We start from the raw sequence: 136,019 nt of genomic DNA on the forward strand, positions 1-136,019 counted from the left end.
GCAAGATGCAATTTTCAAGCCCTGCCTTCACCAATTTCTATCCCTAATCCACCTACCGCCCCTCCCTCCATGGAAATTCTGGAGCCCCATATCTGACTAACAATAGGCTGAACTTTCTCTAGTCCAGACAGAGGCAAAGGGCCAGCCCTGGTCCTACTTAACCTGAACACAGTTCAAAAGTGTTTCCTTGCCCTGCAAGAGACATCAACTTCCCAATATTGGGTGTATATTAGTACAATCATTGTAATAGGAATAAATATACTGCTCCCTCTTAGTTGTGTTTTTTCAGAGAACTTTGAAGCCTGACCCTCACAAGGCACATGTAACTGCTGCTCCACTTTTTATATGGCAGCGTGATTATAGGTTTTCACATATATGACTGTCAGGTACTGTTAGGAAAAGCTTCCTGGAAGAAGTGAAAAAATCTGAGACCTAAAAGACAAACATGATCTCTAAAAGGAGAGAGAGCCTGGTGATTTCAAGGAACATAAAGTAGTTCAGAGATATGATGAAATGGAGTTGTGGGGGTAGGCTGGTTAAGGTTGTCTTGGTAGAGGCTGAGCAAACTTTTAAAGACCTAGAAAATGTAGGCTTTCTCCTTGGGGCAACTGAAAAACATTTAGCAAGGAAGTGAAATGACATTTGTATCCAGCTTCCCTTCCCCACACCTTTTTAATTAGTGAAATTAATCTCTTTCCAAGAACCATATTTACATTCTCAATTTCATTCACCCATCAGAAAACTCTCCAAGAAAAAACTTGCTTGAGGTAGGAAGGAACTGGGGAGCCACTCAACAGTCTCCTCCCACCCCAGCTCTGCCTCTAGGCAGAACCTCGCCTAGAATAGCTGAGGTTTCTATTTTGTGTGTGTGCTCCTCGAGAAGATTATTCCAAATTTTGTCGTGGGTGTGTGCCCCTCCTCTTCCCATACCAACCCAGCTACTACCTCACGGTTTTACCTGCCCATCGGGGTTTTGGAAGGCAAAGAAATGGAAGGAAGGAGGTAAAGCAAGCTTAGAAGTGGGAGGAAGTGTGACTTAGACTGCTACGTGTAAGAATTCGCAAGTGTTTAGGGAAGACTCCTCAAAATTAAGAGGCTTATCTGTCAGCTTCCAAATCAATAACGGATGAATTTGGTTGGAAGATTCTTGGGCTGGGGGAGAAGAGCATGGTCTGATTAGAGGTGTACGTAAATTTAAGGTCCCGCTTCACCGCTGACCGGCGATGCCTGGCTCCGCCGATGAAGCAGTGCCCGTAGCCTTCTCTTCATGAAATCTCAGAATATCTCTGGAGGGTAGCGGTACCGGAGAAAAGAGGTCTGGTATGGAAGGAATCCACATGTCGGTGATAACACAGCCATCTCGCAGCGGCAAAGCAAGAACCCCGGGCGTGTCGCCGACCCGCAAGTCAGTCCTTCCTTTGACCCGGAACAGCAGCGAGAGCCGCCTCTGCGCCCAATGCCCACGTGCCGGCAACAGCGGCCACGTGGGGCTCTGCGGAAACGCCTTCGCAAAGATTTGTCCCCTGCGCTGCCCAGTAGAAAGGAAGGCCCGGGAAGAGCACTGGAGGAAACGGTACCGGCTAAAGGCCCGGCTCGCGCGAGTCTGGGACTGCCGAGGGGCGGGGCAGGAGGCGGGGCTCTGCGCCGGCCGCGGGCAGGGGGCGGAGCCGGGGGCTCAGAGAGGTGGGCTTTGGACCACAGTGGGGAACAGCTTCCTTGTCTCCGAGACTCCTCGGCTTCCGCCTTAGAGCATAAACCCGCCCGGCCGGCCCCTGGGTCGTCATGGAGTCCACGCTGGGCGCGGGCATCGCGATGGCCGAGGCACTGCAAAACCAACTGCCTTGGTTGGAGAACGTGTGGCTCTGGGTCACCTTTCTGGGCGATCCCAAGAGCCTCTTTCTGTTCTACTTCCCCGCGGCCTACTACGCTTCCCGCCGCGTGGGCATCGCAGTGCTCTGGATCAGCCTCATCACCGAGTGGCTCAACCTCGTCTTCAAGTGGTGAGACAGCGAAGCCCTCGGCGCCCTGGCCCCCCACCCCCAAGGGCCCTGAGTCCTGGGCAAGCCCTGATCTCTTTAAGCAGGTGCCTTAAAGGCTCGGACCTCCCCCGCCAACCCGCCCCACTGAACCCATAGCCTTAAGACCTCCTCTCCCCTACCCCGTGTCCCCTGACTTTTTTCCTTTGAGCATCATTGTGCATCTTGGTCTCAGACCTCAGAGTCCCCATGTTACTCATTAAACTCGTATTTCTCAAACAGGCCTGATCAGAGAAATCACCTAAGGGGCGCCTTTAGAATGCAGTACCTCATCCCACCTCAGACATACAGACTTAGAAATTTCAGGGAAAGGGTTGGGAATCTGTATTTTAAGAAGAGGCTAGGGCGGCTTAAGTAGCAAAAAGTCCTGCTTCTCAGGTCACGCTTTCATTCATCTAGTAATTCATTTATTTGACATAGTTGCTAAGAAGCATGCTTTGTGCCAGGCTTCACAATAGCTGCTAAGGTGCTGGAAAAATAAGGTGCATTTCCTGGACCCGGACCAGCAGCTTAGGAAGCCCTTGCAAACTTGCTAGAGATGCAAGATCTCAAGCCCCAGGCCAGAGCTACTGAATCAGAATCTGCATTTTATCAAAGACCTCAGATGATTGGAGTGCCTAGTAAGACTTGAAAAGCACTGCTTCCCAGGGAACACTTGCTCCTTCCTTTTCTCCTCCGTTTACTAGTGGGCTCCTCACACAGACTTAGAAGCCAGGAATCCCAGGCAAGTGTGTGGGGCCCCCAAGGGCTTATCTCTTGGTGCCACCTGTTCTCACCGTGGTGAAGAGGGGAGCTATGCCTCCTGCTGGGCATGAGCTGCTCCTCCCCATTCACCTCATCCCCTGTTGCCTGATGCCTTGCCTGGGGGAGGGAAGGGAGTTCAGAGCAGACATTTGAACAGGCTGGAATGACTTGCTGAAAAACAAAATAGGAGTTACCCTCCCCTCCACTCTTCTCTGCAAGAGTTTCATCCCTCCTGAAAAGGGAAAAGCAACAGTCTCACCATTTCCTTTTTGCCTAATTGCCCTTTGCTTTGTGCTCTCTCTCTGCTCAGAGTCTGTGTGAGCTGTGTTGGGTAGACACGCTCAGTGCCCCTCCCCCACGTGACAAAGCCCTTGTTCATTTCCTAAGTGTGTTTGGAGCACCTGGTGTGTGAACCTGGTGGCAAGGAGAGGCGGCTCCCTTTCGTGTCCCTCCCCAGCAGCATCTTTTCTGCTCTCCCACCTTTTCTCTTTCTGGCCCCAGCAGCGTAGCCTCTTCTGTGTGCCGTTTCCCAGGGTCCAGCAAAGCACCTGCCAGGCCAGGGGACCTTGAACTTTTGGTCCTCCTTGTTCTTTCTCAGTTTCCTCTGTCCATTTCCCTTTCCCGGTTTCAAACACCGCAGACCCACCTAAGGAGTTCACATGTAGGTAATTGATGCTGGAATTTGGGGAATAGGAAGAGGGAGAAGCAGGAGCATGAGTAGGGGTCTGGGAGCAAAAGAGGCAGGTCCCGGGCTCACTAGGAGTGAGAAGAGTAGGGCTGGCCCTGCAGTGGGATAAGAGTGGGACTAATGAACATTTCCAAGTGTGCACTTGCACACATGTGCACACACATGGTCTCTTGTCTCCTTATCACTTCTTTAAAAATAGCGTGCATTCTCTTCCAAAGTAAAAAAAAAAAAATCATTGCAAGGTAATGCACAGAATTGGACTCCCCTGCAGACTCCACCATGCAGGCCCTCCAGAAACATCCTTCTGCTCCCCGCCTGTTCCCCTGACTGCATGTGCGTGTAATGTCATCTTGCATCTGTTCTCTTCTAGGTTTCTGTTTGGAGACAGGCCCTTTTGGTGGGTCCATGAGTCTGGGTACTACAGCCAGGCCCCAGCCCAGGTTCACCAGTTCCCCTCTTCTTGTGAAACTGGTCCAGGTGGGAAGCCCCAAACGTCCCTGTCCTGGTGTGGGTAGGGTTTGGTGAGTGTTTCAGAGTGCTTTTCAGCCGGGGTGGCCTAACCAGACACCCAGCCCATCCATTACTGACCCAGAGAACAAAGAGAGCCTGGGAAGACTGAGTTGAATTCAGGGAGGAGAGCGCCCAGGCCAGAGTGCAGCTAACCACCTTGTTTTGAGTAGAGCCAAGAGACACAGGGCAAAGCAGAAGCCTGAGAGCAGTGGGCTCAGGCAGGGGTGAAGTAGGCTGCAGGGCAGAGGAAGCCTGGACCAGGGTGGGGCAGGGGTGGGGGCAGCGGTGGGGATGAGGGGGAGGTGTGCAATGGCAACTGCATTCAGCTATCACCAGGGGCTCCTGAGTTCCACGCTCATGCTCTCACCTCAAGCTTCTGGATCCCCTGGCAGGCAGCCCTTCTGGACACTGCATGATCACAGGAGCCGCCCTCTGGCCCATCATGACGGCCATCTCTTCCCAGCTGGCCACTCGGACCCACAGGTACGCCTCGGCATTGCCTACCATCCCCCCAACCCCTGGATCCAAGAGACCCAGCAACAGGGCAGCCTGGGAGCTGGAGTTCTGGCGGCCCTGGGGCATTTGGTCAAACCATGAAGTGCTTGAGTGCTGGGGGAAGGCGAGCTGTGTATGGACACCCCCTGAACTGTTTGCTTTTCTTTGTAGCCACTGGGTAAGGATGATACCCAGCCTGGCTTACTGCACCTTCCTACTGGCGGTCGGCCTGTCCCGGATCTTCCTCTTAGCACATTTCCCTCACCAGGTGTTGGGTGGCCTAATAACTGGTGAGCAGCTGGGGCCCCAGGGTGGGCCTGGGGGTGCCTCTGGCAGTGGGAGGACCGGTATAGGATCTTCCCTTCGTACAGTGGACCCCAAGGTGCCCTTACGGCTCAGACTATTTTGCCAAGCTGCCCTACAGCTTGGGGGGCTCATATCCCCAAACCCCTTGAAGCTGCTGTTACCCCACTTCTCTAGGTGCTGTCCTGGGCTGGCTCATGACCCCCCGCGTGCCCACGGAGCGGGAGCTAAGCTTCTACGGATTGACCTCACTGGCCCTCTTGCTGGGTGCCAGCCTCATCTATTGGACCCTCTTTACACTGGGCCTGGACCTTTCTTGGTAAGTCCTGCTTTGAAGCTTGGGCAGGCTGGGGCCTGTCCTGCTTCACCTGTACCTAGCCTTGGTAGGTCCCTGGTTTACTGTAGCTAAAAAAGGACACGTTACTTTTCACAAACACAGACTCTCCCGGGGTCACAGCAGAACATGGGGGTAGACCCCAAAGGAGCTAAAAGCCATTGGCCCTCTTGCTTCGAGGGGAATGTCTTTCCTGGCAAAGACCCCTCCTCCCCATAGGTCCATCAGCCTGGCCTCCAAGTGGTGTGAGCGGCCTGAGTGGGTGCACGTGGATAGCCGGCCCTTTGCCTCCCTGAGCCGCGACTCGGGGGCCGCCCTGGGTCTGGGCATCGCCCTGCACTCTCCCTGCTATGCCCAGGTACGGCGGGCATACTTGGGACACGGCCAGAAGATAGCCTGCCTTGTGCTGGCCATGGGGCTGCTGGGCCCCCTGGACTGGCTGGGCCACCCCCCTCAGATCAGCCTTTTCTACATCTTCAATTTCCTCAAGTACACCCTGTGGCCATGCCTAGTCCTGGCCCTCGTGCCCTGGGTGGTGTACACATTCAGTGCCCATGAAACACCACCCGTCCGGTCTTCCTGACTTCAAGTGCCTCCTGTTCCCATTTGCATCCCCCACCCCAAAAAGCCAACACTCTGTGATCTCCACACTCCGGAAGGCAGCCCCATTCCCTTTCCAGCTCCCAGCAGGCCCTGCTCATCCTCTGTCTCCCACTGCTCCGTCATCTGGTCTTAGCCCCAGAGAAGGGCCTTCTCTCTTCCCAGAAAGGCTGGTCATCCCGCCTTCCCCCCCAAGCTCCCAGGGAGCTAAGGCAACATCAAGACCACTGGGCTCCTGTAACACTGTGAGGGGCTCAGAACAGCCCCAATAAAGCCCTTGAACACTTCCGGATTCTTTTCTTGCCTATGCGCACATTTCCACTGAACTTGCCTATGTTTGTCCAAGTGAGACCCTTGCCAGGCCACCTGTTCTGCATCCCCCACACCCATTTCCACGGAGACCTTCTGCCTGGGCCCTCTCCCCAGTATCACCACCTAGGCCACAAGAGAGGTCCCATGAGATGCTATGGCTAGATTTGGTGAAACCTTGTCTCTAACTTCTGAGGACAGAGACACCGCTCCCTCCCACCCCAGCCTCTTGTTTCCTAAATTGGCTACTCCAGGGACTGGAGAAAAGCAGAGCAGTTTTTTGGGCCAGGATGGGGAATGAGAACCTCTATTCCATTTGGAAGCCCAGAGAAGAGAGACAACAGCCCCAGAAGGCACTGCCAGAAACAAGTTTATTTACATAAGGACACACAGTGTAACAGATTACAAAATACTTAACTGAAATCCATATCCAGGGAGACAAAGCAAGGAGTGGGTTTACATGAGAACCAGACCAGCCATGGGGAGAGGGAGGGTTAAGGGCCCGGAGCTGGGGCTCAGCAAGGGGAGGCTTGCTACACTGGGCCTAGCCCCATCCGCATCCCCCAGGAGGATCTAGAACACACTAACAGTACACAAGACACAGCACACAATGAGCCAATGGTGGTGGGACTCCTGGCCCTCTCCTAGCTCCCTCAATCCTACTCAGGCCCCCATTAGGATAATAAATATGTAAACAGACAGGTGAGGCCCTCAGGATGGGGTGGAAAGAAAGTATGTGTGGTGTTGGGAGGAAGAGGGAGGAAGACTCAGCCCCCTGGGAACCGCTTCCCATCTTTGGTTTCCTACAGGCTAGACCGCATTCCCTAGAAGCCTTATGAGCTCCCCAACCCCAGAAACAGAGGGCTAGGCTGGGCTCCTGGGAAAGAGAAAGGGTGCTGTTCAGTCCCTCCTGGTCTTAGCTCCCTTGGGCTAGTGACCAGCAGAGGAAGCCCAGGAGGAAGGGAAGCTATAGCTGAGGGAAGACTCCTGGGTTCCGGCCCTGCCCCTTCTAGAACCCCTACCCTCACCATCCCTGGGCTTCAGGGTCTAAGGCCCCAGGAGGGAGGTGGGCCACTGACCCTTCTCATGGCCTGCTGGATGGCTGCATTAATGTCCTGAACAGCAGTGGGGCTCTCCCCAGCCTGGAGTCCCCCTGCAGGGATCACCTCTCCCTCCCCAGGCTGTGCCACCAGAGGGCCAGGGAAGCCAAAAGAGTAAGGCAGCGAGCAGGCCTGGTTCTGCAGCTCCCCCGGTCCCTCAGAACCTAGGAGTCCAGCCCCATCCCTCCCCACACACTCGGACCCTCTCCAGCCCCTGGGAACGGAAAACAGGCCAGGAGAAGTGTGAAGCAAGATTGCCTGGCCCACAGACCACAGGCCCACCTCCTGGGGCAGAAGCCCTCCCCTCAGTGCTGAGGCCAGGAGAAAGGAGGGAAAGGGGGGTCTATGCAGAGATGGTGAGGACGACGAAGAGGGAAAAAGTGGGGAACTGCAGGATGGGAGACCACCTCCCCTCCACTCTGTGTCTTACACTGTAAAGCAACCTTCCCGATCTCCCCGAGGTTGGAGAGGGAAGGAGGGTGAAATTAAGGCATTTCCCCCCAAGTCAGCTGAAGCCAAGGCACCAAACTTACTGTTTCCTGTTCAGTCAGGGAGACCCCAAAACCAGACAATACTATCTGGGCCCCCGTGCCCACCTTAAACTGGCCCAGGCTCCAAGGGGGAAAAGGACAGACTGCGGGAAAAGTGGGCATGGGACACAACGTGGATGAGGGGCTGGAAAGGGCACCTTCCCCACACACCTTACAGGGGAAGCAAACTTCTAGAATGGAGACGTGGGCCACGCTGTGGGAAGTTGGGGGCGAGGCCCAAGACAGCTTGGAGGAGCAGGGGGGCAAGGCTGAGAGACCCACACGGCACACGTTGTTGAATGTGTGACTTTTTGTTTTTAATAGAAAAAATAAACAAAATCACAATGATGAAGCCCAGAGGAATGGGGGCCAGGGTGTCACAGGGCAGGCTCCTGCTCCATGGGCTCCTCTGGCGGCCTGGAGGAACAAGCACAGGGTGATTGGGGGGGGGGGGTGGGCACTGAGGTAGGGGCACCAGCTTGGGCAAGGGCAGAGGTCAAAAAGGAAGCTTACCTGGGGCTGTGCTCCCGGGCTGCAGCAGCCTGGGCCTGCTCGGCCCCCACCGACAGCAAGGCCATGGCGCTCACAGTCTCCGCCTCCTCCGTCTCACCTGCCTGGGCCTCCCGCAGGGAACGGCCTAGACCAGCGGCGAACCTCTGGACGCAGCTCCAGTGTTTGCCTGTGCACAAGGGGCAAGCAGGGGTCAGGGAGGACAGAAGCCTCATACTACATCCCCAGCCCTGGCAGGCCTGTAAGCTTCTGCCCCCTTGTCCGGCTGAGGCCTGAGCCTCTCCTCACGCACTCTGGATCTCGATGACTTTCTCTAGCGTGGCCACTGCGTTGATGTTGGGCTTTTGTTGCAAGACGGCCTCGTCCAAGGGCTGCAGCTGGACGGGGAAAGAAGAGAAGGCTCATAGTGGGGAGTGAGCCAGGATGGGGCCTGGTCCCCTTAACACTCCACATTTGGCCCCAGACGTCTCCCATGACAGGTGTGAACCTAGCTTTCTGGAGGAACCCTGGGTCAGAAAGCCCTCCCTGGCCAGCAGCTGTCTTTAGGAATCAGGAAAACCTTCCCACCTTCTTGATCAGTGTTGCTTGATCAAGAAAGGGGCCCTCACCCCCTCTGCCTCCCTGTACCCCTTACCTCTACACTGAGCAGAGCTGAGACACAGGCCTCAGAGGCATCACAGATGGCGGTCAAGTCGTGGCCTCCCTCCAGGGCCAGCACCACCCGGCCCCCTGCCAGAGTCATCAGCTGCCTGGTCAAGTGGCCAAAGCCTTTAGGGATGGGTGAAGGGAGGAAGAAGAAAGGAAAAAAAACAAACAAAAACAGGAGAAGGTAAGGAAGAAGAGAAAAATAAACACAAGAGGTGGAACAAATAGCATAAAATAAGATGATAGATTTAAGCCCCAATACATCTCCATAATATAATAAAATTCAATGTCAATGGACTAAATGCTCCATTAAAGATAAAACAACAGATGAGATTTTTTAAAATTCCAATTATATGTCCCAAGGAGCACCACTGAAACACAAGGGATCAACAAGCTCTATCCCTATGACTCTGGGAGGAGACGTACCCTCTGCTTGCCCCCAAGTCCAAGGTAGGCAGAGGGAGAGCGGGAGGCTCCTGCCAAGATGATTCCAAGTCTTGGACCTGCCCCACCACGCCACTTCCATCCTCCCAGCCTCTGCAATACCAGTCCCTTCCTGCTCTGTGTCCCCACTCAACCCCGTCCTCACTGCTCCGCAGCCTCCCTCCATCCCCCAGCACTCACATCTGGCGGTGACAGAGTAGCCACCCAGTGGAGACAGGTGTCCCTCAACAGCATCGAACCCGGCAGAGACCAGGACCACATCAGGTGAGAACTCGTGGGCAATGGGCATCACCACTGTCCTGCAAAAGGAGAGGGCCCAAGCTGACCCAGGCGGGTGGCTAGGCCAGGCCTCACCTCGCTCTGTTCCCCACCCAGAGACAACCCCCTCCACCCGCACCAAACTGAGTGCCTTCTGCCCCTCCCATGGCAGGGCCAGGGGGCTCCCACCCTGCCCTTGGCCCTTCTCAGTCCCCACCTGAAGGCCGTTAGGTACTCCACGTCTCCGATGGGGGGGTCCACACCTCCCGTCCACGCCACGTTCACATTGTACCCCACGCCCGGCCCTCCGCCAACCTGGCAGCGCGGTGGGGGAGGGGTTATTCTCACTGCCTGGGGATCCCAGACATTGCCCCCACCCTCAGCCCTGATTCCAGCCCTTGCTCCACTCACCACTGCTCTGCATGGAGGGGCAATTGGCCTGTGTGGTCCTCCCACTAGGAGCCCAAACTCCCCGGGGACCCAGCACCACCACAGGCCTCCGGGGCTCCCTGCCGGGTCCTGTTCTGCCACCTCCCCAAGGGGCCCCACGTTTGAGCCCAGGAACCATACCTCTTCAGGAGCCCCCGAGCCTGGAAAGAAGTTCCCGTTGTCATAGCGATGCAGGGAGATGTAGAGCACAGAGGGGTCATTGTAAAACGCTTGCTGGGTGCCATTGCCGTGGTGAATGTCCTAGTGGGGAGGGATGGAAGCATCAGAAAAAAAATCCCAGGCTCTGGCCCCAAAGGTCAAAATTCCACTTGCCCCCCACCTCCACTCTATGGTGAACTCGGGGGGTGCAGCCCATCACTGGCTACAGGGCATCGTGTTCCGTTCACCACGGTATCATCCCATGCTTCTCTACCCGGGGTCCGTGGGTCACTGTGCAGCGACACAAAGCCATGGGATACATATGGTGGACCTCCCTGCAAGCCTACTCCATTCAACAATTGGGAGGAAACATTAGAGCTGGTAAGCAACTGAAAGCAGATACGTTCTGATGAACCCAACGTTTCCATGAATATCTAAGCCAGAGCTGGGCTTCAAAGAGATGTCTTTGCTGACGACTGCTCCTGGGTACTTCCCAGTCACCGGGAGTGGTGGGTGCCTTTCCTGCTGCCTTGAGAGGTGGCATTTGAGAAGCAGTGCCCAGCAGCAGGAACACAAGTGTCAGGCCCAACACCCCAAACTATGTGACTTTGTGGCTATGTCACCCAACAGCTCAGGGTCTCCATTTATAGAAATGCACATCCAAACTTGTTTGTACTACTCGATGTGGCCAGGAGCAGTACTGTGTGTCCCGGCAGAGTCCACCACACCCCCCCAACCCCCTGCATCAAGAGTGGCTCCAGGGACGCCTGGGTGGTGCAGCCCGTTAAGTGTCCAAACTCTTGGTTTCAGCTCAGGTCATGATCTCAGGGTGGTGAGATAAAGCCCCGCATGGAGCTTCGTGCTCAGCACAGAGTCGACTTGGGTTTCTCTCTCCCTCTCCCTCCACCCGCCCTTCCCACCAGGCATGCACACTCACACTCTAAAACAAATAAATCAATCTTGAAAAAAAAAAGAAAGAAAGAAAGAGTGGTTCTAGCAATGCTGGTAATGGTCTACACTATTCCAGGTAGAAAATCTCGGTTGCTTGAGGCTACAAGGTGGGGGCCAAGATGGACCAGGGCTAAAACCACTTTCGAATCTCTTCGTGAGGAGGGAGCCGCACGGGAATGGGAGGGCTGGGCGAATGCTCCAGCAGGAAGAGCTGTGGTAAGGCCTCAGGCCCAGCAGTGGTGCGGGCTCCTGAGAAAGAGGGGGCAGTGTCGGGGTGAGGCCCTCCTGAAGGCGGACCCCGACCTCAGCAGCCCACTGCCTACCCAGTCCACGATGAGAACCTTGCCCACGTTCAGCTTCTGCTGCAGGAGTTTGGTTGTGATGGCTACAGAGTTGAAGAAGCAGAAACCCCTGGTGGCCGGGTGGGGGAGAAAATGGTTGGGGAGGTCAGCTGTAGCAGATGTTTGCTCCCGGAGCAAAACAGACACATCAGCTCAGCTGGGAGGGAAAAGGGAAGCGGGGAGGGCAGTGGGTCTGGGGTGGGGGCACTCACATGGCTGTCGACTCCTCTGCGTGGTGTCCCGGGGGCCGGATGATGGCAAATCCGTTCTGAAGAGGTGCAGGCCGAGGGTCAGAGACAACAGACAGACAGGCAGACAGGGTGGTCATAGGGAGGGTGGATATAGGAGGAGAAATAAACCAGGCAGGGAAGAGAACCCTCATGCTAGGAACATGGCCGCACGCCACGCGCATCGGCAGGCACCATCTCTGACCTCAAGATACCCGAGAGCATCAGATGCCCATGCCTCCTTCCCAGTCCCCTCTTGACCCCTCGCCTCCCTAGCTGGTCCAGGAACTAGCACCTCCCCCCGACTCCGGCACCTGATAGTTAAGGCGCCTAGGGACAGTGACTTGCTCTAGGGAAAGGCAAGGTTGTCCCCGTCCTCCACCCCTGAGGACACAGGACCAAGCCAAGGGGGGCTGCAGCCTTGGACACACGCTCACCTTGAGCTCTCCTGAGGCCACCTTGAAAGCCAGCTCCACCAGGCAGCCCACTGCCATGCGCACAGCACTGGAGGAGTGCATTTCATTCCACACAGTGTCACTGTCCACCTGCGGGGGCAGGAGAGCAGGCTTCAGCGTGCCCCCTGCAGGGGGAGGGCAAGAATGGGGGTGGGCACCTGGACAGTGGGCCCAGCAGCCATGGTGGGCAGGAAAGGCGGGGCAAGAGCTGGGAGAGCCACCCACCCACCCTATTAGCAGGTACCCTACTCACCCCAATGCCCCCACAAGGCAGCACGGCGTACATCTTCTGGCTGATGGGGCCTGCATAGAAGAGGGACAGAGCTACTTGGGAAGCTGGGGCCCGCAGAGGGTGGCGAGCTCCATGCCTGAAAAAAGCGGCCAGACCCGAGCAAAGGACAGGCCTCTGTGGCCCGCACCCATTCGAAGAGGTCTGTGCCCTATTCTGGGGAGGGGACACCTTACTTCTGGAGCAGATGGCAAGAAGAAAAAGGGGACAATCAGGGAGAAGAGCAGAGCCCTCCCCTATCACTGACCTGCCCCCTTCTACAAGCCGCAGTGCACCCCACCGGTGTGACAGTCTATGTGGCTGGAGACGTGTACCCTGGAGATGGGCAGTGCAGCAAGGGGATGGCCTGTGCCCTAGGGGACCCACCTCCCTACCCTGACAGTTCCCTATCCCCGCAGGGCGGTGGACATAGCCCAGACCCCGCCTGCTGGCTCACCGAGCAGCTTCTTGCTGTCCAGCTTCTGTCGGTTGAGGGGGCTGGTCCCATAGAGCAGGGTGTGGTACTCAGAGTGCACCGTCTGGATCTCGTCCAGTGTGGCTTTGCGACCCCGGATCCGCTGCATGGGGAGAGCAGAGGAGGCCGGTGAGGCCCAGCTCTCCCTGAGGCCCACACCCTCTCTCTGACCCACAGCCTGGGATGCATGGAGCTGCTTTCTAGCCTTCAGAGAATCTAATAGTTTTTGTGAATGTGCGCCCTGGCCCCCAGGTGCCCCAGTACAGGACCGCCCCCAGTCAGCAAAACGGGCTGCAAGGGAAGGAACGGAGAGGTGGCTGAGGGGACGGACCCTGAGGTCAGGAGTTGAACGAAGGATGAAGATGACACAGAGAGCAGCTTTGTGGACGGGGGGACACAAGGGCTTTGGCTGGGTCTGGGCTGGGGGATGGAAGAAGGAAGGGCTCCCTTACCTCACACTTGCTAAGCAGGCCCGTCTCCTGCAGCCGCGACCAGATGCTCTGGATCCGGCCGGCGTGCTCAGGGTGCACGTGTGTGTTCCCACACATGCACTGGTGCTTCAGCATGAACGTGTCGTAGACCACACCTGGGCCACACACGCACCTGTCAGCCCAGCCAGCCTTGGCCACCCTTGGCAGGGCTCCCTGGGCTCCCCCCAGCCCACCCTGTCCCGGGGACCTCCTCACACCCTGACCCCAGCCACCCTGCCCCTCTTATCTCCACCTGTGGCCCCCTTCGCCTGTTACTGCCCATCAAAAGCCTCCCCGCTCCTCAAGCCGCAGCCAAAACCCCCACTGGTTTTGATTTCTGCCCACCATGCTCTCAGCACTGCACACCCTCTGGGGCACGGCCTCCTTTTCCCCCTTCTGTCACAGCCCCTGTGTGCCATGACCCCAACTCCCGACACCCCACTGGTGGGGTCAGACCATCCCCGGGCATCTGTGCCCCCTCAGAGCCCAGTCCATTCGGGGATGGACTGAGGCCTCACTTTTGACCTCACAGAGAGGACAGGGCCCAGAGAAGGCCGGGGCCCAACTGAGACAGTGGGTTCTCTGCACCCAGGGACCCAGGGCTTATGTGACGATGGCACAAAAATCCCGTGGTCCCTCAGCCGGTTGTATGAGGCTGGGTAGCACGCACAGGCTCCTGGCACATGCGGGGAGGACCACTGGCGTGTCAGGGCTCACCTGTGGTGAAGAGGTGCTTGGCGGGCTGGTCTGGGGGGCTTTTCAGGCCGCTGGGGGCAGCAGGTGAGGACTGGGTGCGGCCCAGGGCCTGGTGGGGCACAGTGGCCAGGCTGAGGGGCGCCTGGAACACCTGAAGTGGTTGCAGCTGCTGGGCGTCGGAGAATACCTGCACAGGAGGAGAGCGGGCAGGAGACGAAAGTGAGGACAAGTGTCCTGGGGCCTCCCGGGGGGCCCCCTGTTCCAGCCCTTCTCTTCCAAACCCGCTCCCCATCTCCTCCCACCAGAGACAGGAGGCACTGCAGCCTTCACCACTGCCACCTCCCAGGAGATGGGTGGGGGGGCGGGGGGACGTGATGAGTCAGCCAGAGTAGCACTGAGGTAAGAGGCGGGAGGGACAGGGGCGTGGGAGGGGGCAGGATGACTCAGGCCGGGAGGGCTCAGCGCTGTCCGCAATGAATGGAGTGCTGCTAGGCGCGGGGCAGACGGGAGTAACAGCAGGGGCGTGTGTGTACACACACACACGTGTGCACATACAGACCGACGCACAACTGGCCCAAAGCAGGCGGAAACGCATGGGCGCTCACAAGTACACAGACACACACACACACACACACACACACACACACACACACAGCTCAGCAGCGGGGCAGTCACAGTGGCAGCCAGGACTGGCTGGTGGACTGGGCCGAGGAGGCTCTCCTGAGACCAGCACAAGCAGCGCCCCCTTCTACCACCCCCTGCCCCCTCCTCCTCTACACAAAGCTACCCACCCCACCCCGAGCATCATGGGCCACACAGAGCGGGGAGAGGGAAAGGCAAAGATGGACTGGGATTCGGGGGACAGAGGGGTGGTGATCAAGGGCCGGGGTGGAGGGGTCACCTTTTTGTAACCAGCACTGGACTCATCCAAGTCGGGCCCCTCCTCAGGGCCACTCTCGCCCTCCTCATCCTTGACCTGGATGCAGTCCTCCTCCCCCTCTTCCTCCTCCTCTTCCTCCTCTTCCTCCTCCTCCTCCTCCAGGTCTTCCTGCGTGCTCTCGCTCTCCGTGGAGCCTTCCCGGGGGATGGTCAGGGCTCCCTCCCCAAGCAAGGCCTCCTGCTGCTCGGTCAGCTCCTCCTCCGTCTCCTCGGGGTGGGTGGTGGGCTGCCGTGACAGCTCCCCAGTCTTGGTGAGGATCTAAAGGAGCAGAGCGAGGGGGGACATCCGCTGAGAGGGGGCGCAGCCATGCAGCCATGGCCCAGGATAGTCTGTCCTTCCGGGGCCTCCCCTGGCAGCTGGCCAGCGGTAGGAGGCCTCTCCAGGAGGCCAGGTGATATGTCGGAGCAGATGGAGCGTGGGGGATGGCCCAGGGCATTAGCCCCCCGCTCCCCTGCTCCTTCACTGCCAGACCAGTGCCCTGCCCTGCCCAGCCCCCAGCACCGCCCTGGCCCTTGGCCACCCCCAGCTCACCTTGCCCAGCTGCAGCTGCTGTTGTTTCTGCTTCTCCAGGAACTGCTGGTGCTGCTGCTGCATGACGAGCTGCTGCAGGGCCTGGGGGCTCTGGGGCAGCGGGGACGACTGAGTGCGGCTCAAGGGCCGGTGCCGCGGAAGCTTGCCCACTGTCCGCATGCTGGTGGCCACACGTTCACCTGTCACCAGCGGGGACTGCCCGTGGAGTGGCACTGTGCAGTGGGAGGAGGGGAGGAACCATCACTGCCAGGGTGCCAGGCACCCCCATTCTACCCCAGCTCTCTCCCCGTCCTAGAACACCACCACCTATGTAATCAGGAAAAACCCTGGAGGGGCCTCGGGGCACCTGGCTCCCCAACCTGAGCCCCATTCTTCCTCCTCCCCACAATGGAACGGTCCTGTAAGCTCAGAGTCACTGCCTCCAGCAAGCCTTCCTGGATTCACCACTCTCTCCCTTTGATTCCCTTATGATTACACATGTAGTCTTACACCCTCAGTGTAGGTAAATAATAACTAGTTTCCTCCAATTGCAACAAGACTGCCCTGATCGTAGACATGGATGCCATTGGGTGGGGAAGCCCGGGGCCAGGATTGTATGTCTTTTAAGCAGATGCCACTCTTCTGATGCCACTAGCTGCTTAAGGTCTGACTGTCCAAAGCTATGCTGTCCAGTTCTGGAATGCCAGCCACTTGTAACTACTGAGCACTTGAAATGCAGCCCCTCTAAATTGAGATGGGGACGTCTGGGAAGCTCAGTCGGTTGAACGTCTGATTTTGGTTCAGGTCAGGATCTCGGGGTCATGAGATCAAGCCCCATGCTGGGCTCCCTGCTCAGCACAGAGTGTTTGTCCCTCGCCCTCTCCTGCATACATTCTCTCTCTCTCTCTAAAATAAATAAATAAGGAACCTTGGGGGGCTCAGTCAGTTAAGCATATGCCTTGGGCTCAGGTCACAATCCCAGGGTCCTGGGATCAAGTTCCCCATCAGGCTCCTTGCTCAGCAGGAGCTGAGCCATTCCCCCTGCTTGTGCACGTGCTCTCTCTGACAAATAAATAAAATCTTTAAAAATAAATAAACAAAATACAATCTAAAAATAAATACATAAATAAGGGGCACTTGGTGGCTCAGTTGGTTAAGCATCTGCCTTTGGCTCAGGTCAGGATCCTTGGGTCCCTGGATCCAGTCCCGCATCGGGTTCTGCCGATGGGGGAGTCTGCTTCTCCCTGTGACCCTCCAACCATCTCATGCTTGTCCTCTCACAAATAAATAAAATCTTTTAAAAAATGACAATATTCCAGATTTACTGAGTTAAGTATGTTATTAAAGTTAATTTTACCAGTTTCTTTTCACTTTTTTTTTCCGAAGATTTTATTTTTAAGTAACTGCTACACCCAACGTGGGGCTCGAACTCACAACCGTGACTGACATCAAGAGTCATGTGCTCTCCCAGACGAGCCAGCCAGATGCCCCATTTTATATATTACCACGTGGCTCTAGAAAACCTGAAGTTGGGGTGTCTGGGTGGCTCAGTGGGTTAAAGCCTCTGCCTTCGGCTCAGGTCATGATCCCGGGGTCCTGGGATTGAGCCCCATATCGGGCTCTCTGCTCAGCGGGGAACCTGCTTCCTTCCTCTCTCTCTGCCAGCCTCTCTCCCTACTTGTGATCTCTGTCTGTCAAGTAAATAAATAAAACCTTAAAAAAAAAAAAAAAGAAAACTTAAGTTACAAGCGTGGCTCGTCCTGTAGGTCTATTAGTGCGGCTCAGGGACGTGAGCCCATGGCAGCTGTGGATGACCTCGAGAACAGCGCCTGATGGGCTGTATGTACTCAGTTGTGTCTGGAGGACACGGGAGAAGTCACCGATGCCCTGGAGGGGAGCTGGGACAGAGCTGGAGAATGACCCTGGCTACTCACTTAGGGCGGCCCTGTGGGGCCTCTGCAGCGGCCTGACACCCGGGTGCCCCCCCACCCCCCGCACAGCCACCCACACCCCGCCCGCTCACCAGCGATGAGGGTGCTCTGCTGCCGAGCCTGCTCCAGCAGCAGCACGTGCTGCAGTAGGGAGGCGTGACCATGGGGGCTGCTGTCGCCCTCCAGCGCCACGCCCAGCAGGCAGCCAGGGATGGAGGATGTGCTCATGAACTTGCCCGTCAGTGCACCACCCTGCCGCAGGGACTGGAGGGCCTGCCTCTCGGCCTCCTGCTGCGTTGACAGCTTCGGGGAGGCCTGCGGTGGGGAAGGGAGGTGGAGATGAGGGAGGGGCTTATATGGCCCCCAGTCCTGCCAACCGGGATCAGCATCCCTCACCCACCCTCTGCCCACCCCCCAGCTCAGAGGAAGGCCATCTGCTCTCACTAGGGGCCTTGTGTGGACCAAAGCCCCAGCTGGAGGCATCCAGGACAGCAGACCTCAACACCAGAGGGAGGAGGAGGCACGCGCCCGATACTTACGGTGAGGTGTGAGTTGGTGACAGTGACTGTGGCCTGCAGCCCTAGGGAGATGTTGGGCAGAGAGGGAGACGTGTAGAGGCTGAACTGGTTGGGGGAGCTGTCCAGAGGGAGGGCCCGGTGCTGGGGGAGCATCTAGGGAGCAGTTGGGAGAGACAGGCATGAGAGCCAGCAAAGAAGGGCTTTCCGGGGCCGAGGGCTCTGAATGGTGCCTCGCTCTCCCTGCTCCCCACACCGAGCCCCACCTGGGGGTACTGAGAGATCACAGTCCTCCAGAGGCCCATGGGACAAGCCCACTTAAAAGCAACAGGTCCCTCTAGCCTGTCCACGTGGGCAGGGAGGTCCCTGCTGGATACTCTCAGTGAGACAGACAGGAAGGAGCTGCCTTCCTTCTTCCAAGGGAAATGGAGCAGGTTGGCCCACCCGCCCAGCCCTCAGCAGGCCTGTACCTCGGTGGGGATGTTGGGGACTGAGCCAGTAAAGCCATTCTCAGCAATGGTGCTGTGGGAGCTGTTGGGAGAGCTGGGGCCGGAGCCTGGCGCGCTGTTACACACAGACGACACTACGGGAAAACTGGCTGTCACCGGGACATGCTCAGAGTCACCTTCCCCGCCCCCCACTCCCAGGACCTCAGAACAGGAAGGAGACAGAAGCCCTTACCCCCAGGCCCAGCGCCGGTGATCTCAACAGCTCTCTTCTTGAAGGTGCTAATGACTGTTCCGTCCTTGCGTCGCAAGAGGGGACTACTTCTCCGCTCAGCCACCTTCTGCTTTAGCCTCGAACGCACTTTCAAGTTGGGTTCAGAGGCTGGGGAGAAGGGAGCCAGGGCTCAGATGCACCCACACGAATAGGCACACACCCACCTGTAGCCCGGCCCCACCACGTTCCCCACCCACCTCCAAGGAGCCACATTCTAGAAAGCCAGGTTGGCCACTACACACCTGTTTTGCGGAGGGGGAAGTCATCGCGGCTGTCATAGGGCCCAAGCAAAGGCAGTTTGTAGGAGGGAGGCGTCCCAGGGGGGCCACTCTGGGGAGGGGAACTCTGGTCCAAAGAAGCATGATGGGCTCCCCTGGGGGATGTGGAGTGGGGATGGAAACAGACCCAGGTTACTACCCAGCCAACGGGGCCTCCCACCTAGCAAGCACAGTTAGGAAATGCCCAGTGCATCAAGGGATAAGAAATGGATCCTGGGGAGGGACGAAAGGAAAAAAGCCAGGGGTGGGAGTTTCATCCCCTAAGAGAGACTGCAGGGCCTGACTGTGGGTTCCGGCCAGGAGACCCCCTGCCATCCTGCAGCCAGGCAAGCCCCTGAGCAGGGCAGCTCCGTGTCCCATGCCTGCTAAGGGCCATTACCAGCATTTGGGATGCTGTGGGAGGGAATGGTTGAGGCCGCCTGGCGTGGGCTCCTTTGACTTCGACAGGAGGAATTCCTGGAGCCTCAGCTTCACCTCAGTGCTGGCGATGGCACCTGCAGGACAGGGCACGGCTGACCCAGGTGCTCGGCGCCCAGAGCCCTGGGCTGTGGGACGATGCGGGAGGCCCCAGGCCTTACTCTCTTTGCTCTTCTCCTTGTTTCGCAGGATGAGCAGCTGCTGCTCCAGCCGCTGCTTCTCCAGCTCTTCCTGCCGCTGCTGCTCCCGCTGCCGCTGCTGCTCCAGCTCCTGCTGCCTCTTGGCCGCCAGCATCTCCTGCTGCTGCTGCAGGGGTGCGGTGGGGAGAGGGGGGAGGGAAGGACCCAGGGTGAGCCAGGTCCGGGCGGGGGTCGGAGGTCTGGGCAGTCCCCCCGCGCCCCCCTCGCTCACCTTGAGGTGCTTCTGCAGCTGGACCTCATGCTGCCGTGTCAGGTGGTCATGCTGTTTCTGGAACTCGGCGAACAGGAGCTGCTTCTGCAGCTGCTGCTGCTGCTTGAGCGCCAGGAGCTCCTGCTGCAGCTGCTGCTCCCTCAGTGCGGGGTCCACAGGGCCTGCCAGAGCCCCCCGCAGCTCCGCGGGGCTGGGGCTGCCTCCTCCCCCACCCCCCATGGAGCTGGGCATGGCTCCGGGCAGCACCGGCTTCACCTCCACTGTGGGGACAAGAGACGGGTGTCAGGGAGCCCAATGGCAACACCGCGACACCCAGGCAGCCAGAAAAGCCACCAGCCGGGACTGCCAGACCCAGGAGGGTAAGCTCTGGGAGGGGGACAGTAAAATCCCTCTGCTCCGCAGAACCACATTCTGTCTTAACAGAAGTCAAAGGCATGAACTTCAGTAAGAAAACATGCATAAGGGGCGCCTGGGTGGCTCAGTGGGTTAAGCCTCTGCCGTCGGCTCAGATCATGATCTCAGGGTCCTGGGATCGAGCCCTGCATCAGGCTCTCTGCTCAGCAGGGAGCCTGCTTCCCTCTCTCTCTGCCTGCCTCTCTGCCTACTTGTGATCTCTCTCTGTCAAATAAATAAATAAAATCTTAAAAAAAAAAAAGAAAAGAAAAGAAAACATGCACAAGCCGGGACACCAGGGTGGCTCAGTTGGTTAAGCGTCCACCTCTTGGTTTGGGCTCAAGTCAGGATCTCAGGATCCTGAAATTGAGCCCCACAACGGGCTCTGCACTCAGAGGGGAGTCTGCTTCTCCCTCTCTCCCTCTCCCACTTCAAGCTCACTCTCTCTCTAAAATAAACCATTCAATCTTTGAAACAAAAAGAAAAGAAAAAAAAAAAACAGAAAATATGCTTAAGCATGAAGCACAGTCTCTGGAAGACTGAGTCCTCAACCGGTGATACTGTCATTGACGGTTAATGCCATGGGGCATTTTACAGGAATTCCTTTACGGAGGAGGAAACTGAGCTTTAGGAAGGTTGAAGTACGTGACCAAAGACATACCGCCAGGTGATCGATGAACTGAATGTGAATCCAAACCCTATGCTTGCACCCACTGTCCTTCCCAGGCCTCCTCCCCACCTTTCAACATCACACATTCCCTGCCGAGAAGCCTATACTGGAAGAGAAACTGAAGCAGAGGATGGTTCTAGAACTTAGGGGGCTGGTAGCCAGGGCCCTTAGTAAACCCAGGAGAGACCTGTGGGGACCGTCTGGACACCCCTACCCTTGCCTCTCCCCTTCTCTCTGTCCCACACCCAGCTGGGGCAGAAGGGGCCCAAAGGAGAGGCTGTGAGACTGGGGGTGGGGGGTGGGAGCAGAAGGCCTCAGGGAAAGGGGGTGCAGGGCTGCACCAAACCGGGGACAGGAGGGGGCTGGGAGTCAGACTCTGCTTCCTTTGCTGGATTATCTCCTTTCAACAGTTTTATTGTAATTACCCTGAAAATGCCGCTATATATAGAGTGAGCCAAACAGCAGCTGTGCCTGGGGGGAGGGGGAATGAGAGAATGGGCGGGTGGTGCAGGGAGGAGGTGGGAGGAGGAGACAGGAAAGGAAAGGGAATCAGACAGGAAGAAGGGTAACAGCATGGGGTGGGGTGGGTGGGGACGGAGGCTGGAGCTCAGGCAGAGATCTCAGAACTCCAGTCTCAGGGAGAACCAGCTGGGAAGGGAAAGGGGTAGAGGTGCCAGCTGGGTCCCAAAACCTTAGGTCCAGGCCCCCATGTGGACCATGGGCTCAGGGGCCCCAGGGAGAGGCAAATGTTCCAAGGAGCTTATGGGAAGCATGGGTCTCGACTTCTTCATCCTCGTACACTGTCCTCTGGTCCCTGAATGTCACTCCCCACCACTGCCCTGAGGTTGCCAGGGCAACTGGGCAAACACCACACCAGCAGGGAGCCCTAAGCCTAGCCCAAACTCCACAGAGCCTCCGGCAGGAAGGGGAAGACAGGCTACCCACTGCCTGAGAAGGAGGAAGTTGAGAGAGGCAGGGCCAACCCACCTTGTTTCTCTTCCATTTCTTTCTCCAAAGAAAACCCTCACTTTTCTCACTCCAGCCCAGGGAGCCCACAGGGAGCTGGGAAGACCTTCCTGTGGCAAGGCAACCCACTCCAGCCTGGGCCTGGAGAAGGAAGGACCCCAACATGCTGGTGGCTACCAGTGTGTCTCCTGCCCTCGTGAGCAGACCTCTCTGCCCAGGCTCCCACCCCTGACCCTCACTGGGAGTGGAGAGGGAGGTGGGAGGGGACAAAGGGCTGAGCTAAGAGAGGCTTCCACACCCTGCACAGTCTGTGGGTCTGGATCTCTCCAGTGACACTGAATGAGTGTCACCCAGGCAGGGGCCAGGCCTGCTGAAGGTTCGGGCCCTGCTACAAACCCTCATGCCTGAACACGGCCTCTGGGACCCATTGGGGGAAGGTAAAGCCTGAGCAGAATAGCTCGGACCCCGCCCGCCTGTTCTCCGCCCAGCACTGCTAGGCACGTTCCTCTGTGGTTTGCCCGCCAGCCACACTGACGACTCTGTGGCCACGAGGCCAGAGCCACATCTGCAGGAGTGGCCAGATGTGGCCACGAGGGCAGGGCTACATACAAAGACACACACTCACTCACTCACTTTCCCTCCCAGCCCACGTCCTCTCCCAGCACCAGGAGGAAGGGCCCTTGGAAAGGCCCTGCAACGGGGCTTTTCTGGAGCTGGCCGACCCCATCCAGGGTGCAAAGCAGGGTGACAGCAAGGACCCAGCGGCCAGCCTCTGGTCTCCCCAGCCCTGGAAACGCTCAGCAAAGCCCCAAGCTGGCTGGAGAGTTATCTATTCCTCGGCATGGCTTGGCCCGTGGCACTCGGACCACTCAGCCAAGAGAAGGACAGGCTTCAACCTGCTGCTCCCAGCAGGGCTGGGGTGGCAGGAGCTGGATGCCTGCCAGCCTGCCTGCCTGGGGAAGGGCAGGGGTCCAAGCGCTCCTGGCTCCCAGCAGATAACCCGGCTCGGGATGCAACTGCCGCCAGCAGGGCTGGCTTCCCTTGCAGGAACCCCGCAGAGAGGGCACGGGCTCGGGCTCGGAGACCCTCCTCCCGGGGTGGCAGGGAGGCTAGGCCCCAGCTGTAGTGGGAGCCACAGCCCCATGGCTCTGCAGATGGCAGGACAGGCCGTGGGCTCTACCACACCAGCCTCGTTCCCATGCAAGTAGGAAGCACAGCCGACGAGGGAATACGACTCCACAGGCGCTGTGGTGACCCGGACAGAACACAGCAGCCCAAGGCCTACCCACTCACAGCCCAACTCTAAGACGGAAGGGATGACGGCTGAGCGGCTAGAGTCCAGGAAAGGGTGTGGGGGAGGCACAGAGCCTCCTGAATGAAGGCTGCTGAACACAAAACCTGCAGCCTGGCTGGCCTCACACCCCCTGGAGGATCTGTGCCCTCTGCCAGCTGGGCGTGAGCCGAGCAGGTGGCCGTGGTTACCATTAGAACCAAGCACCTGGAAGGTGAAATGGGTGTGAAGACAGGAGGAGGCTCTCGACCGCCTCCTGGTGGACCAAAACAGTGGGAGGACTTCTGACAACGGAAGAAAGCAGGCTGAGGGGCACTGCTCCCTAAGAGGAAAGGCCAGGAACTCCGGCTAGCAAAGAGATCCATGAAAGGCCAGGAGAGGGGTCGGTTAGAGGGCAAGGCCCCGAGGCCCCCATGCCTCCCTCCAACAGAGAGCTGTAGAGAATACAGAGGAAGTCAGATGGCCAACACAGTCATCTCCTAGAGAGGGAAGACGCAACAAGGGTCCAGGTCTACCCTCCTCCAGACTCTGCTCCTGCGGGACTCTGACCCTTCCTCCTGGGAGCAGCGGCCTTAGGAGAACGCGCCAATATCATCCCATCCTCCGGCCTTCTGCAAGACTGACTCACGCTGCCTCCATGGAGAAGCCCCAGCCAAGGTAGGTGAGTGGGCAGGGCGGTGTATTTCTGGAGTGGCCTCACACATACCAGACTCTGCCCGCAAGGGGCCACCCTGCCCAGCCTCATGGGCCCACCTGGGCGGTGCCAAAACCTTAGTGAGGATGCTTGCCCTCCCCCACCTCTCCATGAGCCCCACCAGCCCAGGTGGGGCTCCCGTCGCAGAGTCTTTGGGCAGCACGCTCAGGGATAGGTAGGATGGCTCCTAGGTGGAGACAAGGCAGGTGCTGGCAGGACAACCTCCGGGATGCCCACCAGCACAGCCTTAGACTAAAAAGAGTGTCCAGACAAAGGGATACAGCCCCCAAGCAGGAAGGAGCTCTGGGATGTGAATAGCAGGTTTTAGCAACAGCTTTAGGAATAAGAGTTCAAAATGAAAAACATATCTGGCTGCGGGAGGGCAAGGCCAAGCCTTCCCCCTGCTCGGAACATACCCGTAAGTCATGCCCCAGCTCGGAGCCCTCAAGTGGAGAAATCACCAGTTCCAGAATCCCTGTGACCCAAACCCTGGCAACAGGGAAACCGGTGCCTTCTGACCCACCCCTGGAGAACCCCGAAAAGAAAGAGCCAGCCCAGTGTGTAGACCTGCCCCACAGGCCAAAACAGCTTAACGCTTGGCTCTTAAAAGACCCTGCTCCCTGGAGCCACCAGCCACAGAGGGCTAGGGCAGAAGGAAGGGACCCAGGGTATGCAGAGTAAGAGGCAGGGGTGCACTGAGCTATTTGGAAAGTCTACAAAGGACAAAAAAAAAAAAAAATGGGGTCTCTGCAGATAAGACCTGGGTCAAAGGAACTACTCTGCTGAAAAGGGGAGAGGGTATAAAAGGCCTTTGCGATCACCTGCCTCGGGCCCCTCTCTGCACAGACGAAGAAACCAAACCTCTTGGGCCACTGTGCAGAAGATCCCGCCAGCTACGCAGCGGGGACTCACACCCTCTGAACACTTAGGTAAGCATCCTGACTCCACCGCAGGGCAACCCAGGCCCTCTGCACCAGCCAGCCCATGGAACCGGGCCCTCTGGAGAGCAGCACGCTGCCAGCCCACCCGGAAGGCAGCGCCTTCCCCTGGCACCTGAGCCCCGAGGAGCTCCCTCCGCAGGCTGGGCGGTCCCCAGCTTCCTTCAATGTCCAATGCCCTCATTCTGTCCCTCTGGAGAATGGGAAAAGGAACTTGTCCCTTCCTTGGCCTTGAGGGATCTTGGAAGGAGGCAGGGAACAGCATCTCACACTCCTCCCCGTGACGCTGATGACCCCTCCCCACCAAGGACGGTTTCCCATGATCTATTTCTGGGCTCTTACGTGACTAGGGAGCCCAATTTAGGCTCAACAGGTTCTACCACAATTCAAACAGTATTTCCCCATGCACACGCTGGGGAGGACTCTCACCTAGCAATTTTCGCAGTTCCTCACGTAACGCAAGCTCACACACACCACGTGATGGTTAAGAGCCACGGCCCTGGAGTAAGAGAACGCCCGGGTACAGGTCAGGCTGCGCCACTTCCTACCGCAAGGCCCTGAGACCCTCTCTGCGCTACGGGCGGGCATCTGTGAAACGGGAGTTAAGACCAGCACCTTCCTCCCAGAGCTCTTAGGCTCAGGAAAGGACTCCCAGGGGAGCTTGGCCCCAGGCCCAGGAAGATCTCAGGGGTAGCTGGTCAGGGCGATTACTAATAGTTCCTGCTATCGGTGTGTGTCCCAGACCCCTATGGCAGTCTGGACCACTTCTCAGAATGTTTCTCAAGTTCGGGAAAGAAAATACATAGAACTCAGGGCACCTGGGGGGCTCAGTCGGTTGGGCATCTGCCTTCAGCTCGGGTCATGACCTCCGGCTCCTGGGATTGAGCCCCCACATTGGGCTCCCTGCTCAGCAGCAAGTTTGCTTGACCCTTTCCCACTCCCTCTGCCCCTCCTCCCACTTGTATGCCCCCCCAAAATAAATAAAATCTTAAAAAAATAATAAATACTTAGAACTACTCCAAGCCAGAGGGAGGCCTTAGCTCTCTGGTTTCAGATCGCTCCAAGGTGGCTCTGTGGTCCTGATCAAAGCCTGGCCCACACACGCCCCACACAACACACCCTGGGGTGGCCGGCAGCTAGATCCCCGCGCTCGAGCAGGGATCTCTGGGAACAGCCTCCCCCTGACCACAGCACATCCAGGCTGTCTGTCCTGTCTCGCTACCTCCCAGAAGGGCTGCCCCATCCTCTGCGGCACAGCCCACAGGCCTCGGCCTCCCTCCGGTTCCTCAGAAGCATTATCTAGCACAGATGGGCACAAGTGTGGCTCCCTGCTCTCAGGGCCCCAACCCCAAGCCGTCAGAAAGTCTTCTCTGGTCTCCAGCCTCCCTGTGCCAGCTCTCTCTCCAGGACCATCCCACATCTTCCTGGGTCCCTCTTCCTGAAAGGCAGAAGCAAAGCGCAATTGACTTCAGAGGCTCTTAGAACGTCTGTGTGGGAAGGGCCTGCTGATCAGCAACTCAGCTTCCCAAACCAATAGAGGCCAGGGGGGCCACAATGAAAGAGGTTTGTCCCTGGGGCGCCTGGGTGGCTCCGTGGGTTAAAGCCTCTGCCTTCGGCTCAGGTCATGATCTCTGGGTCCTGGGATCGAGCCCCACATCGGGCTCCATGCTCAGCAGGGAGCCTGCTTCCCCTTCTCTCTCTGCCTGCCTCTCTGCCTACTTGTGATCTCTCTCTCTGTCAAATAAATAAATAAAATCTTAAAAAACAAAAAAAGAAAGAAAGAGGTTTGTCCCACATCATCTGGAAAGGAGGCAGAGGACCTAGGGCTTCCACCACTCTCTAACAGCCTCCCAATAAAAACAAAAACAAAAACAAAAACAAAAAAACAGAAAAACCACCAGGAGAAACCATGATGGCTGTTCCCGCATTTAATGAGAGCTGAAGAGAGGAGCCTAACTCTGCATTAAGGATGCAGACATCTAGAGAGGGCATCCATTAGGCCCCCAGCACCCTGCGGCCCAGGAGCGCAGGGGAGAAGGGGGCTGGGTGGTTCGAACCCCCAGAAACCTTGAGGCAGACGATGTGTCTGAAGGACCTCAAGCCAGCGGGTTCGGAGACCTGTTGGAAGGCACGAAGTGTCTCGCTGAGGAAGAGAGAGTTACTCACTGACCTCGGCTGCTATCTGGAGGAGAAATGGACTCACTTCTCCCAGCCCAGACGTTTCCAGGGAACGCTGGGGCGCCCGGCTAGAGGCAGCTAAAAGGCACACTACCCATTCAAAGGCTGCAGCTGTTGGTGGGACTGTTCACTCCACACCTGGGGTGGACAGTGGGGGCCCCAGGCCAGGGGCTCTGCTTCCACTCCCCAAGTGCAACTCAGCCCTGAGCCTCCAGCAGGGCACCCTGCCCACCTGGTCACCTGGCCACTTGCCATAATCCGCCCCCCAGCTGGGGTTTAGACATCTGCTGCCCAGCGTCTCAAGACATCTTCCCTCTGCAGGCCGCCAGGGGCTGGGTGTGCCTCTGACTGGGGCGACAGCCCTCCTCCCTCCGCAGTCCACCCTGCTCCAAGGAGCCCCAGAGCCTGCCCAGGCCTTCCAGGGCTGCTGTGACATACACTGGCAGGCTGCGAGGCCCCATGACCGTGTCCGCCCGACTTCTGTCCGCACAGCCCTTACCCCCAGCACGGTCTGAGTCCACTCACATCAGAGTCACTGGACATATGTCCAAAATGCTGGTTCCTGGGCTGCCCTACAGAATCCGAACCCTTCAGGGGATGGGGGGGCCAGGCTTGGAGCTCTGCACTTTAATATATAAATTCAGTATATGTAAAATCAGTAATTCTGATGCAACTAAGAGTTTAAGAACTTTCTTTCTCATGGTGTCCCCGGGGCGGGCGGGCTGCACTCACTTCTGCTGCCAACCTGACAGCTGTTACAGCTGTGTGTGTGGACACAGTTAATCTGATTTCCTGTCTGGCAGCTGTACAGCAGGGAAGGGACAGCTGAGGGTCTCAAACACAAGAAGAGGGGATGGGGGCAGGGGAGCTGGTCTGATCAGGATGGAGTGTTCAACTTCGCGTCCGAGGCCCCTTCTCCCCTGAAACCCCTGCAGGGAGGGACAGCGCTGACCAAGGGGTCCCCATTGTTCACAGAAAACAAAGTCTCCTCTCTGAAAGCTCAGGAGCGCCCCCCGCCCCCCCCCACGCACACAGAGCCACACTGATCTCTATTCCGGAGATGCTCACACTCAGGAGGCACAAAGAAAGGTCGTGCAGACTGTATACTACACAAGGGCACCTAACCCAAGGGGCCAGTCAGGACTGAAATCAAGCCCACGCCCCAAGGGCAAAGCCACGTGCTCCGGCATGAAGATGTACCCCCTCCCCCAGAAGAAGGGCCACCTCTCAAAAACGTACACAAAGGAACAATTGTGTGGACCTGAATCCGAATCCCAGCTGTCACTTACCCTGTGACCTTGGGCAAGTTCCTTAACCTCTCTGATCCTTCTCAGTTGTACAACATGGCTAATAAAACCTTCCTAAAAGAGACAAGGAAGGTAAGGAAAGCCCCTGATACGCTCGTGGCTTAGGACATTATTAGTTCCCTTCCCACCTGAGCCTCGCCCTTCCTACCTTCCCCACACCCCTCCACCTACACGCCCACACACCCAGCCAAACTTGGAATGGCCCCAAGAACATGAGCAAGAGTATCCAAGGGAAAACCCAATACCGAACCCAAACGCCATGGCACTTCCCAGCATTCACAGCCTCCTTTCCTGGCACAAGCAGGACTCACACCCTCCCTCACTGGGGAAAGGAGATTCCTCTTCCATGTCTGCTCCTAAAATCTTGCACGATGCCCGTATCAGTGCTGCCCAGTCCGGGCCACAGGGGAGTCCAGGGCCCACAGGAAACACAGGCTCCCCCAGCACCGTGTCCTGGGGAATCCCACACAGGAGCTCGAGCCCCGAGGCTCCCCAAGCCGCAACGAGGCCTGAATGATGGGGGTGCCTGCTGCGTGGGGGGCTGTTGCAGAAAAGTCCGGGAGAGATCCCATCCATCAAGGAAGATCCCTATGGGGCTAGAAGAAAGCGGTGCCTGGTTCCCCTCTTCAAGCAGGGACGGCACAGGGTGCCCTGCAGCCCCCGTGGGCTCCCCCCTGCCAAGGCTCTGGCTCACCCACTGGGGCAACTCGGCATATCTGTCTGCTCACCCCGATGGCCAAGCCCCAGAGTAGAACCCAGGAATCCTGACCTCAGCCCTGAACACCAGCCCCTTCAAAGCAACCTTCATTTATCCATGAGCCAGGCACTGTGCTACACAACGGCCGTGCACAGACAGCAACGGACAGCTCAGGGAGCAAAGGATGGCCCAAAAACAGAGTTCCAAAGACCTGCTGGTGGAGCAGCCAGCCACCCTGGAAAGCCCTGTTCCCCAGCCTCTCCGGCCAGGGAGACCAGGCGACACATACTGCCCAAGAAGCGTTCCTGGACACCTGCTTTTTTAGCCATAGGCTTCGGCCTCCTGTTTGGAGACTGATCAAGAGATGGGGAGAGGAGGCGGGTGGGGGCGGGGGGGAACACCGGGCTGCCTGGGCCCTCATGGCCGTGTTTATCCGGGGTGGATTTTTTTTTAACCCAAAGGTTAAAGCGTTTCTATTTGAAACATCTATTTACATTCCAGAGTCCAAAAAAAAAAAAAAAACACAAGACAGCCGAGCTCCAGGCCTATATCTGTCCCCAGCCGCGTCACAAACACAGCATCAGAGCTGCGCAGGGGGAACATTCTTAGCCCTCTCCTGGAGCCGCTGAGGTGACTCACACCTCCCTCCTGCCGGCATGGACCACACCGCTGATCAGAAAGCTAGGCAGTGCGTGCGTGCGCGTGTGTGTGTGTGGTGGGGGGACACAGGGATCTGGAGAGAGGGCTGGCCCAGAGGAGGTCTATGCAGGGATAGGCAGCCTTAGGGAAGGGACAAGAGCAGCAGGGCTCCAGCCTGTGAGGGTTTTGGGGTCTAAGTTGAAAGAAGATAAGAGAACATGCTGAGGAGGCAACTTCAGACCAACTGCCAGTCGCTGCTGGGAGGCAAGGGACAGCAGGGGAAAAGGGCAGGATGCATGGACCGAAATGTGCATGATGGGGGAAGAGTTGCCCGTCAAGTCCTCTGCCCTCCGGGGGACCAGCTCTCAGAGGCTTCCAGGCAGGGGTCCACAGGCACTTAGAGCTTAGAACTGAGAGCTGCCGACTCCACCAGACCAGAGCTAGAGCTCTGGGTTTACATTTCCTCCCAGGGGATGGTGTCAGTCCCCCGCATGGCCGGCCCCCAAGGTTAGGCCCCCATCCCAGGGGCCTGTGTGGGCACCCTGCAGGGCTGGCTCCTAAGGTTAGGCCCCTACCCTAGGAGAATCTGTGGTCATCACTGCCCAGGCAGAGGGCAGGCCTTATTCCAAGGATTTTCCAAAACTTCCCAAAACATCTATCCTCTGACGTATCTTAGTCCAGCTGCAACATTATCCCTGGACGGCTTAGAGCCAATCACAGGCACCTGCGGAGACACACGGTTCCCACCTCCCAATTCATAGCTTAGGACCCACACCCACGTATCCAGAGGCCAAGACTCCCAGTACACAGGCACACAGATACCCACACCCAATGCCAAGCCACTGCCAGGAGGGGCCAAGAGGGCAAGGGTCCAGCAGGCCCCTCCCTAAAAGAAGCATCTCGCGGTGCCGGCCCGGTGGGAAGGCTGTGCCAGAATGGCCTGATGCTGCCAACAGGTTCCTGGGAGGGAGGGAGGGAGTGGCCCAGCTCTTGGGGACCCCACCCCCAGCCAAGAGCCAAAAATGTCCCTGCTGAGAAGGTGGCAGGACCAGGGGGTCCTCAAGCCCAAATGAACCAGGGTAACACTCCTTTGCCGTCACGAGATGGGATGAAACCAAGACCCGAGGGACAGAGAGATGAGGAAGCTAAGGGAGCCAGGACCCCCGACATGCCAGCTGCCAGCCTCTACTGAACCCTACCACACAGCCTCTACCTAACCCTACCTAACCCTGCATCACATCTGATTCCCTGGGAACTCCTGACTGGGGGACTTGCAGAAGCCACATGCTCCCCAAGAACCCAGCCAAAGGAGCTGGGGTCACCTTTAGTCTTGTGGACCCTCAGCTATGGCTTATTCCCTTGCCCGGGCCTGGGGAGCGGGTCCCTGGGAGGCAGGTCACTGACCCACTTCCTCCCCTCCGACCACAGTGCCAACTAGGCCAGGATCCTCCAGCGATCCATGGCCCCCAGCAGCTTATGCCGACTCTGCCGGGGACCAGAGAGACTTGCGAATGCAGCACAGTGTGGCTGGAGGGCACGGCGGGGAAGGCAGGGTCGGGCCAGGGAGAGCCCCGGAGCCCACCTCAGGAAGCCCAGCTCCCCCGACCACCCATCTTCTCAGCAAAGCCCTCCACAAAGATCCAGGCATGACCCCAGCTGGGCGATGCTTAGAGCCAGACGCTTGGCCCCCGGGACAAGGATGCGTGACGGCAGAGGGCAGGCGGGGACACCGAGGCACTCACCTGCCACAGGGATGCCGTGTAGAGGGGTCCGAGGCAGGATTTCCAAGGCTGGTTCCCGGCCTGACATCCCATCTGCTGAGAAACAGGATTCCGTCTCGTAGATGGTCTGCAGCATCTCCACGAGCCCCTGAGCCTTGGGCACCAGCAGCATGCCAGGGAAGGGGCCGCCGGAGGCGGGAGGGGGCCGCTGGAGGCGCGAGTCGGCCAAAGGGAAAGGTGGTCGGGCGGGGCCCTCGCTGCTCAGGGGCTCCCCCAGGCCACTGCCGCTGGGACCCGGGCAATGGGGAGGCGCCTCATCCGGCCTGGGCGCTCCGGGCAGCAGGAGGAGCCAGGAGGCCCCAGAGCTACAGGCCCGGCTCTCCGCTAGAGGGGCATCAGACCGCGGGCCTTGCCCAGCTCCCAGGAGCCGGGCTATATGGCTGAGCACTCAGGGGACAGGAAGGGGAGCTCAGCAGGCAGGCGGGCTCTCTGTGTTCCCTCCCAGCCCTGGGTGACAGCTCTGGGCCTGGCTCCCTGCTCCTCCTTCCCGAATGAGCCGCCGGCAGCTGGCAGGAGACTGAAATAGCAGTTGGGGGAGGGCCCTGTCTATAAATAGGTGGAGCATGCTCAGGGAGCCGCCGGCCGGCTGCCAGGAGCCCAGGAGCCCGGGCTGGCGGAGGCCCCGGGGGGGGGGGGGGGGGGGGAGGCGCGTTCCACCCCAGGAGGAAGCGCCAGGCAGGGGGATGGGGGCCAGGGGAGGGCCCGCACTCAGGGCCAAGGCCACAGAGCCGGGTGGCCGGAGGCTGGGCCGGGGAAGGGCACAGGCCAGAGTACCCATGTGTCTGGGACCAGCTCGGGCGCTCTTGGCGGGCGAGGGGCCGGAGACCCAAACGCCAGATTCGATCTCCACATTCCCTCTCGCCATCAGAGCAGGTAAAGAAACCAGAAGGGTCTGGGAGAGGGTGGCAGACAGGGCCACTTGCCCTACCTTCACATCTTCCCTGGAGCCCTCCTATCAGCCAGATGGGAATTGATTTGACTTCCGTCCTCCCTCAAGAGCTGGAGGGTGCCTCCCCACCCCCTCAGCCAGAAGGGAGACCCCTGGGCAGCAGCTGAATGGCAGCTCCCTCCTACCCCTACCCCCTGGAAGGGTGTCACTTCCAGGGGCTGCTCAGCTGCCATCCAGGGAGCAGAGGCAGTCTTCCCGGATAGGCCTTGACCCTCACCACGGAAGGGGACCGGGGAGCACCTGCCCACTGTGGGAGCAAGCACACACAGCTCCTCCCTGGCAACGTACCAGGGGCGACGCTAGCAACAGCACATACGTCACCTCGTTTACTCTGCACGATGACCTCAGGAGATAGGTGCAGGTGGGGAAACTGAGGCAGAGAGATGCAGTCACTCACTCTAGGTCATACAGCTGCTTAAATGGTAAGGCCGGGATGTCTGAGGCTCCAGTCTGAGTGCTAACCACCACAGCCCACTGCCTCCTACACAAAGGAACACATGAAGCTGCCCCAGGGTTTCCACGAACAGGTACAATAACCCCCAGCACCCCAGGAGACACAGGCATGAGGCTGGAGCCCCTCTAAGAACTCAGGAAGCTGATTAGAGCCAGCCCTTCCCTCCCAGCTCCAGGCCTGGCACAGCAGCCCATGCTCCTGGGGCCCTGATGGGACCTCGGGCTAGGGCCCCATGAGGACCGGTGATGCCCGCCTACCCTGCCCACTGCTGGCTCGTCCCTCCTCCTCAGGTTGTGCCTCCCACTGGTACAGAGATCCCACTTGGCCCCCTGACCTCACTGGAGCCTTTTAATAGCCTGGTTATTCCTGGGTCTGGGTCCCCATCCCCCCTTCCTGATGTCACGGTTGCTATTTTAGAGCCCCCTCCTGGCCCCTCCTTGCCCCCGACTCCAGGCATGGAGCCAGGGACACCTGTCCTCTCCCTGGACTGGATGACCTCACCCTCCTGTCGGGAGCCCTGGAGGAGCTGGCCAACCAAGGACACAGTAGCCATGGCTCCCGAGGCCCATCTTCCCAGCCGGCTCCGGCCAGGCAGAGAGGACTGCAAAGGGGCAGGTGAGGGGAGCACGGGGACAGGGGAGGTGGCGGAAGTGGACTTTCCCAGGCCCTGGACTAGCCGATATTCTATGATAAGATGTACATTGAGGTGGGGGATGGGAAACAGGACCTGAACAAAGATCCAGAGCCTCAGCTTCTCTGCCACGGTAGACTCTAGAAAAATGGTGATGGAGCAGTGCTCCCCGTGGGGGTTTGGAGTTGAGAGACACCCCAGGGGTAGGCCTGGGGACCTCATTCACGACCTCCCACTCCAACCTCATCCTGGCCGACCAGACTCTCTGAAGAGGAAGAGAAGGGAAGACCAAGGTCCCCCCAGCAGGCTGATGGGCAGCAGACTCAAGACAGCCCCAGAAAGCCGGAGGCAGCAGCCCCTCCCAGCTCAGGACTCCACCCACCCACGCTGGGAGCAACCAGAAGGGCTGGCTAGCCCTGTCCCGGCTCTCTCTGCCTGCCCCAGGCACATGAGAGTATGGTAGGGGAGCCCTGTTCTGGAGGAGGAGAAGTCATTAGTTACAGTGACTCAAAAGCAGGGACCCCCGAACCCGGAGCAGCCAAAAACCCAAGGAAAAAGAATTCCCTGCTAAGGGAAGACAGGAGCACCCAGGGGATTGGGCATCCAAAGGTGGTCAGAGCCTGGGGCTCAGGGCAGGTCCCAGCACTGTCAGGACTTCCAGTAATAGCACGAGGTGGGAAGCAAAGTGCCAGACAGCCAGATAATCCTCCATGCACTTCCAGAATCCTCCAGGGGAATTAGAGACAAGACCTGGGATGGGGACAAGTGTCTTCTTTTCCTCTGAGAGTCAAGTGATACAAGGTCCACTTAATGTCTAACCTCAATCCTTCCTGCTTTATAGCCTCTCTCTCTGCAGTTCATTCGTCTTCTCCGTCCCAAACCATCCAGCTCTCCCAAGGGTCATCCCACAAATCTTCCAGAGCACCCACCAAGCACAGGGTGCGTGGGCTCCACTGGGAGCGAGCACCACCCCCTCCAGGCCACAAAGACCTCATCCCCTTCCTAGAGGCTGGCCTCGAGCCTCCTAACCCTCTAAAGGTAGAGGAGGGGAAGAGCCCAAAGCTGGCTTCTTGAGCTCTTCTAGGCTCCCATTTCCTGGGTACAAAAGGTTGGGGGAAGGCCCTGACCTAACAGAAGAAAGCAAGTCTTCTTCGTGCCCAATACAAATCCAATGGCTGGCTCAGGAGCGCCCTGGATAGAGCAGGGGGTGCCGGCTGTCCCAGGGCCCCAGAGCCATCAGGCCTGCCTGCCCTCCAGTTTTCTCCTGCCCTTGGAGGCCCATCATGCTGGAGCCCATTGGCACCACCCAGGAGCCGCCAGGTGCCAGGTTCTGTGCCAGGTGCTGGCTGAACCCTGTCGTCTGAAACCCAGTCCCAGAAAAACGTGAACACCTACTTTGGCCTCTTTCACATCCCCTCAGGGCTGACCCTGCCTCTGACTATCCCATCTGAGTCTTCAATGGGACTTTCGACTGATGAAGCAGAAGAGGAGGGCGGAGCAGATCCCAATCTGCAGGGAGCACAGGTGCATCAGGGGGCACCTAAGCAGAGACGGGATGCCAGGAGTCCACTTCCCAGACCCCCTGGCCCACGCCCGCACTGACCTACTTTCTCCTCCTCGGGTCTGGCTGCCTGCCGTCCCCGGGGGCTCAGAGGCAAAGCCTGAGCCCGAGGCTGGGAGGCAGGACGCCGAGGTTCCTGGCTCCACCCCACACCCATGCCCCAGTTTCTCTGGTCACCCAGAGGGGGCAGCCGCTTTCTCTCCCTCCTTCCTGGGAAAGGGAAGGAGAGAAAGTGTGGAACATGCTGGGAGGTGCTGGGCAGGCCGGTGTTGTCATGAAGCCTGTCTCCCCTCCCACGCTGGGGCTAAGGAACCTGGCCGCCGCCTCCTGGGGCCCTGTCGCCATCCGAACTGGCTCCCACAGAGGCCCTCACTCTTGCCCTCCCTCCTGGGCAGTGGCACAGAGGACAGGGCAGAGATCAGAGCAGGCCTAGCTCCCAGGGCCCAGGGCCCACGCCAGCTCCTCCAGCCTGGCCAGTCCGAGCCCTGACAGGGGGCAGGTTCTGTCTGTCCTTCAATCCCATGGAGGGGAGCAGAAATTACCAGTTCCAGAAAAAGAAAGAAAGCCTCCCTCCTTGAGCCCCCTTTGGCCTGAGGAGAAGCCAGACACCGGGGAGCAGCCTCCTCAGGGAAGCAGAGGCAGCCCCATCAATGGCCGCCGCCTGTACTCCCAAGACTGCAAAAGAGGCAAATCAGGTCAAATGCTGGCGTGCAGCCCAGCCCAGAGGTAAGTCAGTCAGCTCCCACTCCCTGGGGAGGAGGGGGGAGCCCCAGAAGTACACTTCTTTCTCCACCTGCCGCCCCTCACCCGGGACCTACTCTCTCACTGACTCGTTTGCTAGGGGGGCAGGGATGGACCACCTTCTATTTTTCTTCTGTTTCCCTGCAGGCTGAGCTCCGGGTTGGGCGGCGTGTTGGGGATACTCAGGCACTTGCCAGCCGGAAAGCTCCCACACTGAGAGAACTGGAGGGAGCCAGGGAAGGGCGCTGTTCTGTGGCCTGAGGACAGGGGAGGAGAGGGTGCGACCTGCTCCGGGCCAGGGCAGCCAGGCCCTGGGGATGACCCATTCTCATCGCTCCTACCTCTCCCCCTGGCCCCAGGGCCCCGTGCTCTTCCCGGGGCTCCCAGGAAGAGGTATCCATAGCGAAGTCAAAACCCATCTGCCCGGCTACAGTTTCATCTTCCTTCTGTGGTGTCCAAAGGCACGTGGACCGCAGGCTGGTGCCAGGCGCCGGGCACCGGCAGCCCCAGCCCAGATGCCACTCTGAACTCTGGGAATAGCAGGTGCTGGGCCCCTCAAAAAGGAGAGCTGTGTAGAAGCTGGCCGCCTCCCTGGCCCAGAGGAGCTCTCCCTCCACAAGGAGAGGCAGCCCCAGAGCCCCAGGGAAACTGGATGGGAAGAGCCTCCGGGATCTGGCAAGGATCCCAGCCCCCAGGTCTCTCTGCAGGCCTAAAATGCAGTTCCCAGTATCTGGCCCCCTCCTCCTCACCCTCCTTCCCAAACACGAGAAGACAGCATCTCCCCCTGCTGGGGGGAGCTGGAAAGCCAGCCAGGAGGTGAGACCAGCTCCATCTACAAGCCCCACTCCTGGGGCAGGTGGGGGGAGGGGTGCTCTCCTGGCCTGGCTCCTGAGCCGTGGTGGAACACCCCCCCCCACCCCCACTGCCGCTTCCATCTACCACCATACTCCCACCACCCCTGGCCGAAGTGGCTGCAAGAGGAACTTGGAGCACCAGCATCTGGAAAGGCAACCCACTGGCCTCATCTAGCCAAGGTGGATTGTTGTAGCCTTACACTATTCAGGTAATAAAATCCTTAAGCTGGGAAATGTCCTTCCCAAGCCATCATCAGATGCCTCTGGGCAGTTTCTGCTCCCTTGGCCCACGGTCTGACCCAGGCTCAGTGTGACTGTAGGTGGCCTTAGATAGGTCAGCACAGGAGCTCAGAGGAAACAACCGTTGGCATGGCAGCCAGTGTCCAGGAGGGGGGCAAGGGACTGGGGAGAACCCACCAGGCCTCTCCCTTCCCTTGCCCAGCCCAGCCTCAGAGGAGGAAGGAGGTCAGAGCTTGACCGCCCGTCTCCCCCAGCCCTGGAGTCCCCCAGCACCTCTCCGTGTCTAACTCCTAGCCACAGCCCCTCCAGATTGAATGAAGGCAAGGACAGAGGCAGAGGAGGGTGGGGACTGCACACACTGCAGGAGGGAGTTCCCTGGGCAAAGCTGACTGGGGAGTCTTGAGGGCCCAGCCCTCACCAGCTGACACCCTAGGCTGCCAGCCGTGCCCTGAGGATGTCATGCCGGAGAGACAAAGGGGAGGGGGCACAACCTTGACCAAAACAAACGGCAAGAAGCCAAACAATCCCACCAACTCCCAGCTTCCCTGAGTCTACTGGAACTTCCAGGAGCCTTGTCAGGACCTCTGCCACATCGGGTCCCCCCAAGAGAAAGCATCAGGTCCAGCAAACTGCTGAGAAGCAATGAGATGGGAGGCACCCTGGATTCGCACCCCCCACCCCCGCCGATGCCACTTCCATCCTGCAAATGGGTTTTCATCTCCAGGTCCTAGTTCTCTTATCCCTAAAAGAAGGGGAAATATCCCTCTACCCCTCCGGAAAGAGACGTAGGGGTTTAGGCTGGGCCGTGGGGGGTTGAAGATAGACTCTGGCCCTCTAAGACTGTACAGAAGGAGACAGCCAGGGAGAGAAGGCAGTTATTACTCTGACCACACTGACCCATGACCCTCCTGGGAAACTCCTGAGGGTCCAGCTCAGGCCACTTGGACACATCCTCACGGGCATACACCCAGACCCACCCATACATAAAGCCGCCTGGAGTCCCACCCATGGACTATTTCTGGCGGCACGAGGCAGCCTCCTAGGAACAGAGGGGAACAGGACATCACAGTCAAAGTCCCCACATCCAAGTCTGGGGACCCCAGTCCAGTGCCCAAGAACAGAAGGAGTAGTCCACCCAGATTCAAAGGAGAGAGCCAAGACTCCTCCATCAACGTGACATCGCACCCCCCATCCCAGTACCACATACCCCAGCAAAGGCCGAGGCCAAAGGTCCTGCAAACCCTCCCTTAAAAAAAAGCATGGAACGGAGAGAAACTCCACCGGGATGAGAAGCACCACAAAAAGGAAGCTGCATTCAGCTATTGTAGGAAACCTTCCAACATCATCCCCGGCTGGCCCAGAGACATTCGGGGACACATATCCCCTCTCAGGCCTGCCTGCAGTGGCAAACGGGGCCGGGCAGAACCGGAACAGCAGGCCTCCAAGATGAGGCAGCAAGCATGGGGACAGAGTTGGACCCGTGTCCTCCCGGGGTCAGGCTGGACTGTCAGCCCATGTTTCCAGCTCTATCCCTCAGGTCAGTCCCTTCAGGTTTGCCTCATTCCTTTTCTGGAAATGATTCTCCAGTCCTGACCCCCTCATTCCCTTATAGCTCAGACCCCGATGGTCAGCTGGCCTGGGCTAGAAACTCACCCAGCCCCCTGAAGCCAAAACCACCCCAGGGTGCCCTTCTCTGGCCTCCCAGCTCTTACCCGACTCGGTGGGAGAGTTCATGCCGGCTCTGGGCCCACAGGAAGCTGGCGTTGGGGGCTGGGATGGGAAGGGGTGGAGCTGCGGTGATGTCAAGAGAGACAGACGATAACAGACAGACGGACGGGACAGGAGCCCGGGGCTGCTGGCCTCTACTGCCCATCAGAGGCCATCCTTCAGGGTGAGGCAGTCAGGCACTCAGAACGGCATCCCTAGGGAGAGATGGAGCAGGGTTAGAGGCCCCCAGCTCGGGAATCTGAGAGAGGTGAAGGAGACCTCGGGGCTTGTTGGGTTACACTTGGGGAAGAGAAGAGGGACACTTGTCCCAGGCTGCGGGGGGGGGGGGGGGGCGGAAAGCAGCAGCACTGGCCAGACCCTGGCTTCTTCTCTAACTGTGAGACTGCCAGCACTCAAGGAAAGGGAAATAGCTACAGGAGCCACACCCAAACTCCTTTTCAGGTGACAGTGTCCACTGCCAGGTGGGAAGACCTTACAGACCCGCTTGGGTGCCTGACATGGGACTGGGTGTCCACGAAAGGAGAAAAGCGCAGGGAGATTTGAACTCTTGTCTGCGGCAGTGGGAAGATGAGGGGCTGGAGTCCCGGGCAGAAGGTAAGGGAGACACTGCTCTCCCAGCCCCAGCTGCCTGGGTGGGGACCCTCAGGCGGAGTGCCACTTTCTCCCTCCTCTCTAAGCCCTGTGCCACCCAGCTCGGGAACTGTGATAGGCTTCTGTCTTGGTTTCCCCCATTCAACACCGAGCCCAGGGAAGAAGGTAACCGCCTCTCTTCTACCCATAATCCATGCTGTTTCCAGGAATCTGGAAAGGCAGAGACACGCACTCCACATCCAGCACTCCCCAGACTGGGGTCCAGGGCCCAAGCCCAGGGCTTTGCGGGTGTCGGACAGATAGTGCCCTGTGCAAGGAGGTCTGAACACCAGCCTTGGCTTTGCCTGCCAAGCCATGGGTCATCCAGGCTGAGACCACCCAGAATAAAGGACACCTTTTCCCAGTTTGTACAAAGGTGTCAACGGTGCGTCTGCCCAGACCAGTACAGTAGTGGGGGATATCCCAGTATTACAGGACCATGAGTTTGCCAACCTGTCCCACTCCTCCAGCTCCTCGCCTTCCTCTGGCCCCATGGTTAGCCTTCCAGCCTCAGACACTACGCCTGAACCCACCTGGGCCCATCCCTGAACGGCCCGTGAACCACCCCAGACATGACCTCATTCATTCTCTTCCAGATGAAGCCAGGCCCTCCAAAACCCAGTGATAAAGTGAGGTAGCAGGAGTAATCCAGTGAGGCTGAAAGGAATGAGATGTGTAAGCCCAGACTCTGCTCCCCCAGCTGGGGAGGGGCAATCAGCTCTTCCCCCAACCCCCAAAAGCCCCACCTCCTGGCAGGATTCACTGTTTTTAAGCCTTGCATTCTCATCAAGGATTCCCAGGAGTGTGGTCCATTTGGAGCCAGTAGCTAGGGAGTCAGGCATGGCTGGGACACAGGAACACGAATACACACACACACACACACACACACACACACACACGTGCGCATGCGTGGAAGACCTGAAGCCTTCCTAGGCCTGCTGCCCCCTGCTTTCACCCACAAGGTTGGGCCTCTGTAGCACAGAAAGGTGCACTCAGATGGGGAGTTAGGAGGAGGCAGAGAGAAGGGGCTGAATTGCTCCTGGCAGGCACAGGTATGGGGCAAGGACAAAAGAGGCTGCGCAGGGCTCAGGCCAAGCCCCGGAATGTGGCAGGTGGGGCTGTCGGTGCCCTGGCAGGGCCCGCGTGGGCAGGCAGCTCAGCCCATGCCCACCCCAGGGCTGGCGCCCAGTCCTGCTCACACCCTTTCCCGTGGGCTGGGGAACACAGGTTCAGAAATTCCCACGATTCCCAGCAGCCTGAGTGGCCCAGCCCATCTCCTTAGTGAAAGGCGCCTCCACAGCAGGGCGCTGAGAAGGGGCAGAGCCTCAATGGTACAAAAATGGAAGTTAAGATCAACTCTGCCGCCCCCTCCATCATCTTCACCACCCCGCACAGAGAAGAGGAAGGGAGGGGCTCCTAGAACTCCATTTGGCTCGGGATTCAAACAGGCCACGCTCCTCCTCGCTCTGTAGGACACAGCAGGACCCCCTGGGCACCCCCGTTCGCCCCACAGCACAGGGTGTCTGCCAACACCTCTATCAGGCCTCCTGAATGAACAGGGGCCTCTCTGAGAGACAAAGCAGAGTTCACTGCCTGATCAGGACAGGCACAGATTCTTGTCTGGGGTGGGGCATGAAGGGGGGAAAAGGACAGGGGGATGGTTAAACCAGGTTGTCTGATGCCTACTCTGCTGCAAAAATTCCACTGTTGCCTACAGTTATAGGAGGGTCTCGGTGGGCACTCCGGGGCCAAGGGCCGTGTCACTGCTGGATGAGAGCACACGTAGATGTCAAACCAGTGAGCAGCCTGGCTTCCATGACTCCTAAGCAGGCAGACCCCCAGAGCCCAGTCTCCATCCCATCGGCTCTTGTGGTCAGACCTCCAGCCACGATGGCATGGAATGAAGGAAACCGGGTACATCTCCCCCTACAAGCTCACGGCTAGACACGGGGTGGGGGCAGGGCAACCCCCCCCCCACCCCATTCATGAGTAATAAAAACTCTGGCAGAAAGTGGGAGGAGAAGGGTAGACAAGTAAGGTAGACATGCAGCAGCGTTAAGGACCCAAAGGCCACAAGTTCACAGCGCTGCCCCGCAGGTATCTGTCCCTGAAAAACTCCCTCAGCATTCCTGGGGAGTCAGGTGTCCCTCCCAGGGCCTCTCTGTAACCTGGACTCCAGCACCACCAGGCAGCTTTCTCCCCAGCCCTGAGCACTGCAGCCTGGGGTCCCCTCCCCAGGTCACAGATGGCCTGGGGAGCCATCTGAACCAAACCCTGGAAACTGAGATTGCCCAGAATCGGAGATCTGTTACAAAGACCTCATCAGAGAGCTGCAAACCCACACATCCCATCCCAAGGCACAAAAGACCTCTCATCTCAACCCCTCCTGCCTGGGACCAGAGCAGATCACTTTCCCAGCCAAGAGCTTCCACCACCTGGTACCTCCCCCAGGCGGGGCCACCAGTAGCCCAGGATTATCAGAGCTAAGAGGGGGTGCTGACTTGGATGTCCAGGCCCCAAACTAAGGGAATGGGGAGAGAACAGGAAAGGAAAAAAGGCACCAGGCTGACAAATTCATTTTTGCAATCGGCCCATTTCTGTTTGTCTGCTCAGACGCAGCTCCAGGCATCTGCACAAGCCAGATGGAGGAGGCTGCTATTTCTAGAAAAAAAGGGGGGGGGGAATGAGAGGGGAGGGAGGGAGGAGGTGGAGGCAGAGGGCAAAGACCGGGTCTGTTTGCCCTAAAACCTCAGGCAGACCCATACCCCCTCCCCAGCACCACCAGACAGGGTCCCCATTCAAAAAAGGGCTGGGGCGGGGGCTGGGGTGAGGTGGGGTAGGGGAGAAGAAAGGCAGAGAAAGTTTAATTAGCCAAAGTCGACTACAATAGGCCCCCTCATGGGCTGCATCAGGTTTTCATTCATGAGCAAGCGACAGTGCTCCAAAAATGCCAAGAACCGCCCCCCCAGCAGTCTCTTCCACACCCCCCCCCAGGAGTGCGTCCTCTAGCAGGCTGGCTGAGCCTGATGCTGTGTTCCAGACATCCCTCCTCAAAGGGATGTGAGTAGGAAGAATTAATTATTAAAGAGCAGCTGGTACTTCGGCACCGACTGCACTCCCCCCAAGCTCCGAAAGCTGATCCCCCTCCCCCTTATGGAGAAACACAAACTACACCCCCCACCCCCATCCCCAGGCCCCATTTCCAAACACTGGGCTAGGATGCCACCCCTAGGGAAGGAAAAGCAAACCTTTGTTTCTGCAGCTACTTGGAGTGGGTGGGGCATGTGATTACCCCCCCACCCCCATTACTCGGCCCAGCTACTCCCGAGGATATACTGGGGAAGAAGCAAAGGCTGGCACAGGGAAAACATGTCCTCCAGCCTTGCCCCCAAGTAACTTGCACCTGGTACGTGTCTCTCTGATCCCGGGCACGCATACCGGACAGAGTGGGGATACTGGGGGCCCACCCCTCTAACTCAGAAAGACCCCTACCTGCCCTGTCAAAACAGGTCAGATTTAACTCCAAGGGGAGACACAGCAAAGAGAGGATTCAAAAGGGGCAGGGGCAAACTACGATTGTCCAAGCTTTGTGTTTAGGAGGGAGAGGAAGGAAAGAAGACTGGAAGAAGGGAGCAGCCCCCAACATGGCTCACCCACCAGCCCAGCCCAGCCCAGCCTCTCAACTTACCCCCCTCATCTCACGGACCCTGGTGCCTGGAACTCGCATCAAGGACCCTCTCTACCTCTGTCCTCTGAACCCAAACCGGCCCAGGGCAGGACCCAGCCCCCAGCTCCAGTCCTGCAGGGCAGTCCAGTCAGGAGCACCTCTGGCCAAGACTCCTGGATCTCCCAACCTCTGCCTCCTTTTGTTCCTCCCATCTGGCACCTTCCTCCCCTCCAGGTGACCCCAATCATCACCATCATCACCCCCAATCACCAAAACGAATTCCAGGTCCCAGAAGCACAGTGGTCACCGTCAGGAGTGGTGGGTCTCTTGAGTACCCCCTCAAAAAGTCACTGCAGCTGCTACCCTTTCTCTTGGGGACACAGGTCGTTTCAGAAGGCCAACAGTGGGGGCATCAGGTGGTCACCTCTTCCCCCCAAATGGGGCACCCCCACCTTCCCCACTTCTCCCTCCCCCCGCAACAACCAGACTCCCAAATTAATTACTTATCGCCCAGCCAGCGTTCATCACCCCCCTCTCCCCCCCACCCCCCCACCCCACCACCCCCCCACCACCCCCCCACCACCCCCCCACTCCCCGCCACAGAGAAGGGCGGGGTAGGGAAGCACCCTCTCTCAAGTTGAAAGGCACAAGCAGTGTCCCTGCCTTTATGAGACACGGACCCAGGATTAAAAATGGGGGGCATCCACCCCAGACAGGAAGGAGGGGAGCTTTCACCTCTCCCTGGCTCCAGGGTGTCAGACGGAGAAGAGGGCGGGAGCAAACGCAATAACGCCTCACCGGGGAAGGGGTGAGAATAATGGGAAAGAGAAGTAAGGTGGGTCCGCAGGCCCCCTCCTCACGCACAGAAGTCAAGGACACAAAATCAAGGATGCGTTCTTAGGTCTGGGTGGAAGCGCTGTGGGGTGGGCAGCGCCCCTCACCTCAGAGTACCAAGAAAGGAGTGTCCAGCGAAGAGGGGTCTGCACAGAATCCGGGTGCAGGGCTCAGATCGCTCTGCAACGCAACACGCGCGGCCCGGGAAGGGGCAAATCAGGCAGCCCCCGCCGGGCTCCGGGCCGTTTGAGGGTGCGGGTCGCGGGAAGGCGGGCCCCTCCCTCACCTGCAGGGAACGCGCCCCTGCACGGGAGGGGCGTGAAGGGGCGCGCGCAATACCCCGAGGCCCGGCTCCCGAGCTGGCGATGCTCTCGGGGGGCGCCGGCTGGCACCGGGCGCCGGGAGGAAGCAAGGGGGGCGCGGGCGCGCGCGCGCGGGGAGCCCGCGGGCAGCGACGGCAGGACGAAGGGGCGCCGCCTCGCGTCGCGGGGACCCGGGGAAGATGGGATCTGGGCTGGTGCGGCGCGCTCACCCCCTGCGGCTCGAGCTCCGGCTTCGCGGGCGGCGGCGGCAGCAGCGGCGGCGGCAGCAGCGGCAGCGCCTCCTCGACGGCTCCTCCATCTTTGCGGCGGCTCCTCCGGCTCCGCTCGCCGCCGCCACCAACAACAACATTCGGAGACGTCACTCCCGTCACGTGACCCGACCCGGAGCTAAAAATAGACCCAGACCCCCCCCCCCTCCCCTTTCCCCGCCCGCCCCAGCTTCAGCCACCACCAACTCCTCCCCTCCCTCTCGGCCCTCCCCGCCGGGCGGGGCCAGCGGCGCCACCGTGACAGCTTCTTAAAGGGCCGGCACTCATCGAAGGGCAGGGCTGGGGAGGGGGTGGAAGGCCAGAGGTCCGAGCCCCGCGAGGAGTGGTGGAAGGAGCGCTGCTGGGGACCTGGTCCGGCTGCTGGGCCCTGGCCTTTGGGACGCTCGACTTTCCTCCCTGCGCTTCCTCGACTTTCTTTCAAACCGTGGATGGTGCAATCGTTGCCTGCATAAGCTTCTCCCTAACACGTCCTCCCGCGATGGGGGAGGGCAACTAGGGATGGATTCCTAGGGACTGGGAGGGCCGCGGAAGGCCCCACCTAGGGGGCCGGGCTGGGGTCGGCTGGCTGGGGCAGGTCCTGAAGCCACCAGATGCCACCGCACACACTGCATCCATGCCAGGGAAAGAAAAGACTGGAAAGGCCGGAGTATGGCTGCAACAGCTCAGGGCCTACAAAAGGAAGACTTCCGGTTCCTGACTGATGCCATCCTCCTCTACAACTCCCCTTAGGACCCAGTATGAACATATGTGATTAAACCTAGACAGTTTATCAATGACCCAGTCATTTCACTAACAAAAATTGATCCTAAGGAAATAAGCATTGTGTTCAAAAATAAGTGTAGATGGAAAGAGGTTGTTTATAACGATGTTGGAAAAGTTGGAAACAACCTTAATAGTCATCAGCAGGGGACTGGCAAATAAACTAGTGTACGCCCACTCAGCAGAATACCATCCAGACCGTATATATGTCTGTATGGACCTGAAAGATGTTCATGATACATTGTTTTCTTGAAGATCGGGTATTACAGAATTGTTCCATTATTGTAAACAATAACAAATTAGATCCAAATGTCTGAATACATATGTATATTTAAAAGCCTAAAAGAGGGGAGCCTGGGTGGCTCAGTGGGTTAAAGCCTCTGCTTTCGGCTCAGGTCATGATCTCAGGGTCCTGGGATCGAGCCCCGCATCAGGCTCTCTGCTCAGCGGGGTGCCTGCTTCCTCCTCTCTCTCTGCCTGCCTCTCTGCCTGCTTGTGGTCTCTGTCTGTCAAATAAATAAATAAAATATTTAAAAAAAAAATAAAAAATAAAAGCCTAAAAGAATATATACCAAAATATTTACCTCTTGCTTTCTTCATCTTTGTGTGTATCTGAAATTTTGCAACGATCATGTATTACTTAATCAGAAAAAATAAATGAAATAAATATTTCTGTAATGAATTTTAAAGGTTGTTCCTACAAAATATCTCATGAATCAGTCCACTCCACCCCCCCACCCCTTCCCCCGACTTGGTCTAAACCAAATCATCTCTGGCCTGAGACACTAGCTGCCTCTGTGACAGGTCCATTCCTGCCTCCATCCCAGGGCCCTTCCAAAGCCAGAGTGACCCTTTTGGAACACAAATCTAATAGGAGGAGGGCTTAAAACCTTTCCAGTTTGTCACTGAAATCTGTATCTGACCCGGAAAAGTGGCTTCCCAACTTTAGGATACTTACAAATACCTTTTTCAATGGGGATGGGGCCTACAAATATTCATTTTTAATAAGTACCCCAGGGGATTTGCTGCAGCCTGTCCTTCCTTCATACTTGGGAAAAAAGCAAATAAACAACCTAGAAGCTTCTATGTACATGATCTGGTCCCTGACCACCTCACCTCTCTTCCTCTAGCTGCCTTTCCCTTATGGCCTTGAACTGTGTGCCCTTTGCTCCTCAGGGCCTTTGCACAGGCTGGGCTTTGTTTTGGTTTGGTTTGTTTTTTGTTTTTTGTTTTTTTCTGGAATGCTCCCCTCTCTCCTTCTCTTTGTCTAGCTAGCTCTTACTCATCCATAGAACTCAATTAAATATCACTTCCTGAAAGTGCCCTTCCTTGGTTCTTTAGCTAAATTGATTCCCCTTGTTATATACGTTTTAACTGACCCTGATAACGACTTGGAAATATGCACCTATTTGTGGCATTATAGGGTCAGTGTCCGTTTTTTCCTCTAAACTGCAAGCTTTTTGAGTGCAGAAACCGCACATCTCCTCCCAGCAGAGTGCCTGGAACAACAACGAAAAGACTTAATGAGTATTTGTTGGGTGAAATGAATGAGTATTAAGAGATTAGGTCAGGGGCGCCTGGGTGGCTCAGTGGGTTAAAGCCTCTGCCTTCGGCTCAGGTCATGATCCCGGGGTCCTGGGATTGAGCCCCACATCGTCGTCCTCGTTGGGCTCACTGCTCAGTGGGGAGCCTGCTTCCTCCTCTCTCTCTGCCTGCCTCTCTGCCTGCTTGTGATCTCTGCCTGTCAAATAAATAAATAAAATCTTTAAAAAAAAAAAAAAGATTAGGTCAGAGCAAGCACTTTGTGATTAGACAATGGACTCTGAGCAGAAAGACCACCTCCACAGTCACCCCAAGACAGAGATCCTCTTGCCTCCATCCCCATTGCTGTCACTGTTGTCTCTAGGGCAGCTGGGTTGGGCTGGGATTTGGCTTTCTCAAGGCTTTCGTTTCGCCTCCCCAGAGTACAGGCCACTTGAGAAAAGAGGTAAGATCATGTTTCTTTTTGCCTTTCCAGCACCTAGCACATCACCTTCTGTGTAGCAGGTACTAAGTCAAGGCCTCGGGATCCTGAAGAGCTGGAATTTCTCCTCTCAAGATCTCAGAACATGGGGAACATCCCCCGTGGGATGATGGAGGTCGGTAACTGTCATGGAGCACCCTGGCTAAGCACTTCCTGTTCTATAGAGGAGGGTACTGAGGCTCAGAGAAGCTAAATAACTTGCCCAAAGTCACAGAGTTCATGCAAGCAAGAACTGGGATTCAGACTCAGGTCTTGGGGCGCCTGGGTGGCTCAGTCAGTTAGGCCTCTGCCTTCCACTCTGGTCATGATTCCTGGGTCCTAGGAGCCTACTTCTCCCTCTGCCTGATGCTCCCCTTGCTTGTGCTCTCTCTCTCTCTCTCTCTCTCTCTGTGTCAAATAAATACAGTCTTTTTTTTTTAAAGATTTTATTTATTTAAGATTTATTTATTTAAGATTTTATTTATTTTTTTTAAGATTTTATTTTATTTTATTATTTTATTATTTGACAGACAGAGATCACAAGTAGGCAGAGAGGCTGGCAGAGACAGAGGGGAGAAGCAGGCTCCCTGCTGAGCAGAGCCAGATGTGGCACTCGATCCCAGGACCCTGGGATCATGATCTGAGCCGAAGGCAGGGGCTTAACCCACTGAGCCACCCAGGCGCCCCAACAAATAAAGTCTTAAAAAAAAAAAGGAAATAAAAACAACAACCTTCAGGTGTCTCTGTCTCCCAAACACAAAGGATAGGACTTGAAGGAGCTGGGCTTCCAGTGCTCTAGCCCTCTCTTCTGGAGGTCCCTGAGACGATCACCTCAGTTCTCCAAGAGCCAAATGCCCCAGAAGTTATAAGAATTCACCATACGGGACACTGATGAGCCTTCAGATTTCCCCTTCTCAGGTAAGTGGGGGTTCAATAATCCTGTACTCCCTGTGTTTTTGAGTACCTGTGGTAGGTGTTGGAGATCTAGAAATGAATCTGCCTTTAAGGAACTTAGAGGTCCTCACAAAGAATAAAACTGCCTTTTGCTATGACTTATGAGTCTTTGCTAGGACCATTCACCATGGAAACGAGGGTCATGAGGCTGTCTCATTAAACGCTACCTCAGTTTCCCAATGTAGAGTGAGACTGCAGATAGAATCCAGTAGCCAGTTAGGGAACTTCCGTCCCAGGGATCCAATAGTGAATCTGGCCTCTCGATAGAAAGAAAGGAAATCAGTTTTGGAGGAAAGCTGAGCCTTTAACCTATAGCCGGACAGGTTGTTAACACTAATGGACTTTAAGAAGAATGCATCAGGGGAGAAGACTGGGGATGCTGAACAACACTGCTAGGGGCTTTGGGAGTAGCAAGCCCTATCTGAAATCATGAGAAATGTCCCAGCCAGTACCTGGAACAAGAGAATGAGCTTCCTCCGTGCTCAGCGGATGCTGTTGAACTGATAACACCCATCGCCAGCGCACCCCCTCTTGCTCACCCAGGCCTAGGCCCTCTAAAGTTAGCCTTGCCTGGGGGAGCCTGGCTGGCTCAGTGGGTAAAGCATGTGACTCGTGATCTCGGGGTTGTGAGTTTGAGCCCCACGTTGGGTGTAGGGATTACTTAAAAATAAAGGCTTTTGGGGCACCTGGGTGGCTCAGTGGGTTAAGCCTCTGCCTTCGGCTCAGGTCATGATCTCAGGGTCCTGGGATCGAGCCCCACATCGGGCTCTCTGCTCAGTGGGGAGCCTGCTTCCCGCCCCCCTCTCTGCCTGCCTCTCTGCCCACTTGTGATCTCTGTCCGTCAAATAAATAAATAAATAAATAAATCTTAAAAAAAAAATAAAGTCTTTTAAAAAATTAAAAATGAGAAAAATAAAGTTAGCATTGCCTGCGGCACAGACAGGGCACCCAGTTCAAATGTGTCCCCACTTCCACACTCTGACCTAGAATTTTGTATGCAGTGGAGATCCTCAGATCCATGCCCAGGATTCCAAAGGCTCTGGCCAGAGTGGTCTAGCCCACCGTTCCAGCCTTGGGTGGGGCAACACTTATGTGGTCCTGCTGGCCTCCAAAGAGTGCCTGGGATGGAAATAGTCCAGTTGTGCCTAAATATAGCCTTAGGCAGAAAATAATATGGAACAAGGGAAAACTGAGCTAATAAGCCCAAGCAATAGGCATTTATTAAAGGAAATACACATTCTTTAAATCTATCAGTTACTAAGGCTGATTTGTACATAGGCATCTTATTTCTAGTTCATCCAGCAAGAAATTACCGAGCATGTTGAAAAGTTATGAGACCAGCACAGTGCAAGGTACTGTGGGGACTGCAAAAAATAAATAAGTAAATAAGTAAATAAATAAATATATAAATATAAATATAAATAAATAAATAAATAAGAAAACAGGACAGGAAGTGAGACAATCTGGGTCCACTGATCAGCTCTATCCCGGTGTGTTTTTGGATGAGTCATTTTCCCTCTGGACCTTGGTGTCCTTATCTGGGAAACAGGACTTGGACTTCTGTTCTCTGAGGTCTCTTTCAGTTCTGACATTCTGTGAATTCCAAATTAGATGTGATGGCAGATGTGACCACATCCAGCATAGCTCCGGAGTTCAAAGTTTGGGCTGGACCTTCATTCCTTGCGATGCTTTAAGGTCCTGTCCTGCCCTTGGGCTGTTTACAATATGTTCAAGGAGCCAGAAGAGAATTTATTTCAGGACAGACAATTCATATGCCCCGAGGCACAAAGCAAAGGCAGTCACTGAGGACTGAATCATGCAGAGTATAATGCAATGTCCTCCCCTCTCCCCTCCCTCCAGGATGCCTGAGTTAGGCTCAGGTCTCCCTGTGTGACCTGAACAAAGGCCCTTCTCTCTGGGCCTCTGTTTCTTTACCTGTAGGATGAGAGGGTTGGACTGGATTTCCTCCCTTCCAGCTAGAGACTTTTCTGGATGGTCCAACAGGGTAAAGTTGAGAAGGAAGGATGGAAAAGGAGTTCCTCCTTCCCTTCCTTCCTCCCTTCCCTCCAGGGTCTTCTTCTCTGAACTTAGGGCTGAAAGGACCTGCTGACCTCAGGCCAGCATCCTGAGATGGTTGGGGGAGAGGGACAGATAGGTACCTGGCAAGCTGCCATTCCTCTGCTGGTTTCCTCAGCTGTAAAATCACATGTTTGGATGGATAACTTCTTCTTCTTCTTTTTTTCTTTAAGCTTTATTATTATTATTATTATTTTTAAATTTTTATTTATTTATTTATTTATTTTAGAGAGAGAGACCACATGAGCCGGAGGAGCAGAGAGAGAGGGAGAAAGAATCCCAAACGGACTCCTAGCTGAGTGCAGAGCCCACCACCAGGCTCAGTCCCACGATCCCCAGATCATGACCTGAGCTGAAACCAAGAATCAGACACCCAACTCAATGAGCCATCCAGGTGCCCCTGGATGGATAGCTTCTGAGGTTTTCTCCCTAGCCCTGCAAACCAACAATTCTAGAGTTACAGCTCGAAAAACCAAAACCAAAACCAAGAAGGCCTAGCTGGGGGCAAGGGCTTCAGTCATTCACTTGAAAGTGTTACCTGGCCCTCAACACCTCTGTCCCTTCCTAAACTTCCCAGCTCCTGCCTTCCTTGACTAGAGATCGGAAGCAGGTCCCTGTCTCTACACTCAGCAATAACCAAGCCTGGAGAAAGCCAGAATCATGGCTCATAGACTAAGCTATGAATTTGTTTAAAAATGGACTGTTTTGGGGCACCTGGGTGGCTCAGACGGTTAGGCGTCTGCCTTTGGCTCAGGTCCTGATCTCCAGGTCCTGGGATCAAGCCCCAGGCCATGCATCTGGCTCCCTGCTCTGCGGGAGCCTGCTTCTCCCTCTCCCTCTGCCTCTCCCCCTGCCTGTGTTCTCTCTGTCTCAAATGAATAAATAAAATATTAAAAAATAAAATAAAATAAAAATAGACTGTCCTGGGTGCAGCTACCATCATTTGTCACAGTGCATTAAAAACACACACACAGGGGCGCCTGGGTATCTCAGTGGGTTAAAGCCTCTGCCTTCAGCTCAGGTCATGATCCCAGGGTCCTGGGATCAAGCCCCACATCGGGCTGTCTGCTCCGCGGAGAACCTGCTTCCTCTTCTCTCTCTCTCTGCCTCTCTGCCTACTTGTGATCTCTGTCTGTCAAATAAATAAATAAAATCTTAAAAAAAAAATAGGCCTGTTAACTATAAACACATACACACACACACACACACACACACACACACACACACACACACACACACATTTACAGAGAAAGAGCCGAGAAAAGCTGCCAGTCCTGTGGTCTGTAGGTCCCACGTTCCTCATCCAGCCTCCCAAAGCAGCAAGGTACTTGCTAAAGGACAGTAAGTGACCAGAAGGTCTAGGATGGACTTCAATACTTCTTAGCCCAGAACCCCGCAGGAGCCTGGAGTGGTTCACACAGGACCCTCTTACCCCTTCAGCAACAAGGAGAGCAGGAGGTCCAGGCAAATGACTGATAAGGAAGCTTATCCGCTCCCCCCATCCTGGAAGGATGCTAGGACCTGGAAGTGAGGCCCACAATTTCCAGGATGGCACAGGGTTCCTCGCTGCCTGCTCAAGAGTCAAGGCCATGTGGACACAATAGCACAAGGAACATCCATGGCCAGTCCCATCGCACGTGTCTGCAGGTTCCTCCAGAGTATCTTCTCTGGGCAGAGCCAGCATGTTGGGGAGGGAACAGAAGATGCAAGTATGCCTGGCCTCTCAGAATTTATGATCCTTTGGAAACCACAGAACCCCCAAAAGCAAGATGGGACAGTGGGGTCAGAGGGAGCCTGGGACACACAGGCCTAGAGAAGCTCAGGCAAATCATCTGCCCTCTCTGAGCCTCAGTTTCCCCTCTGTGACTGGAGGGTTGGGTCCTCGAATTCTGGAAGGCCCTCTTGGCCCTGAAGTCATGAAACAATAGAGAATAAGACACAGCAGACCTACACGCTACATGGAGGGGCATGGACCACTGAAAAACCGGCCTAATTGCCCTCCCTCCAGCAAGCAGTCTGCAGGTGACATATGCTTTGTCCCCTTTCTTGTTTTGTGGGTTTTTTTTAAAGATTTTATTTATTTATTTGATAGAGAGAGATCACAAGCAGGCAGGCAGAGAGAAAGAGAAGTAGACTCCCTGCCAACCAGAGAGCCCAATGCAGGGCTTGATCCCAGGACCCTGAGATCATGACCCAAGCCGAAGACAGATGCTTAACCCACTGAGCCACCCAGGTGCCCATGTCCCCTTTCTTGTACACATTTATTGAGCAACTTCCTTTCAATAGGCCTTGTCTCCTATATTATCATTCTCACAACTCTATAAGGTAGATACGATGCCTTCGCCCTTCTGGATAAGGAGAGTGAGTCGAGCGAAGTTAAGTAAGTGGCTGGGCCAGGCCATGACCCAAGCTCTCTGGGTACAGCACCAGGGGAGGTCTCACTGGCTTTGAGGGGTTCTTCCCCCAATAGGCAGAAACAGCTATGTCCTCTTTCTCCAGGGAATTCCTTGAGGACCCAGGACTTCCATGGGAAGTCCTTTTTTTTTTTTTTTTTAAAGATTTTATTTATTTATTTGACAGAGAGAGATCACAAGTTGGCAGAGAGGCAGGCAGAGAGAATGGCGGGGGGAAGGAGGCTCTCTGCCGAGCAGAGAGCCCGATGCGGAGCTTGATCCCAGGACCCTGAGATCATGACCTGAGCCAAAGGCAGAGGCTCAACCCACTGAGCCACCCAGGCGCCCCTCCATGGGAAGGCCTTGATTCATGTGTCTAGAAGGCACATTCCATCATTCTTGAGCAGCAGGGTCTTTGGCATATCTGTCCTGGCCAGTAGACCACTCAGATGACAGACTTGACCTGTACCGTTTCATTTCATCCTCCAGCCCACAAGGTGGGCATTATTATTATCTCACTTTTTTTTTTAAAGATTTTATTTATTTATTTGACAGACAGAGATCACAAGCAGGCACAGAGGCAGACAGAGAGAGAAAGGAAGGGAAGCAGGCTCCCCGCTGAGCAGAGAGCCCAATTCGGGGCTTGAACCCAGGACCCTGGGATCATGACCTGAGCCGAAAGCAGAGGTTTTAACCCACTGAGCCACCCAGGCGCCCCCCCCCCTTTTTTTTTAAGATTTTATTTATTTTATTATCTCACTTTTAAGACGAGGTTCAGGAGGCTTAACAAACCTGCCCAAAGCCACAAACCCGGTAATCGAGGATGCCTTTCTGACCCAGACATCAGGAGCAGGCCCCTGCCTCTATATTCAGCAAGGGCCGGGCCTAGGGGAAGCCAACATCATGGCTCCTACAATAAGCCATGAATTTGTTTAAAAACAAAGACTAGGGGTGCCTGGGTGGCTCAGTTGGCAAAGCATCTGCCTTTGGCTCAGGTCATGATCCCAGGGTCCTGGGATCGAGCCCCACTTTGGGCTCTTCTCTCAGCAGGAGCCTGCTTCTCCCTTTCTCAGCAGCTCCCCCTGCTTGTACTCTCTCTCTCTCTCTCTCTCTGCATATCAAATAAATAAAATCTTCTTAAATAAATAAATAAATAATAAATTAAAACAAAGACTCTTCTGGGCGCAGCTATAGCCCAGGTGAGCAGGGCACAGAGCTTGCTTGGTTTAACCACTGGATTCCACCCTCCATGAGACAGTAAAAACCCAATCAGGACTGAAGCTCTGCCATTTCCTAGCCGTGAACTTGACATTTTTCTTAAGGGGCACTCGGGTGTCTGAGTTGGTTAAGTGACTGCCTTTGGCTCAGGTCATGATCCTGGAATTCCTGGATGGAACCAGCCTTCGGCTCCCTGCTCAGCAGGGAGTCTGCTTCTCCCTCTGACCCTCCCAGCTCTCACATGTGCTCTCTCTCTCAAATAAGTAAATAAAATCTAAAAAAAAAAAAAAAGAAGAAGAAGAAGAAGAAATTTTTTTTTTTTTTAAGAAGAAGAAATTTTTTACTTAAACTCTTCAAATCGATTTCCTCACCTTTAAAACATCCTCTTCCGTGGGTAGCTAGCTAGGGCATGACAGGAGCACTTGTGTGAAAACCCAAGGGGCGGGGGCGGTCAGCCACAAGGTAAACCCCACCCTCTCCCCTCCCCAGCCTCCGTGTTACCCCTCCAGGGTTCTGCGGTGGTTGACAGGCTACTTACTGGACACACCCACTCCTTGTGCAAGGTACTCACCTTCCACACCTGAAATGACTCCCGCCCCCACCTGCTCTCACCTTGCTGTTTCCACCTGAGCTCACCATCCCACTCTCCCTGGCTTTGTAGAATTGCCCTAGGGATGGGTGGGGATACAAGCTCATACAACCATCCCCTAGTCCGTTGCCCTGCTCCAGGAATCCTGCAGGAGCAAGGACTCCAGGCTGGGGGCAGCGAGAATTAGCAAATAAAAATACATACAGGAGGGGCACCTGGGTGGCTCAGTTGGTTAAGCGACTGCCTTCGGCTCAGGTCAGGATCCTAGAGTCCCGGAATCGAGTCCCGCATCCGGCTCCCTACTCGGCAGAGAGTCTGCTTTTCCCGCTGACCTCTCTCCTCTCATGCTTTCTCTCTCTCTCTCTAATAAATAAATAAAATCTTTAAAAAAAAATACGTAAAGGATGCACAGTTTAATCTGAATTTCAGATACACGAGAGTTAATTTTGTACACTTATATTAAGAGTTCATGACTTTTGGGACCCCTGGGTGGCTCAGTTGGTTAAGCGGCTCCCTTCGGCTCAGGTCATGATCCCAGAGTCCTGGGATCGAGTCCCACATCGGGCTGCTTGCTCAGCGAGGAGCCTGCTTCTCCCTCTGCCTCTGCCTGTGCTCACTCTCTCTGACAAATAAATAAATAAAATATTTTTTAAAAAAAAAGAGTTCATGACTTTTTAAAACTTGTTTATTTTTATACTTATATTAAAAGATTATTCCTTATCTGAAATTCAAATTTAAGCGGGTGTCCTGTATTTTATCTGGCATCCATACCCCGACCCCTTGGAAGACTAACCATGGCAGACAACCCTGCAAATGGCTTTTATTAAGAGTTTTTAAACAATTTTAAGTATCTTTTTACATAATATAAAATGTACCCATTTTAAGCACACAAGTCAATGTTTTTTTAGATTTACCAAATTGTACAACCATCACAAAATCCAGGGGGTTTTTGTGGGGGTTTTTTCTGTTTTTTTTTAAAGATTTTATTTATTTGACAGAGATCACAAGTAGGCAGAGAGGCAGGCAGAGAGAGAGGAGGAAGCAGGCTCCCCACTGAGCAGTGACAGCGATGCAGGGCTCGATTCCAGGACCCCGGGATCATGACCTGAGCCGAAGGCAGAGGCTTTAACCCACTGAGCCACCCAGGCGCCCCACAAAATCCAGTTTTAAAACATTTTCATCACCCCAATAGATATCCACTTACAGTTAATTCCCATTACTGCCCCCCACAAATTGTTTTTTTAAACATTTAATAAATTGTTACTTCTGCTATAAAAAGTCACAAACTCTTATGGAAGAAATTCTGGGGGAAATAAATCAGAGAAAGACAGAGAAGAAAGTAAAATTACTTCTAAGTCTCTGGTCTCATGAGGACAATTGTTAATAATTGTTTCTAATCTTTTTTTCCATGTTCATATTTTCTTAAGAAAAATGATATCAGGAACACTTGGGTGGCTCAGTTGGTTAACCCACTGCCTTCAGCTCAGGGCATGATCCCAGGGTCCTGGGATCAAGTCCCACATTGGGTTCCTTGCTCAGCAGGGAGCCTGCTTCTTTCTCCGCCTCTGCCTGCCACTCTGTGTGCTTGTGCACTCTCTCTCTCTCTCTCTCTATCTGACAAATAAATAAATAAATAAAATCTTTAAAAAAAAAAGAAAAAAGAAAAATGATATCACACTGTATACAATATCTTACAATCTAATTTCTTAGGTAATACATCATGAAAATACTCTCATGCAATCAAATCTTCTTCCATAATATCATTTTCAGTGGTTACATAGTATTCTGTTGTGATTTTACCACTCTCTTTATTCCATCCCCTTTTGTGTTTTTTGTTTGTTTGTTTTTTAAGATTTTATTTATTTATTTATTTGACAGACAGAGATCACAAGTAGGTGGAGAGGCAGGCAGAGAGAGAGAGAGAGAGGAGGAAGCAGGCTTCCCCATTGAGCAGAGAGCCCGATGTGGGCCTCAATGCCAGGACCCTGAGATCACGACCAGAGCCGAAGGCAGAGGCTTTAGCCCACTGAGCCACCCACGTGACCCCGATCCCCTTTTGATGGACATCTAGTTTGTGTCCCATCTTTTCACCATTTTAAATAATGCTGTGGTGCATGTTCTTATAGCTAAATCTTTGTACACATCAATTATTACTTAAGATAAATTCTTAGAAGTGGAGTTGTTTTGTCAAAGTGTCCACACATTTTTAAGGCTTTCGATGATATTTTCTGACTCAGGAAGGGGTACCACCATGGGACCAGCTGTCCAAGTCAGAAGCCTCAGAAAAGGTTCAGTCCAAGAGAAGAAGGCTGACTGCCGGTGGGGGGAGTGGTACTGGGGAGACCACTATGGGGGACTTCTCTGGAAATCAGAGGGATACTCTTATCCCCTCCAGGTCCCCTCTTCCCCAACAGCCACAACTGCTCCAGGCAGCACCCTTCAGGAACTCCTTCCCTGCCGCCCCCTGTTCTTCTTGGTGCTCCTCCAAGAAGGCTGGATGTCACCTCCCCGAGGTCCGGCCAGCTACAGCCAGCCCTGAGCCGGCCCCACCCCCCAGCCTTGAGTGGGCCAGCCTCCCTGCCGATCCCCTCCCCCATCACCACCCCAGCCTTGGAGGAAGACCAATTGGGAGAGGTCAGGGCAGGTGGGGGTTGGATTGGGGGCCTAGATCTTGAGATGACTCAAACGCCAGCCACCCGAGGGGAGAAAGGGGCTGGGGGATGAATGGATTGCAAACCAGAAGGAGAGGCTGAGGAGATGAGCTTTGGTGCCTTGATTCGTCCGCGTCAGTTTCTTCAACATCTGCAGTGCGTGGGGTTGAGCGATCCCACTGGGGGGTTGTAGGGGGTAGGGCCGGGAGGCTGCTGACGTTTGCTTCCCGCCTGCTGGGTAGGGCCGAGCAGTTCATGAATGACTCACCTCATTGTCAGGCTGATTCACTGCTCTCCTGGGGACTGGGGGGAAGGGGGGTAGGCTGCAGCAGCCCCCTCAGTACGACTCATACTGTCGCACACACGCGCGCACACGCGCGCAACGCGCACACACGCGCGCGGGCGGGGCTCTGGCGGGTCCACTCACCTGCTGGGGTCAGGACCCCATAAAAGGGTTTCCGGGCTGAGAAGGAGGGGGATGCACACCACTTGATCTGTGGAGAACAAGTTTGAGGTTTCTATCTAGTCTACCCATGGCTATTTACATTTAAATTAACTAAAATTAAATACAATTAAAACTTCATTTCCTTAGTCTGATTAGCAACATTTCAAGGGCTCAGTAGGCACATGTGGCTAGTGACTACTCTGGGGGGCAGAGTGGGTAGAAAATACCTCCATCGGGGTGGGTGGGTGGCTCAGTCCATTAAGCTTCTGTTTTCTAAGCATCTGTTTTTTAAGTGTCTGTCTTGGGCTCAGGTCATGATCCCAGAGTCCTGGAATTGAACCCCACTTTGCCCCCCCACCCCGCCCCCCCAAACCGGGAATCTGCTTCTCCCTCTCCCTCTGCCACTCCCCCTGCTTCTGCTCCCTCTCTCTCTCTCTATCTCTCATATAAATAAATTAAATCTTATTTAAAAAAAAAAAAGAGAACACCTCCATCAACACAGAATGGTCTATGGGTAGTGCTGGTCTACACAACCTTCGCATACACAAAGTTGAACAAGCAGATCAGCCCTCCCCCAGTCCCAGACACTCAGCACCCCCACCTTCTATGCAGCACACAACCGACATTTAACTGCACTCACTCACCCAACACCCACCCACCAACACAGCCAGGCAAGATTCTCAATGTGTATACACATCTGCGGTGTATGCCACTGTCCATACCAAGGCAAATGTAAATACAAACACATAAACACACATCATCATCACTGATTCACATACAAGGGCTCATACAATAAAAACACAAATTAGGGCAAGATGCACTTGCAAATATGCTGAAATAGATACAGACTCAAACCATGTGGCTCTCATAACGAATCTCAGCTCGTGTTCGCAAACTCAAGTTGGGGGGGAGGGAACCCACATTGCTGAGCCCGTGCCAACGTGCCACGCATGGAGTTAGCCATGTCGATGCATTAATTCATTTAATCTCACAGCAGCCTTGCAAAGGGCGATGTATTATTCCATTTTTATAGATGAGACAGCTAAGTTTCAGAGAGGCAAAGGAACGTCGTCAAGTGACAGAGTCAAATATAAACCAAGATTTGTCTGACTTCATAGCCCATGCAGCACGTTATCTCCAAACACATGTGCATAGGCGTGCATGTGCATGCATACACGCACACTCAAGGTGTGCCCTCCTTTGTACCTAAGAAGGTGAGTCTTTTTTTTTTTTCTAAAGATTTTATTTACTTATTTGACAGAGAAAGAGATCACAAGTAGGCAGAGAGGCAGGCAGAGAGAAGGGGGGAAGCAGACTCCCCGCTGAGCAGAGAGCTGGAAGCGGGGCTTCATCCCAGGACCCCGAAATCATGACCTGAGCCGAAGGCAGAGGCTTTAACCCACTGAGCCACCCAGGCACCCCAAGAAGGTAAGTCTTGTCGTCCAGCAACTGCAGGGATTTTGGGAAATAAGCATGGAGTTGCCCAGATTCATTAACGTTCCCTCCTGTGAAATGGCATTAAGTCATTCAACAAACCCTTGGCTGAGGTCTTCCCCGTGTCAAGTCCTATGCTAAATACTGGTCACAAAGGAAACGCCACAGCTGTTGCCCTGAAGGAGTTCAAAGTCCAGTGGGAGGTGTGAGGGAAACCTATAGACAATACAGGGCACACAAGAGACCCAAGCTATAGTGAAAGTAGGCCCCAAATGTAGGGAACCAAAGAGAAGGTAAAGCTGGGCCTCCTGGGGTAGTAAGGAAGGCTTCTTTGAGGAGGCATCCTTAAGGGGGAGGGGGTGAAGAAGGAGTGTGACGGAGATGGATTGGTATTGATTGAGAGATTGAGAGATTAGCTAAGGCAGGGAGGAAAATGCCAGGGCAATGCAGGCCCTGGGGATTTTATATGTCATCCCCCAGTAACTGGGGGAATTAAAAAATTTTTGCGGTGGGAAATAGTATCCCATTTGCGTGTTAGAAAGAATGGACAGAAGGAAGGACAGCTTGGACTAGTGAGAACATTCAGGAAGCTACCACCGTAGCTCAGGCAGGAGTTGGTAAGGCCTGGTGTATAATGGAAGGCCTCTGGACAAGGTGAGGGACAGACAGGGATGGGGGAGTTGGGGTCTATCCTGGTCCTGAGAAAGAGCAAAGCAATGAAAATGTAATGAAAGCCTGGATTCTCTCTCAGAACAAGGCATTTATGCATAGGCAAACTATCTTTTGCACATAATTATAGGGGACTTACAGTCCCTGAAGCCCCAGGTTAAGAACCCAGTTCCTTGGAATTCTAACAGGCCAAACAACATGGTGGTTAAGCCTGTGGAGGCTAGAATCAGGCAGCCGGCTTCATCATCTCAGCGCCACTACCTATGACCTATATGAACTGTGAAAGGACCTTGACTCTTTCCTCTTCTGTGAAGCAGAAGTGATCCTAACATCTATATCAAGGCTTGTTACAATGATTAAGTGAGCCAATACGTGGAAAGTTCCAGAACCTTGTCTGGAACAGAAAGTGCTCAGGAAGTACTAGCTGCTATTATTACAAGTTAAATCAGAGTGCTTTTGAGACATCCCGCTCCCCGCCACCTCATGGGGCACCTGGGTGGCAGAGTGGCATTAAGCATCTGACTTTGGCTCAGGTCGTGATCTTGGGGTCCTGGGACTGAGGCCCGTGTTGGGCTCCCTGCTCAGTGGGGAGTCTGCTTCTCCCTCTCCCTCTGCCCCTCCGTCCTACTTGTGCATGCTCTCTCTCTGTCTCAAAAAAAATAAATAAAATCTTTTTTTAAAAAAGGCCCCCTCGGGGCGCCTGGGTGGCTCAGTGGGTTAAGCCACTGCCTTCGGCTCGGGTCATGATCTCGGGGTCCTGGGATCGAGCCCCGCATCGGGCTCTCTGCTCAGCAGGGAGACTGCTTCCCCTCTCTCTCTCTGCTTGCCTCTCTGCCTACTTGTGATTTCTCTCTCTGTCAAAAAAATAAATAAAATCTTTAAAAAAAATAAAAATAAAAAAAAATAAAAAAGGCCCCCTCACTACACTTATTCTCCTTTGTACCCCACTTCATAGCTGGGGATCTGGTGTCGTCTAGTGTGGCCCTCCAGCCTGAGTCCTGGCACCCATTTTGCCCTTTTCCAGAACCCACCCCTTCCTTTTTGGCTTGAGTCTCCATTATCCTCAAGCCTGGTTCTTAGAGTTTAACAGTAACCTCTCTTCTAAGAGGAGGAAGGGGAGCCTGGGTGGTTCAGTTAGTTAAGTGTGGGCTCAGGTCATGATCAGGCTCAGGTCGTGTTCTCAGGGTCCTGGGATCAAACCCTTGGCAGTCTCTCTGCTCAGCAGGGAGTCTACTTCTCCCTCTCCCTCTGCCCCTCTCCTCTGCTTGTGTGTGCTCTCTCTCTTTTTCTCTCTCTCTCCCAAATAAATGAATAAAATCTTTAAAAAAAAAAAAAGAGGAGGGAGAAGAGGACATAGACACCATCACCATGGAGACCCAGTTCTTGCCTTCACCATAAGATGACAGTGCTGGGGAGAAGACATTTGATTTGGGGGAAGGGGGACCCTTCAGCATGGGGGTCCTTCCCAGCTCTAAAATCACAGACCACCTCCTCACTGTGTCCTGCCAGCTCCTCTCTAAAATGTCTCAGGTCCACATTTTCCATTAGCTCTGACCACCTCCCCCACCCCCCATCCAAGTTCTAACAGGAGGTGGGGGCCATAGATGTCAAATTCACTGAACTCAGAAAAGTGATGGAGGAGGAAACAGGATTTCCCATCAGAAGATCCACCAGTGAGGGACTGTCTGACCCTGATGGGCTCTCTTACCTCCTGGGCCTCAGTTTCCTAATCTGTAAAATAATACCAACCCCCCCATTCTTCATGGGATCTTTGTTTTTTTTTTTTTAATTTATTTATTTGTTATAGAGAGCGAGCGAGTGAGCACAGGCAGACAGAGTGATAGGCAGAGGCAGAGGGAGAAGCAGGCTCCCCGCCGAGCAAGGAGCCCGATGTGGGACTCGATCCCAGGACGCTGGGATCATGACCTGAGCCGAAGGCAGCTGCTTAACCAACTGAGCCACCCAGGCGTCCCTTCATGGGATCTTTGTGAAGACAAAATCAGCTAATGGTTAAAATTGGAAGCTGCAAACTTCAGGGTGAGTAGGAGTTGCTCTTAGCCCTCTTGGTCTTTTGGGCTCTGTGATCTCCCTTCAGCTGGAGCTGGCGGAGCCCAGATGCCCCAGGACCCCAGTTGGGTCTCCAGGACTATCCATAGCTGAGCAGAATGAGCTGCACTTAGGAAGAGGAGGTCTGTAAGTGAGAGACTTGGGATTTTGTACCCCAGCTCAGAAGAAGTACAGAGGCTGTGAGGGAATTCCTAACTTGGGTGAGAGTTAGCAGGGGTCCAGCTTCCATCTCCCATCACCATTCCCGCTTCCATTCTGACGTGGGACAGGTCAACTGGTCCACAAGAAGCTATGATGCTTGCCCAGAGGAGAGGCCAGGCCAGGCCACCCTGGGGAAGATCCAAGGCTGGCTCAGATCAGATCATTAAGAACTCGAGTCAGCTACCTTCCTCCTGTCTTTTGAGTCCTCGAAACTATGCAGCCCTAGGCTCCCTCCAACTCGCCTTATAGTGACAAGAAGAAGAAAAACAGAGGGAGGACTGAGGGCTGGCTCAGGAAAGCTAGCTTTGCCAGCTCACAGCATCCCTGTCCATCTCTCTGCACAACTAGCCTAGACTACCTTTTGACCTGTCTCCCTAAGTTGTGAACCTGAGGGCACAAGGAGTCTTAAGTTTCTCTATCCTCAGTGTTATGTACTATGTCAGATACACGGCAGTCTTTGTACAGTTCCTCCAATAATTCTATTGAGCATTGTGCTAAGTGATGGGGACACAAAGTTGAACAAGCCAGACAAAGTCCCTGCCCTCATGGAGCTCATTTTTGTTTGTTTGTTTTTTGTGCGAAACCCCAGGAGCTCATATTTTAGGGAGGAGGACACACAATAAAGATGTAAACCATGACGATTATAAATTATGGAAAGCGCTGAGAAGGGGACAGAGTGTTGGATGGGGGGAGGGGTGTTACTTGAGAGGTGACAGGGAAGATCTGAGATCTAAGTTGAAATATTAAGGGTTGAAAAGAACAAGACCAAGAACATCTTTGCTTAATATACGTGTTGCAAGTATGGATGGCTAGATGAACAAACAGCCAGTGGGGCGGATTCTAATGTGAATGAGAAGTATGCTCCAGGACCCAGTCCCCGGTGTGCTTAACTCTGTAGAGGAGGATGGGCGGAACTGGGGACCGAAGATTCCCAACCTGCGGTCCCAGAACTCCTGTTGAACCAACTTGGCCCAAGGGGCCGCTGGGGGGCGACCGAGAGCCCACTCATTTCCCTTTAAGGCCGAGGCGGAAGACAGAGGAGGAAGAGTCTTTGCGTCGGCGGGATAGAAATAGGCCCGCCCCTTTAAGAGGGCGGAGACGCCGGAGTGGCGGCCACTTCGAAAGCAGCCACGGGCTTCGGCCCCCGGCTTTCCGGCGACCCCCTCTCTGCCCCCGCCCGAGTCGCAGAGTCGCGCCTTTCCCACCTCGCACCAGAGACCCCGCAAATCCGGACTCCGACTGTCCCGCCCGGGACAAGTCCGTGGCCCCGGCGACCCCTCGAGTGGGGTGCCTGCCTGGCTAAACACCCTCCCAGCCCGGGGCCAGAGGCCGCCCGCCGTCGCCATGGTAATGCCGCGCCCCAGGCTGTGGAACTGCCGCACAACCGGGTTAGGGTTTGGGTCAGAGCTTGGTGGCCTCGGGACACCTGGGCTCTAGTCAGGGCTTGCCTGGAGACCCTGGGAAGGTTCTCTCCACGCGTCTCCCTCTGGGCCTTCTTCCCTCCTGCTGCCTTACCTCTCTTCTTGGAGAACTGCTGGTGGTTCTCGGTGTGCCGGAGCGTCACGCCTCCAGAGCCGACCCCCTCCCCCCCACCCCGTACCCCCTGATCCTTGGGCACTGGGTTGCGGGGGTGTGTCTCACTATAGCTCTTTCTGCTCTGGCAACGGGGGCGGGGGTAGGCACAAGCCCACCGCGCTGGGCTTGACACATGTCTAAGAACTGCCCACAGCAGCCCTGCTGCCTAGAAAGAAGGAACTCTGGGCGGGGGCATCCAAACCTCCTGGGTCGCTGGCTTTGGCGCATGGGATTAGATAGAAGTAAACCACTTGCTTCAGAAAAGAGGCCACTGTGCTGGGCATGCTTGGATTTATGGTAGCCTCTCTGACGTTTCACATAGGTTCCCCAGGCCAACTCTTTGGGATGTTGCAAAATCCTTCAGCCCATGTGCCCAGTGCTGAGGCTAAAGAATGACCCATGCCCCCTTTTAACCTTTCCCCTTGCCTCTTCCTCCCTCTTCCAAGGTGAATACAGATGGACCCGAGTGGATTATTTTGCAAGAAAGGATTCTGAGTCCTCTAAATCTTTAAGTAAATCCCATTTCTTCCCTTCTCATCCCTTATTCTTCCCTCAACACCAGGGGAAAAACAAAAACAAAAACAAAAAACAGTACACCCGATGGTCTTGTTAGAATTGGAAAGAAGCGTAGTGAGGACAGAATGTACTTGAAAGCAGTATCTCTCCTCCAACCTCAATTGCTTTGTTTTCCTTTCAGGCATGCAGTTTGCAGAAGCTGTTTACTGTGGAAGAGGAGTTTGAAGATGAGGTAAGGAAGTGTTGGTGATCAGAGATAGCAGAGGACGTCTTGAGTTGTCAACACCCAGACCCAGAACATTTTGAAGCAGTCTGCCCCAGCCTCCTCTTACTTGACATGTATAGCTTTTTTGTCTGTGAGAGGATGAGAGAAGATGAGACATGTAAACAACCTACTTAACTGTTTTAGAGACAGAAAAACAGAGATGTGAGCTGCCTAATTGACATACCTTTAAATTACTAGGGCCCTTGCCTGGAAGCTGTGTCATGTGGATGATTCAGTTCACCTTTATGATGACATACTTGAGGTGGGAAGAAAGTTTATGGAGAGCCACAGACAACACAGTTAGTGGATGGCAGGAGGCTTGGGGTCACCAAGTCATTTCGTGAGCCAGGGCAAATTACTTCATTCTCTGGCCTTCTGTTTTCTCTTCTATAATAGGAGGGATGTTCTTCTGCCTCAAATACTCTTCCCTCTTGCTCAGAAGATGAGGGATTAGACTATATCAGAAGCTGGTACGTCAGAATCACCCCTGCTGAGGCCCTTCCACGCACCAATTAAATAGGAGTTTCTGGGGATGGGCCCAGGCAGGGCTGTTTCTAATCTCAGGGCATAGTCAGAGATCACTGAACTAGCTAGCACTCCCCGAAGCTCTCTTCCTGCTCAGATCCAAAGGATATAGTTTGGTCTGGGAGGCCCAAAATTGCTACCTGAAACCCTTTTCAGAAAGAGGCAGGATTTAAGCAGGTAAAATGCAAAAGAGGTAAATTAACCTGTTTAAGAACACAACACCAACAACCAGGGTGAGGTCTTGGCCTCCTGATTCCAGGCTACCATACAGCGATACTAAACTATATTTATAGAGTAGAATTGCTTTCTTTTATCAATGACAAACCTTTCAAACTTACTTTTTGTCTCCCAGCACTGTGCTTTAAAAATTCGAATTTAGAATTTGTCAAAATGCCCCATTTGTACCTAGTCTGGTGATGAATGCTGCGCCAGGGACCCTTCTGGCAGCCCAAGCCCCGCACTCCCCTTCCTTTGAGGCTTTTGGAACCCAAGGTTTGAAAGCGAAGACAGACCTTCCTCAGACCTCTTAAAAACCGGTCTCTGGCTTGCTTCATTCATTGAGGCCCTAAGACATAGTGACAGGGGCACATATGGATTCTAGTCTTGGTTCTGTGAAGTTATTTAACTTCTGAGTCTCCATTTCTGCATCCATAAAACGGGAATAATAATAACACCTATTAGGACCATCGTGAAAATTCATTTAGAGAATTGCGGTAAAATGTGTATGTGGTCCCTGGCACCCAGTGCCATTTCAAATTGTAAGATGTTTTTGTCATCACTTGGGGACTTGAATTTTGTTTTTACAAAAAATTCAAAATTGCCAGCTTTGTTGAGGAGATGTGTCCCTGTCTTTGTCTTTCAGCTTTGGAGATGTGTAATTATAGGCTGAAAAAGTGACTGCTAAGCGTCCCTTTCGGGTCTTACCAGGTGATGGGAGGACTGCGGGCCAGCAATGGGATTAAGAGTGAAGGTCTCTGGGGTACCTGGCTGGCTCAGTGGAACATGTGGCTCTTGATCCCGGGGTCTTGAGTTCAAGCCCCATGTTAGGCATAGAGATTACTTAAAAAAAAAAAAAAAAAGAAAGAAAGAAAGAAAAAGAGTGAAGGACTCGGACAGTTCAAGTTTCTGTTCTAAGACCAACCCCTTTCCTCCTTCCCCAGGCAGATGACATCATGTCTAAGAGTGAGCTCTTTAGGAGAAAAGGATTGTCAGAATTTCATTGCTGCTGTAATTCTAATATTGTTATTCCTAAACCCCATGGTAGTCCCACTGGGGTATGCCATTCTCCTGACAATACACAAAGCAGGGAAAAACCCTTCTCTGGCCCAGACAATCCAATGCAGCACCAAAGGATGGGGGTGGAGGGGACCTTCCTGTCAGTTAAATCAGCAGTTCTGACTCAAAAACACCCTCAGAACAGGTCTGTTGCTCTCGAAGGTGTCAATCTCACCTTGCTTCCCAACTGGAATCCATACTTAATTTAACCTGCCTGAAAAGCTATATTTAACTTCTGCCTATTTTGCTGGATCCAAGGCCTCTCCGGCTTACTGAAGGTTGTGTGTGTGTGTCTTGGGGCAGGGGGAGAGAAGTGGGCTGAGGACAGGCAGCATGACCAGCTGGGGAGACCCCTGTTGCACAGGCTGAACACCAGAAAACTTATTTCCTTGAGATGGGTGTGTAATCTTGGGTGATTCAATTCCTTGGTGCCCTGGTATGTTTGCTTCTGCCTATTCCCCTGAATGCCACTGCTCCCCCACCCCCCGAGAGAAGCTACCTATAGACTTAGCCTTAGAATGTTTCTTTTTTTTTAAGACTTTTTGCTTCAAAATTTTAATTAATTAATTAGTTTATTTATTTTTAGAGAGGGGAGGGGCAGAGGGAGAAAGAAGGAATCTCAAGCAGACTCCGTGCTGAGTGTGGAGCCCGATGCAGGGCTTGATCTCACAACCCTGAGATCATGACCTGAGTTGAAATCAAGAGTCAGACGCTTAACTGACTGAGCCACCCAGGCACTCCTCTTCATATTTTTATTTAAGTTCTAGTTAGTGGGGCGCCTGGGTGGCTCAGTTGGTTAGGCGTCTGCCCTCAGCTTGGGTTGTGATCCTGGAGTCCTTGGCTTGAGCCTCACATGGGTCTCCTGGCTCAGCGGGGAGTCTGCATCTCCCTCTACCCACCCTCTCCCCAGTTCGTGCTCTCTATCTTTCAAATAAATGAATGGAATCTTTAAAAAATAAATAAAATAAATTCCAGTTCGTTAACATACAGAGCTAAAGATTTTATTTTTAAGTAATCTCTACATGCAGTGTGGGACTTGAACTCACGACCCGGAGATCAGGAGTCACATGCTCCACCCACTGAGCCAGCCAGGTGCCCCTGGATGGTTCTCGTAGAAGTCTGGGGGTGGTGGGGTGCCTGGCTGGCTCATTCCATGGAGCATGCGACTCTCGATCTTGGGATCATAAGTCTGAGTCCCACAATGCATGTAGACAATACTTTAAAAAATAATAGTAGAATCTTTTTAAAAAGTTTGGAAGTGGGCTCATGGGCAAGGTCAAAGGTGGTAAAAGACCCCACCACGGCCATTCATGCCTTGGTTTCCTGCTTCCATGTACCTACTGCATACCTGGAACAGTAAAAGCAGAGTGTTTCTTTCTTTCTTTTTTTTTTTTTTTTAAGATTTTATTTATTTATTTGACAGAGATCACAAGTACACAGAGAGGCAGGCAGAGAGAGAGGAAGGGAAGCAGGCTCCCTGCTGAGCAGAGAGCCCGACGCGGGGGCTTGATCCCAGGACCCTGGGACCACGACCTGAGCCGAAGGCAGAGGCTTTAACCCACCGAGCCACCCAGGCACCCCACAGAGTGTTTCTTGATGTCTGGATGCCAAGACCCACTATCTTTGCTTCTTTGTAGGACTTCTTGTCTGCTGTGGAGGATGCAGAGAATCGGCTTGCTGGCTCGCGGCCTGTGAAGGCTGGGGGCCTGCGACCCGCCTCTTGCAGCCCACGGGACTCCGGGCAGGCACAGTCTTCCGGGCAGCTGCCATCCGGCCCTGCGGCTCCTTCAGAGGCTTTGGGCCCATCGGCCCTGGGACTCCGCCTTTCTACCTCCAGCATGCCCGCGGCCATCAGGAGTCCACCTTCTGTAGGAATAGCCTCCCTAAGGCCTATCCCGACTTCTAGCAGCTGGACTGGCCATCAAAGACGAGTGGCACTGGCGGAAGTGCTCAAAGTGCCACCCAGACACCAGATCTCTGCCTCCCACCCCCTGCTCGGGTTTGAGAGCCAGCAGCCGGTGACTGGGGGCTTCGAAGGGCCTGAACAAGATGAATTTGATAAGGTCCTCGCAAGCATGGACCTGGACCTTGGAGGCAGCAGTGAGGCCCCAGGAATCTTGGCCACCTGGCATCAGGAGGACTCAGCGGTGGCTAAAAAGGCCCGGGTCACTGAGCTGAGCGGGTCTTGCCTGAAGGGGCCCGTGCCTGCCCCCAACATGACTAGTGTCCTGTCAGCCCATGGTGAACCTCCAGAGCCTGTTGTCCATTGCAGGACTCCAGAGCCCCATGCGAGATCGGCTGCCACCAGTGACCTTCCCATTCCTGTTCAGCAGCCCCGCTGGGAAGCCTGTCGGAAGGGCCCCCTTCTTCAGGCACCACAGCCTCCCCAAGCGGCTGGCAGGCCTGTTCAGAGCTGCCCTCAAAACCGTTTCCCTGGCCACTCATCCCAGTGTCCAGGCGCTTCCGTACCTGGCAAATCTCATTTTCCCGGACCACGGACTCCCAACTCCATGTGCTCTACTCCCTCAAGGACTATCTCCGGATCGTTTCCTCAGAGCCCCTTACGACCCAGAGCACCAGTGTCTTCTGTCAGGTGTCCTCTCAGCACCCCAAAGAACTCTCATTCCTCCCCGGTTCCCCAGGCAGCTCTGCAGACGCCCATCGTCACCAACCACCTGGTGCGGCTGGTCAGTGCCGCCCACCGGACACCCCAGCAGCCGGCCAGCCCCAAAACACGGCGCTTCCCTGGCCCGGCCGGGGTCCTGCCTCACCAGGTGAGGGACAGTTGTCCCAGACATGGGGGGTGGGGGGTGGGGGAGGAGGGAATGAAGTGCGGAGAGAGGGTTTCCAGAGCTTCGGAAGAAGTTAAAAGAAGTGGGAAGGAAGAACTGAATACCGCAGGTGAGAGAGGCGCTCCGGGCTCTAAGAACCTCACGCCTTTCCTTTGTTGAGCACCTACTGTTTGCTAGCACTGGGGCAGGAAGAGCCACTCACTTTTATATTTGCTAATTTGGAGCTGAGAACACAGAGGTTAAGATGGGCATGGCTCCCATCCCAAGTTGTCCACAGCACAGCAGAAGCAGCAGATGCAAACGAGCAGTGATACGTAAAATGCAGAGTGTCCCTGGGTGCTGCGGAGACTCTGGGCTCCTTGGGGTGACTTAGTGGGCTTTGGAGGGTCAGGTAGGAGGTGGATGGACAGGTGCATGTAGGAAAGCTGTGCTCTGGGAGACATCTCAGCATTGGGAAGACAGGGAAGAGCATGTGCAAAGGCCCAGAGGCAGAAGGGCAGGATGCTGTCAGAGGTACACGGAACAGGACACTGTGGTGGGCGCATGGGGTCAGCAGGGGGAAGCTGTACATGCCGACCGTTTGGAGTCAGCGGTGGTGGAGGGACAGTTTCCGTCAAACTATCTTGGATCAGATCCCAGATAACGGGACCCTGAGCGTCTGGTCTGGTTGTGATTGGTGCACTCCTTTCCTCTCATTTTAAGGCTGGTTCAAATCATTTCTGCCTGTTCCTTGCCCTTCGCTGGCACTCTAAGGGGAATCCAAGGAGGCCATCCACATTCCTCCTGGGCTGGATCCCTGCGGGGAAGGGTTAGGTCCCTGAGAAGGGACTTGGGGAAAGCTGCCTCTGTGCCTATCCCAGGCCTCCCTATCCGGGTCATTGGCTCCTTCAGGAAGCCCTGGGTTTTGCTCCTGGGCCAGCTCCAGCTTCCTCACATTCCCCAAACAATCCCCAAAGCATCTTTTTTGAGCTGCCAGCAAGGCTCCTGAGACTTCGTTAGGAGAACTGTGATATGTGTTAATTGTCCCCGATAGTTTCCTGAACTCATTATGTAACCCAGACAAGAAGCTGTACTTGTAAGTAGCAGCTGCCGCGCGCGCTCTCTCGCCTTTCCCTCCTCTCTCCCCTTGTAGCTCAGCGGGAGGCATCTGGAGGAGATCATGGTTTCCACACCCCAGACTCCGACTCATGGTGCTCTGGCTAAATTGCGGACAGAGGTAACTAGTTCCACGCATATGCTGACTTTCTGGGCATCGTTTAAGGGTGAGGGACACCCCTGCGGGTTTCAGGAGTTGAGAAGCGGAGTCTGGGGTACTAGGCCTTTACTGGGGCTCCCACACCAGAGGCACAAGGGGAAGGCCATTTGGGGACGTGGTGGTTTTACTGGCAGAAGATGAAGCCTATCCTGATGCCGACCGATGTCACACGTCCAGTCTTCTTTCTCACCTAAGAAAGAAAGGCCCAGCTAACTCCATCTTCCCTCATGGGAGGGCAGTGTCACAAGTATTAGGAAATTGTGTCTCGGGAACCCCTCCTCGCAGGTTTCTGGGAATTGAGCTGGGAAGGATCTGCCTTCGTCTGGCCTCCAGTGGGTTCCTTTTGGGTGGGTGAGACCCATCTTCTGTCCTCACCGGGGTTCTGGTTGACCTGCTCTACCCTCAGACCCACTTTTGCTCTTAATTCTCTTTGCTGCCCATCCACAGATCCATCAGCCCACTTCAGGTCCAGAGCAGCAAATACTATCTGGTTACAAAGCATTTTCTTTTTTAGAGATTTTTTATTTATTTATTTGGGGGAGGGCAGAGGGAGAGGGACAAGCAGACCCTTCACTGAGTGCAGAGCCCAGCGCTGGGCTCAGTCCCACGACCCGAGCAGAAACCAAGAGTCAGACGCTCAACCGACTGAGCCACCCAGGTGCCCCAAAGCATTTTTTAATGTAAGAAGGTGGTTAATAGTTAAGCCAGAGGCATTCCGAGTAAAATGTGACTGGTTTCAAAATGGCTAAGGCACTCTGGAAACCTGTCAATGTGGGGGCGGGGGCTCCCCAGCCCCAATACTTCTCGAGTCTATTACACAAGTGACATAGTCTTTTGCTTCAATGCAACCAAAGTTAGGACCTGATATAAAATAAAATAAAATAAACCTTTGGTATTGCTGCTTAGTGAAAGATATGCTATGCAGCAAAATCTCTCATACCATTTTGTGACATGGGAGAGGAAGAGACTGGTTACCATGCTACAGGGAATTCGCCCTTCCCTCCCAGCCCCCCATCCTGTCTCAGTCAAGGTCTGAAGCGAGTGGATCCACTCACATAGGCCCCCTCTGCTCTGTGGTACCAGATTGTTACCAGTTCCCAGGCATCGGCAGAGGAGGACTTTGGGCGAGGGCCGTGGCTGGCCATGAAGTCTGCTCTGGGCCTAGACGAGAGAGACCCCACCTGCTTCCTCTGTGCCTATAGCATTGTCATGGTGCTGCGGAAGGTAAGGACACTGGGTGCCGAGCTGTGCAAGAAAGACCATTTCTTTTCTTTTCCTTTCTTTTTTAAAGATTTTATTTATTTATATGACAACGAGAGAGAGACAGCAAGAGCAGGGGGAGCAGGAGAGGGAGAAGCAGGCTTCCCGCCAAGTAGGGAGCCCAATGCGGGGCCCAATCCCAGGACCCTGGGATCATGAACTGAGCCCAAGGCAGATGCTTAACGAATGAGCCACCCAGGCACCCCAAGAAAGACTATTTCTACCCTTTCTACCAACCTGCTGTCCTCCTCCACCTTAGGAAGGGGGCTGTCCTTTTGCTCCCTCTCACCCCAGGCCTATCTCCAAGCAGCTGCATGGAGTCCCTTTGGTTGTATCTTCTCCTCACCCAGCATTTCACTACTACTGGGCACAGGCGGAAGGCAAAAGTGGGGTCTGGGTATGTCTCTGCGTGTCCAGGCCCTGGATGAGATGGGGTGAGCACACGGCTACCCTTCAAGCTCCCAAGAGGTCCCGGCTCATGAGAGGACACATGGCCACGGCCCGCGGAGATGGAGCTCTGTATAAATACACATACGCTGGAGAAAGGAAACGGGGTGGTGATAAATGAAGGCCCTGCCAGCCTCGGCTCTGCTAGAGAGAGACAGGATGAGGCCTTCAGACCGCCCTTTTGCCCTCCACAGAAGGAAGATCATCACCATGTCTGTCCTTGGCCCCCCACCCCGCCCCCCCATTGCCCTGGCCCACTTGGGAACCTCACGGGTGGGATGCCGCTTGCTCAGCCAATGCCTCTCCTCATAACCAGGCAGCCCTGAAGCAGCTTCCCAGGAACAAGGTCCCCCACATGGCCGTGATGATCAAGTCCCTGAGGCGGAGTGTGATGGACGCCAGCGTGGTTTTCAAGGACCCCACGGGTGAGCAGTCAGGCGCTGAGCGGGTCTGAGGAGTGGCCTTCGCTGAGTTCGGGAGATGAGGAAGAGTCATCCTCTCCATCTGCAGATGGGGAAATTGAGGCAGTGAGCGGCCCACTTCCCAGCCAGGGCCCAAAGCAGTCCCTGTGCTGCCCTTGACCCAGCCTGATGGGCCACGTGGTATTTGCAGGAGAGATGCGGGGCACAGTGCACAGGCTGCTGCTCGAGACCCGCCAGAGTGAGCTGAAACCTGGCTCGGTGCTGCTGCTAAAGCAGGTGAGGGGCGCCCCAAACGGGGACCTGCTCTCCAACCCTCCCGCCCTGGAGAAGGTCCATGAGGGGTTGGCCTGGCTCCCATCCTTCGGAGGTGGGTGGGGATGAGGGGTGGTGCTGTGAGGGGCGGAGGGTGTGGTACGTGGTTCTGCTCTGGTCCCAGGGCTGGGGCGAAGCCATCTGTGTGACCCTGGTGCCCACGCCAGCAAGAGAGAGATGCAGGCGGGGACCAGGTGGCATCTGACAGTGTCTAGGGCTCCACAAGGACACTGACCTTCCCCCGTCCCCGGCTCCAGGTTGGAGTGTTCTCTCCTTCGCTCCGGAATCACTACCTCAACGTGACGCCCAACAACCTGGTTCGTGTTTACAGCCCAGATTCCGGGGATGGGAGCTTCCTCAAGCCGTCTCAGCCCTTCCCCAAGGTAAGAGGAGCGGGATGGAATGGGGATTGACAGGGCCTCTCTCTGACTGGATCTTCTGGTACCTTCTGCTCCTTCACCCTGGGGAACAGAGGCGTGAATGGGGCAGTTGCCCTGAGGTGAAGAGATGCCTCTGGAGAAGGGGCCACATCCTCCCGTTCCCAGTGCCCCCGCCTGCCAGACGGCACAGTAACAGGACCTAGAGCAGCTGGCTACTTGCTGATCTGATGGCAGGCTTGAGCACCTGGGAGGATGGGAGTCACCTGAGAACTAAGGAGGCTGTGGGTTTCCCGGGGTGGGGGGGGGGAGGTGGTGTGGCCCTCAGTAAGTGACTCAGGGTCAGATCTGCAACAGGCGGTGGGGCGGAGAACTGGGAGCTGCGGACGGCCTGTCACGTGAGCCAGCCCTTGCTCTGCATCTGCCCTCCTGGCCTTCACCTCCTCTGGGTGAGGGGGGCACTCGCACAGAACTCAGGAGGGAACACCCCCCTTTGGGAACTAAGGGAGACTGGGGTTCCAGGCAGCTCCACTCCAGGTTAAGAGTGCAGAGCTGGCCCTTAACTCGGCGCGTGGTGTCCCCTCTGCGGCCACCTCCCCCTTTCCTGGGGTCCTGGGTTGTTGGGCCTGGCCTGGGGGTGGGGAAACCTCCCGTCTCCACTCTGCCGGTAATTTGTAACTTGACCTTGCCGCAGGTCCCGTCCCCACCCCTGCTGTTGCTTCATCTAAAAAGCGAATGCTTTAGACTTGATGACTTCTACTCGAGTTACACCTTTTGCTCCGTGGGGCTACTTCCCATTTCCCTCATCTTTCCCCTTAACCTTCCACATTTTCTCAAAATCAGCCCACTCCCAAAACCTCATCCTTCCTTTTCTTTTAAATGTCAAGTTATCCATACACATTGACAAAAATTGAAATGGTACAGAATAAAGCAAAACATGAAACTTACTCTTCTCCTTTCCCATTCCCTATGGCGAATGATGGTCAATAGCTTAATTACTGGGGTGCCTGGGTGGCTCAGTGGGTTAAGCCTCTGCCTTCAGCTCAGGTCATGATCTCAGGGTCCTGGGATCGAGCCCCGCATCCCTGCATCAGGCTCTCTGCTCAGCGGGGAGCCTGCTTTCCCCTCTCTCTCTGCCTGCTTCTCTGCCTACTTGTGATCTCTTTCTGTCAAATAAAAATAAATTAACTAATTAATTAATTTAATTAAAAAATAATAAAAAGCTTATATTCCTTAAAAAAACAGCTTAATTACTAATTTTCGTTACCTACCTGTATATTAGTTAGTGTGCAGATTCTTAAAAGGTTTTTTTGGTGTTTGTTGTTGTTGTTGTTTTAGTGAGGGAAAGAGAGAGAGAATCTTAAGCAGGTTCCGCACACAGTGCATGAGCGTGACATGGGGCTCAATCTCCCAACCCCTAAAAGCTCATCTTTCTTTTTTTTTTTAAGATTTTATTTATTTATTTGACAGAGAGACAGTGAGGGCAGGAACACAAGCAGGGCGAGTGGGAAAGGGAAAGCAGGCTTCCTGCTGAGCAAGAAGCCCGGTGTGGGGTTCGATCCCAGGACCCTGGGATCATGACCCAAGCCAAAGGCAGAAGCTTAATGACTGAGCCACCCAGGCACCCCCTAAAAGCTCGTTTTTAACCCCAGGCCAAATCCTCAACATATTTCTGAATGGCCTCTTCACTCTGTTCCCGGTATATACAGATTTCCTAAAACACCAGATACCAACAGAATTAGGAAAGAAAATGGCCCAAAAAAGTTTTTTGTGTTTTTAATTACCTGCTCTTTGGGGTATTTGGTATTTCAGCTCCCTCCCCTGGGTGGCTGGCCCCTTCCACACTCCTCTGTCGTGTCTTTCCTGAGCCCCTACCTATTCTTTTGAGGTTGTCTGTGTGGCATGGAACTATCCAGAGGGATGTTGGGGGCACGGACATTAGTAACCAGGCCCTCTGTCCCCAGAACCCGGGAAGCTTCCCTGGCAGCCCCCATCATGAGACTGCAAAGTCTGGAAAAGTTTTCAGAACAGCACCGAACGCAGAGGCAGGAGCATCCCCTGAGGAAGAGCTCCCAGAAGCAGGTAAGGCAGTCAGCCTACCCAGGAGCAAAAGCGGTTCTCCTTCTATTTCCTCTTGGATAGCATAGCCAGGAGAATCTGGCTACATCTTTTCCCTCCTTCTGTGAATCTTTGGGTCTTACAGAATCTTCCAGAAATCAGATGTGGTATCTTTTTTGGCAAGGCTGTAGGCCACAAACTAACTATAGCAGTGTGATTGGGGCTACATAAAGCAAATACAGTGGGATCCACGGGTCTCCCCTTTTCTAGGCCATGTGGTTACCCACAAGGAGGGGATGGACGGGCACCACCCCTGTGTCACACCTTGAGTCTTCTGGGGGCTGATTTCCCCATTCTGACTAAGCTCAGAGATCCTGCAGGCAGGGCTGAGGAGTCAGACATCCATGGGGTTAGGGTGGCACCAAGACACAGACCTGAGAAGCCCAAACACAGACCTGTCAGGGTATGACCAGCTTGTTCCTCGGGAGGGAGCATCACCCAAGTCTGAGCCTTAGCTTTTTTTTTTTTTTTTAAGATTTTATTTATTTATTTGACAGACAGAGATCCCAAGTAGGCAGAGAGGAAGGCAGAGAGAGAAGAGGAAGCAGGCTCCCCACGGAGCAGAGAACCCAATGCGGGGCTCGATCCCAGGACCCCGGGATCATGACCTGAGCCGAAGGCAGAGGCTTTAACCCACTGAGCCACTTAGGCGCCCCATGAGCCTTAGCTTTTTGATTCCACAAATTCAACCCTGTCCAGCCCCAAAATTCATGGGATTATGGGTAAGCATCTCACGTTAATCAAATTCACATTGGACCAGTGGATAAACCACATAAGCCAATTTACTTATAGCCTACGAAAAGGTATCTACCCCTTATGCTAGAATCTTCCCTGAGATGTCACACTCGTTCCTTATAAGTAAGCTGGTTGACAAGCCAAACCATCATCAGTAGGTTACTGGAGCTCATGAAATAAGTGAGGAGAGTCGTCTGTAAGAATATTGTGGCTGTTGTCATATCTCCATTGTAGGGACAGACTTGCCAAGCAGGCAGCTACTAGCCATGGCTGGACAGGGCTGGGAGACACCAACACTAATTCTTATTCTGATTCCCAGTTTCCTAGGCCCACACAGTCTGCTCATTGCCCTTCATTTAACATTGAGTTTCCCCGAACAGTCATAGTGTAACGAGTGAGGGACACCTTTTTTTATTCTTATTTTTTAAGATGTATTTATTCATTTGAGGCAGGGGAGGAGCAAAGGGAATGGAAGAGAGAGAATCACAAGCAGAGTCCCTGCTGCGCGTGGGGCCAAATGTGTAGCTCGACCCCAGGACCCCAAGATCATGACCGGAGCGAGAATCAAGAGTCGGCCGCCCAACCGACCAAGCCCCCCAGGCGCCCCATCACCTTTTGTTGTTACAGTCAAGTTCCCGTCTCACTTCCCCAAATACAGTGCCAGGCACCTTAATTAAATTTTGAATGCTAGGGGCGCCTGGGTGGCTCAGTGGGTTAAAGCCTCTGCCTTCTGCTCAGGTCGTGATCCCGGGGTCCTGGGATCCAGCCCTGTGTTGGGCTCTCTGCTCGGCGGGGAACCTGCTCCACCGCGCCCCCCCCCCACCCCCGCCTGCCTCTCTGCCTACTTGGGATCTCTGTCTGTCAAATAAATAAATAAAATCTTAAAAAAAAAAAAAAAAGTTCTACCAAAAAAAATTTTTTTGAATGCCAGCAAGTGGACTTCTTTGAGCAGCGTGGTTGTCAGGAGCTCTGTGCCAGGCCCGAAGCTAGTCTCTGCGGGTGTGGTGTCCAGTTCTGACCCCGTGGGCAGCCTGAGCCCGTCCATCACACCGGAGCTCCCTGGTTGGGAGCCGAGTGCCCCTGGCCTCAGGTGGAGCTTGAGGACACTCACCACCAGTTGTCTGACCTCTTTCTACTCCATTCTCTCAGACAAAGGGGATGGTAAGGAGGAACCACGCCCTCCGGAGGGCATTGTGAGTTCTCGGAATGGGATGAGTACAGCAGGTATGGCCAGGAGCATTGTCTCAGGGAGCGGTAACTGCTGTTGTTAACTGGGATAGTCCCAGCAGGGATGACTGAGATGGGGGGGGGGGGGGCTTCCGAGTTCTCAGACACAAGCTCACAGCTGCGAACTGCAGTCAGGGACAGTTGCTTTCATTCCGCACGCCCAGGAAGGCCCACAGGGGAAGGGGCCCGTGTCTCACACTCTTTAGGTAAGAAACGGGATTCCCGAATGCCATGATTCTGAACGCGGCTGATGGCTTTCTCTGGCCTTTTGTCTTCCTCCGTCCGATGAGCGGGTTGCGCTGGCAGACCTCTGAAGCCTCTCTGGTCAAGCACTGTGCCTCTGGATGGAAAGAGGGCCACCCCCAAGGCCAAGGGGAGCGTCTTTCTTGACAGAAAGGCCCAGGCGTTTTGTCCTTGTCTCTTGTGATGTGTGTGTGTGTGTGGGAAGCAGAGGGAAGCCGGGAGTCGGGCCAGCCTCAGGCCCAGTCACCACTGTCCAGGGGGAGGGACCTTCCCAACTGTGCAGCCAGGTCCAGGCCCCCCTGAGAGGCAGGAGCTTGGGACCCGAGTCCCGTGGAACCCTAATGTCGTCACTAAGTCCATCTACCCTCTCCATGTCCCCCTGCAGATGACCTGGATGGACTCCTCAGTGAGCTCCCTGAGGACTTCTTCTGTGGGACCAGCAGTTGGGACTGCCCCAAGGCAGCGCCCCCGCCATGAGCAGGCAGCCTCTCGGCACCCAGGCGAGCCTCTGCTTGTGTCTGATTGGGTCCCAGGGAGAGAGCAAGCCCAGCATGATGGGACAGCCAACAAAGCTCAGGACTGTGGTTGCCCCCATCCTGGACGCCTTCCCAGGAACACCCTCGTCCCTCAGATTCTGCACTGCTGTCACTTTGGGTCTTCCTTTGGCATTCTAGAACCTAGCCCCAAGGATAGCCCTTCTGCTCTACTGTCCTCCAAGCCCTTGGATGCCACCATCCCTTCTCCTCCTGCCAACAGGGAAGGTGTGTCCCCCTTCTGCTTCACCTTGACTTTCGAGGACCCTGATCCCTTTACTCCCTATCCCCTGGACAGCTGAGGAGTCACACCACAGTCGTGACGACCCATCCCTCTGGTTAGAGGAGGAACACACTCAGACCTCCCTCCGCTTTGTCTCTCCAAAGCCTGCAGCTGCCCGGCTCACCTGTGCTCAGTGTTCCCAGGTGCGGGGGTGGGACAGGGCTGTGGCGTCTTGTCGGAAATAAAGCAGCTGTCTGCTTCACTCGCCTCCCCCTCTCCTTTCCACCCCTGCTGCTCCTTGTCGCGCCCAGCCTACAGCGGTGCCTGGCCGGGACAGAGCCAAGCTGCTCGTTTTCCTTCCCTCTCTCACTCTCTTTTCATAAACTTTCCTTTGAGACAGTTTTAGATTGACAGAATTATTGCAAAGATAATCCAGGGAGTCCTTATATACCCCACACGCAGTGTCCTCTGTCATTAGCCTCTTAACACTAGGATGCACACAGCTTACAACCGACCAGCTGCTGTTGGGACACTACTATGAACCGACCTTCATGCCTTATTCGGATGTACGCGGCTCCCCTGTCGTCCTTTTTCTGCTCCAGGATCCCATTCCCTTTAGTCTCCAGGCCTCTTTAGGCTCCTCCTGGCTCTGGCAGCTCCTCGGGCTTTCCTGGTTTCTCCTGGCTCTGACAGCTGCGGAGAGTACGGAGACGACGGTCAGACATAGTCTAGGATGCCCTCTATTGGAATTTGTCTCCTTAAAGAAAGATGACACCGGGATTATGTGTTTTGCCGAGGAAGGCCACAGAGGAATGCCTATTCTCACCACACGTCAAGGATGGATGTTGACCTTGATGACCTGGCTGAAGTATCGTTTGTCAGGTTTCTCCACTGTAAACTTGCCGCTTCTCCCTCTTCATACTGTCCTCTTTGGAAGGAAGTCACTGGGTGCAGCCCACACTTAAGGAACAAGGAGTTATATCCCACCCTCTCTAAGGACAGATTATAGATAGATTCTGTTATTAACTAATAATCTCTACAGATTATTTGGAATTCTCCCGCATTTCTTAGTCCTACATTCCTATCCGTCTGGACCCGTGGGTATTGTTTTATGCGCTGGGTTATAATCCAATGCTGCTTTACTGTGTGGCCCAGCAACTCCTTGTCACCGTAGCTTTGCTCTACCACCTTTCAGACCGGAGCTGGACAAGAGGCACCTGTGCAGTGTAAAAGGCCTAATTACACCAAGTCGCCAACCTTGTTTTCCTTTCTGGGATGAAGGGAAGAAAGGACTCATCCCCCAGCCCGTGGTGGAGGGAGTGTGGGTTAAAGACCCTAGTCTGACCGCCGGCCTCCCCTGCCTCAGCCCCTGCCTTCCCTAAGGGGCTGTGAGTCTGAGGCCTCCTGTGGGCTCTGTACTACTTCGTACTACTCTCCCAAAGAAAGGCTGATCCCCTGGATCCCAGTCTCAAAGCTGAAGTGAGCGAGTGCTGGAAGAATTCCACGTTCAGCTGGCGGCTGGTTGCAGTGGGGCCCTGTTCTAGAAGGCTTTTGTGTTCCAAGCCCAGGAGCAAGAAGGGGCTAATTCACCAGCAGCCCTCCTACCTGAACAGATCGTGCACTTCTAGCTCTCCTGCCCACTGCCGATCCCCCAACTCTGCCCATGCCGCTCAGACCTGGGCCAGAGGCCACCTATACTGTATGGGCTTCCCGTACCTAAACCACCCCATACCCCTGGCCCGCACTACCGTGCCCCACTCAACTCCCTTGAGCCCTGATCTCTAGGGCTCACGGTCCCGACCAGGGTCCTGGCTTCTGGGTGCTTCATCACCCTACAGGCTCAGCCCCCAGAAGGCCGGGTGGGGATCCAATCCCCTAGCACTGAACTGGGCTCCCTGTGGGTTCGTGTGTGGGTTGGAGTCAAAGCCGCCTTTTTCTGCCCTCAGGAAGCTAAGGACAAGAGACAGAACACAGGACATCTCTGGGGACTGGGCTGCAGTCAGAGTAGCCTCAGGCTTGTATGACACAGACAAGAAGGCTGTGGAGAGGCCGAGGAGGTCAACACAGCCTTGCACAGCGCACGTCATGGCTACTGTATGCCTCAGAAGGAAGGGGACGCCTACCCCACCTTGGTCCCTCTTGGCCCCACCCGGCCCTGTCAGCTCCCAGCCCTGGGAACCCAGCTGTGGGTGCTCAGCCTGGCCGTTGGCGGGGCAATTAAAACACCGAATGGGTTCCAACAGGGTTAATCACAGCGGCCTTGATAGAGGCGCCTTTCTCTGAGGATCTCCAAGACCTCGAGGGGCATGATCTCATTCCTCCCTCTGGGATCTGGGAACCCCCCACCCTGGAACACCACCAAGAAGCTGGGCCCGGAGTGGGTGAAGAGCAGGGTAAGGGCAGTGCCGAAAACGGCCCGGGCTGCCGCCACCCACTAGGGCAGGCAGATGAGTGTTTGCTCTGGCCGAGAACAAGGGCCCTCAGTCAATGCCCTGCACGTAAGGGGCCGGCCTGCAACGAGCCAAGCGCTCCCGAACCCCGCATCGAGACCTACTGTGTGCCAGGCCCGGCTGGGTTGCAGAGACCCAGCTGAATAAATTCAGGTCCTGCTCTGGAGCCCCCATCCAGCACGGCAGACTTCTGTCCACAGCAGGTCGGGACAGGCCCTTGACGAAGTCCGTGTGCGGTGCTCCCGGAGCAGGGGTCAGGGAATGGCCGGGAAGGCCGAAGGGCCGCCATGAGGCTCTGAGCCCAGACACTGGGCTTGCGGGGAGAGGGCTGAGGTTGCAAGCCCGCAGAAGTTTTCAAACTAGGAAATGAACCATTTTAGATCCTTCCCCTTGGGCGGCAGAGCAGAGAGGCTGTGGCCAAAGAGGAACACCAGGAGGCTGGGCTGGTCCCGGTGAGGGGCACTGACACGGTGACTGCTGTCAGCGTGAGAATGGGAGCTGGAGCTTGTTTGCGTGCGGGACAGGGAGAGGAAGAGGTCCGAGGTCTCTGAGCAGGGGTGGCTGCAGAGCCAGGGAGGGGAGGAAGTGCGGTGGGCAGGGGAGCCGGGAGAGTCCGCTGCACTGGGGGAGACAGGCCAGGGCACCCCGGACCAGGGCGACCCCGCGGGGCTGAGGGGCTCCCCGCCAGCACACTGGGTGAGGTGGGGATGGGTTAGGAGAGCTTCCGAGGGGTAGGCTGGGTCTAGCACCCTTTCCGCCCTCCCCTCTCCTTCCTTTCCCGGGCTCTTGGTAGAGCGGCAGCGAGCGCTATTTCATGGCCTCATTCCTCCCCCTAGAGGCTTCTGGAAGCAAAGCTGCTTTCTCCTGAGGGTGAACGGATTTGTGGCTTGAAGGTTTCTTTGGTCAGAGTCCCCAGAGTTGCCTGGGTCAAGCCCTTGGCCTTCCTCAGGCAGGCAGGTGAGCTGTTTTAGGAGCTGGGGGCTGGAGGGACACAAGATTTGTGGCGGGTGGTTTCTAGAGATCGTGCTGTCGTGCTAGGAGGATGGAGAGAGGCTCCCATCACTGTCCATCCTCAGGTGGCCACAGCAGCAGGAGCTGAAGTGCCCCATCTACGCCGTCAGGCCAGCTGGGGTCCTAGTGCTAGTCCTAGTCCTCCACTGCTCACCAACTGTGACCCTGAGCGAGAAATTTTACCCTGTTAAGCCTTCAGTTCCTCATGGTTAAAATTGACACAAAAGCACCCATTTCAGAGGTGTTCCACGGTGGTCCTTAGCCCGATTGCATAATTCATTGTCAAAACCAAGCTTTTTACCTCGGTGAGCCAGGAAGCATGGCCCCTGGAGTAAAGATGGATGTAAAAGTGATGTCATTGTCGTAAACCCCGTGCACATTCGTGCAGTTACCGGGACCCCTGCAGGCCCTGGAAGACTGTTTGGACTCGTCTCCACCGGCCCTTACTTCTCGGACTGGGGTCTGCCCTCCAGCCAACATCTGAGAGGCTGGGGGCTCGGGCTCCCCCTCCCTGTCCTGGCCATCTCCCACATGGACTGTTTCACTCCCCTGGGACCTTGCCAACCCAAGACGCTCACTCCAGAGGATTGGGATGATGCCGACCCTGGGGCTCCTGCTGCCCCCTCCAGAGGGTATCAACAGGGGCAGGGCTTGGCCCTGGCCCTGGCCCGGGGGTTGGCCAAGAATCTTCTCTGCACCAGGATCATGACTCTGGGCAAGCGGTGTTTACCAGCCCAGGGAAGGACCTATTTATAGCCTCAGCTGCTCCTCTGGCCGGGTCACGAGTGAGGGGCAGGGAGGCTCCTCCGAACGAGGGTAGTAGTCGGGCTGAGGGGAACCCGGCTGTGTCCAGCTGCCACCGCCCAGACCCCCTGGGCCCCTCCCCAATGGCCGAGGAGACCTTCCCCTTCACCTCGTCCACGCTGCGGGCTCTCCGCCTGCAGCGGGAGTGGCTGGAGTGGGAGGACCGGCGGCGGGCTGCGGCCCAGCAGTGCCGGAGCCAAAGGTGCCCCCTCAGTGCCAGGGCCCGACTCACCAGGCCGCGCCGCTGCTGCCGAGACCCAGCCGTGCACAACGCTCTGTTCTCCGGTGACCTACAACAGGTCCAAGCCCTGTTCCAAGAGGAAGACGCTGCCAACATGATTGTGGAGACTGTGAGCAACCAGCTGGCCTGGTCAGCTGAACAGGGTAGGGAGCACGCAGTGGGGCCGAAGAGGACGGAGGGAGAAGAGGGAGGGGACAGGGACGGGGAAAGGCTTGGCCCCATCCTCCTTCCAGAACACAGACTATTCCTTTGCTTTTCACTTAGCTCCCTCCTAAGCAGAGATGAGGCATAGTTAGTGGTTTGTATGTCTTTTCAGGATTAAAATTATACTACCATGTGAATTACATGGGAACACAGTTATATTCTAATGCAATCTTTTCTCTGAATATGTGTGTATGTATATATATGTATGTTATAATTTATATATATAACATATAATTACATATATATATAATTTAAAGATTTTATTTATTTATTTATTTTTAAAGATTTTATTTACTTATTTGTCAGAGTGAGCACAGGCAGACAGAGTGGCAGGCACAGGCAGACGGAGAAGCAGGCTCCTGCTGAGCAGAGATCCCGATGTGGGACTCGATCCCAGGACACTGGGATCATGACCTGAGCCGAAGGCAGCGGCTTAACCAACTGAGCCACCCAGGTGTCCCTAAAGATTTTATTTTTAAGGGGCACCTGGCTGGCTCAGTTGGGAGAGCATGAGACTCAATCTCAGGGTGGAGAGTTCAAGCTCCACAGTGGGTGTGGAGCCTACTTAAAGAAAAATTTTTTTAAAGATTTTATTTATTTGACAGAGATCACAAGCAGGCAGAGAGGCAGATACAGAGAGAGGGGGAAGCAGGCTCCCTGCTGAGCAGAGAGCCTGATGTGGGGCTTGATCCCAGGACCCCAAGATCATGATTTGAGCCAAAGGCAGAGGCCCAACCCACTGAGCCACCCAGGCGCTCCTACTTAAATTTTTTTAAAAATTTAAAAAATAAGTAAGATTTTATTTTATTTTTTAAAGATTTTATTTATTTATTTATTTGACAGACAGAGAGCACAAGTAGGCAGAGAGGCAGGCAGAGAGAAAGAAGCAGGCTCCCTGCCGAGCAGAGATCCCGATGCGGGGCTCGATCCCAGGACCCTAGAATCATGACCTGAGCAGAAGGCAGAGGCTTTAACCCGCTAAGCCACCCAGGTGCCCCTGCAAGATTTTATCTTTAAGTAATCTCTGCACCCACCTTGGGACTTGAACTCACAAACCTGAGATCAAGGGGCACATGCTCCACCTACAGAGCCAGCCAGGCCTCCCCACATAACATATAGTTTTTTTAATTTGAAAGAGAGAGATTGCACACGTGGTGGAGAGGGGGAGAGGGGGCAAGAGAGAGAAAATCTCCCCACTGAGTGTGGAGCCCACTGTGGGACTCATCTCAGGACCCCAAGATCATGACCTGAGCCAGAATAAAGAGTAGGATACCTAACCGACCAAGCCACTCAGGCGTCCTGTCCCCACATAATATTTTAAATAGTCGCATAATTCACATTGTATGAGGGTCCCATGATTTATATAACTAGCCCCCAAATAGACTGGGTAGATTTGGGGTCCCAAGATGAGCCTCTCAGCCCACTCTTCTTTCCCCGCCCCCATCTCTTATTCTCCCCCTCCACTCTCCCCCCACTTCCACCCTTCTCTCCCCCATCTGCCCCAGGAATATCCTACAACTCCAAACTAGGCTCCTTGGTCACTCCCAAGCTCAGCTCCAGGCCCTTCTATGTATAGCTCAGACCCACCCCCAACCCCACAGCTGGAACACCCTAGTGAACAACCGGGAACCAAGGAATCCATCAGGAGCTCAAAGATCCAGAGGTTTCCTTAACAGGATTAACTCTCCTTCCTTTGCCCTTGTGATTTTAAAGAGCAATTACCTTTTTTTTTCTAGGGCACACGTACTATGTTTTGTTAAGATTGACAAACCGTTCTGAAAGGCGGTTCCAATACACACTCCCAGTTGAGGGCTTGAATGAGCCCCTCTCCATAGCTACAGCCTGGGGCATGATACATGCTGGGCCAAGGGTACAGAGGGACTGGCCACGTTCAGGGCCTGCCCTGTGAGTCTCATGCACCTCTCCCCAACCCTGCCTGCTCTCCCCAGGGTTCTGGGTGCTGACCCCCAAGACAAAGCAGACAGCGCCCCTCACCATTGCGGCCAGCCGAGGCTACACTGACTGTGCCCGCCACCTGATCCGGCAGGGAGCCGAGCTGGATGCCCGGGTTGGGGGACGGGCAGCCTTGCATGAGGCCTGTGCCCGGGCCCAATCTGACTGTGTGCAGCTGCTGCTGACCTTCGGTGCCAAGGCCAACGTATTGTCCGAGGAGGGGACGACCCCTTTGCACCTCTGTACAGCGCCTGAGTCCTTGCAGTAGGTACCTGGGGGAGGGGTGTGTGTGTGCGCGCACCTCACATACCCACATCCTCACAACAGTCTGGGAGACAGATCTCATTCCACTGGTGAGAAAACTGAGGCTCAGAAAGGTTTAGGGACTTGTCCAAGGTCACATATGCTAAGCCCAGGAGGCAGAAGCCTTGTTGCCTTTTTGGAAAACCCTGTTCTAACTGTAGTCCCCTATCCCCTTTGAGTCCTCTGTAGCCGAATTCCTACCTGTTTTAAGGTGAGCATCAAGAAAGATGTTTCTCAACCTTAGTGCAAGGCCTCCCCCCAAATTCCCTCCTCCCACATTTTTAAGATCAACAGGTTTTTTGGAGAGGGGGTGTGGAAGGTTGGGCAAAATTGGTGAGGGGGAGTGGGAGATACAGGTTTCCGGTTATGGAATGAGTAAGGCTTGGGAATAAAAGGCTCAGGGTAAGTCAGTGATATTGTAATAGCACTGTAACAGGACAGATGGTAGTTACACTTGCGAACAGAGCATAATGTATAAACTTGTCAAGTCACTAAGTTATACACTTAGTATACACTAATGTAACATTGAGTGTCAACCATACTTTAAAGAAAAACCAAAACCCGAAAACGGGTTTTTTGACTCCCTGCATGATGGTATTTGTACTTTCACAAATCAGGTCCACAGCCAGGGCTGGCCGTGGTGAACACCCCACAGCCCCTATGCTGGGGAGTTCTCCCTAGCCTGATCGAGATCAATGATGGACCCAGAAGTGATTTCAATTTTCCAGCCCTTTCTTGAAAAACTTTTGTTAGAGATTTATTTATTTGAGAGAGAGAGAGCATGGGGAGGGGGAGGGTCAAAGGGGGAAGCAGACTCCCTGCTGAGCAGGGAGCCTGATGCAGTGGGGGACTGATCCCGGGACTCCAGGATCATGACCTGAGCCCAAGGCAGTCACTCAACCAAGACACCCAGGCGCCCCCTTTCTTGAATTCTTATGAGTGCACAGTGTGCTTTCCAACAGACTTTATCCCTTTAAGTGGAACTTACTGAAACCCTACTGAACGAGCTTTTCAGTGTTATTTACATGTAGTATTTAGAAACAAAACGTAGCCCATGACTAGAATTGACTGAGGAAATAAGTTCAGAAGTTTCATAGATGGCTGGCGGCTACTGTGTTTTTACCCCCTGAGCCAAGCACCTACTGGACCTGAGCACTGAAGGGAGCAGGAATTCGGGTCATTTGAGGGGGAGGGACCCTGGCTCATCAGGGTTTCATTGGGGTTGCTGTGTCTGCTCCTGGGTTTCCAGTGGCTGCCATTCTGGCTTTTTAATTATAAATTACTGTTAGTTTAATGGCATCATTTTTTTAAAAAGAATTTATTATTTGACAGAGAGACACAGCGAGATAGGGAACACAGCAGGGGGAGTGGGAGGGAGAGAAGCAGGCTTCCTGCTAAGCAGGGAGCCTGATGTGGGGCTTGACCCCAGGACCCCGGGATCATGACCTGAACCGAAGTCAGACGCTTAACAACTGAGCCACCCAGGCACCCAGTTTAATGGCGTCATTGAGTTGGTTTCACATTTGGTTTACCCCCTGGTGATTAATGATGCATATTTGCCTCAACAGTGTTCTGGCCTTTTTCAGAGACAGAGCATGCACTCCTGTGAGATGAGGGGAGGACGGGGAGGGGAAGAAGGGCAGAGGGAGAGAGAGAGAATCTTAAGCAGGCACCACCCCCAGTATTGAGCCCCAGTGGAGCTCAAACTTACAACCCTGAGACCATGACCTGAGCAGAAATCAAGGGTCAGACGCTTAGCCCACTGAGCCACTCAGGCACCACATGCTCTGGCCTATAGTTTTTCCAGGAACTGGGAGACCGTGAAACATGTGCTCCCTAAAATCTGGTTGTTGTTGTTTGGTTCTGTTTGTTTTCTCTAAGGGGAAGAGGAGCAGGTCGATCCCCAAATGACTTCCTTTGCTTGAGCCGGTGTCACTGGTCTGGAAGGGTGCTCTTCAAATTTGGCGGTGGAAGAAAATATTAGGATTTCTATTCTTTTTTCTTTCCAGCCCATACCCTTTAATTTTCTTTCTTTTTTTTTTTAAAGATTATTTATTTATTTATTTGACAGAGAGAGAGAGATCACAAGTAAGCAGAGAGGCAGGCAGAGAGAGAGGGGGAAGCAGGCTCCCCGCTGAGCACAGAGCCTGATGTGGGGCTCGATCCCAGAACCCCGGGATCACGACCTGAGCCGAAGGCAGAGGCTCAACCCACTGAGCCTCCCAGGCTCCCCATCCCTTTAATTTTCTATGTGTAACATTCGTAGTAGACCCGGTAGTGGGTTTTCAAAACTTTTTGTGCTATCAAAATGTTAGGAGACCACTGGCACGTGATTCAGAACCAGGTCTTGAGGTCCCAATCTGCTTGAGGAGTCAGGTTTTGGAACGAAAGATTAGCCCATGATTGGAATTTACCGAGGAAATAAACGGATTCTGGGAGGGACCATCTGAGGCAGTGAGTAGCATTCTGGCACAGCCTCTACCCTGCTGTGTGTCCTTGGCTGTACCGCCGCCTTCCTCGGCTGAGTTTTCCATCTGTAGACTGACGATGCTCCTGGTGACATCGCAGACCTCGCAGCTCTGCGGTCGGTCATGGGGCTTCCCAGAGTCTGATGGTGGACACCAAGGCTCGCCTTGCGGGCATGCAGGGTGGGAAGGAAGGGGGAAGGGGATGACAGCAGACCAGGTCTTGGTCCCTCAGGATTTGTCTCTGGGTCTTGCGCCTTGTCCCCAGGTGCGCCAAGCTGCTGCTGGAGGCGGGAGCGACTGTGAACGTGGCGGCGCAGGACAGCGAGGTGACTCCCCTGCACGTGGCAGCGGCTCGCGGCCTGGAGGAGCACGTGGCTCTCTATCTGGAGCACGGCGCCAACGTGCACCTGCGCACCAGCCAGGGCGAGACGGCCCTGAACGCCGCGTGCGCGGGGGCCGAGGGCCCGGGCAGCGGTCGGCAGCACCATGCCGCTGCGCACCGGCTCCTAGCGGCCGGGGCTGATCCCCGCGCTGCCGGCCGCAAGCGCCACACGCCGCTGCACAACGCCTGTGCCAATGGCTGCGGGGCCCTGGCCGAGCTGCTGCTGCGCCACGGCGCCTGCGCTGGAGTGCCCAATGCAGCGGGCCACACGCCCATGGACTGTGCCCTGCAGGCCGTCCAGGACGCCCCCAACTGGGAGCCCGAGGTCCTCTTCGCGGCGCTGTTGGACTATGGGGCCCAGCCTGTGCGCCCGGAGGTGCGCGGGGAGAGCCTGTGAAAGGAGGCCCCAGTTGGGTGGGGAGCCTGTGACTGGAATTCCCCTACCACCAGGGAAGGGGGTGGCAAGAGACTGAGAGCCAGGTCCTGTAGGCAAAGGTCTGTCCTCACCTTGAGAAGGACCACTGAGGACTATAGGGGAGCGTGTGGAAGGAGAACAGCTCGCAAGGAAACTGGCGGGGGCCAAGAGGTTGCAGCCCCCAGAAGGTGGGGTAAACTGAGGCAGAGGAAAGCCTAAGGAGAGACTCAGACCTTAGCCTCCCAAATTTGCATGTGAGTGAGGCTTTGGCTTAGGCTGACCTTGGTTCTGCTCTAGGCTGGGAGAGCCACGGTGACCCTAAGACCCTCTTTTGATTCCTAGATGCTGAAACACTGTGCCAACTTCCCTCGGGCCCTGGAAGTCCTGCTCAATGCCTACCCTTGTGTCCCCTCCTGTGATACGTGGATGGACGCAGTCCTCCCAGAGCTGTGGCAGGTATGTCCACCCCAGGAGCACAGCTCCTTCCTGGGCACTGGGGAGATGGAGAGGAAGGATGAGCCCTAGGCCTCATCCCTCCAGGATGGGCTTCCCAGGGTCTCCTGTGCCCCCCCGCCCAAGCAGCTCAGAACAAGTTCTAATCCTACACATCTCCCCAGCCTCTCTCACTGTACCAGCGTGGGCATCAATCAGGTAGCTCTGACTCAGAGGGCACTGTGCCAGCATCTGTGGAGTGGTGGGTGCAGACATGGCCGAGCCCCCACCCTACAGAGTGGTCCCATCTTCCATGACCCCTGCAGGGCTTCTGGGCTCTGAACCCAAGTCTTTCAAGAGGCACCAAACCCCCGGGTGGGTCCTGCAAATTCCCCGGGGCCCCAGGTGCTAGGTCATCCCCAGATGGAAGGGCAGGGTTAAGGGTGCTGGGCCATCTGATCGTGTTCCACTCCTGGCTTAGGAGCATGAAGCCTTCTACATCTCAGCCCTGAGCATGGCGAACCAGCCGAGGCGGCTGCAGCACCTGGCCCGGCTGGCTGTGCGTGCTCAGCTGGGCAGCCGCTGCCGACAGGCCGCCGCCCGCCTCCCCCTGCCCCCTGTCCTCAGGGACTACCTGCTGCTGCGTATTGAGGGGCGTATCCAGTGAGCCCCAGGCCAGGGTGCTCCCGGAGCTCATTCTGCCCCCTCCATCCATCGTCTCCCTACAACCCCGGAGAAGCAACCCCTGGCTCTCTCGTCTACACGCCCCGTGCCCTCCCCGGCCAGCTGCCCCATTCACTGGCTTCTAGAGCTACTTGCTGACCTCCCACCCGACCTGAGCTTCAGCTTCCAGTGGGATGGTCTGCAGACTCAGCCTTCATCCGCCTCCGTTTCTTTTGCTTAAGCGGATGGCCCCTCCAGCCCAAGCCCGTTGGGGGTGATCCTTATTGCCCCCCCACCCGTGTACCTGTTTGGCCTCCTAAAGAGTGAGCTACTCTACCTGTGCCCCCACTGCCTCGGCCCAAACTGCCTTTGTTGCTTGAAGGGAGGCCCTCCCTGCTTGGTCTTGAAATCCACGCCACCCAAGGATGCCAGAGTTTCCTTTGGGAATCACAACTCCGATCGTGCCCTTCAGTGGCTCCTCATCACCGTCAGGCTAAAATCTAAATTCAGTAAGGGAGACCGATCTTCCTCCCCTGCCTCCGCCAAGCTCTCTGACCTTCTGATCGCCCTTCCCCCTCTGAGGTTCCTGTAATCCAGCCTCACCAAACCAGGCAGCCTTACTGGTTGCTGGATATGACCTGCTCTGATTGGCCTCTAGGCGTCCTGCATGTGCTGTTCCCTCTGCCTGTACACACCCTTCCTGCATTTTTCGGTTTGGGTCAAAGCTGATTTGACTCAGCCCAATAGCATGGTCTCCTCAGAGCCTTCCTTGGACTGCACTTACTTAATGAAGGGCCTGTGCCTGCCTCAGCTTGGCTGGGACTGGGACTATATTCCTTGAAAAGGCATTTCAGCAAATGGTTGTTGAGGAAGGAAGAAATGCATGATCCCTGGGACCCTTTTATGGTCGAGCCCCCCCCCAACCCTGCCCCAACCAGGGATGCACGATGTCTTAAACAATGATCACTACACGTGTGGTCTCTAAGGGCCTGTGACAGACAAGCCACTAGCTGTCCCTTCACTCTCTCATACCCTCCTCTGGTCCCAGAGTCAAAAGTACCATCCTTCATCTTTAAGAGGAATCTTTTAAGCCAAGCCAGTGCTTGTGAATGCAAATAAACGATGTGTGCCCAGAACCCAAGCATGGATGTGTTAGGTCACATGTGCCTGAGGTGCCCCTCACTCCATGTTTATCGCCCCACCACGGAGCAACTGTTGCTCTTGTGATAGGAAAAAGGTTATAAGAACAACAGAAGGCCCTTGCCAGACCCCAAGCCTGTAGTACCCAACACAGGAGGATCCTTTGGCTGAGGGACCTTGGGCTGTCCACTGCCATTACCATTTGGAGTCACACAGTAGAGATGGGACAGGAGTCCTGGGGTCGGCCTCCCGCAGCTGTCACCAGCCTCCTCGCCTCTGTAGAGAGTTGTATCTGCGGAGATTCCTTCCCTTTCTCCAACGCAAAGACAATTTTGTACCTTCTTATGTAGAGCCGCAAACTCTGCTTTCTAGAAGAAGTGTTGGCTTTCATTTCACAGAGCCAAAAGGCTGGACGGAAGAGAAAGAAATACTCTGTGGTCCTGGGCCTAAGCTGGCAGCCTCGATCTCAGGTTGTGGGGACAGTGGGGGGAGGAAGATGTTGAGCTGTCTATCCTCTTCCAGGAGGCAGACCCCAGCGAGCTCAGCCTTTTCTGTTGTATTTACAACTATGACAAAAGACCCACTTAAAAAAACAACTGAGAGGGGCGCCTGGGTGGCTCAGTGGGTTAAAGCCGCTGCCTTCAGCTCAGGTCATGATCTCAGGGTCCTGGGATCGAGCCCCGCATCAGGCTTTCTGCACAGCAGGGAGCCTGCTTCCTCCTCTCTCTCTCTGCCTGACTCTCTGCCTACTTGTGATCTCTGTCAAAAAAATAAAAAATCTTAAAAAAAAAAAAACCACCTGAGAGATACATGAGATTATGAGTATTATTTGGGGTAGGAGATTTTCCTGGGTGAAAGCATAAAAGAAAAGATTAAAGGATCTGGATGCAGAAACAATTTAAATTTGATTATAAAAGCACCAAATCGTAAACACAAGTGAAAGACAAAATATTGGGGGAAGAAATCTGCAACTAAAAGATTTCATTTCCTTCACCTGGGAGGACGGGAACGGCATCTGTTTTATTCGCCCCCGGTGAGTTGGTGGCTGTGCAGGGCTTTGCAGAGACTGGACACTCCGCTCTTTGCCTAATCAACGAATCGACCTCACCAGCCATGAGGGAAATGCAAATTAAAGCAATCAGAAGATACTACTCCCCCGCTAGATAGAGGGAAATGGTGAAGTTCAATAACAGGGAGCGCCCATGAAGATCTAAAGATGTAAATTCTTGCTCATCCTGTTGGTGGGAAAGGAAATTGCTTTTTTTGGTAGGCAATCTAGCAGCACACTTACCCTTAAACACCGCTCCCCATGACTGAAAAGGCTGGTACGCACAGAACATTCACCCCAGCACTGCCAGCAATGACACGACATGTGGGAGGTGGTGCACAAATCCTTCCTCTGGAATACAACGCAGCCCTTACAAAGGGTAGTCCCCGCCACGGGAAGGAACCGGGGAGGGATGCCAAGTGACTGTCATAGTCATGGCCTTGAAAAGATTGCCTAGACTGCTGTTAAAGAAAAGAAACAGGTCAGAAAACGACATGTACAGCCAACAAGGCCAAACCCCATGATTGTAGATGGAAGAGAAAAAGGTCCAGAGGCAGGTGCCCAAGAACGCTCCTCCGGAGAGGGAAGAAGACTGTGCCAGTGCGGCATTTTATGGTCTGGGTTTGAAATTTTTTAAAAATTTCAATCCCACTATTTTTTTTAAAGATTTTATTTATTTATTTGATAGAGAGCACAGTGAGAGAGGGAACGCAAGCAGGGGGAGTGGGAGAGGGACAAGTGGCTTCCTGCTGAGCAGGGAGCCCAATGCAGGGCTCGATCCCAGGACCCTGGGACATGACCTGACCCGAAGGCAGACGCTCAACGACTGAGCCACCCAAGCACCCCCCTGAAGTAAGTTTAATCACCACCCTCGGACAGGTACAATAGGAGTCTAAATAGGGGGGTACTCCTGGGAGCAGCCTGGGTAACATTTTTTTAAAGGAAGAAAACACAAAAGACCCAACAAGTAATTTACAAAGTGGCTGATGAAACATGAAAAACTGAAAACCTCACTAGTGACCCAATGAATGAAATCAAAGGAACAGACATGCTTTTGTCTGTGAGATCCGCAAACATGGCATGAATGACAGAGAGCGGCTACGGAAAGAGCAGTTTTAGTCAAACAGATTTATTATACACACATTGGCTTAAGGCAGCATTCCAGGACTCACAGATCTATTCACCATTCAATAGCCATCTTAACTGCACACAAAAGTGTAAAAACGCCTAAGTTCCATAGTGTAAGAAAAGCAAACATCTCAAGAACTCTATCATGAAAAATGTCCAAAGTGCTCAGATCCATTAAAATACACTGTTATGGGGCACCTGGGTGGCTCAGTCAAGGGTCCGGCCGGGTTTCGGCTCAGGTCGTGCTCTCTCATCGTAAGATCAAGCCCCATGTTGGACTCTGCACTCAGTAGGGAGTCTGCTTTGGATTCTCTCCCCCTCTGTCCCTCCCCATGCCCCTTTAAATAAATAAGTCTTTAAAAACAAAGCAAAACAAACACCACAACGCAGTTTGCTAAGTGTTCTGGCGGAAGTCAGTCCATGCAGCTTGGGAAACACAGACTATAGATACCAAACCCCAAACGGATACCTGGTACCTGGAGCCGTGAAAAAGCCAGATGTGCTGACCCCTGGACAGGGCAGGCCTGGCCATGGGTTCTGCCCTCCTGGGCTTCAGAGGTCACTGGTCAGTCATTTATTCCCTTCTCAGATTTCACTTCCCTCCTTTTCCTCCACTCTTTCCTCCTTATAACGTCTTATAAACATCTTCAGGGTTGTCACGTTTCTCAGAACCTCCACCCATTTATTCCCTGCTCTCTCTCACTTCCATCCTGTTTTGGGGGAAGAGAAACAGTAGTAGGCAGGACTCACACTGTCGTGGAAATGGAAATAGGTGCACCAGGTGTATCAAAACCCGAACAATGTGAACACCCTTTGATCCAGCGATCCCATCTTCAGGAATTTATCCTAGGGAAAAACATCATGGGTGTGGACAAAAATCTGTCATCAAAGATGCATAAAGAGGTTTATGAAAACATTGTTTAAAAGCAAAGTACTGAAAACCATCTAAGTGTCCATCCAAATGAGATAATTAGCTTAAACGTTAGGGAGCAATATGGAAAATGATACTGTTGAGCAGCTATTTAAAGCTATGCTATGATGCTATAAAAATATTCAGTGACACAGGAAAAAGTTTTATGGTATATAGTTGAGTGAAAAAAGGAGGGGGCCGAATATTGGCAATAAGATAGTATATATAGAGAGAGAAAATGAAAGAGTGAGCTTGAGCACTAGATGACTTTAGCTATAGCACTAATGGCAAATTTGGATATTATGTGAGCCTCAGTTTCCAAACCTATAAAATGGGTACAATAAGAGCTACTTGACAGGGCTCCATAAGATAAGGTATATGAAGTACTTAGCACAGTACCTGGCACATAATAAACTCTCAAAAGCATTAATGGTGGTTCAGCTCATTAGTTTATTCATTCCCTCAAGCATTTATTGAGAGCCCTTGAACTTGCTACTCTGTCTGGAACTTTGCTTGGTAACCTTATTCATTCTTCAGAATTCTGTTTAACTGTACTGTGATGCCCTACCCCTCCTGCATTCTTCAAAATAAAAAACAGGCTTTGGCTCAGGTCATGATCCGGGGGTCCTGGGATCGAGCCCCGCATCGGGCTCCCTGCTCGGCGGGAAGACTGCTGTCCCTCTCCCACTCCTCCTGCTTGTGTTCCCTCTCGCACTATGTCTTTCTCTGTCAAATAAATAAATAAAACCTTAAAAAAATAAAAGGGTTAAAACGGTAAATTTATGTGTATTTCACAATAAGGCTTGGAAAAAAGAATAAGAAGCCAGATGGCTTGATTCCATTTATACAAGGTATGAAAACAGAGGAAACTAATCTATGGTAACAAAAGTCATAATACTCTTTGTAAGGTAGTGGCTGGAAGAGGACATGAAGCGGGACTTTGGGGTCATTTTCTATTTATCTCAGTGCTGGTTCCACTGAGTTCAGTTCCAATCAGTTCAGTTGGTGAAAACTACCGAAACTCTTCACTTGTCTGTTTGCCCTCTCTGCCTTTTTTATACTTCAACCAAAAGTTCACCAGAAAACAACAAAAATCCTGACATGTCTTTTGAAAAAAAATGTTTTTGAAGATTTGTTTATGTATTTTAGTGAGAGGAGGGGAGAGCGTGAAGTGGGTAGAGGCAGAGGGAGAGGGAGAGTACCAAGCAGACTCCTCGCTAAGCATGGAGCCCCTGGGGAGGGGGAACTCAATCTCATGACCCTGAGATCACGACCTGAGCTGAAATCAAGCGTCTGACGCTTGGGGCTCCTGAGTGGTTCAGGTCATGATCCCAGGGTCCTGGGATGGAGCCCTGCATCAGGGTCTCTGCTTAGCCAGGAGCCTGCTTCCTCCTCTCTGCCTACTTGTGATCCCTGTCTGTCAAATAAATAAATAAAATCTTAAAAAAAAAAGAGAGAGAGTCTGACGCTTAACAGACTGAGCCACACAGGTTCCCCCAAATTTTTAAGTAATCCCTAGGACAAGTGTGGGGCTCGAACTCACAACCCGTCTGTGCTAGCCAGGGCTCCCTAAAGAATTTTATTGCAAAAATCTAAGTTCTTGGGAGCTGAATCTTTTTCTCCTGTTTTCTTCTGGGCTCCTTTTCTTGTGCCTTAAGCCTGCGCTGAATCCGTGCCTTCTTTGAAAGGCTTTCTTGGCCTTTTTTACCAAGGTCCCACAATACCTGGAGCCAACCCAGACGGTAACTAAACTGCCTCCGGCCTCCCGACTAGCCCTGAATTGAACTTTTGGAGGTCAGAGAGACCAGTCCCTACTGATCCCGCTAACCAGGAGCTCAATGTGCGTTACAGAGAAGTAATAAATCCAGTCAGCCCTGGAGGCTGGGAGTAAGGCCAAAAGAACAGGCCGGGACAGGGGAAGAGCCGCTCACGATCTGCCAAGCTATGCCAGCACGCCGGTCCTCCAGACGCGAAGCCACGCCTTCTCCCAAGCACCACCCCCAACTCTATGTGGTCCCGCCCCTCACCCAGGGGCTCTTTAGGCTCCACCCAGTGAGCGTGGCCCCGCCCTGGGAGGGCGACGATCCCGCCAACAATAACTCCGCCCCTCCTTCCGCTAAGAAACCAGTCCTTTTTTAAAGAATACGTTTACGTCAGCCCGCCTTACGTAAACTTACGTCATCAGTGCAGAGCGCGGAGGCGGGATTTCCTGCCTCTGATTCAAACAGCTTCCGGGAGAAGCCGGAAGAGACGGGACCCTGGACAGAATCCGGGATAGCCAACCCCTCCCCCGGCCCCTACGGAAAGGTGAGTCCATGGGCCGTCCTGGCGAAGTCAAAACACGTAGTCTGGCCGTTTCAGGTGAGGACCTCTTTCCCTATCCAGACACAGTACCGGCTCAATCCCCCTTTAATTTCCCATGACTCCCCGCGTACTCAAGCCCCGCCTCCAGGCCCCCAGCCCCGCCCCAAAGTTTGAGGGGTGTGGAAGGTTTGTGACCCCCTCACCGGACTCTACCCCTTATGGGCTGGGAGAATTGAGCTTGGCGGCCAGGAACCAGGTAGCCTTTCGCCTCGGGTGGGCCCACCGACTCCTTTCCAGCGCCGCGGGAATAGGGCCGCCCCACGCGGAGCCTTCGCCTCAGAAAAGGCAGGGTCGGGACCCCTGGTCACCGCGCGGTTAGGGTCGCCTACAGACTGAGGAGACCCCAAAGGCCTCTGAGGCGGGAGACGTGGGGTCCTCTCCAACCCACGACAGTGCCCTGTGTCTGTGCCAGTCGTTTTCGCTTCTGTTCGCCGCAGTTTCCTTTTCTGTAAATCAGGATTGGTGACATTAACCATCTTACCGTTAGGGGCTAGTTGTGGGAGCGATAAGTAATTGCTGCCATTTATTTATTGAACCATTGCAATGTGTCAGACACTGTGCTAAGTATTTTGCTTCGATGATTTCCCGTCACCGTCAAAACAACCTTATGAGGTAGGTACTATTTTTAACCCCATTTTACCGATGAGAAAGCTGAGGCTCTGAGAAAGTTGTCCGAGATTAGAGAGCTAGTAAGAGGCAAGGCCAGGATTATAATTAGGTTTTTGGTTTTTTGTTTTTTTTTTTACTCCAGGGCTCATGTTCTAAATAAGGATGTGGAAGCTATTCAGATGTTGCTATGTCCTACAGATATTCTTTGAGCGGCTACTATGGCATTATGCTGGGCACTAGGGTACATAGAAAAACACATGTGATCCTGCCTTTCAGAAGTCTAGTAGAGAAAGATGGACTGGTAGAGGAGTATAATGAAGTTTTATAGGTATTGTGAGAATACTCTGTTGATGCTAATCATCAGATTGGATTTGCCTGGGGACAGTTGTGAAAGCCACACATTCTGTGAGGGAAAGAGTAGGTACTCTAAAGGAGCAAGCCACCGTCCTTCTGCCTTTCTAAGAAACCGCCAGGGGAGAAACTACATCGTGCACGAAGAGAGATAGGGATATGGATTGTGAGAGCTATTTTGGAATCTTTTCCAACCTTTCCAGTTAGTGGTTTTGCAGTTTTGAGCCTCTGGTGGTGTTTCTGGTGTCTGTCCTCCTTCGCTTCCTAGGACTTGTCAGAAGAATTCCAGAGGTGGCAGACACGATGCCTGCTGCATGATATCTGCTGATGGCTCCTGCAGATGTGTCCCCTTTGGGGTGGTCTGACCATGCTTCTGATGAAAAATTAATTTTTTGGTTCTTGACATCTGAACCTGAATACGTGACCACGAATGAGGTAGGGTTCAAATGGAAAAATCTGGCAAGAGTGGCTGCACTATGCCTCCAGAAGACGCTAAAATAAAATATTTCAGGCTCTTTGGTCTCTCAGAAGCCACCTTGGAGGCTTCTCAGGGGGGCATAGTTGCTAGACCAAGTGATAGAAATCCTAGAGAAACTCAGGGCATAAAGAAGCAAACGTTTTTTCCCCACCTACCAAAAAAGCAACAACCAGTGACAGCAGCAGTAAAGCCATGAAATGTTCCTGATGATCCACGCTCATTGGGAGCTCAAAATGTGAGAGAGGAAAGATGTGGAACCTGAAAGCTAGTGTTTCACAATAGAGGCAGAGGGTAAGTCCTTAGCTTTAGGTTGGAGGTCCAAGGGTAGGAAGGTTTGTTTCCCCTTCTGTAGGACACTGAACTCCATTTTCTTTCAGGGCTGAGTCAGTTAGGACCTGAAGAAACTAGGAACCTGGTTGCAACCCCACATGCCTTGCTGATGCTATCCCCCTTTGTTCCTGCAGTGTCGACCCAGTCAGCAGCCAGGCCATGGAATTCTCTGATGTCACCCTCATCGAGGGTGTGGGTAATGAGGTGACTGTGGTGGCAGGTGTGGTGGTGCTGATTCTAGCCTTGGTCCTAGCTTGGCTCTCTACCTACGTAGCAGACAGTGGTAGCAACCAGCTTCTGGGCACCATTGTGTCAGCTGGAGACACGTCCGTCCTCCACCTGGGGCATGTGGACCATCTAGTGGCAGGCCAAGGCACCCCAGAGCCAACCGAACTCCCCCATCCATCAGAGGGTAATGATGAGAAGGCTGAAGAGGCTGGCGAAAGTGGGGGAGACTCCACAGGGGAGCCTGGAGCTGGGGGCGGTGTTGAGCCAAGCCTCGAGCATCTGCTTGACATCCAAGGCCTTCCCAAAAGACACGCGGGCCCGGAAAGCAGCAATCCAGAGGCCCCTCTGAGATCTGAGGATAGCGGCTGCCTCCCTCCCAGGCCCGGCCTCATCAGTGTGCGGCTCAAATTCCTCAATGACACCGAGGAGCTGGCTGTGGCCAGGCCGGAGGATACTGTGGGTGCCCTGAAGAGGTGAGTGGACTGGAAAGTGGGCAGCTGCTCATACCCCAAGCCCACAGCCCTTGGTCACCTAAGAGGAGCCCGGTATCCACCTGGGAGTGGCGGGGAGGTATCGGGTCCGGCCCCTACCAAGGCTGGGTGGGATACCTCTTAGAAACTTACCCTTCACTTCTTCCCTCATTGCCCTGTTTCTCTGGCCCAGGCCTGTCAGCCTTCTCATTCGTCGTCTTCTGTCTTGCCTTCTATCTCTTTCGTCCTCACAGTAAATACTTCCCTGGACAGGAGAGCCAGATGAAACTCATCTACCAGGGCCGTCTGCTGCAGGACCCAGCCCGCACACTGCGTTCCCTGAACATTACCGACAACTGTGTGATTCACTGCCACCGCTCACCCCCAGGGTCAGCTGTTCCAGGCCCTTCAGCATCCCTGGCCCCCTCCTCGGCCACTGAACCCCCCAGCCTCGGCGTCAGTGTGGGCAGCCTCATGGTGCCTGTGTTTGTGGTGCTGTTGGGTGTGGTCTGGTACTTCCGTATCAATTACCGCCAGTTCTTCACAGCACCTGCCACCGTCTCCCTGGTGGGGGTCACTGTCTTCTTCAGCTTCCTAGTATTTGGGATGTATGGACGATAAGGACATAGGGAGAAAATGAAAGGCATGGTCTTCCTCCTTTATGGCCTCCCCCTTTCCTGGCCAGAGCTGGGCCCAAGGGCTTGGGAGGGAGGGGTGGAAAGGATGTGGCAGGTCCTCCTCCATAGGACATAGGAGGCAGGTACAGGGCCTCCCCTTCACGTCCACAAGGGTACAGACATCCCATCTCTGTGCAAGCACAACTCAGGTAGAAACAAGGATGTCATCTTCCTTCACTTGTAGGGTCCTAAAGTTCAGAGCTGAGCTGATGGCCCAGCTCAGTGGGGAGCCTGGGCTCCGAGGATTCCCTCCCAGCTGTGGCCCTAGCTCTTCCCATTGTCCTGCATGTCTACTCCTCAGTACCCAGGGCCGCCTGCCAGGGCAGCTCAGCATGGCCCCAGCATACTTCTGTAGGGAGCCTGGAGTATTTTTCTGTTTCTTAAGGGAATATCCGTCTTTTGAGACTGAAGTCACACAGCAGGAATGAAGGTCGTGTCCGCTTCCCTTACAGGCACCTAGCTGCCTCTTACCTTCTCCCTCCGCCCCTGTAGCAGGAATAGGGTGTTCTCTGTGTTCTGGATAGTTTCCAGTGTTCTCCCCTTTTTTTCAAAGCACTTTGCTTGTATTTTTTTTTTTTTAAGTCCTTTATAGAGCTCAGTCAGAAAGGGGATTGGGGCACAAAGCCAAGCCCCCAGCATTGGGAGAGGCCAAGCCACAGCTGCTGCTACCCTAGGCCTAAGGCTGTAAGCAAGAGACAGCTCTGGCCCTCAGCCAGTGTCCTACCCTGCCCAGCTCCAAGGACGAGCTCTGGGTATGGAGCCCTGGGCCCCAGGCCCTTCCTTCTGGGCTTTTCAGATGGAGGGTCAGTGTCTGTGACTAAATAAAGTTCCGTTTTGTGGCTGTGGAGCCTCCTTCTGTGACATTAAGAGAATGGCTTTGCTCTGCACCCATTGACATGGTAAGGAGGGTGGGTAGGCCGGGCTACCAACGGGAGATGCAGTTTATTTACACCAGCAGCCATGGGGGCAGGGGAAATACACAGCGTTTACAAAGTTAGCTACCTGTACAGGATGGATTACATATGCAAAAATAAAAATCTCAAGACCACAGGACAGCGTGAGCCCCACCCCCCTCCCCCAATGACCCCAGCATGCGGTAATGCCAGGCGGGTGGCCCCTGGGCATGCGGGGGGGAGTGATGCATGGAAGGAAAAGCCACCGGCCATGGAAATTAGTACAGAACCCCCCCACACACACTCAGACACATGATAGGATACAGGTGGACGACACCTAGCCGGGGTGGGAAGGATGGGAATTGAGACCCACACAGCCTGCTGTTAGAGGGAGGGGAGTGGAGAGCTCCTAGCCCCTGTTCAACTACATGGTAGGGGGGCACACTCTCCCCAGAAGGAAAGGGGTTTGCTCCCTCAGGGTCCCTGCTGGACCAAGCCCATCTCTTACCCAGCTTGGGCAGGGGGCTGTGCCCTGAGGGCGGGCCAAGGAACAATGGGGAAGTGGATGTGGACAAACCAGTTCCCAAACTACTTCCCACTTCTCCCTCCTCCAACCAGAGGGGGGAAAGGGAGAGGCCAGAGGGGAAAGGGTATGGTAGGGCCTGAGCTGCAGCTGCCTCTCAGAAGGGAGAATGGCCTGAGCCGTCCTCCCTTCACCTTCAGCCCACTCCCAAGACTTCATTTGGAAGCAGGCTGGAGGCTGGCTGAAATCCTCCTTTCCCTCTGGCTTCCCCTTAGAGGGAGAAGACTATGGAGGGTCAAGAACAGAGGAGCCCAGGCCCCAGGATTTATTCTAACTCCTGCCAAAATTTGTTTGGCTTTTTAAAAAATAATCACAATTCTTGGGTTAAAAACCAATTTGTAACCAGGCATCAGCCACAATCAGAACCACCCCAGGGGGGGGACTGGGGTTCCAGACAGGGTACTGCAGCCCTATCTCTCGTTGTTCCCTTAACCCTCTAGGGTCCCTAACCCAAAATCAGTCCAACCAGTCCTGGGTACTAGCTACCCAAATGTGGGATGGCTCCTCCTGGGAAGAGGGCAGGGTTCACATCCAGCAAATGCCAGAGAACATGGCTCAGGGTCAACTCCATCCCTGTGTCAGTCAGCTCTGCTCCCGGCCCAGACTGTAGTCCTCCAGCTCGGCTCTTGGGAGCGATGGTGCCCACGTGGAGGTGGGACGGTACATCTCTTCAGGATGTAGAACAGGCAGGTGGGCACACTGGCATGACAGTCCCACAGAGGGGCAATGCCGAGGCACGACAGCCCTCCACTGACAACCCAGAGCACGGAGACTAGCCTCTGCCCACCCCAACTCCTAGCAAAGGGGGAGAGGTAAAAGATCAGGATTTTCCTCAGAGCCCCAAACCACGAGTACAGAATAAATAACTTAAAAGCGGCTAAGGAAGGGGAAACAGGGCAGGCTTCGGAGGCAGGAGCGTCAAGAAAGGAACTGAAGCTGGTCAAGGTGAAGGAGGGGGGTAGCAAGCAGCAGTTGGGAACTTGGACTGCCCTGCTAGGGCAGTGGGGCAGGGGAGGCGGGAGGAACATGGGGCCACCCCAGGAGGGTGAGGCTGGGCCCCTTCCTGGGGCAGGGAATGAGGTAAGAAAACATTTCAAATAAAGCAGCACCGTTCCCTCTCACCTTGGGGCCCCACTCCTCACCAGCCCTGGGTCAGGGAGGAAAGGTAGGGGGGGGAGTCATTCTGATACACAGCTCCCTCTTCCTACCCTCCCCTTGCCTCTTCCATGAAACTGTAGAGGCTGGAGGCCCTTTCCTGGCACCCAACAACAAAAGGACAGCTCCTGCTGCCAAGGAGGCCCATGGGGACTGAGGGGAAAGGGCTGCCCCTGTGAGGGGCAGGGAAGGCGGTGGCAGTTCTGGACGCCCACCTCAGCAGACAGCTTGCTGGGCCTGCCTACCCCTGGGATTGGGGGCATCTGATAGAATTCTGCACACAGACAGGACACACCCAGCCCTGCCCCTCAGCTCCAAGCACCGGACCCATTCACATTGCTGAGGGCGGCTGGGGGAGGCCCCCTCCAGGCTCAGCTTCCAACCCACAGCCTCCCCGGTAGCCACAATGCTTCTCGGCAGGGCTTAGTCCAGTTCCTGGGGTGGGGGGCAGGCAGTGCCCTGGCACAGTGTCCAGGTCAGGCCCCTGGCCTAGCTGGACATCCAGTAACTCACAGAATAAATAGGAAAACCGCCTCCCCACCGAACTTATGTCCAAGGCATAATATGTCCAGGTCTGAGTCCTGCATGCCAAGGGGTCGTGCTCCGTCGCAGAGGACCCTGACACCCCCCAGGGGCGCATAACTGGATCCTCTGCCTGCCTGGCCCCACCAAGCTTCCCAAGCCCAAACCCCCAGCAGCCGTCCATTCGCCAGGCTTTGCCACCTGGGTGGGGGTTGGGAGAGAGGGCTCTGCTCAGCCAAAGGCTAACCCTTGCACCCAAGTCAGTTGATGTCATCGTAGATGCTGGGCGTCGGGGGTGCCGGTGGCTTTGGCTTCTTCTTCTTGTTGGAGCCCAGGCTGGAGGCAGTCCCTACCAGGCTCAGATGGGATTTCTTTTTCTTGGTTTTCCGTGACTCAGAGCTGTTGGTACCTGAAGAGAAAGAGGCACCATGGATGCAGGCTGAGCTGTCAGGAGAACACAGGTGTCCCCAACAGCCCTGGCTTTGGGTGGAGAGCCCGTGGGGCCCAGACGCATCACCTACCTAGACCCCATCCCTGATTCTCACTCGTCTTGGAGGAGCCTGAATCAGAGGGCGAGAGATCAGAGGAGCCGTCCCACTGAAGCCGGCTGATCAGGGCCTGGCTGTCAGTCATGTCAAAGCTGTCATTATCCAGGGAACTCTCGACCTCTGGAAGGACGCTGGAAAGAGGACAGGTCAAAGAAGGGCTTCAGGGATACCAATCATCATCCTAATCCTCCTGAACCCACCACCCTCCCCGGAGGCTCCCTTACGCTGAGGGTCCGAGGAAATAAATGCGCACGGCTCGCCGCTGCTCATCTGTGTGCTGGGGGCAGCGCACGGACCTGGTGGGGAGAGAACTTGTCAGACCCTAACAAGGCAGGAAGAGTCTGAGGACCTCAGGTGAAGCCCCTTTCCCCTAGCAGAGGTGGGAGGAACGGACACAGACAGGGAGGGGATAAACAGAGTGCCCCCAGATTGTGGCCTAAGGCCTGACCACTAGAGGAGGGAGGGAAAGGGTGGGAGCCCCATTGCTCAAGTCCAAGGGTACTCTCGACCCATGCCCAGGGTGAGTGTGTGGGAGGGCCCCCGGCCCCCTTTTCTAGGTTCTGAGCTCACCTTGTGCACATCTTCTTGGTGTGTTCAGAAATCACCCCACATTGCTGGAAGAGGAATATAAGCTGAAAGGAGGGACGGAGGGGAACCCACTCTAGACGCTAGGTATTCTCTTCTGTACAGACGCTAGATGGCACAGGCAGAATCGGCCCCAAGGTGTCCAGAACAGACAGTCCCAGACTACCACAGACCGGGAAACCTAATTCCAGAGAGAGTGAGCTAGGTGGCCCTGACTGCTGTCACCAGCCTCTTCCAGGGACGGGACACTGCCTATGGCTCCAGCCCACTCCCAAGGGCCTCCCCCTTGCCGGTCTCTCACCGTGGTGAGCAGGTTACGCAGCTCGTCCGGCCCCAGGGTTTCGTAGCTGATCCCAGTTGAGTTGTTATACTAGGGGAGAAGCAAAGGTACAGGTCAGAGAAGAGGCGGCTCGGGGGGGTTGGGGGGAAAGGGACAGATGGGGTTGGGGAACCAGTCCCTCTGATCCGTCTCTATGGGGGGAGGGCCCTGAGCCAACCCAGCACTTTTCCAGGGATACTCTTCCCATCCCACCTGCGTGTCGGGGAGGGGCTGGAACCCAGCAAGAACAGAAATATGCAAGACCGAAATACCCCATCTAGTGCTTCTGGCCTCAGCATTCTGATCCCCACCTGTCCAAATCCCACCCAACTCACAACTGGGAAAATGAGAGAGAACCTCAGAGGGGCGGCCCCCACTCACCTTAAAAGGATCCGAATTGCTAAGTTCCCCTGAAGAAGAAAAAAGAAGGGGAAGGGTGTTTGATGCAGAGGTACAGACAGAGAACCCTGAAAATAACCAGAGAGGAAGTGGGGGTGACAGAAGGATCACAGGCCCTCCCTCGATACCCCAGTTCCCCTAAGACCCCACCTCCACCCTCCAGCAATGAGTCGCAGCAGACGTACCTAGAATCACCCCCATCGTTCAAGCCCCACTTACCATTTTTGTGTTTTAAAGACTTGGATCTTCGAGGGGAATTGGGGTTCTGGAATGGGAGATACCACAGCTTTGGGGAAAGGGTAACGATAAGGGGGAGCCGAGAACCCAGGGAAGGAAAAAAGATTTGACAAAGAAACATCCTCAAATTCCTACTCTTCCTCCCCAGTAAGAGGCCCACCCACCCATATTCCCTCCTCCCCTACTCCCCCAAGGCCTCCACTGCCCTCCTGCCCACCACAGACACCCTCATCCCGAAACCCAGTGAGGAACCCCATGACCTCAGACTTGAGTCAAGACACCCGAGGACTCCCTGCCCAAAGGGGAGGGTATCTGTCCTTCGCCCAAATTTCCCTCATGCTTGCCCCGGCTCTCACCTTGTCTGATTTTCTCTTCTTGGCTGTGTCAGACAAAAACAAAAGGTCAGGGTCACTCAACCTAAGTTCTCAATCTAGAACCCCTACGGAAACACACCAAGCCACATTCTTCCCTCCTCACTCAACCTAACAACTTGTGACCCTTACCTACCCAACTCCCTCTTGCCCACCTCACCCCGATGCCCACCCCCCACCTCAGCTTCCCCAGAGTCCCCAAACACCTTTCTTCTCTGAGCCATAGGACCAGTCGTTGTCATTGATGTCATCGTTATCCTCTTGGTCGCTCTCCGACTTGTTCATATTGTTGCTATTGGCAATCCTGCCGATGGAACAGAAGAGAAAGGGTCAAGGCGGCCACCTCTCTCTGCCACTGGCCGCAGGGGCCAAGCATGTGCCACCCCTGAGCCCTACCAAGGCCCCGTGGGGAGGAGGGACTACGCCTCGGAACATGGCACGAGAGAGACGAGCCTCGCAGCTTTGGGTCCTCACCGGCGGTTGGCGATGCGGCTGCTGTTCCGGCCCATCCCCAGGCACTTCTCCAGATGGGGAGCGAAGCGGGAGGCAGCGATACTGCGACTGCAGTTGGGGCAGACACACTCCTTGCTCTTCCACTGGTTGAAAACCTGTCCAAAGATGTCCAACCCCGGCTGGTCCACGATCTCTGGGGACAGGAGAGGCGTGGCGATCAGGGCAGGCGGGGGACCTCTTGTTTCCCGCCCGTGGCCCCGTGGCCTCTTGAACCCACCCCCATCCCCTCCACCGCAGAGGCTCGCAGCAGCTCTAGGGGCTACATCTGGTCCAGTTGCCAGAGGAGGGACTTCCAAGGATCCCCAGGGGGCAGGAGCTGGACAGCTCTCCTTCAACCCTGAAGCTCACCAAAATCCTTCATGCTATCAGGGTCCGTGTCGTCCAGGAAGAAGTAGCCACACTTGACAGCCCGGTGCACCTCGAAGCAGAATCCCAAACAAGAATCCTCAACCAGGTCCGCGTATATCTCCTGAGCGATGGCCTGGGCCCAGGGGAGAACGTTCGCAGTCAGGGAAGAGTCACAGTCCCCTGGACTGAGAGCAACTCTCACCAACCACATCTGCCCATTCACCCTGGCCCCAAATCATGCTTTCTTCTGCCATTTTCCCCATCTTGACTTCACGTCCTTTCTTCTTCCGGATCCTTGGGCCTTCTCAGCTGGCTATTCCCTTTAAGGAATCAGGCTGACTACCCCAATTCCTCTTTGGTGTGAATGCCAGATACAGCAGCGTAGAGACGCCCAGAGAAAGAACTAGAGGCACGCGTGGGGCAGCCCTCACCTCTAGTTTGCTGTTATCCAGGCCAGACAAAGACATTTCCTCCATTTTCATTTGTAAACTCTTGTGGAGACGGCGCTCTGACTGCTCATAGCACAGCGGGCGGCAACACGGCTGCACACACGGGAGTGGGGGGTTCTGGTGTGAGGCCAAGGCACCTCTGAAGACCGCCACCTCCCCTCTGCACCTCACTGCCCAGAGCCTAATCCTGGCATCAGGATCTACCCCTCCCCAAGGCCCAGGCTCACTGAGTCTGGATGGTCCTTCAGGGCCTGAAACCCAAAGGCGGCCTAGTCCTTCCCAGGACTGAACTCGGGCCCTGGACTCTGCTACCAGACAAAGTCTGGGTCTATGGGAGGCAGCAGCTCACCCCAGGTCCCCCAAACTCAAACCCCTCTTCCATACCCATGGTGCAATGCAGCAGGGGGAGGAGAAGGAACTCTAAGGCCTCAAAGCAAACCCACAGGGTGTGGCAAAGAACTGCACAGACTCCTAAATGCACCCCCCCCTTCCCTAGGCTCTCCTCAGAGTCACCTCTGCTTTCAGCCAGGATGTCCACTTGGGGGGGTACTGCTACCAGAAGTAGGAATGGCCCTAGAACCCTACAACCTTCACCCCACTCTCTCTTCCCTTGAAATAAGCCTGTGACTACAGCAGGGGAACAGAGCCCACAGAAACCGAGAGCTGAAGGAGCCTTTCCAGCCACCATGATCAAGAAGAGGGGGTAGAGCCCGCTTGGGATGGCATGCCGGGAGTGGGCACTCCCCTTACCTGTTCTTCTTTTAGATAACCACCCTCCCTCCCTCAGGACCAGCCCGGAAGTCTCTCCAAGAGCCCCAAAGTCCAGGAATCCCCACCAAAGGATTCAGAAACAGCGCCCACAGTCCGGGGCCCCTCTGAACGGTGGGTACGAGTTTAAGGAGCTGCCGGCCTAGAGTGGGGTGGGGACTGACAAATGAGCCAGGGGCACTGGGGAGGGTAGGAGGCCGGGCCTCGGCTCTTCCCCCGTCCCTGCGGCACTGCTGCTGCATCATACCGACTGGGGGGAGGAGAGCCGAGCCGCCCGAGGCCGGCGCCGGTCCGGGACAGTCCGACCCCTAGAGAGTGGGCAGAGTGGGACGCGTCCCGGCCCCTCTCCTTCCCCGCCCAACGACAGCCCCAGCCGGCCGGGGAGAAGAGTCCGGGAGGGTGTCTCTATTGTCCCGGGGGCTGGGGCCTGGCTCCCTAACAAAGGCCCCGCGCCCCCTCCCCGGCCGGCCCTGCCCCGCCCAGGGGGGACCCAGACAGGGGGAGAGCTGGGGGCCCCGGCCGGGCCGGGAAGCCGGGGGAAGCCGGGCGTTTCCGCGTCGGCCCGGGGGGAGGGGAAGGGGCGCTGACCCAGACCTGGGGGGAGGGGGCCCAAGCCCCGCCTCGGGCCCCGCCCCCCGCCCCCCGCAGGCCCCTCCCCCGTCCCCGTCTCCGTCCCGTACTCACCCCGCCCGGGGGGCCGCGCCGGGGCCCGGCGGCCTCTCAGGGCCGCGTCCTCCGGCGGCGGCGGCGGCGGCGGCTGCTCCGGAGCCCCATGTCCGTCGGTCCGTCCTCGCCTCTCCCCGGGGCCCAGGGCCCGGGGCCGGGGGGTCGGGCCGCCCCCCCGCCTCGCCGCCTCACCGGGCGGCCATGGCCCCTTCCCCTCCCTTCTCGTCCCGTCGCCGCCTCCTCCTCCTCACCTCACCCCGCCCGCGCGCAGTCCGCGCGCCGTCCGCGCGCCCCTCCCCCCGCCCCCCACTCCAGCCCGCCTCTCCCGGGCGGGGGGTGCGGCGCGAGCCCGGAGCGCGCGCGCGTGCCGCGACCGGAGGATGGATGGATGGAGCGAGCGAGAACGCGAGCGTGCGCGCGCGCGCCCCTCTCCCCCTCCCTCCGCGCGGGCGCGAGGCCAAGCGCGAGCGCGCTCCAACCTCCTCCTCTTCCTCCTCCCGCCCCTCTTCAACACCCCGCCCCCGCCCTCCCTTCCTCTTCCTTCTTTCGCTTTCGCGCGCCCAGCGACTGCTCGCGCCTGCTAGAAGGGCCCGAGCGCGTGCATCTGCCCCGCGGCCGCAGCTCGGCAGCATTTGCTCCAGGGGGCGGGGACCGGGCGGGGAGGAGGGGCGCCACGCCGCCGTCCAAAGTACCGGCGGACGGGGACGGGGGCGGGGAGATGGGCGGGGCTTTCGGGAGCCACCTCGGCCAATCGCCGTCTCGCCTCGGTCCGGCCGGCCCAATAGGATAGCGGTGGGTGGAGCGACGTTCAAGGTGAGGTGCGCGGTGCGCTGGGGGCGGAGACGTTGTGCCGTCCCGGCCGGCTCCGGGGCGGGGGCAGCGGGTGGCGTCGAAAGAGAGCGCCGGCTCCCAGCCGAGCCTGGGACGCCTTCCGGCCCAGGATCCCCCGCCCTTCCCTCGGGGCTCCGGGCTCTTCTCCCCCACCCCCCAACTCCGCCTCCGCCCCCGGCGCCCCCACTCCGGCATTTACCCCGTAGCGTGCAGCCACTTCTCTGAAGAGGCCGGAGTTGAAGTGGGGATCTGTTAGCACCTCAGGGCAGAAAACCTATGGAGCCAAAGGGGCTCGTCCGAGCCTCCGTTCCCCTGTTTCTGGGCGGGTCTCAGCCCACTCCAGGCCTGCGAGCCAACGAACACCCGAGATGAGGGTCCTCTGCTGAGGGCGGAGGCCGAGCTGTGCCCTTCTGAGCCGAGCGCCCTCCCGGCGCTCAGCCTAATTTAGATCCCACACCTGCTCGGCTTTCCTGCTTCCGGAACCCACGCTGGACCCCCCACCTCTCGGAAAGCCTGCCTGGCACTGGCCAGACCCTCCCCCCGACCCCGCGCCACCCCCCTGGGTGTGCCCATATCCGCGCGCTCTCACGGTCCCCCTTTACCTTCTGGAGGAAAAAAGGCCTTTCCTAGCCGCAACCGATGCCCAGACTGTCGCTTCTATCTCGGTTATTCTCTGGGTCTGGAGTGTTGAAACGGGGGTCTGACAGCCCTCTTGCCCTAGAAGAGGGAGTTAAACGAGGAAAGTCTTAAATATTACACTTGGGGATAATCCTTGGCTGTTTGGTGTTAAGCAAACATATATTGTGGCAATGGTCCTAAGTGGTTAAGACGAGGAGTCAAATTTGAATTTAAATATGCGGACTTGGCAGATAAACTTGGGCAAGTGAGCTCTCTGTTGCCTCAGTTTACTCTGTTGTCACCGGTAATAATGATAGTACCTATCTCATTAGGTTGTTGTGAGGACTGACAAGTCAGTGCATGTGGAACTCTTAGCTCAGTGTAAGTGGTTTATAAATTTTAGCTGTTATTCGTAAGTGCTCTAAGAATTCTTACAGTGCTCTGTGCGGGGATGCAAAGATGAAATAAGACAGTTATGCTTCCTCAGGAAGTTCACAAATTTGTCAGGTAGACAGAACTGTAGGAAAATAATTGCCAAACACTGTGATAAAAATGAGAGAGGGGCACCTGGGTGGCTCAGTGGGTTGGAGCCTCTGCCTTCGGCTCGGGTCATGGTCCCAGGGTCCTGGGATCGAGCCCCGCATCGGGCTCTCTGCTCAGCAGGGAGCCTGCTTCCCCCTCTCTCTCTGCCTGCCTCTCTGCCTACTTGTGATATCTGTCAAATAAATAAATAAGATCTTTAAAAAAAAAATGAGAGAGAGGGCACCTGGGTGGCTCAGTCAGTTAAGCATCTGACTTAGGTTCAGGTCATGATCCTGGGGTCCTGGGATTGAGCCCTGTCCGCCTCCCTGCTCAGTGGGGAGTCTGCTTCTCCCTCTGCCCTTCACCCCCACTCCTGCTTGCTCGCTCTCTCAAATAAATAAGCAAAATCTTAAAAAACAAAAACAAAAAACACAATAGAAGATGCACAGGGGATGGGGTGGCCAGGACAACAGATAAAATGTTGTAAGAGATGGTCAGTAACAGCTTCTTGTAGTGGGAGATGAACCAGTTCAAGGCAGACCAGAAAGGTGCTACAATCCCAGACAGCAAGCTTCAGGAGTATGGTTCGGTTTGGGGCCCCGGCTGGAACATAGGAATGGGTGGGGAAGCAGAAGGTGAGCAGGTCAGACCATACAGGACTAAAGGTGTGCTGAGTAATAAGGGCTTTAGACCTAAAGGCCATGAGGAGTCCTCAAGGGGAACCATTTGATCAGACTTGAATTTTAAGTAGATCATTCTGGCATGCTGAGTCTGTAGATTTCTTTCATTCATTCATTCATTTGAGGTCGGGGTTGGGGGTGGGGAGAGTACAAGCAGGGGGGGTGACGGGGAGAGGGAGAAGCAGGTTCCTGCTGAGCAGGGAGCCCGATTCGGGGCTCGATCCCAGGACCCTGGCATCATGACCTGAGCCGAAGGTGGGCGCTTAACCAACTGAGCCACCCAGGCACCCCGAGTCTGTAGATTTTTGTTATCAATCAAGGCTTGTGAAGTAAAGGACAAAGAAGCCCTGAAAATACCTTTAACCAAGATGGGGACCTCGGAGGAGGAGATATAAGGATATAAGAAGGACAAGTTCAGTTTGGTGTATGTTGTAGGTACTATGGCACCAGCTGGTGGAGACTCTCTGAAGGTCACTGAAGTGAGAGGCCAGGCCTTCAGGAAACTCCAATATGTGAATCAGGAATTCTCAACTCTGATGATGCTACTCTGTTTCTCAGTCTTTAAATACACCCAGTATATCTGCCCTGAGGGATTGACACATGCGCAGGAAGCCTTCCTGTCTCCTCTCTGTTTACCTAAATTCTTCCTCACTTTCCTACCCGTGGCCATCCTCACACCAAACTCCTTTACAAGTGGGTTGTTCTATTCATCCGGCCTTTGGCCTGGGCTGCTTCTGTGGTGGTGGCCTCTTTGGGAACCTGCCCAGTGTCCACAGTTAGCATCAATCAGTCAATAAACACTAAGGACTGTGCTGGTCTGGGCTCTGGGCGAGGCCCTGGGGTTTCAGCAGCGAGCCAGAGAGACACACAGACCTTGTCCTACTGGAGTTTACACCCCAGCAAAGCCTGATGTGGATGAAACAAGACCAACTGTGGAGGCATCTGGGCTGCTGAAGAAACAAATAGCATGATCTTTTTGTCAAGAGGTCAGAGAAGACCACCACCCTCCCCCGCCCCCGCGCCCCAGAAGAAGTGATCTTTTCAAGGGAGCCCTGCATTAACTAGACAGTGAGGTGAAAAGGAACATTTGAGGCAGAGGGAACGGTTATGTGTATAGGCAGAACGCGGCCCTGGAAGAGAGTGCGGTGTGTTTTGAGACATGGATAGCTAGTAGAGCTGGGTTCGTGCAGAGGCCAGCAGGGGCAACGGATGCCCCAGGACCTTGTAAGACTTACTCACTCTTTCAACAAACGTTTCTTGAGTGTCAAATGTATACCAGGCAATTTAGGTGCTGGGATTACTGTAGTAGACAGATAAGGTGTCTTCTACTCGAGGAGGTAGACAGCAAACAAGTAAAAAAATACAGAAACAAAGATGTAGGAGGAGGCCTCATTAGAAAGAGTTGTTAGGGAAGGCCTGTCTGTGAGGTGACATTTGAGCTGAAGCCTGAAGGATAAGAAAACCAGCTGTGTGTAGACTTGAAGGATTAGCATTTGGAGCAGAAAGAACAAGTACAAAGGCCCTGTGGTAGGCATGTTTGTAGAACAAAAGAGATCACTTGGCTGGATCACTGTGAGTGATTAGGAAGAGCAAGATGAGAGAAGGTGGGAGATGGAAAGCAGGGGCCAAGCCTTGTAGAGTCATGAAAGTTGTTAGTTCAGAAGTAATCAGATTTCTTTTCATTTTGATTATTTTTAAAATTTTTTAAATTCGTTCACTAAGCTCTACGCTCAACGTGGGGCTCAAACTCATGACCCGGAGATCCAGAGTCACACACTCTTCCAACTGAGCCAGGTGGGTGCCCCCAGATTTCTTTTTAAAAGATAACTTTGGTTGCTGTGTTGCTGTGTGCAGAATGGACTGTAGGGGGCAAGAGTGCAAGCAGGAAGACCAGTTTTAGGAAGTCTTTGCAAAAGTTGAGCAATGATGGTGACCTCGAATGGGATGTGGGTGCCGGCAATGGGGAAGGGTTACACAGATTTGGGGGAGATACAGGAAGTGAAATGGACAGGTCTAGGTGAGCAAATACATGTGGTGGTTTAAGAGGGAGAGAGAAGTCAGGGCCAATACCCTAGTTTCTAGTTTGAATAGCCAGAAGTGGACGATCGCTTTGGGCCTTGAGGGATGAGGTACCTGCAACATATCCCAGAGGATACACAGAAATTTACACAGGTTTGCGGTTTGGAAGAGCAGCCTCTGTAGAGAACCCCTTTTGGATTGGTTACCTATGGGTGATAACTGGAGGTTCCTAAGGTGACAAACACCTAGGATAGGATGAGGAGGAGCCAATGCCAGCGGAATAGACCAAGATGTTAAGAGACGGACAGGTGTCCACTGGATGGAAGGATGCATGTGCTGGAATTTAGAGTCACCCCAGGAGAGTGGTGAGTAGGAGGTGAGGAAATGGGAGACCATGAAGGGCAGTGAGCTTTCTAGCAATTTGGCCAAGAACACCAGGGTGTGGGGCCAAGGGAGAGCTCTTGGATGGGGCCTAGGTCTCCGGCTCTGGTGGTTCCAGGAACCGGGCCAAGACCTGCGCAGGGAAGGCTATCTTCCTTTACCTCAGAGGGCGAGTCATCTTGGCCCAGCCCACTTCACATAAGGGCCCTGGGTGGAGTTGGGAAAGTCATCTCTAACCCCGGGGTGAGGCTGAGGACTCAAGATGGGAGGGCCCAGCGGTAAGTCCTTATACGACCAGGGCGAGCCCCTGACCCTAATAGTTCATCGCCCCCAATTTCCCAAAGCAGTGCATTCAGGAAGAAAATAAGTTATCTGTTCCCCAAATTCTGTCTTTGGTGGTCTGACAACTGAAGGTGAACGAGCGGAACCGGAACTTTGGTAAGAGCACAGAGCGATGTGCAGGTGGGCTGCCTGTGGAATCTTTAGGAAGAGAAGATTCTAGAGAGAAGGAGCAGACAAGTTGGCATCTGGGTGGCTCTGTGGGTTAAGCATGTGCCTTCGGCTCAGGCCATGACCCCAGGGTTCTGGGGTCGACGAGCCCCACATCCCGCATGGGGCTCTCTGCTCAGCGGGAAGCCTGCTTCTCCCTCTCCCACTCCCTCTGCCTGTATTCCCTCTCTCGCTGTGTCTGTCAAATAAATAAAGTCTTTCCCTGTTGAACCTGGTGCGTCCCTCCTGCACCCCGCCCTTCATTGATTCCAGTGACCAGACAGCAGTCAAACCTTTGTTTTTCACTTTATTGTACAAAAAGAGGGGAAACAAAACTTCTACAGTTGGCCTTAAGCTTAGGCAGACACCTCTAAGACACTCCCTCCCACCTCCCATGATACAAATTCAAGTTGTGGTTGTTGTTGAAACCTACAAAAACACTCCTTAAATATTAGAAAAAAAGGGGAGAGAGTGGGGCGGGGTCCTCCCACTCCAACCATCTCATCCCAGTGCCAAAATGCACTCAGAGTGACCTCTTACAGCACCAACATCCCCATCCCCACAGCCCTGTTCGTACTGTAAGAATTTTCAATTTTTAAAACGGGGGGGGGGGGAAGGGGGCCCCATTCAAAGTTGTTTTTAAATGAAAACACATTCCACTAAAACACAACAGTGTCGGGGCATTCAAACAGGAAAATGGGGTTCTTTGCAGGGGCTCTTGGGAAGAAATAGAACCTAGGAACCCCTGTATGAGGGTCAGGACAAAGGAAGGGGAGTGGGAGTGGGGAGTATTTTCCCCTAATGCCCCCACCCCCAGCACCACGTCCAAGGCAAAGCAGACGGCTTTCCTTTGGGAGTGGGACTCATCTTTCTCATCCCACCTCCCTGGTGGAATTCCCACTCTTCCCCCACACCTTGGCTTTCATTTAGAGGGGAAGGCGGAAAAGCACAAAGCCCCAACTAAATAGGTCATTAACATGATTGTAAGGAAAAAAAAAAAAAGCCAGAATTTAATCAAAAATTAAAAATTTCAATCCACAGAGATAAGGTGGCTTGGCTTGTTAAGGGTCTAAGGAATCAGGGTACCAGAAACTTTGAGATGGCCAGGAAGGGTTAGAGGGAACACTGCAAAAGCAGCCTTTGCAGACCCCTTCCCCAGCTGGGGGTTTGGAGGGGCGGGGAGGGGAGCAGACCTGAGAAATCAAAGGGAATGGGGGGTGGTGGGGGAGCTGGAGGATATAGGGAAAGGCAGGAGGGGTATATGTTAAGAGCTTTCAATATACTTCTTGAAGCCCAGTTTCTGAGCCTAAGGGGGCCAGGCAACCTCTCAAATGAACTGGGAAGGCCTTTTCCCACTAAATAAAAGGCTCTTAGGATCACCCAGTCTGTCCCCCTCCCAATGCCCCGCCGGAGCCCAGCGGTGGCTCAGTCACGTGGCCCTGGCAGAGGGAAGCAGCTATAGGAAGCAGGAGAGTGGCTTTGGTACCCACCCCACCCCCCCAATCGAATCAGAGATTAGGCAAAGCAAGAATGTGGAGAGAGGGGCTGCCCTAGCCTGTTCCCACCAGGATCAGTGTCTCCCTGGCCCTCACCAACCCACTCACCGGATTCACAGACTGAGGTGGACTCCCCCTTCTCTTACACACATGCATACACGCGCACGCGCACACACACGCCTTTGCACACATCCACAGGTGCACCCATGCTATGTACAGGCGACACACACACACACACACGCTTTTCCATTCGTGTCAAGACCGTTTTAAAAAAAGTCCCAAACCTACCCCCTAAGCCCTCCCTCTCCCAGAAATGACAACAGAGACGGCAGCCGAGATCGGTAGGAAACGTCTCGTTGACAGCTCAGAGCTTAAAAAAAAAAATATATACACATATATAAAAAACACTTCTGCCCCCTCCCCCCATGAGTGGGTATGGGCAGCTCCTTCCTGCAGAGGGCAGGGGAGAGGGCTAGGGGGCGGCGCCCGTTTTCTGAGGCTCCTGCCCTCCTCTCCCCACGTTCCCTGCCTCCAGTTCCAACGCAGGGGTCCAGTCGGCAAGCCCCTCTGGGAAGAGAGGGGTCTTCCCGGAGCTTCCACCCTCCCATGGGTTGGGCTGCAGGTGTGGAGGGCCTCACCGGACTCTTTGGGACCCCCCACCCCACTCCCAAGTCCATTGTCCATGACGGAACCGCAAGTGCAGAAGAGGGGTGGGCCGGGCCGGTCCAGTGGTGGCTCAGTCTGATGGTTGCGCTCCCTGGAGGGCCCCCCCACCAGGGCCGATGTCTCTGAGGCTGCAGAGTCCTGGCCTGGGCTCCTCCAGCCCCTCCCCCACCAAATTTAAAAAAAATAATAATAAAGAAAAAGAAAAAGAAAAAGAAAGTGGGGGAGGCCAGGGGGCAGGGGACAGAACATGGGGGAGAAACAAAGGTGGTCAGTTGGGGAGGGGAGCCCTGGGTGGGACGGGGCCTCAGTTGGAGTCAGAGTCCGAGGAGTCCCCCGAGGAGGAAGAGCTGGAGCTGCTGCCCTCAGACTCATTGTCCTCGTCCTCATCGTCATCCTCGTCGTCGTCCTCGTCCTCGTCATCCTCCTCATTCTGGGGGGCAAGGAATGCGGTGACCACGGGCCAGGCCTGGCAAGACCCCCCTCCCCCACCATGCCCCGCGGCCTGACCTCATCTCCGTCCTCGCTCTCATCCTCACTGCTCGACTCAGAGGAGTCCCCCCCGTCCTCTGAGGAGTCCCCGTTCTCGTCGTCCTCCTCCTCTTCATCCTCGTCCTCATCCTCCTCATCCTCTTCATCATCCTCCTCAGACTCCTGGGAGGGGCGGAGGCACATCAGGGGTGGTCCTGCCACACCCCTCCGGGCTCCAGGGACACCCCTCACCCCGTCTGGGAGGAGCTCCTTACCGACTTGGACTGCAAGGCAGTCCGGCTGGACTTGGGGTTCGGGCCTCGCAGCTTGGTCATGCTCTTACGTTTCTGTAGGCAAGGACGGCGATGCAGACAAAGGAGCAGCCGTGAGTGCCAGACAACACCCCCCCCAAACCCTCCCTGTCCCCTGCACTGCCCTGCTCCCAGACTCACATTGGAGATGTACTCTTTATAGGCCGCACGGTCCTGGGGAGACAGACTCTGCGGGAGACAGAGAAGAAGGTAAAGGTTGGCACGCCACCCGCACTGACCGAGTATGCGGGCTGAGTGCCAGGCAGGGGGCTAAGCCCTCACGTACCGTTACCCTGTTCTACCCTGGCCGCTCTCCCCATACACACAGCCCCCGACCCGGGTCCGAGCACACAGCTCCAGTGCTACTGCTGGAGATGCCCCGAATCCTTTTCAAAGCCACCCCGTCCCAGGACTATCGGTTTTCATGTCCCTCCTACTGTTGTACCCAAGTGGAACTTCCAGAGTAAGTCCTTCCTCAGCTCAGAGCAGCCCCCCACAACAACCACCATAGCCTCGCATCATCACTCCTGCTCCCGGGAGGGCTCCATAGCCTCGAGCCCCAGAGGAGGGGATCCGGGGCTCCCCAAATCTCTGGACACTTAACCCCCACAATCTCCCAGGGTCCCTGGCTGACCCGGCTGGATAGCTGGGGGCAGACACAGGTGACTCTCCCCATGTTACAGATCTGATTGCTCAACCAAGGTGCAGAAGGGGAGCAGCGCAGAAGCTTGGGGCCAAACCAGAGCCTGGGAGAGGTCCTCTGGTCCCAGCTGGAGGGAGGAAAAGGCAATCTGATTTGGATTATTCTACTTACTAGCAGTGTGACCTTGGATAAATTACTTAACCTCTCTGAACCTTGGTTTCTTCCCCCGATAGTAGTCACTGCCCTACAGGACTGCTGGGATGCTGAACGAAATCACGAATGCAGACCAGTCAGACACCGCTGCCTTCTTCCAAGGGTCCCCAGCCCTCTCACCTTGACCCAGAGGTCCAGGTGTACTTTGTACTGCTTCTGTTGCTCCTCTGCCAACTTCTTGTAGTGCTCCTTCTGGCTCTGGGAGATGCGCTGCCAGCGGCTGCCGATCTCCACCATTCGTTCTTTTAGTGGCAGGTGGTTCAGCTCCCCGTTGGACAGCAGCTCCTGGGAGAACTTCTGGTAACCGTTCCTAGGAGGTGGGGCGGTGCAGGGAGGGTTAGGACGCCAAGACGGCCACCCGTTAGCCATGATCCTCCCCGAAGCCAGCGTGGGTTGCGGCCCTCTGACTCACATGGGAGGCTTCTTCGGTTCTCCTTGGAACTTCATCTTCTTGGAGGAGTTCGCAGCGGCGGGGGGTGCCCGCATCTCACTCAGCTCTCTCTGCGGGGACACCCAGAAGGGTCACGCGCACTCCACCCCACACCCAGAAGTATTTCTACCTCCCGCCCCATGCCATCAGTGCCTGGGAAACGGAGGCACGGCTAGGGAGCAACGTCCTCACAGCTCACACCTGGGTCAGGCGCCGCTGCTCGAAAGTGCTTGTCACAGCCACGCTCGTGTGACCGGTATCACTGCCCCCTCTACTGATGCATGACTGAGGTTCAGAGAAGGAAGGTGGGAGGTTTGCTCAGGATCACACAACCAAGGCTGGGGCTCCTGGCTCCACGGCCCACCCGCTGAGGCAAGGGTACTCTGACCCCCAAAGCGGAGGGAGGTGGCCCAGGGTCCACTGAGCCCACCATGCCCCCCTGCCCCCACCCTGCGCTAACCAGCTGAGCCCTTCTTCCCACCTCGTATCGCTTTTGGTCTTCGGCTGCCTTCTTAATCCACATCAGTTTCTCCTTCTTCTCCATGTTGTTCCAGGTCATCTCCATGGCTTTCAAGGCCTTCACCCGGTCATTCTGGAGACAAACAAGGGTGTCAGCTATGGGAGGGGTCACCTGGGGCTGGGGGCAGCAGTGGTAGGCAGGCAGCGGAACCACCCCTTTCAGGCTCCCTGCCACCTTGAAGCGGGCCAGGTAGTCCCCGATGACGCTCTGTTGCCAGATCTCCTCGGCTCTCTTGGGCGACTCTGGCAGCTTGCCCCGTTCCTCACGGTCCCCACCCGGCTTCCTCTCAGACTGGGCCTTCAGCGCCGCCTCCCGGGCCTTGTACTTGGCCTGCGGAGGGAGAGCAGGGGCGTCAGCCTTCCCGCCGCCCCCAGGGGGCGCGCGTTCCCCATCCAGCTCTGGAAGGCTCTTCCCCCTGGGCCAGGGCAGGGCCGGCGGCTCCTTGAAGGAGGCGTGGGCTGGTGCAGAGGTCTCCAGCCTGGCTCGCCAACCAGCTCTGCTCCAGGACCAGCTCTGCTCCCCGACCAGCTCTGCTCCCCGGGGGAGCCGAGGCCCTCCTCAGAGAGCTTCCCGCCTTCCGGCCTGCTGAACTCCCAGCCCTGGCGTCCTAGCCCAGGCACAACCGGGGCCCGCACAGGCCAAGGCTGAGGCAGTGCAGCTAGACCCTGGGGGACAAGCAGGCAGGACCCCGACCTTCTTCTTCTCCGACAAGTCGTTCCACATGCGGGCCAGAAGGCGGGTCAGCTCGCTCTCCGAGAGCTCAGGCCGCTCTTCTTGAAGCTGCCGCCGCTTCTCTTCAGAGAAGATGAACATGGCTGACACCGGCCGCTTAGGCTTCTCCGAGCCGCCCTGGAGGTGGACAAAGGAGGTCGGGGGCCGTGGGGGTGATGGCGGGTAGGCCCACTTTCCCCCGCCTACCCCCCAGTCAGTCGTGCCCCTGCGTACCTTGCCCCCTTCCTGCGAGGGCTTCTTGGAGGCTGGGCTGGTGGCCTGCTTCTTGTTGATGCTCAGCATCTTCTCCTCCCCCAGGACCCGCTGCTGTTCCTCCTCAGGCAGGCTCTGGTCCAGAGACAAGGCGTGGCGTGGGGCTGCCAGCTGGCTCCCGGGGGGGATGGGGGGGGTGGGGGTGGTCCAAAGGGCCTTAACCCCAAGGCCTCTGTCTGCCCAACGTCCCGCCTACAGAACACTTACCTCTAGGAAACGGAGCAGTTCTACCTCGTAATCTTTCTTTTTCTGGGAACAGAAAGAGAGTCGGGTCAGTCTGGGAACGAACCCGCTGATTCTCAAGGCACCATAACCCTCTACAAAACGTCCAGAGCCAGGACGGGGCCTCATCTCCCTCCACAGCCCAGATGCCAAACCTCGCGCAGCACCGAGTCTGGAGCGGGGAGGGGCCCGAGATCCGTCTGCCCGGCCACTGACGGACCCCTCGCCAGGGCCAGATTTCCGGCTTCAAAGTCCCAAGGCCAGGCCTAAGCGTCTCCAGCAGTCGCCCTCCGCACGGCTCACCTGGTCACACTTCTTGTGGTAGGCGTCCTTCTCCTTCTGGGACAGCAGCTTCCACTGCTGGCTGCAGAGCACCATGCGTTCCGTGCTGGGCACGTCCTTCATGTTGGCCATCAGCTCGGCGCAGTACAGGGAGTAGCTGTTCCTGTCAGAACCGGCGGGAAAGGAGACTCGATCCCCCCTGAGCCTCCTCCCTGAGGGACCAGGGGGCTTCCTCAACTCCGGAGCCTGGCCGAGGTCTTCTGCTGTCTGGAATCCCTCGATGCCCACTGGCCCACTCATCCCCCCACCCCCCACCCCAGGGGGTGGCGCTTACGGAGGTGGCTTGGTGGGTCGCCCATCAAACTTGTCCTTGAGCTGGCGTTCGGCCTTGGTGAGGGTGGACTTGGTGATGCCCTCCTCACTGATGTTCAGCTCAGGGTGCTTCTGGATATAGTCACGCATAATCTCCTGCAGAGTGAGGTGGGGGGACGGAGGGCAACGGGGGGGTGGGGTTAGCAGGGGGGGCTGGGGCGGGGAGAGCCGCTGGGGAGGGGAGGCAGGGAGCAAAAGCTGGGGGGTGGCCGTGTGTCTGCTCCGTCACACGAGACATGGCGCCCTGCCCTGCCCTAGCCTGAGATCTCATGATGGGGAGGGGGGCAGGGAAGGTAGGGGCAGAGGCAAGGGGCCCAGAAGGCCCCTCCCTCAACAGAGGAACAGGGAACGACTGCCTCCCGCAGAGTGCGGAGGCCGCAGAGTCGGAGGGCAGAGGCTCTTGAAGAGCCGGACGGGGAGGAGCGCAGCGGAAGCCTAACCTCGTACTCCTTCCGCTGCTCCAGGGCCTTATGAATCCATTTCAGCCTCTTTTTGTCCGAGAGCTGAGACCACTGCTTCCCCAGGGAGTCCTTCACCTCCTTCGTAGTGGCCTGCAAACCAAAAGCCGTCAGACACACACAGGCAGCCCGGGGAAGGGGAAGGGGAGGGGGGAGGGGGGCACAGAGGCCCCCGCCCCCTCAGGCCACAGGAGGTCACATGAGTGTCCCCCACAGGCCAGGAGGGGAAAATGGAGAGGCGGGGGTACCGCCTAGGTGCAAGGGGACAGGCTCACGCACGCACGCACGCACACACTCGCACGCCAGCTGGCCCAGGCCCTGTCCATGCAGCCCACCCCTGGGGAGGGGCCTCCTCTCCTGCTCCCCTGCACCATGCCCGGCCGACCTGGCGCGGCTCCCCCCTTGCCACCACCGTGCGCCCTCCATCCCTGCCCCTGGGCCGGACACTCACATCTGGCCGCACTTTGAGATACACCTTCTTCTCGTGGGTGTACCACAGCTGCTGGGGGGTTTTGGGCTTCTCGGGGATGTCCGACTTCTTGGCATTCTGGATTAGGTCAGGGTGATCCTCCCTAGCCAGGGCGTGGGGAGCAACAGTCAGTGGGTGCGGGGGACCCTGCCAGGGAGACCCCGGCTAGCTGCCCCACCCACCAAGGCTCCACGGCCTATCCATTGGGGCCTAGTGGGACAGTAGCTACCTGCTTGTCCCTGCCCTTGAGTCTGACCCGCTAGGGTCAACATGTGACCCGTCCATCTTCCACACCTCAGAAGGCAAGCTCAATGCTCTGGTTGGGGTTACCCTATCCTGCCACACCCAGTGCCCTGTGGCCCTCCTCCAGGCTCCACTGCCTTACCTGAACCGGGCCAGGTTTCGCTCGAACTCCTGTTTCTCTCTCTGGAAGTCCTGAATATACTTCATCTGGGGGAGGAGGGGACAGGGTCATCCACGACCCAAAGCCTGAGCTATAAAAGCCACTGAGCGCTCCTTGCTAGCTATTTTGCCTCCCAGTGGTGACGTGGACAGACACAGGGTGGCGTGAGCTGGCAGGGGATGGTGGCCTGCCTTCCAGTGGGTTGGGGAGACTCAACCGTAGCCCAGACTGCCGGCTTAGAACCAGACAGTGGGAGCTACAGGGGTCTCCCAGGACACATCCTATGTCCTGGTCTCTCCTGCTAAGAGAGGGAGAGTCCCAGAAGCAGGACCAGGCCTTGCCCAGTCACACGAGCAGTGACAGGGCTAGACTCCCCCTGACCCTACCTCCCCCTCCCCCAACACCGCAAACTCCCCACGATGAGTCAGGAGGAGGCGTGGGTCTTGCCCCTACTCTTCCCTCCTCCCGTGTCTGTGGCAGCTGCTATTGGTCTGCTGCCTCCAAGGCGGCCCACAGGGCCAGGGGCAGGCCGAGTCCTTCCAAGGCCTGAGGGGAAACAGTGTTGAAGGCACCCAGAGCGAACTCTTACAACATAAATGATATTCTAATAGATCGGTCCCCTGAATTTGGATTTCCTTCCAGATCCACTGAGTGGTACCTTGTAGTACCTCAGGTCCCCCGGCTACTATCTTCACATGCCTTCCCCATTCTGAACCCCCTCCCATCACCTTCTCCCTGGCTCCTCGGTGGCAGAGTCCTCTAGCCCTCCCTCCCCCACCCCACTGGCTCTCCTCTGCCTTGGCTTCTCTTCCTTCTCCTCCACCGCTTTCTGTAAGGCTGGCCTCCTTTCCCGCCATCACGCAACTACCTCCCTGTCTTGTCCCTGCCTCTTCATTCCTCACTCTTCCTTCCCTTCCCACCTCTTTCCTTTCCTTACCTACTTCCTGTCCTGGCTACCACTCACTGTCCAGCTCTCCTTTCTCCCTGAGTCACAAGAGTCAGCCTTGGAAGGGTCCAGGGACTCACAGCAACTGAGCCCCAACCCCCGCCTCTCCCAGAAGAGGCATCAGGCACAGGGACAGCCTCACTTTCCCCTGTGGTTCCTGCGGAACACAGGGAGCAGAGCCTAGCCCACTCTGCCCCAGTCTCAGCCCTCCTCACACAGAACAGTGGCTCTCGGAACAAGAAGTCACTCACGCACAGAGCTGGGCTTACCCTCTGCACCTGAGACAAAGACCAGGTCCAGAGAAACAAAGGAACTTACCGCAGGTCACGCACAGAACAACTCAGGGATAGTCAGATCATCAGGCCCAAGTCTTGGGACCCCCAGGCCAGCACCCTGTCCGCTCTACCACATAGTGTCTTAGCCCTCCCCGGTCCTGGGACCCTGGGCCTCTGCCTCCCACACCCTGAGTGTCTGGGCGTCATGTGCGCAGTCTGCTCCAACTACGCCACTTCCTACCCCCGCTGGGCCTGGGCAGTAGCGGTAGACAGCTGGTTGCACCCCGCCAAGCTGGCTCCTTTTTGAGTACAGAATCAAGGGGGGAGGTGAGTGTACAGCCACAGGGCACAAACAGGGAAGGTGGGAGGCTACACGCTAGCTATGTGTATCCTGGTCTCTTCTTCCCGAAGATGTGCCCGCCTCTCCCTCCCCCTGCCGCTCACCGCCACCTCTCCCTGGCTCGCCTTGCGGCCCAGCACCCTTGCTGTTCATCTCCCCCACCCAACCCCGGCCCCATCTCGCTCAGGGCCCAGCAGCAGGCCCCTCCATGGCCTGGCTGCCAGCCGCGGGGAGGGTCCACTTGAATTCAAAGTGCGGGACGGGGTCCAACCCTGCCAGGGAAACCGGGGCAACCTCTGCTTAAGGTCAACAATCTCCGATGGCCCAGGACAGTGGGAGGCCACGAGAGATGCTGGTGCATCCTTGGGCAAACACGCGCATAGAGGAAGGAAGCCCACTTCACATGTGCATGGGGCAGTGAGAAGTGCGCCTGATCCCTGCTCTGCTGTCACTGGCTGCGGGACCAGGGACACAAGTCCCTCCAGAGCCTCAGCTCTGTGTCCACACAATTGGCATAACCCCTTCTCCAGGGGTTCCCCGTATGGGGATACTGACTGCATGCATCAGATGAGACCAAGGTTGGTTGGGGGGGGGGTTGTCAGAGGGTGAACCGCTGGGCTGGTCCGACCATGAGAACGTGAGCCCCGAAGCTGCGCTGTATGAGAGAACACTGCGGACTGTCTAGGGCGGGGAAGGATGGTCTGAGAGCCTGCTACAGTCTGGGTTATCATGCCTTCCACAGTGCCAGTGCCTGTGCCTGACCATGTGGGGAACCGGGCGGAGGAGGTCCAGTGTGACTGCCCAAGGCCCTATGCTCTGCTCTGTGACCCACCCCACCCAATGCTGAGGTCCTCTGTCTAAGCCTCCCCATTATGGCTGACCCACAATGCACCAGCTGCTCCCTGCCTCTTCCCTCCTCCCTGCCTCGCCCCCCTCCCCCCACCTTCTTCTTCTCCGGCAGCTCCTTGTATTTCTTGGACAGAATCTTGGTCAGGTCCAGGTTGCTCATCTCAGGGTGGAGCTTCGCGTACTTGGCCCGCTTCTCCATGAAGAAGCGGAAATAAGGGGTCAGGGGCTTCTTTGGGAAGTCCGGGTGTTTCTGGAAGGAGGGTCAAGGACACGGTGAAGGTCAGACAGGATCCCTTCTCTGGCCCATTCCTCTCCTGCAGGTCACGCTCTGCCTCCTGGAAACTCACCTTGAGTTTTTTGCCTTTGTAAGGATTTTTAACGTGTTCCTGAGCATCAAGGATCAATTCTGTCAATGTTCGGAACTTCCTCACCTGGAGGAAGAAGGGCGGTGAGTGCAAGGGGAAGTTCAGAAAGGGAAACACCACCCCAGAGCGTACCCCCCCTTTGCCAGTGGGTCTCCTCTAATTTCCACTAGACTGAATTTATCGAAGGGGGAGGGGCAGAGGGCAAAAGCCACAGCTCAGCCCCTGACACCCAGACGCTGGCCCATGCCTCCGGCAGAGGACCAGGCAGTCCGTACACACCAAAGGACAGCAACAAGGTGACCACCTGACCTCGATGTGTTGTCCATGCCAGCACCTCATTCATTCCCCAGAACAGCTCAGGCGACAGAAGCTCCAAGACGGTAAGTATTCAAGGCCACACAGCTAGAAAGTGGCAGAACTGAGAACTCTAGGCCAGTGCTATCAACCGTGCCACCTCCCAAATGCGCAAGGGCGACCACATGAGCACCTCGCCTGGTCTCTTTCCTTCCTGTTTATAGACTTCTGTTTCCTCTCCCCCACCAGGAAGGTTGAGGCAGGGGTTCACACAGATGTGTCAGGAAAGTGGGGGGGTGGTGGGTGGGGGGTGTCAGTTACCTCATTAGAAATCTCCACCCATTTGAGCTTGCACATGTCTCCAGAAAAGTCTTTAAAGGCTACTTTTTCCCAGTCCATATGTGACTCGGTGGTTTTGAACTTGGAGCTGTCATTGGATGGAAGGTTGTTCTTCATGCATTCCAGCAAAGTCAGCATGTCTTCCTGAGACCAGCGGTCTGGGGAGGGGTGAGAAAGGCAATCACGCCCAGCTCATGCTTTCCCCTCATCTGTTCCCCAGTCCTTAACTTTCCCAGAGCATCCCAAATCCCTGTTTACCTCCGATCTGAAGGCAAAGACAAGACATGGCCTAGTCATAAGGGAAAACTGTGACCATATGGATTAAAACAGGAAGTCCAGTCCAGACAGTATCATACCTAGAAAGCCAGACCTGAAGTCAAGTCTGGCTTCCTTCAAAACTAGGATCACATGCCAGGCTGCCACAGGCTACTATTTATTGTAGAGAAGAGAAAAGAATGAAGTTACAGCGATTTGGGGCTTGGTAGGCAAACAGCTAACTTACTGGGAGAGGGGAGAGAAGCAGGGAGGCACAACACATTTAAATGTGATGCCAAGTTTAAGTTCTAGGGGGATCCCACAGATGTGCAAGGACAGAGGATGGAGTGTAGGCACTAAAGAGAACCCATGCAGACATTTCCCTCCAACACAGCTGGAAGCTAACATTAGAGACATGAATAATTTGGGGAAGTAAGGAAAATGGAATGGAAATGGAAAAACCATATAGGGCTGGCAGGTGGGCAAGGCTCTCAGGGTCCTGGTTCCAGGGAGAAGAGAACCCCCAGAATTCTGGGTTGTCTTCTGGGTCCAACTCCCCATGGAGGCAAAAAAAAAAAAGGAACCAGCTATTTCCAGTCATTGAAAACACACCTCTAGTAGGCCTCTCTGGAAGGTAAGCTGGGAGAACAGACAGCCAAGGGCTAGGAGTCAAAAGGGCTCTTCATTTCCATTCACATCTGGTAACCTGGGTCAGGGTTTCCACTGGGTGGGTCACATGGGACAATAATCCTCTCTCCTCTCAGTGTCCCACAGTCAGGGCCAGATGCTCAGCTTCGTCCTACCCCCTGCCCCCATGCACAGGGAGTCCCCACTGGAAGGGTAGGGTCTAGTTATGGACCTCCTATGGCTGGGAGCCTCAGACCACCAAAATATCCTCTCCCTCCACCTGCCTCACCAAAAACCTTGTCCTCTGAATAACAATAAAACACCTGGAAAGCCTTCCCAATCCTTTTCTTCTCCCCCTTCCCCCACATTCCTCATCCTTCCTCCCATTCCAGGGCACAGGGTGAGGAAAGGACACACTCTGGCCTGCACAGGCCTTCTTCTCTCTCTCCCTAAGCAGAAGAATGGAGTGTGAAAAATACAGTTTATAGCCTCGATGCCAAATAATTTGGGTTTGGCCAAACTTGACTCCGGAAACTGAATATACCTCCCTCATCTCAATTCAGAGAATGCAGACTGTCTAACCCCTTTCCAAGGGGAGTGGGCCCTGCAGACAACCATGTGGGAGAAGAGGACGTAAGTTAAAGAGCTCCTACCTTGGCCTTTGGGGGCGGCCATTTCCAGGTCTGTGGGGCAGTCAGCTTCTCCGTTCATTCTTTAGCCGTCCAACCACCTCCTCCAGCCACCTCGTTGGGTCGTGCTGGCCGGGCAACCCGCGGTCAAAACCACCTCACCCTTTAGGAGAGACACCAGTCCCCACTCAGGCGGGGATGCGAGGTGAGAGACTTTCTATTCCTCCCTCCCCCAAAGGGGAGGGGGGGCACAAGTCCACACTCTCGCGGAGACCCTGCCAAGACCCTAGCGGACCTAATGGGTCGGTGGGTGTGGGAGTGCGCCCCCCACCCCGCGCGCCCCTGCAGTCCGGCTCCACCGCGTGCGCCCTCCCCTGCCCACGCGAGAGACTGCTCCCAGCTCCCGCGTGCAGCTAGCGCCCGCCCTCCGCCCTCCTTCCCCCACCCGGGCAAAAAAAAAAAAAAAAAAAAAAAAAATCTCCTCCTCCTCTGTGCGCCCGCCCCGGGGAGGCCCCAGGCTGGAGGGCGGGGGAGGAGGAAGGGCGGGTAAAGGGCGCGCGCGGCCGAGGAAGCGGGCACGCGCCGCAGTCTCCTCCTCCCGCCTCCCCCCGGCCGGTTCCCCCCGCCTCCGCAACCCGGCGGGGACCCGGACGCAGCGCAGCCGCCGCCGGGCCCGGAGCGCAGCGGCCGCACCGCCCCCGGGGACCGGATCCGGATTCCCGTCGCCCCCCCTTCTCGGGCTCCCGACGCCGTCCCCGCCCGCCCAGGCGGGCGAGTAGCCGGAGAGAAGCGGCCCAGCCTGCCCCCCGCCCCCGAGCCACCCACCCAGGCCAGAGGCGCCGCCACCGCCCAGCCACCCCGACGCGCACGAAGGAGCCCGGCGCAGAGGCGCGACCACGGCGGGAACCGCCGCCTCCTCCCCCGAGCTTGCGGCCCAGCCCCGCCGGCGCCCCCGCCCCGGCCTCCGGGGAGCCGAGCCAAGGAGAGGGCGGGAGGACGGCGGCCGGGAGGCGGGGGCGCAGCGCTCACCGGCCCCGCCGCCCCCTCCGGCGGCCGGCGAGAACTGCGCCTGCCGGCTCGGAGAAGCGCGGGCTCCTCTGCCCGCGGCCAGGGCTCGGCTCGGGCCTCGCTTCCTGCCCTCCCCTCCCCCGGTTCTCGGCGTCCTCTCCAGTGCCCTGATCCTCTTTCGTCCAGCCCCCTGCCTGGAGGGCGCCCCGGGTGCCCCCCGGTGTCTACGGCACCCGCGGTTCGCTCCCCGCCGCCCGGCCCCGGCCCCGACCCCGGCGCGCGTCCTCAGCCACCTCGGTTACCCGGCGCAGCGCGGCCTCCGGGCTTCCCGCTCCGGCGGCTCCCTCCCCGGCTCTGAGCTGCGGCGCCCTCCCCCGCTCGGCCGGGCACAGCCGCAGCTCCCTCCCGCGGCGGCAGCGGCTCCTCCTCCGGGCGCGGCGGCGGCGGCGGCGCTGGGGCGGCGGCTGCTGCTGTGGCGGCGGCGGCTGTGGCTGCTGCTGCCTGCTGCTCCTCGCGGCGAAAAGCACAAAGCACAGCGCCCTCCGCCTGCAGGCAGCCCGCCCGCCGCCCGCCCGCCGGCCCCGGCCTCAGCTCGCACACCCCCCGCCGCCGCCGCAGCCTCCGCCGCCGGAGCGGGGAGGAGGAGGGAGAAGGGAGGAGGAGGAGCGGGAGGGGGGGGCGGGAGAAGCGGGGCAGCGAGCGCGTCCTTCCCCGTAGAGCGCACACCGACCCCCGGGGAGCGAGCGCCAGCCCGCCCGCCTCGCCGGCTCCGCTCCCTCCCACAGCCTGCCCGGGCGGGCTCCGCGGGGGGCAGCTGGGAGGAGGGGCGGGAGCTGGGGGGACCCGGGCGGCCGAGGCGGAGGGAAGGAAGGAGGGGAGGGGGGTGGTGGTGGTGGTAGTGGTGGTGGTAGTGGTGGTGGCGGCGGCTGCTGCTGCTGCCGCCGCCGCCGCCGGGGAGGGGGGGGCCGGGGCAGGGAGACACGCAGCCGCCCGGATGGCGGCGGGGCTCGGAGCCCAGGCGGGCGGGCGGGCGCCGAGAGCGACCTCGCCAGACCCGCGGGGGAACTAGCAGGCTCGGCCCGCGCTGGAGGGAGGGCGCGAGGCGCGGCCGCAGAGAGGGTGCCCGGAGGGCCCCCCGGCGGCCGGGGAGGCTAAGGGGTGCCCGCAGCCCTGCTTCGGAGCTCTCCCCCAAGTCCTCCCAGCTCAGATTCGGGCTTCCACGGCAGTCCTCCCTCGCTCCCCTCTCCCGCCTCCTGGAGCGGGCGCTCCGCGCCCACCCTCTTCCCCGGAGCGTGGCCACCGGCTTGGGGCGCACGCACGCCCATCGCGGCGCCAAGCTTCGGCGCCTACCTCGCGGTCCCCTGCTGCCGAACAGCACACACGCGAAACTTAAAAAAAAAAAAAAATTTAGCCGTACAAAATGCCCTCCCTACAAATTTAAGGAAAAAAAAAACAAAAACCCTTTGCTCCTTACACCCCGGAAACAGCAAGGGGGCGATGGGCTTCGGCAGAGGAGCCGCGCTGGGAGCCGGTTCAATCCAGCCCGGCATGGCTCCCCAGGCCTGCCCGGGCGCATGGAGATCGGCGGCGCCGCCACTCGCACAACCCCTCTCCCCCGAAATCCGCGGAACCCGGGCTCACTTACCGAGCGTGTGAATGGGAGCGCAGGCCAGGAGCACCTAGGGGTGCGGCGGGCCGAAGAGCGGAGCCGCAGCTCCGCCGCAGCCGACGCCGGGGCCGCGAGTCGCCAGACAAAGCCCGAGATGGCGAAGCGGAGCGACGGCTAATGGCGAGCCCCACGCGCCGCGCTCCGCCCGCCCCGCTCCGCCCGCCCGCCCGCCTCGGCGCAGCGCAGCGCCGCTCCGAGCGCTCGCCCGTCAGAGCCGCCTCGGCGCCGCCGCCTCCCGGGCCACCCCGGCCTCGCCTGGCCCCTCCGCCTCCTCCGGGCCACTCAGCCTCACCCCCTTCCCTCCCACCAGCGATGGGGGCTGCACGAAAATAAAAAAAGAAAAAGAAAAAAAATGCTTTTCTTTCTTTCTTTTTTTTTTTTTTTGGTGTGGGGGGGGGGGCAGGGCGGGCGTGTTGAGACTTTTGGGGTTTTTTGCCCCCAGCTCGCACTCACCTGCGGAGCCGCCGGGAGGGCTGGGGGTGGGGGCGCGCGGGGCTGGAGCCGGCGAGCGCGGGTTGAAAGCTAGCCAAGCTCTGCAGCGCCCGACCCGGGCGTATACGCCGCCGCCAGTCCCCGCAGAGAAATCGTCCTCCTACCCCCGCCTCCATCGCTCTGCGTTTCTCTTCCAATCAGCCGGTCGCTTGGCGGCTCCTCCATTCTCCGGCCAAGCCCGCTGCCTAGAGCGAGCTCCACTCCTCCATCTGCTAGCCCGGCTCCTTGCTCCCCTGCCGGGGCCGGCGAAGCGACGTGGGGCCGGAGGGGGATTTGCGAGGGAACCTGCCTGCTTCCCGCTCCCATTGCTCCCTCCCCGCTGCCTCCTGCCTCCTGCTTCTCTCCTGCGTCTTTCCAACTCTCCCCTGTCGCCACTGGTGTGTGTCTGAGTGTGTGCGCGGGTTTTTTTTTTTTTTTTTTTTTTTTATTGCTCTTTGCTTTTGCAACCCTGAAGCCAGAGCGAGGGGGTGGGGGGGATAAAAGGGGGGTGTTACAAAAAAAAAAAAAAAGGCAAGAAAGAAGCTCTTAGATTTGCAACACATTGAAAAACCCGGGGAGCACCCCGCCTCGCCGGATCTCGGCTCCCCGCGAGGGCCTTCCGGGTTTTAGAGCGAGCCTCTCGTCGTTCTCAAAGCCCCTCACCTCCGCCGGGTTTAAGATCCGAGGTGTCCGAGCAAAAAGTTCTCCCCCTGGGCCGTAGCAAGGGGTGTCAGGGTGGGAATTAGGGGGATTTCTCAAGAAGCAGCAGCCATCCCCACCCCCACCCTGGTTTCGGTAGTTCGGCCGGGGCTGGGTTGGAGAGCCTGATGCCGGTGGGTCTGCGCGAAGGGGCTTCTGGGGCGAAGTGGGAGCCGGGAGACCGCGCTTCGCGCATCTCCCCCTCGGTCTCTGCCTCCTGTCCCCAGCCAGCTCCCCCTTTAATTTTTTTCCCCCCTCTCCTTTAATCTAATTTCTTCCAACTCCACCTTTGTTGTTACCGGCGTCACGCCCGAACCAGCCAATCCCCGCCATGCAATCAGCTTGTCAAAAAGGCTTGGCCAGCCCTGGGAAAGCAGGCCGCGGGCGCCGCTCCCCCCGCTTCTCCCCCCTGCGGTGGCGGGGAGCCGCGAGGGGAGCCTGGCACCCGGTCTCGCCGCCCGAGCAGCCGCGGGGCAGCCTTCGCGTAGGCCTCCGGCACTCCACCGTCCCGCGGGCCGGGGATCGAAAAGGCCTGGGCTGGGACCACCATCCACCCTTCCACTGCCGTCGGCCGTGGTCGTCCGCCTCTGCCTCCGCTCCTCCTCGGAGGAAGGGTTGTCAGGAACGCAGGGAGCCAGGAGACTGAAGAGCGGCGGCTTCCCACCGGCTCGCCCGCAGTCTGGGCCGTCGCTCCCTCGGTAGCCCCACTGCTCCAGACTCCGGGGGCTCCCCGGCGGTCAGTCTCCCACGCCAACGCTGCTGACTGCCCACGTCGCGGCCAGCTGGGTCACCAGCCCCTCTGGACTCTCCCCTGGCACGCAGCCTTTTCTGTCCTCACTCAGCGGCCGCCCTGCCGCTGTAATTCCTCCTGTCTCCTGGGAGGAATGAGATTCCTTTCCCAGGGCTTCCACAGCCCACATCTGCCACGTTTTACAAACAGAGAGGAAACCCCTGTTAAGATCTGGTGTGACCGGATTTTTGAGTGGGCAGGGCGCGTAGGAGAGGCCGATTTACCTTGTTGCTAATGAACCTGGAGCTAATGGCCCCTCATCTGTGGGACCTGTGCAGTGCCCCATTCTTAATTTTATTTCATCGTTTGGTATGATTTCTGTTAAAGACCCCCGTCCACTCTGCAAGTCAAGTCTCCACAAATCCAGGTCTGCCCTTGGAACATACCCAGGGCGTTTTGTGTAGACTCAATCCTTCTCAGACTGTACTTGGAGAAGGCAGGAACTTCCTTTCTTATTTTGACTGGTAAAGAGTAAAGGGTTTGGAGTCAGAAGTCACAGCTCCCACCTGAGCTTCCCCACCTTAAACACTGCGTGTTTGATCAAGTCTTTTAACCTCCTCTGTTCCTGTTTCCTTGTCTATAAAAGAATAGCAATCCTGTGTTCTCTGCTTTCCTTCCCAGGGTTGGAGAGTCAACTGAGAGGACAGATACGTAAACTGTAGAATTCTCCATAATGTCACTTGCCACAATTGAGAATCTTAGATCCCAAGAAAGGCCCAAGTCTTCCACATAGAGATCTGGAGTCCAGGTGTCCTGGCTCCTGGCCCTAACCTTCTTGGCTGGGCCAAGGGGCCTTTCGGTAAAGTGTTCTGGAATGAAACAGGATGAACATGAATCATAAAAATGATTATTATTGATTTTTCATTCCTTGGGCTGCAAAAATCATGGCTGGCACTCTTCCCACTTGGAAACCAACTGCCTTGTTTTACATCTATTGCGTCTCTGGTGAGGTCAGGAGTCTAGGACTTGGGCTATGGGCCAGAGCATGAGGGAATCTGCCCTTGGTCCTTTTTCTTTGCCCCCTCTCCCAATTTCCCCTCCCTCCCTTCCAGTTTTCTGCCCTGTACCTTGAAGCAGAGCCTCAGCATTCCACAAGCCCAGCCCAATTATGACTTGTTACCAACAAGTCATAATCCTAGCTACACCCGCTCCACTTGGCCCCAGCCCTTCCCCAGGTTGCCAATATCCCAGCACCAGCTCCCATCAAACCCCTAGTGTGCCTGGAATGCGTTAACCAAAGTGTGGTGCTTGAATTCCTGGGGAACATGGAGTGATTTTATTTATTTATTTATTTGATGGTACACAGATGAACATTATTTTCAAAGTAATGTATTTTAATATATATTGGAAATGTTCTGTTTTTTAATGTTTATTCAAGATGATGACATAAAGACTTCCCTTTTTTTTCCCCCTAAGCTGCTGTCCCTTATTACTTTTTTCATTTTCTCTTAAAGATTTTATTTATTTATTTGCCAGAAGCAAGAGAGAGGGGGTGGGGCTCCTGCACTAGCAATAGGGAGGGGCATAGGGAGGGGGAGAAGCAGACTCCCCACGGAGCTGGGAGCCTGACCAGGGGCTTGATCCCAGGACCTCAGGACCCAGGGATCATGACCTGAGCCAAAGGCAGATGCTTAACCAACTGAGCCACCCAGGCGCCCCTGTCTTTCTTTTCTTTCTTTCTTTTTTTTTTTTTAAGTTTTTGGGTGTTCCTTTTATTTATTGCTTTTAAAGATTTTATGTATCTGACAGACGCAGCTAGAGAGGGAACACAAGTAGGGGGAGGGGAAGTGGGAAAGGGAGAAGCAGGCCTCCTGCTCAGCAAGAAGCCGGATGTGGGGCTGATCCCTGACCTGAGGGAAGGCAGCAGCCTGATGACTGAGCCACCCAGATGCTCCTGATTTTTTCTTTTTTTAATGGGTAAAAAAATTAAAATTGATAAGTTTTTTCCTTTTTTTCTTTTACAGATAACAAAGTACCCACATTTTAAGTTTCCTGTTTGCTTTTTATACATGTGTACATATATATAATGTAACTGCCACCCAGATCAAGGTATGAGAGTTTCTACTATCTAGGAAGCTTCCTCAGAGTCAATATTCCCCTCCAGATGTCACCAGTTCTGAGCTCCATTGCCATAGAGTCTGTTTCTGGAGTTCATATATGAAGAATCATACCTATGTAACTCCTTTACACGCAACCTATTTCACTCAATGTTATGTCTTGAGATTAATTTGTGATGTTGAATGTAGCCATGGTTCCTTAGTTTTCGTTGCTACGCAGTATTCCATTGTATTCCTTTCTGCCTTCAGTTGTCATTTGGGTTGTATCTAGTTTTTGATTATTAAGAATAAAGTTGGGGGCGCCTGGGTGGCTCAGTGGGTTAAAGCCTCTGCCTTCGGCTCAGGTGGTGGTGATCCCAGGGTCCTGGGATTGAGCCCCGAGTCGAGTCGGGCTCTCTGCTCAGCGGGGAGCCTGCTTCCCTTCCTCTCTCTCTGCCTGCCTCTTTGCCTACTTGTGATCTCTGTCTGTCAAATAAATAAATAAAATCTTTAAAAAAAAAAAAAAGAATAAAGTTGGTTCGGGGCACCTGGGTGGCTCAGTGGGTTAAGCATCTGCCTTCAGCTCAGGTCATGATCTCAGGGTCCTGGGATCTAGCCCTGCATTGGGCTCTCTGCTCAACAGGGAGCCTGCTTCACCCTGCGTCTCTGCCTACTTGTGATCTCTCTCTGTCAAATAAGTAAATTAAATCTTAAAAAAAAAAAAAAGAATAAAGCAGCTTCAAACATTCTTGTGCATATCTTTTTGTGGATATATGGATTCATTCCTTCTGGGTATATTTCCAGGAGTGGAATTCCTGTATCAAAGAATATAAATATATTGGACATATAATATTGCCAAATGGCGTTGTCAATGTTTTTGGATTTTAGCCATTCTAATAGATGTGTAGTGATATCTCATTATTTTAATTTGCAATTCCTTAATGGCATATGATATCAAATATCTTCACATGCTTAGTTGTCCTCTGCAGATCTTTTTTGGTGAGATCTCTGTTCAGATCTTTTGCCCATTTTTTCATCAGGTTGTTCATTTTCTTCTTGTCGACTTTTAAGTCTTCTTTGTGTATTTTCATTTTTTTAAAATTATTTATTTGACAGACAGAGATCACAAGTAGGCAGAGAGGCAGGCAGAGAGAGAGAGAGAGAGAGGTGGAAGCAGGCACCCTGCTGAGCAGCGAGCCCGATGTGGGGCTCGATCCCAGGACTCTGAGATCATGACCTGAGCCAAAGGCAGAGGCTTTAACCCACTGAGCCACCCAGGTGCCCCTTCTTTGTGTATTTTCAATAATAGTCTGATATCAGACATATCTTTTGCAAGTATTTTCTCCCAGTCTGTGGCTTGTCTTCTCATTCTCTCGACACTGTCTTTTGTAGAGCAGAACTTTTTTCTTATTTTAATAAAATCCAGTTTATCGATTTTGTCTTTCATGCCTTTGGTGTTGTGTCTAAAAAGTGATCACCACATCCAAGGTCATCTAGGTTTTCTCCTATGTTATCTTGGAGTTTTATAGGTTCGTAATTTTTTTTTTAAGATTTTATTTATTTGACAGACAGAAATCACAAGTAGGCAGAGAGGCAGGCAGGGGTTGAGGCGGGGGTAGGCAGGCTCCCTGCTGAGCAGAGAGCTCAGGGCTTGATCCCAGGACCCTGGGATCGTGACCTGAGCAGAAGGCAAGAGGCTTTAACCCACTGAGCCACCCAGGCGCCCCTATAGGTTTGTAATTTATATTTAAGGCTATGATCCATTTTGCGTTAATTTTTTGATGACAGATATAAGGTCTACTTAGATTAAATTTTTTTGCATGTGGATGTCTAGCACCACTTGTTGAAAAGACTGCTTTCCTCTGTTGTATTGCTTTTGCTCTTTTGTCAGACGGTTGACTATATTTATGTGGGTCTACTTCTGGGCTCTCCATTATGTTCCATTGATCTGTCTATTCTTTGACCAATACCACACTGTCTTGATTACTGTAGCTTTATGGTATGTCTTGAAGTCAAGTAGTATCAGTTCTCCAATTGTGTTCTTCTCCTTCAATATTGTCTTGGCTATTCTAGGTCGTTTTTGTCTCCATAGAAACCTTAGAAGAAGTTCGTCAATAGCCACAAAATAACCTGATGGCAGTTTGATTGGGACTGCTTTGAAACTATAGATCAAAATGGCAAGAATGACATTTTTTTTTAAAGATTTTATTTATTCATTCATGAGAGACAGAGAGAGAGAGAGAGAGAGAGAGAGAGGCAGAGGGAGAAGTAGGCTCCCCACCAAGCAGGGAGCCCCATGCAGGACTTGATTCCAAGACCCAGGGATCATGACCTGAGCCAAAGGCAGACGCCCAAACATCTGAGCCACCCAGGCGCCTGGCAAGAATGCCATCTTAACTATATTGAGCTTTCTGGGGTGCCTGGGTGGCTCTGTGAGTTAAATATTTGACTTGAGCTCAAGCCATGATGTTGGGGTCATGGAATTGGGCTCTGTGTTGGGTTCCTCAGTCCGTGGGGAGTCTGCTTGTGTGTCCCTTTTCTTCTGCCCCTTCCCCCCACTCATGCTTGGTCTCTCTGCTTCTCTCTCAAATAAATGAATAAATAAATAAAATATCTTTTTTAAAACCCCAAAACAATATTGAGGTTTCCTATCCATGGACATGGAAATCTCTCCATTTAGGTAGTTCTTTGATATCTTTTCTCAGAGTTTTGTAGTTTTCCTCATATAGTTCTTATACATATTTTGTTAGATTTATATTTCAATATTTCACTTTGAGTGTTAATATAAATGATAATACATTTTTAATTTCTTTTTAAGATTTTATTTATTTGACAGAAGTAGATGCAGCGAGAGAGGGGAACACAAGCAGGGGGAGTAGGAGAGGGAGAAGCAGGCTTTTCACCCAGCAGGGAGCCCGATGCGGGGCTCAATCCCAGGATCCTGGGATCATGACCTGAACTGAAGGCAGATGCTTAACAACTGAGCCACCCAGGCGCTCACATTTTTCATTTCTAATTCCTCTTGTTTATTGCTAATATATAGGAAAGTGATTGACTTTTGTATATATTTTTTAAAGATTTTATTTATTTATTTGACAGACAGAGATCACAAGTAGGCAGAGAGGCAGGCAGAGAGAGAGGAAGGGAAGCAGGCTCCCTGCTGAGCAGAGAGCCTGATGCGGGGCTCGATCCCAGGACCCTGGGATCATGACTTGAGCCGAAGGCAGAGGCTTAACCCACTGAGCCACCCAGGCACCCCTGACTTTTGTATATTAACCTTGGTGCTACAACCTTGTTAGAATCATTTATTAGTTCCAGGAAGTTTTTTATTGTTGTTATTGTTAGTTCTTTCAGATTTTCTCTATGGATGATCGTGTCATCTATAAATAAAGATGTTTATTTCTTCCTTCCCAATTTGTGTACCTTTTCCTTTGTTTCTCTTCTCCTCTTACTGTTTTAGCTAGGATTTCCAGTATGACGTTGAAAAGCAGTGGCAGGGCACCTGCGTGGCCCAGTCAGTTGAGCATCTGACTCTTGGTTCCAGCACAGGTCGTGATCTCAGGGTCCTGAGGGCCAGGCTCAGCGGGGAATCTGCTTAAGACTCTTGCCCTCTACCCCACCCCTTGCTTGCTCTCCCTGTCAAATAAATAAATGAAGCAGAAAGGAAGAGAGAAAGAAAGGAAGGAAGGAAGGAAGGAAGGAAGAAGGGAGGAAAAGAAAAGGAAGAAAGGAAGGAAGAGGGAGGGAGGGAGGAAGGAAGGAAAGAAAAACAGTGACAAGAGGGTACATCCTGCCCTATTCTGGATCTTAGTGGGAAAGTGAGTTTCTCATCATTTTTTTAAA

The 136,019-nt window shown here is 55.2% G+C and overlaps 7 protein-coding genes and 1 long non-coding RNA gene across 38 annotated transcripts; 5 read left to right on the top strand and 3 right to left on the bottom strand.

Annotated features, from left to right (window-relative positions):
• The first annotated feature begins 1,534 nt into the window (after nt 1–1,534).
• G6PC3 (glucose-6-phosphatase catalytic subunit 3) lies at nt 1,535–5,999 on the top strand. Of its 2 annotated transcripts, XM_080827433.1 has the most exons (6): nt 1,535–2,000; nt 3,839–3,945; nt 4,371–4,461; nt 4,645–4,763; nt 4,954–5,095; nt 5,330–5,999. In XM_080827433.1, exons 1-6 carry the CDS (start codon nt 1,783–1,785, stop codon nt 5,691–5,693), a joined length of 1,041 nt encoding a protein of 346 aa, XP_080683559.1. In that variant the 5' UTR covers nt 1,535–1,782; the 3' UTR covers nt 5,694–5,999. The 2 variants fall into 2 exon arrangements, with proteins under 2 accessions (XP_080683559.1, XP_080683560.1); XM_080827434.1 differs by lacking the exon at nt 4,645–4,763 and having other exon boundaries at nt 1,683–2,000; nt 5,330–5,997.
• Nucleotides 6,000–7,941: 1,942 nt separating this feature from the next.
• On the bottom strand, nt 7,942–44,206 carry HDAC5 (histone deacetylase 5). 8 transcript variants are annotated; one of them, XM_080826716.1, is made up of 27 exons: nt 44,075–44,206; nt 38,396–38,605; nt 31,215–31,286; nt 19,700–19,959; nt 19,450–19,594; nt 19,251–19,365; nt 18,836–18,966; nt 18,555–18,701; nt 18,344–18,456; nt 17,898–18,029; nt 17,451–17,673; nt 15,449–15,660; nt 14,879–15,175; nt 13,999–14,164; nt 13,264–13,397; nt 12,794–12,914; nt 12,322–12,371; nt 12,051–12,158; nt 11,599–11,654; nt 11,369–11,456; nt 10,077–10,196; nt 9,724–9,821; nt 9,429–9,547; nt 8,794–8,927; nt 8,452–8,536; nt 8,163–8,328; nt 7,942–8,066 (listed from the first exon to the last, which is right to left on the bottom strand). In XM_080826716.1, exons 2-27 carry the CDS (start codon nt 38,415–38,417, stop codon nt 8,027–8,029), a joined length of 3,354 nt encoding a protein of 1,117 aa, XP_080682842.1. In that variant the 5' UTR covers nt 38,418–38,605; nt 44,075–44,206; the 3' UTR covers nt 7,942–8,026. The 8 variants fall into 8 exon arrangements, with proteins under 8 accessions (XP_080682842.1, XP_080682841.1, XP_080682843.1 ...); XM_080826715.1 differs by having other exon boundaries at nt 31,215–31,289; XM_080826717.1 differs by lacking the exon at nt 44,075–44,206 and adding an exon at nt 32,524–32,683 and having other exon boundaries at nt 38,396–38,527.
• LOC308357241 lies at nt 31,922–36,695 on the top strand. Its single transcript, XR_013968178.1, has 4 exons — nt 31,922–32,126; nt 33,110–33,271; nt 34,708–35,574; nt 35,737–36,695. It is a non-coding gene; the product is annotated as an uncharacterized lncRNA (long non-coding RNA).
• Nucleotides 44,045–77,953, top strand: HROB (homologous recombination factor with OB-fold; the record flags this gene model as incomplete). Its single annotated transcript, XM_080826660.1, has 10 exons — nt 44,045–44,236; nt 63,865–63,915; nt 67,386–68,522; nt 69,673–69,756; nt 70,879–71,019; nt 71,819–71,927; nt 72,115–72,200; nt 72,494–72,619; nt 74,578–74,695; nt 77,322–77,953. The coding sequence occupies 10 exons, from the start codon at nt 44,045–44,047 to the stop codon at nt 77,411–77,413; spliced, it is 2,136 nt and encodes a 711-aa protein (XP_080682786.1). The 3' UTR covers nt 77,414–77,953.
• A 3,982-nt stretch (nt 77,954–81,935) lies between these two features.
• ASB16 (ankyrin repeat and SOCS box containing 16) lies at nt 81,936–90,922 on the top strand. The gene is made up of 5 exons (XM_080826583.1): nt 81,936–82,341; nt 84,352–84,619; nt 87,392–87,884; nt 88,266–88,379; nt 88,837–90,922. Exons 1-5 carry the CDS (start codon nt 82,041–82,043, stop codon nt 89,020–89,022), a joined length of 1,362 nt encoding a protein of 453 aa, XP_080682709.1. The 5' UTR covers nt 81,936–82,040; the 3' UTR covers nt 89,023–90,922.
• A 4,555-nt stretch (nt 90,923–95,477) lies between these two features.
• Nucleotides 95,478–99,592, top strand: TMUB2 (transmembrane and ubiquitin like domain containing 2). Of its 7 annotated transcripts, none has more exons than XM_080827573.1 (4): nt 95,485–95,551; nt 96,837–97,003; nt 97,511–98,077; nt 98,329–99,592. In XM_080827573.1, exons 2-4 carry the CDS (start codon nt 96,999–97,001, stop codon nt 98,693–98,695), a joined length of 939 nt encoding a protein of 312 aa, XP_080683699.1. In that variant the 5' UTR covers nt 95,485–95,551; nt 96,837–96,998; the 3' UTR covers nt 98,696–99,592. The 7 variants fall into 7 exon arrangements, with proteins under 7 accessions (XP_080683702.1, XP_080683699.1, XP_080683701.1 ...); XM_080827572.1 differs by having other exon boundaries at nt 95,492–95,605; XM_080827571.1 differs by lacking the exon at nt 95,485–95,551 and adding an exon at nt 95,709–96,220.
• Nucleotides 99,593–99,675: 83 nt separating this feature from the next.
• ATXN7L3 (ataxin 7 like 3) lies at nt 99,676–107,258 on the bottom strand. 4 transcript variants are annotated; one of them, XM_080827569.1, is made up of 13 exons: nt 107,126–107,258; nt 105,656–105,766; nt 105,225–105,357; nt 104,838–105,009; nt 104,570–104,667; nt 104,349–104,371; nt 103,975–104,020; nt 103,738–103,766; nt 103,339–103,407; nt 103,023–103,066; nt 102,677–102,748; nt 102,426–102,583; nt 99,676–102,313 (listed from the first exon to the last, which is right to left on the bottom strand). In XM_080827569.1, the coding sequence occupies exons 2-13, from the start codon at nt 105,704–105,706 to the stop codon at nt 102,165–102,167; spliced, it is 1,044 nt and encodes a 347-aa protein (XP_080683695.1). In that variant the 5' UTR covers nt 105,707–105,766; nt 107,126–107,258; the 3' UTR covers nt 99,676–102,164. The 4 variants fall into 4 exon arrangements, with proteins under 4 accessions (XP_080683695.1, XP_080683693.1, XP_080683694.1 ...); XM_080827567.1 differs by having other exon boundaries at nt 99,682–102,313; nt 103,738–103,823; XM_080827568.1 differs by having other exon boundaries at nt 99,682–102,313; nt 103,975–104,041.
• A 7,223-nt stretch (nt 107,259–114,481) lies between these two features.
• Nucleotides 114,482–128,998, bottom strand: UBTF (upstream binding transcription factor). Of its 14 annotated transcripts, none has more exons than XM_080825349.1 (22): nt 128,634–128,998; nt 125,528–125,666; nt 123,975–124,150; nt 123,342–123,425; nt 123,089–123,244; nt 120,567–120,631; nt 120,164–120,284; nt 119,695–119,805; nt 119,217–119,350; nt 118,904–119,045; nt 118,586–118,627; nt 118,340–118,453; nt 118,088–118,243; nt 117,569–117,724; nt 117,356–117,466; nt 117,076–117,159; nt 116,857–116,945; nt 116,565–116,754; nt 115,730–115,777; nt 115,553–115,624; nt 115,317–115,460; nt 114,482–115,239 (listed from the first exon to the last, which is right to left on the bottom strand). In XM_080825349.1, exons 2-22 carry the CDS (start codon nt 125,583–125,585, stop codon nt 115,114–115,116), a joined length of 2,379 nt encoding a protein of 792 aa, XP_080681475.1. In that variant the 5' UTR covers nt 125,586–125,666; nt 128,634–128,998; the 3' UTR covers nt 114,482–115,113. The 14 variants fall into 14 exon arrangements, with proteins under 14 accessions (XP_080681475.1, XP_080681468.1, XP_080681474.1 ...); XM_080825342.1 differs by lacking the exon at nt 128,634–128,998 and adding an exon at nt 128,157–128,337; XM_080825348.1 differs by lacking the exon at nt 128,634–128,998 and adding an exon at nt 126,805–126,889.
• Nucleotides 128,999–136,019: the final 7,021 nt, after the last annotated feature.

The sequence above is a fragment of the Martes martes genome, assembly GCF_963455335.1.
Source record: "Martes martes genome assembly, chromosome: 16".
In the NCBI taxonomy this organism is placed as follows: Eukaryota; Metazoa; Chordata; class Mammalia; order Carnivora; family Mustelidae; genus Martes; species Martes martes.

What these genes read in the sequence shown, in the direction of transcription:
- TMUB2 (XM_080827570.1), top strand. Translation starts at nt 96,186, where the DNA reads ATGATTTCCCGTCACCGTCAAAACAACCTTATGAG. An exon ending in CGTCAAAACAACCTTATGAG is followed by an intron (nt 96,221 to 97,510) that starts GTAGGTACTATT and finishes TTGTTCCTGCAG; the next exon opens with TGTCGACCCAGTCAGCAGCC. An exon ending in ACTGTGGGTGCCCTGAAGAG is followed by an intron (nt 98,078 to 98,328) that starts GTGAGTGGACTG and finishes TCGTCCTCACAG; the next exon opens with TAAATACTTCCCTGGACAGG.
- UBTF (XM_080825349.1), bottom strand. Translation starts at nt 125,585, where the DNA reads ATGAACGGAGAAGCTGACTGCCCCACAGACCTGGAAATGGCCGCCCCC. An exon ending in GGCCGCCCCCAAAGGCCAAG is followed by an intron (nt 124,151 to 125,527) that starts GTAGGAGCTCTT and finishes ACCCCTCCCCAG; the next exon opens with ACCGCTGGTCTCAGGAAGAC. An exon ending in ATCTCAAAGTGCGGCCAGAT is followed by an intron (nt 119,806 to 120,163) that starts GTGAGTGTCCGG and finishes TTTGGTTTGCAG; the next exon opens with GCCACTACGAAGGAGGTGAA.
- G6PC3 (XM_080827433.1), top strand. Translation starts at nt 1,783, where the DNA reads ATGGAGTCCACGCTGGGCGCGGGCATCGCGATGGCCGAGGCACTGCAA. An exon ending in TTCTTGTGAAACTGGTCCAG is followed by an intron (nt 3,946 to 4,370) that starts GTGGGAAGCCCC and finishes ATCCCCTGGCAG; the next exon opens with GCAGCCCTTCTGGACACTGC. An exon ending in GTTGGGTGGCCTAATAACTG is followed by an intron (nt 4,764 to 4,953) that starts GTGAGCAGCTGG and finishes CCACTTCTCTAG; the next exon opens with GTGCTGTCCTGGGCTGGCTC.
- HDAC5 (XM_080826711.1), bottom strand. Translation starts at nt 31,365, where the DNA reads ATGCTGCTGGTGCCCAAGGCTCAGGGGCTCGTGGAGATGCTGCAGACC. An exon ending in GAGTACCTAACGGCCTTCAG is followed by an intron (nt 9,548 to 9,723) that starts GTGGGGACTGAG and finishes CTCCTTTTGCAG; the next exon opens with GACAGTGGTGATGCCCATTG. An exon ending in GCCCGGGAGCACAGCCCCAG is followed by an intron (nt 8,067 to 8,162) that starts GTAAGCTTCCTT and finishes TTGTTCCTCCAG; the next exon opens with GCCGCCAGAGGAGCCCATGG.
- ASB16 (XM_080826583.1), top strand. Translation starts at nt 82,041, where the DNA reads ATGGCCGAGGAGACCTTCCCCTTCACCTCGTCCACGCTGCGGGCTCTC. An exon ending in ACAGCGCCTGAGTCCTTGCA is followed by an intron (nt 84,620 to 87,391) that starts GTAGGTACCTGG and finishes CCTTGTCCCCAG; the next exon opens with GTGCGCCAAGCTGCTGCTGG. An exon ending in TCCTCCCAGAGCTGTGGCAG is followed by an intron (nt 88,380 to 88,836) that starts GTATGTCCACCC and finishes CTCCTGGCTTAG; the next exon opens with GAGCATGAAGCCTTCTACAT.
- ATXN7L3 (XM_080827566.1), bottom strand. Translation starts at nt 105,706, where the DNA reads ATGAAAATGGAGGAAATGTCTTTGTCTGGCCTGGATAACAGCAAACTA. An exon ending in TGGATAACAGCAAACTAGAG is followed by an intron (nt 105,358 to 105,655) that starts GTGAGGGCTGCC and finishes CCCTGGGCCCAG; the next exon opens with GCCATCGCTCAGGAGATATA. An exon ending in GAATCAGGGATGGGGTCTAG is followed by an intron (nt 102,314 to 102,425) that starts GTAGGTGATGCG and finishes CTTTCTCTTCAG; the next exon opens with GTACCAACAGCTCTGAGTCA.